Consider the following 144179-nt stretch of genomic DNA (forward strand, 5'->3'; position numbering starts at 1 on the left):
CCAAGGGACAGAGGCTTGACAGGGTTTGTGTCTGGTTCAGTCCTGCAAACTGTGAAGTGCTTATCTGGCTCTTTATACACACTGAATGTCTGGATTAAGTGTTTGATCACTTTAACTATGACTGCAGAGAGTCACGACAGCTTCAGGGCCCCCGTGACAATCCAGCTAGCTGGTTAAAGCAGCAGTGAAGAGGTTCAGATGCTCTGGGGTTTGACGTGGATTAAAACTGGATCTGAAATATCTGCAGTCCAAAGTTCCTCAGCTTTTCCTGTCAGCATGCCTTTTAGACTCGCACAAGCATCATTGAGCAGGAGCGCAGTTGTAGTAGCTGCCCAGACAACCACCATGGCATCAAAAACATCTGGACATCTGTCATCTGGACAGCAAGTAAATCCCTCCAACTAAAAACAGGTATAACCACTTGGTGAAGACTCCCACTGCAACTTTTTTTCTTTGTACAACTTTAAGGCAGGAAGTTCCACTTATTTTTTTTTTAAATAGGTAGGTCTCAGTCTTAGATTCATGCCTCCCTGCGCAAGATTGGATTTTTTCTTTTTTAAATAGAGGACGGGGAGCCTGGAAGTATCCTTGTGTCCATCAGGCCTGTTCCACTGAAAAGTCAACACGAGACGTCCTGACGTGCCGTGCTATGCCATGTAGATGAAGGTGTTAATATCGGTCTCATCCCGCTTTATGTACTTGTGATCTATCAGCCACTCGATCTGCTCCTTTATCATCTTCTTCTGTGGTAAAAACATGTTCTTTAGGATCTCCACCAGCTCCGTCTGCAGCTGGGCGTTGTTAATGCGCTTCCTCATCTTCATGATCTGGATGATGGCCTCCTGGGAAACATGAGAAACAGAACAGTGTGAAAACGGCGTATAAGACAGATGGGTCAGACAAACATCACCACAGGTTTCAGCTGAAGCTCCATGATGGGAGATGGAAGGTGAAACCGTTTATTCACAGCAAGTGATGTTATATAACCAGCAGTATCTCCTGCCAGCCTGCTGCTAGCTCCTCTCCATACCTGCGTTCTCAGTATCCTGAGCTGGACGATGCCCTCATTCTCCTCCTCCCTCATCCGCTCTGTGGTGAGCTGCAGCCGACCAATCAGGTTAATCTTCCCCCTTTTCTGAACCTTGGAGTTTTTTCTGTAAAGTTCATTATAAACACAAACAATGAGTCAATGTACAATAAGGGTCTACAATTTCTTTTCAATATTTACCGACATCTTAAGTGAAAATGTGTTAGCCTGCTTGGTGCTTCCCGCAGTTTCCAGTCTTTATGCTAAGCTAAAGCTCAAACCAAGCAGCTGCAAGCTTTGGTGCTCTCGGAGGTCATGACACCAGAGTATAACACTTTGAAACTAGTTAAAAAAAGAAAGATGCTCTTTCAATACCACTGCAAAAAGGAAAGAAAAGTGCTAGACATCTTTTTTTCTCTTTTTAAAATCTACCTCTAGATATTTTTCTTATAGCTTTGGTACCTTTGATATTACGAAAGGTACCAACCTTAGTGCTGACAAGAGAGTGCAGTCAATCTTCTCATTCAGCTTGAAGCAAAAAAAAAGTGCATGAACATGTTTCCTTACATGAGAGAAAACTCCTGGTTGACGTAGAATAGTGTTCCCTCTGCGAAGTCTTTGGGTGAAGACACCGCTGGGTCGTAAGACAACACCTGCCTCTTGAGTTTGGGAAACGCCACCAGAGACTGGGAGAGTGAAGAAGGCATAATGGTTCAGAGGGAAGCAATAAAAACAATCAGAGAATCAATGAAAGTGACAAAGAACAAGGTACCGCGAATATAAAACTCAGAACTGCACTGCAAGGACTACATCTCTTATTCACGAAGATTTACCCAGAGAGTGCGTCGCAGCTCGGCGTCCGGCAGCTCAGTGGCTAACTTGAGGTTTTCAAAGCTGATCCTCTCTCTGGGTCTCTGGTTCCAGGCAAACAGCACTGCCAGCTGGAAGGTGGTCACCTCCAGGTCATACTGGCCCACTTCGTTCTTAAAGGTTATCTGGAAAAATGACACTTTGTTTGGTCCCATTCCACAGCTGCAACAAGCTACTCACATAAGCTATTCACAACAACAAAAGTCTGAAGGTGAAGCCACTTGTCTATCTTTTCAAGTTATTCGTAGCATGATTGTGTGTTTCTCTGTACAGGTCTGTTAAACTCACAATGCCGTTGGACATGAGGTGGTGCCAGTGAAGCTTTCTGCCGCTGTGGTTCTTCTTATAGAAGTCTTCTACCTCTGGTATCAAATCTTCCAGCTCTGTGGGCAGAGAGACAAAAACCTTCTCGCTGCTCCTTGACCATGCTCCAGCATTCAGGATCTTTATGTTGACTGAGTCGGCTGCAGAGGAACATTCAAACACATCTTAGTCACTGATTGACACCAACAGTTAGCGCGCCTTAAACTTATGAAAAATGACTTTTTTTCAACTATGCAAATGGACATACGCTGTTATCATAACAAGAATCTAACTCCAACATGAAAGTTCTGTCAAGTTTTGTCAACAAATCACTGTCAAGTGATTTATAAAAATGCCAAATATTTACTGGTTCCAGCTGCTCAAATGTGCAGATTTTATCACTTAACATCTTCTCACCTGGTAAAGCGAGCTTGTTGTGTTTATGCATTTCTTTGAACGACTGGTTGAGGTCCTCCGACACCTTTATGTCCTGAAACATCCTGGCCAGCTTGTTGACATAATCAGCTGGCATCCCTACTTCCTGTCAGGACACATGATATCACAGGAAGACAGATTTAGAGGTGAAGAAAAACTACCTCTGACACAAAATATACACAGCTTTTCACATCGGTAGGAATTAAGTACAGCTGAATTACCCTGAGCCACTCCACCATGTTCTCCTCTATCTCGCTGTCTGCAGAGATGTCCAGGATGAGTCGACGGGTGAGGTGGGCTTTGTGGTAGCGCATGAACACGTCTTTGTTTTGGACGTACTTCAGAACCAACAGCTGCAAACAGTACACAGATGATCACTGACGCCCACATCAAAAGTCAAGGGAGGCTTGTTTGCCTGCTTCAAGTGCCGCAGGTTTTTTCTGGACTTCTGGAAATCTTCGTTTAGTTTTTGTGTACTGAATACGTGGAATTATTGACAAAACATTCTTAAGATCCACACGCACTGTTCAATATTGATATATTCAATATTGAACTCTGCGTAAATTATCTCCCAAATCTAAATGGCAAATTTGTGAATTGCCAGTTCCAAAGCTGACCACGGGGCTTATGAAGGGATCAAATAAAAACACAAACTCACCACTTCCTTGAGCTTGGCCTCGATCTCCTCAGACGTGAGCTTCTTGCTCAGCGGGGTCTTCCTCAGGAGCATGTCACAGTAGTTGGCCAGCAGCTCTGGACACTTGGACTCTGGTTGAGTTTTCAGACCGACCCTGTGAACACAGGTGATGAAAACTAACTCGTTTCAGACATTTACTGCCTTTATCATCTAAAGTAAAAACTGAATGTCACACATGAAGCATCTCTCACCCTTTCTGTTTCAGGGGAAGTTCCAATTTAAATATAGTGGCGTCATTCACAACTGCTTTATACGCCTGTAAAGAAAAACAGAACGTCAGTCAGTTTAAGAACGGCTTCTGACAGGTGTGTCCCAAATGTTGTTAAAGGACATGTTAGTAAAATCTGAGCTCACTTTGTCTCTCGCTGTCAGGAAGCGTGGGTCGTCCTGAAAGGCTTCTTTCACCAGTCGACTGAAGCGGTTAAACAAGGTGAGCAGCTGCTCCACATATTTCTCTGAGTCCTGCAACAATGAACAGGTGATGCATTTTACTTGAGAACACGGCTGTCAGAAAACCCTGAAAGTAAGACTTAATAAACTGGAATTATTCATTGACATCAGGACAACTTAACCATTAACACCCCCACACTGATCAGTATACGAGAACAAGTACTCACAGAGGTGATCGTCTCCGCAGAGGCCACCATATCAGCCAGGCCAGCGCTCATGATATGCTCCTCCAGGTCCTTCAGCATTGGCTCAATGCCGCTGGGCACTTTGTCCATGAGAGAGAACATCAGATGGAGCTCTGTGATGGAGAGAAAACCAACATTATCACTTTTCAATCCACAGTAAAGTAGTGGTCACTGTAATCAAACCTTAAGATGATAAAGGTGCAAAAACAATCTGATTCTGGTGTTACATGAAATTAATGTTCATTGTTTGTGTAGATTAAATGGAAACAATAAATACTAAATAATGAAGATAATCACTAGCATTAGCACAAACTCTACTCTGGATTTGACCTCACATATTGAATAAAAAGCTTTTATTTGGGAGCAAGCAGAGGATGGGCTACTTTGAAATCCATTACTGTGGACGCCATTTATCCATTTATTCAATCAAACTGAATGAGTGCGTGTGCACATGCAAACACACATATATACACACACACACACACACACATTAAAAAGTAATGAGGTGGTTTAAGCAGCCCAGGCACAGAGCAGACAACTCAATTATAGAAAAAAAAAAGTTCTTCAGCATATATAAAATCTAATCAACTCGTAATATAATTCATTGTTGTATTTTACATGTGAAGCATCCACATTACAAAAGCTAATTTTTGGATTCTGAGGATGTGTACATTTTAAACTGTATTGGATTTAAAGCCTGACCAGTACTCTTGGCTGTCAATGCTGACACCGATAATAGGAAGTAAAACATTCCCATGTCAATATATCTGCTGTTAAACATACGTCTTTGGTAATGTTCCCTCAGATTTGGTTACCAAACACGTAATAAAGATAATGTATGTAACAGAGGCAGGATATTGTAGAGTTTAACATTAAACTTAAACTGTCTAAAAGGACTTCAATGCACTAAAATGGCAAACTGGGAATTTCCTTCCCCCCAGGATCTTTTTCTGAATAGTAATATGTAAAAAGATCTTGAGCTTCTTTGGTTAAATATAAAAATATATTTGAATAGACTTATGGTCTCTCTGGTTAACTGTGAACCCTGTCAAGCATCTTAATGTGACTGAGACTATAGAACAACTATCAGAGTTCCAAGAGTTCTCAGCGAAATAGCTTGTAGATTGTTTTTATCTGCCCCTCACACTGTGTCCAAAATGACATACAAGCTTTCACAGTGTCTGATGGGATATTTTGAGCCGTAATATCCAAAGGTAATGATATTGTAGCATGAAAAAGTTCATATGAAAGTATTTTGATAACATAGGCTTGTGTTATGATTTATCTATCTTATATGTTGGACATTATCTACAGTTCATGAAATAGGGTTTCCATAATTTGGGGGCTTTGAGGGATGTACACAGGATCTAAATCATTGCATCGCAGTCAGTTAGTTATGCATTAAATTTGTTTACATTTTGTCAAATTAGCATGGAATTATCTTTTAGCAGTTTCTATTTGGACTCATAGATCTGAAGACACTTATCACTGGATGACTTTGAAACTAAAGAAAACATAAAAACATGGTGATTCTCAGGCAGGTTTTGGAGTTTAAAAGAGCACCTTTCTTCTCCTTATAAGTGAATTTACGCCCCGTTAAGCAAGGATATTCCCCAACTATCCTAACTGTATCATCACACACTGATTCAACTGGAGAGGTGACAGCACACACGGATGTTGTACAGGCGTTCAGACGCTGGACAAGAAGGTTTGGTCAGGGCTATTTCCTGGTGCAAACCTGAGCTGGCTGAGCCTTTGGTGGGAGCGGTCCTGCCGTACTCACTCTCTGTCTCATTTCGTTTGATCATGCCCGGACACTCGGCTAAGATGGTCTCCTTGAAAGATGTTACCAGTGCATTGACGCAGCACTCCATTAACTGGGGAGATAAACAAAGGGAGAACAATACAGTAGACACACATGAGAGAGCTGCGTAGAGCATCGAAAAATTATTTTAAAAATGAACACTTTCAGAAATGTGTTCTGTTTTCTTATTTCAGGACTGAGATGTTGTGATCGATATAAATATCAAGTCTGATTTGTTTGAGCTGCTCACAAACAGAAAAGCAAAAGACGACAATGTTGTAATTATTCCCGAAGAACAAGTGTTTATCCATTTATCTGGTACGGCTCAGGTTGCAGAATACAGACGTGAGCACACGTTTTGTTCAGTCTGTAAAAACACGATCAATGTCAAACATATCAACATATCAAACCTGGCAACCTCAACATGACTACAATCCCAAGGAGCTGCATACAGTCACTACGCTTGACTGTTTAGTGTTTACCAAGAAAGTTTACTGCAAGTTACTTCCTCTATAAACTGACATGTCTACATTACAGGTTGTGTACAGGTTAAACAAACAAAAAATAATGTATTCCACTGCACACACGAGAATGATATCTGTCTTCAGTAGGCAAGAAATACAATAAGAAATAATCACAAAATGTTAAACTCTTCTTTTTAAATGAAAAAATACATGCAAGTTGCTACTGAAGTTAAAAAAAAACTATGTGGGGAAGTATGTGTAAAACAGTGTGAAATGGCATAAACAGAACATAATATGTGAAGCCCTCCTGAAAAAACCAAAGCATGAGAACTGTGTAATCCTGCTGACAAAACCAATCAATCAACCAACAAACAGGGATGGAACAAAAGCTCCTTGATGGAGGTGATAAAAAATACCATAAATGTGGGAAATGGAGCAACGGATTTGTTAAATTTATAAAACTGCAAAAGGAAACAACGGAGCTGTAAGATTATGAAACCAGAATAATAAGAATGATTAATGTTTTTTAATTATAATATCAACATACGATGTAATACATGATGCAATCAAAATATTTTATGCAGTAATAATGCAGTATAATAATTTGATACACCAACGAAATACTACAGTAAACTTGTATGTAATACTCACAGCTTGGACAGAGTTACAGTCGCGTCTCGTCTCCAGATATCTCAGTGCACGTTTCTCCTCTTCCCTCAGCTTTGAGTCAGCCTGGTGAAAATGTACACCAATACATACACATATATTTATCACATTTTTTCACATAAAATACACAAGAGCATCTCGAAAAGCATTACATACACAATAAACAGTATTGTTTTTTTTCTGCTCTGCATCAAACCCTAGAGGCGAGCCAAGTTCTCAGGGTAAGTAGTTGAGATTTGAATCCTCTCAGTGCAGACATATTTAAGGCTGAAAAAGGAACCTGAAAGGATGTCAAAACACTGTGATCCCAACACCCATGTGTTTAAACTCATAGCAATATGCATGAAACTGATCCTCTGCCAACAATCAGGCCAGGATGTCCAAAAATTCATCTGAAGAATATTCTGTTTTTAGGATTATTTTGATGGTTTTACTGTGGAAATGTCCTCCAGAAGAAGGTCTCTGGAGGAGCTGAGCCCTCTTTGAAGTTTCACTGACTTACATAAAGTACCGTAATAAAGTTTGATCAAACTGGGACTGGGACTGAACATTTCTGGCCCTTGCTGCGCGTTATCTGACAAAATGCTTCAGTTCTGTTTGAGTAAGAGGGCCGGTGCGAAGAAGACAGGCATGAGATCAGCAGCTCACGCTGGCAGTCTGACTGTTTTCTCTTTTGATTCATCCAGCTGGTTTATTGCCAACATCATCAGAACAGGCAACAGGAGCCTCGATAGAAGTCTGAAGTTTCTGCTTCATGTTGTGAAATTCAACTGCAGGACAGCAGCTATTATCTTTGTTATGAGGAGAACTTCGGGTTGTTTTCTTTCAGTGTGAGCAGAGAACATGCTGGGAACAGAAAATACAAACTCCAGAGTGATTACACAGAGCAAAGATTGCTGTGATCTCAGCACTTCAGACCTTCCATGTTATCAACAGACTAGCACTAAATTGAAAATGTGTTTTAGTCTCAACTTGATGGCACTGCTCTTTCCTATTTTTGAAAAAGAGAAGAACATCAATCAAGTAACATGTTTAAAGTAAGATATTCCTTACATTTTTGGGTATTATGTCTCTTAAAATTTCAGTTAAGGTACATGAATGATGAGATTAGCATTGGCTCAAGACTATACCCTCTGGTTGTCAGTTGTAGCAGTCATGACACACAGTGTTCCTAAAAGCATTAATAACACATGAAAATGACAATCAATGACAATTACTGTCTTGATTAATCTATTAAATGTCTGGTCTGTAAAAAGTCTGAAAATGGTGAAAAGTGTTGACCAGCGTTTCTCAAAATGATGTCCTCAAAGTTTTATATCATGGAGGAATAAAGAAACCAGAAATACTCACATTTATGAAGCTAAAATCAGAGTATTTTTACTTAACTCGAATCAAATAATCATTTATCAAAGTAGTTGTCAACTAATTGATGAATCGTTGCAGCTCTACTTCTTAGCACTCCTGAAAACTTGGATTAGGAGCATGTGTTCAAAAACATTTTATTACTATATTTATTAGGAGTTAATGCTAAATATTCATGTTATTAGATTGTGTTTGACAGCAACTAAACACTTCAGGGGGAGGGTTAGGGTTATGTTGCATTTGTATTTCAACTGAGACGTGCCCATTTCAAACTAGAGCTGTCACCAATTAGTCGATCAACAGAAAACTAATCAGCTATTTTGATAATCAGTTAATAATTTTTCAAACTAATATTTGTTGGTTGCTGCTTCTTAAATGCGAGGATTTTCTGCCTTTCATGGTCATTTCTGACAGTAGCTGAAGAGTATTTGGGTTTTAGAAGCTGCGATGAGCCTTTTTCACGATTTTTTGACATTTTATGGACTGTTATTAATGGATTCTATTTACAATAAACGGCAGATTTATCAATAATATATTTATATTATAACAAAAACAAAAAAAAAAACAAAAACAAAACAGATACAAAAATACAGAAATCTCCTCTGAGAAATAACCAAAACTATTCTAACTTTGGTCTCCAGGGCCATTACTAGATCCTTGACTCATACTCACATATTTCATGTAGTTTTGGACTCCATTCTGCTGAAGGTAGGCAGGAGCCTGTGTTCTGTAGAACCTCTCAGTAGAATCCATATACGCCTTCTCAAAGTTGTCCCTGTAGATCTGCAGCTTGTCATCAGGATTGGAGCACAGGTTCACTGCTCAGACAGAAGAAGAAAAAAAAAAAAAAAAAATACACTACTCAGGACAGATTTTAATCATCAAATATACAAACTGAAACCGAAACGTTTATCTTCTGCTGTTTCTTGTTGAACTCGGGAATCTTCATCATTTGAACTTGCCTTATCCTAACCCGCAAAAAGCCACATGTATTATGTCAAGTTGATGAAATTCAAATCAATGTTAAATTCAGAGAATCCTGTCAACCCTATTTTAAGGCAACATTTTTATCATGCCACCAGAAAGACGCCTCTGCACACTGCATCAACAAAAATACTACTAGTATGAATAAACATTGTGGGCTGTTATTTAAATACATTGTAAAAGTAAATTCAATCATAGTACCACTGGCATATATCAACATCTGCTGTCAAGATAACGAGTTCCTTGTTAAATGTGTTTTGCCAGATTGATAGTGATGGCAGAGAAATAGAGGAAATGTAAAAAAAAGGGGTGATGACATGCAATAAAGTTTGGGCTGTTTTTGATTACACGGAGTGCTTCTCAATTCACTCAGCCACAAGGTTGGCCCACTTGTGAAAGTATTCTTCCGATGAAGGACACAATTGTTATTAATTAAATGTCTTTCACTTCCTACTAATAAACATCACAACATCCACGCTAGCTGGACGGACTATGCACAGGAGAAGCCTGCAAAAGCAACTGCCCCTTTTCAGGTAATGATAAATATTGGGAGTTTTACGACGACTGCAGTGATAATTTTATGTATGATGAGTTTTATATTTCTAAAGCTAACTCTCTGAAAATGTCTTAAATGCCACGTGTCAATACAGTAAGTTTGGAGGCTACTCTGATGAAGATAATCAAAATGTATTCAACCAAAAATGGTCTTCAATATCACCAACAGTCCTTACAATAAAGAGAGGACTTTAAGGATCTTAGATTGAGAAAGCAATCAGTCATGATTAAAACGATTAGAAAAAATACATCCCTTATATAAATAATCCCTTACTAATGGGATCACTCATGGCCCTGTAATATTTATAGAGTGCAGATATGTGAACAATAAGACAACCTGTGTTACTGTGTTTCTCACCGTAGGACTCTCGCACTCCGATGACTAGCTGGGAGTCGAAGGCCTCTCCCAGCCTCTCAGCGTGGACCAGCTTCATGGCGCTGTCCTGTAGCCTGTTCTTAATGTTAGAGAAGATGGACTCGTTCCATGTGTCCAGCATCAGCTGAAGCCACCACAGTGAGAACAGAGACAGAGACAAATAATCAGAATGTAGTTTTACTCACAATAACGACGCAACATGATTATTTGTGTCTTGTAGTTTGTCCACTCCTGCTCGTTCTCACCTTGCGGACGATGCTGTCCTCGACGTTGGACTTCTTGTTGCTTCCCTGTTTGCCCATCAGAGTGATCTCTAGCTGACAGAAAGGCTTAGGCAGGATGTCGCACTGTGTGAAGAACTTCCTCCACTCCGCTATGTAGGCCTTCAGCAACGCCGTGTCATCCTGGTGACTTAAGACCCGCTGAGAAGAAAGAACGAAGTTTATGATGGTGATGGTGACAGCAGCAGTTTCATTGTTCGTCGCTTTGTAAAATAATTTGCTGAAACAAAAATGTAATTCTGGTCCTCGTCTTACCGCTTGTGCTTGTTTGATGAAATCTAGGATGTCCTCTTTGAGGGCCTGGTGGATCTTAGCTGGACCTTTGTCATCCCACAGGCATACAGCATGGACGTCTCTGTTTAAACAAAAGAGAATTATCCTTCTGCGCAAATGTACCCTTTTTCAGTTTTGCCTTCAATATTGGCGCCAAAAGTCAAAGCCTATCGATTAAAGTAAGCTTACGAGAACAGGTCAAACCACTGTTGTTTGGTGACGGACTCCTGCCGAAGCAGCTTCAGCACGATGGGCCGCATCAGGTCCCATTTATCCTCAAATTGAAGGGAGCCTTTGTTCTGGAAGCAGACAAGAAGTGAAGTTCATGACTGAAACTGGTCCTGGGACTTTTTTACCAACATTAGGGTCAAACTTAAACAACACCAAAGCATTGAAATATTAGGCTTAGTTACAATTTAACATCATAAATTCATATTCATCCTGTACAAATTTACACTTGTTCCGAACTCCCTGTAGAAATCTGGTGTTTTTCATTAACATTTACAAACTTCTTGGACTACTTCTTAAAACATGAACACAAAAAAAACAATAAAACAAGAAGTAATGAAGTGTTTTATACTGAGAAAGCTGAAATGAAATCATTCTCTTTTTAGACTCTAGTAAAGTAGTCAATATTCATCTTGTTTGTACATTTCAATATAATTTTTGGTGGTTTTGTAATTATTGGGCTATTCATTAATTGACCGCTCATTTGGACAATAAAACAAATGTTTTAAGCATTATCTTTATGTTAGGTGACATTAAACTGAACATCTTCGAGTTACGGCTCTTTGGTCATACAAAACAAGCACACTAAAAGTTCTCGTCTTGGAGTGTGATCAGGATTTTTCACTTTCCTAACTTTTCTACAATGAAAAGATTCATCAGTGAATCCAGAAAATTCAAAACCCTAACCCCCCAAAAAGCAACATTTCCATTAAAATCAGCCGGGCAACAGGCCTCGTGCTGTTTATGTACACTGTTGTCCCACAGGAGGCAAACCAGCTACAAAAAATATGAAACTCAATGTGAGTAGATGCAAAAGAACAACACAAACAGAGAAGCCTTTTCCTTTGTCTTTGTGAAGCTCAACTGCCTGTGGGATTCCGATGGCGCACCACTTCTACCTTTTCCGCCAAGTATAACATAATTAATATAGTAATTTCTTGCATAGAACTGCAAAAATCGTGTACTGCAGATTAGATTTAAGACTATATTGATGAATAAAGATAAACTAATAAGCAGAATAAATAATTGACCAATGGGGTAGTGACTAAGAGAAGAGATGTATCTGTGAAACAAACTTAACAAGATACAAAATGCAATACAAAATGTAAAGCAGCTATGATATGGGAGAATGTAAATATGCACAATACAAATCGTAGGGCTGTAATTAACTATCACTTCCTTTTTTGCAATTATTTCTTGATTACTTGATTAACTGTTTAGTCTGATGAGCCAAAAGAGACATATTCACATTGCATTTTCTGTCCAACCAACAGAAATTACAAAAAAAAAGCAGCAAATCCTCACATTTAAGAAGCTCCAACCAACTGTTTGACAGAAAAAATGATGATCAATTATCTTACAATGGTTGGCGATTAATATTTGTTTGATCTACAAATCAATTCATTGACTGATGCTTTCAGCTCTTTGATCAGTACAACAAAATGCTGTTTAACATCCAACCGGATACTGCAAACACTACTGAAATGCATGTCAAGATAAATGAAGTTTAGAAGAGAAAGGATGTAAATATGATACACACAAAATGAAATAAACTACATACAAAATGTGAAGCAGCTACGATATGTCAGTATGTAACATGCAGTGTATGAACATAACCTAAGAACATCCTGTACTCTCTACAAATCATATATACCATAGTATGAAACTGGAACGCAGGACAGGTCGACAAAGGACTTCGCTTTATGTCACATACATGTAGTTTTCGAATCCAAGCTGTGGTAACCCCAAACCACTCTGGCAAAGTTCATAATCAGTTACTATTCAGTTAATTGCCAACTATTTTGATAGTCGATTATCTGATCAAGTGTTTTTTTTTTTAAGAATAAGAAAGGTAAAAATTCAGTATTTCCAGCTTCTGCAATTTGACATTTTCTGGTTTCTTTCCTCCTCTAAGACAGTAAACTGATTATCTTTGGTTTATGCAAAAAGAGACATTTGAGAAAGTCTAAAATAATCTACAGATTATTCGACAAATACTCATTAGTTGCAGCCCTACATTATAGTAAAACTATCGTCATAAGATGAGTGTTATAACCCAAGATAAGTAACTACTTCCCATTTAAAGCACTGGATGTTTGCTGAATTTAAAGGTTTAATATGTGTGTCAACTCGGGATGGGACAAAAAAAAAAAAGAGTTTATAGCAGACTGCGATAAAACATAATAATTTAATTATCTTGAATTTTCATTGTAAGGATAAACACGAATATTCTCACATGAAGAGCTGTCTTGCTCACCGACTAACAGTCTATGTTGGTTTCCTCATTTAATTTGAATTACCTAAGCCTGTCACTATATCTGCAGGCATGCCGTTTCAAACTGTATCCCCACAAAAACAAGTTAAATCGCATGTGTGTAGATGCTACAGATTGAAAACTAAGGAATAACAGGGAAATGGGGGTACCAGCATGTATTTAGAATTTATTTGAGCAGGAGGACTTTACATTTTATGATTACTCATGTAAGATTCCTTGATTGTTTGCACTTTAAAAAGATGTTTCCTCTCTGTGATACAACACAAATATTTGTTACCAGACAACATTTACATTTAGCAGATGCTTTTGTCCAGTGCAATTCACAGTAATTCATACGTTCATACACCAGTGTGTGACGTAACGTTAAAGTGATTCCACTATATTTTAGTGCACCATCACGAATGGCAATTATGCTGAACAGGCTAATGGTCATATTTTCATATCATCCCATGCCTTGGCACAACTGCTTCACAGGCTGAGAGGTATTACCCAAGATTAGTAACCAGTTCCCCTTTAAAGCACTGGGTGTTTTGCTGAATTTAAGAGTGTCAGCAGGCTTTTGTGTAAATATACATGGTTGCTCCAAAACATACAAAACTGGCATATTAAATTATGTTCTACCAGAAAACATTAAAGTGACAGGATTTTTTTTTTTAAAGTGTGAGATTGTCATCATGTTGGTATTGTGCAGCAACAGAACATAACATAGATGGGATTGCAATCAATGCATGAGCTAAAAGTGTGCGTCCGATTAGATGCATACAGACACAGATTTTATTTTTTCTTTGCAAAATGTCTTGTATTGTGACTGCAATGCCATATTTCTGTGAGCCCTTGTCTGCGAGCTATGGAAACTCCCTTGTCCCTCTGTTTGACGATATGAAGTATGACTGAATCAAACACATTACTATAGCTTCTTGTCAAGCTAAGCTTACTTAGCAATATAGCAGGTGAGGATTAACGTTCACTCAATGCACAGAACCTACTCCGACAGTTGCTTTTGGCAGCCTTTAGCATGTGTTTTAAGGGGCTGGTCAGCTGCAGATTCCTGTTTCACTGACTGACAGATGATATGAGATTTCTAGCCGGCGCACACATAGATAATAGTCATATTTTAGTGCGGATTAAGCTATCGATGTATGCATGACACGCTACGTGTTTCTGTATTTCTCCGTCTCCCTCGTATCTGCCTCTTTCCTTCATATTCAGCTGTGTTGTAGCTTCTCTATTTAGCCAGCTAAATCACTGATAAGTAGCTAATGTTAGCCAGATGTAACTTAACAGCTCCCAGCTGAAGTCAACGCTGACAGCACGGTCGTGTTCGGCCCCTGTGTGCTGTTCGTTAAGGTTGGAGCTAAACGCTAACTTCACACTGACAAAGTGACAAGCAGTTTAGCTAGCGTTAAATAGAAATAATTGAATTGAAGTGGGTCCTACCTTTAGCAAATTAGACGTCGCCATGTTCCCTCAACTTATCCTCTCGTGAAATCTCGCGTGAACGAGACGGACGATGAAGATTAACCTTATCACATCACAGACTGTCAGCAGTGTTTGAGTTCATTGCACACAGTAAATACATTAATAAAACAAGTATTTAGTAGATATAGACACAGTTTTTGTTTTATTTATTTCCTTTTTTTCCTGAATGAAGTCTACCGAATACAGATTTAATCATCGTCACCTAGAATCATCACATTTTTTTTTTTTTTTTTTTTTTAATTTTGTTGACACTTTAAGTAGGCTACATTTACTTCTGTACTTTACAAGCAAGTAAAACATTTTGAAAGCATGACTTGTAGTGGTAATGGAGTATTTTATCCCAGCAAAGGATCTGAAAACTTCCTCCATAACTCCAAACAGAAACTGCATAAGCTTCACCAGTTATTTTTCTGTTTTCCTGTTTCAGAAGACTTTCAGCCTAAACCAAAAAACAAAACAAAACAAAAAAAAAAAACCTGAAACAATAACTCATTTTAATTGTCTTAACCTTTGAAATAGTCAGATCCTGATTGTTGGAACAAAATATGCATAAATATAAATATATCACTGTCAGCCAAAATACACTCTGATATTTCAGGCTGCAAATAAGTCAAGGTTGTGGTGAACAGGCCAAAGAGAGAAATGAGGAGTAAAACTGCAGGAGAGAAAATAACATGTATGCTGCTTCAAGGACAGTTACAATGTCTAACAGTCAGTTTGATGTTTGTTATCATTCTTTCTCTGTCTGACTATCTCGGTCAAATGTTTTCTCACACAAGCAACAAAGATTTTAACCTTCATTTAAAGACAAAAAGGGCAGTTTTGATAAAAAACAAAAAGCCAAAGTCTGCACCAACAGAAGTTGTTCTATCCCACAGACATCACTGCTCCTGAAATGCCTCGTCAGTTTTCCCGCCTTTAGTCCTTTGGCTTCTTGACATCACACTACCTTTCCTTACCTATGGACAATTAAGAATTGTTTCAGCACAGCTGCTCTGTTGCTGTTAGTGGTGCTGGGTCAGGCATGTTTGAATGGACCAATCAGAGCAGACTGGGTATTCAGGAAGGAAGGGCCTTAAAGGGACAGGAGCTCAAACAGAGCCTCTCAGACAGAGGTGGAAATTATATACAGTATGAGAAAACTGATGTGTTTTTGAGACTTAAAACATGTTAACCTTTTCTAGTAGAAACCCAAAATAAAATCATGAACCTGACAATGAGCAAATATATCTCCATTAACAGCTTCTTGAAGATTCCACAGAAGGTTTTGAGACAGACCTGCTTACGTTTTAAATGATGTAGGATAGTTCTAATCATTAACTGTCAAATTCATTATAAGATTTACTTGGTTGGTGGAGAAGAACTACTTGGACCCTGAAGTAGCCTGGCAGTATCGATATCACAATTTGCACCCTCATGCAACTGTTGATACATATTGTGTTTTTTTAACTTTCACTTTTGGATAATTTTTCGCTGTATTAATTAATATTGCATACGTTTTGACAAAGGTTTTTCTTATTTTTTTTTTTAAATTTCAGCCTCAGCTTATAGTATGTCTATAACACACTGTGTATATTACAGCATAGAATGATGCACCCCATGTTATCAGGCTTTCAGTAGACTGATGTTGGTAGAAAAATGTAACCCAGTGAAAGTTGAAAATAATATTGATATATTATATTTTTATGTCAGGTTTTGGACTAAATGTGGTCTGACTGAATTAAATATTCTACAACAATGAAATCAAGAGGACATCATGAGAGAAGGAACCATTCCGTTTCCATTTCAGAGGGAATATTATGTACATTTTGACCTCACTACAAACACATTTCCAATCACTATGTACAGGAACTTAAACCTTTACATCGTTCCTCTGTTGGGGGGTAGAATCTGTCTAGATTCTCATCAGCACCAGAGCAAGTTTGACTGCACCGTGCGGACGTCACCCAGCTTTAATGTGACCAATCAGACCACAGTGGGCGGCCCTAGATAACACGAAGCTAGGTTGATTCACTCAGGGTGGGAAGTTGATCCGCGTGTACTGTAATGTGGTGCTGCTCTGACAGAGAGAGGTTCATCATACCTGGAGAGTTTCCCCAAGCCTGCCATGACTGACGAAGAACACGTATGTACACATCTGTTATTTCTAATTCAGTAGAATAATATTTGTAGTGAGGTTACGTTGTATTTAGCTGTTGTAGTTTAAGGTAGCCCCAGTGAATGGCGCTGTCAACCGCGCGGACACCAAACTGCATTTGAGAAGTGACACTTCAGTTTTTTCTGTCTTGCCAGTCGTACATGCGTGTCTAAATGTATTTAAACCCGTAATGTGAATTAATATACTCTCCATTCAAATTCGGGATATATATGATGTCCCTAGTGTGGCTTATCATAGTTGAATATTCCCAAAACCTGCTCACCTTTTCACCCCGAGGCGTCAATGCCTCTAATGTAAACCTGTTCTGTGAGCGAGACAGCTAGGAAGTATAGTGTTGTAATGTATGCTGAATAAACCACATGAGTGGTGAAGTTTGCTTGAGGTCTCGCTTCATATCACTTCATATACTTAAAACCTAAAACATTTTTGGCCCGAAATGTTGCGAAGACAGAACTGAATGGCAAATCAGGTAGAACCTGGGGACCATGATTCTGGTGAGAATCATACTATGAGTCTCTTGAGACGCATCACATTCCTGTGGCGATTTAATACCATGTTCTGCTTGGATAGTCTGATGAAGACAGTAAGCATGAAAGACACTAAGTCTTTAATTTCTTCCCAGGGTTTTCATCTGTATTTTTTTTTCTTTCTCTTTCTCTTTAGGTTTAGCTGTCAAAGACATGGAAGGACATGAGGAGGAGAGACTGTGTGGGAAATGGAGGGTTGCCTGTGGTTTGTACAGTTACAACCTGAGGGACGTCTTCACATGGTGAGCACTGATCCGGCTGTTTAGAAGAAGACAGGTCGACAATTTAGCAGAGGACATTTTGATAGGTCACAGGAGGGGAAACACAGGTGTGAAGAATGCAGTTAATCGTGACTGAATTTGATTCAGCTGCATAAGTGTCAGTGAGTATCAACACGTGTGATGTTTCCCAATCTGGCAAGTAGAGATGTCTGCTGACAAAGGCAGATTCACCCCCCCCCCAACACACACACACACACACACACCCTGTATTTATTACATTTCTGTTATGTTAATTGAACTCAAATAGAAATGTGTCCTGCCATTGTCTACATTGATATGTTTGCTTTCTCAGATTAACTTCATATGATGCTTCATATCCCTAAAATACTTAAAGCCTTAGCTAAAAGGTTAAGTAGGTCAGTAAGGCATGGATAGATGATAAAAGTAATGCAATTAGGTCATGAATTCAAAAGGATATAAAAACATTTTTCAGCACATTTTATGAAATAAAAACACAAATCATATCGATCCGAAAGGATTCTAAATGCAGAAACAAAATACTCTGTTACACTCCACAACTACAACTATGTACATATGTTAGCTTTTGAGACATACTTTAAGTACAAAGGCATTTTTATTATTATTATTATTATTATTATTTTTTAATCTACTACAGAAATATTTTCCCAGTGCCTATCTTGGTCCTATCTTTTCTACCACTCACTGGCACCACCTTGTGACGTTTTGCACTGCACATAACTAAAATAATAAACATTTATAAAATGTGACAAGGCAGTACAGACTCTTGGCTTTCTGGTGCAAAAATAATTAATGCTCTCGGTGTTATGCTTTAATCATGTAAACAATGATCTCCTGTGGCCACTTGAAGGCTGCCCGTTGGAGGTCTGTTTTCATAGGGTTAAGGCAACAAACTCCCGAACAGCCTGGGTCTACTGAAAGCTCCTCCATGTCTGTAGGACTGTGTGAAGATGCCTGTGACTTTGAGTCATTATAGAGAGCTCATAAACACTGAAAAATACAGTAGATTGACTTGTAAATCAGGCTCAGCACCTTTTAAGAGTCAACAGGGGGCGCTGTTGTGTCTGATTGCATCTCATTGACACATGATGCTCTTGCTAACTCTCCAGGCGCCTGCTGAAGACCATCGTCATGGGGCAGGTGTTGTCCCTGCTGATCTGTGGGACCGCAGTGAGCTGTCAGTACCTGGCCAACGCTGGGGTGGAGACGCCCATGCTGCAGAGCTTCCTGAACTACGCCCTGCTGCTGCTCGTCTACACGACCATTCTCTGCACCCGCAAAGGTCAGAATCAGAATCAGAATCAGAAACTAGAGTTGATGGAAGCAATTCTCAGAGGGTTCATTACCAGGAGCAACATCTTACACATCACAATAGTAAATTGATATTATAACTGGTATGAATTTCATGGCAATTTGTCATAAAATGAATCAAAGAATGTCTCAGAGTGGCTTTGAATTTTTTCGACTCTGACGTTAACCTTTTTGGTTTCCACAGGTGACAGGAACATCCTTCAGATTTTAAAAACCAAGTGGTGGAAATATTTGGTGATGGGAATGGCAGATGTCGAGGCAAACTATGCAGTTGTAAAGGCCTACCAGTTTACCACCCTGACAAGTATTCAGGTAAGTGCCAAATACCATTATCTTAACAAAAGTAAAAACTCTTTCAGTACCTCTTTATCAAGACATAATCACAAAAACATGTCAAGCTAAACAACGTACTCAACTCTGCCCCACTCAGCCAAAATACAGCAACTACACCATTGTCATATTAAATGAGGACCAGAATCTCACTGTTTTTAATAACATATTAGCATTAAAACAGTCATATCTGCCGTTTTTTAACAGGAAAATAATCAACACATATCAAGAAAACAATCGTCTGATTTTCCCCTTTGAACAGAAATGCCAAAAATTCACAGGTTTTTGCTCAAATGATGATTATTTGGTGTGTATTTTAGTATATCACTGATTTATTCCGGTTTATATATTTAGCTTTTGCTTTGGAGCTGAAGCTGTGAGCTAGATATTTAGTCAAATGTTTGCTTTACTAATTTCTTTGTCGTTGTCCAGGATGTGAGCAGGAAGCCGCGTGTTTAAAGAAGATAACCTGTTTGAATTAGAGGCCATAAATAAATATATACGATACACAAATAGATGGCTATTCACAGTCGGTCAGTACATGTAATGCCAGTGTATCATTGTGTTGTTACTGTGTGTTTCAGCTGCTGGACTGCTTTGTGATCCCCGTGCTGATGGTTCTTTCTTGGTTCTTTCTGAAGACTCGCTACAAGCTGGTCCACTTCCTAGCTGTGATGTTGTGTTTGTTGGGGGTGGGGGCCATGGTGGGCGCTGACATTCTGGCTGGAAGAGACCAGGGATCCAGTAAGGAGACTCTTTAATCCTTTTATATTGTATCTGTACGTTTGTGAAACTTAACACAGTTTATAGCACTGACTCGTTGAGCAGTTTCTAATTGATGAAAATATTAAAATATTTTTTACTGTATCAACTGTCTATCAATAACCAAAAATGACTATAATGCAATTTTGGTGTAAGAAAATGTTATCAACATTATCTCCTACAGTGTCTTTCTGTAACTGCCCCTCTGTCTCTCTCTGTGCAGCCAGTGATGTGGTGCTGGGAGACGGGCTGGTCCTGCTCAGCGCCATCCTCTATGCTGTATCCAACGTGTGCCAAGAATACACAGTGAAGAACTTGAGCCGAGTCGACTTCCTGGGCATGATGGGCCTCTTCGGGACTGTCATAAGTGGCATACAACTGTGAGTTACGCTATACACCACTGCAGTCGAATCACTCTGTGCCGGATTTTGGTACCCATAGCTTAGTATAGAAAGGAAGAGACAGAGCAAGACATCAACCCTGTAACACGTCACTGTGAGTCAGAGCAATGCAAAATACAAAGTTGACTGAGGCAGCATGTCTGAGGAAACATTTGGTGTTAAACATCAAATGTATCTAAAAGCTGTGTACCATGTTGTATACCCTGAAAGCCAGATCCCATTAACCTACATGAACGATGAGACATCAACATCTTCATAAACATTTCTGTTGGAGAAGCTGTTGTAACTGAGCTTTATCCTTTATAAAGCTTTATAGCTTTATAAACTCAGCCACTGGCTGCGTCCAAATTCCTAACACTAAGAGTATGGCAGGTTTTAGTATGTTAGCATATCTGAAACTGTAGTATGAAACCAATTGTACATGAATTGCATATTTATGGGGAAATATTACATTATTCTTGCACTGCTCTCCTGATGACCACACCAAAAATGCCTGTTTCTCTTCTTCCTCGGAAGAGGAAAACCGGATACTGCAACAACATATGGCTGTCCTTTACTGATTGTTCTTAACATATTTCAGTCCTGGTATCCAGTTTGAGTAAGAGTAAAAACACTTTTCTCAAGAGAAGTTCTTTTGTTGCTGTGATTAATTGAGCAAAATAAAACTTAGTAGTCTTTTGCAGATATCTTGGGCATCATCATGCAGGGCACATCTGTCTTATTCAGTATTACCAGATAAATAACTGTAGACAGAAAGTCAAAATGACAACAACCTAGGTGCCGAAATGTTGCTTAACCTAAAGAGTCCTTTCAGGTTTTATCTCCAGTACATACATTCAAATACTATCTATCTATCTATCTATCTATTTATTTATTTATACAGGTTTCCATGTTAGTCAATCAATGTACAACAAACCTGAACCTGAACTGGATAGTGTCTCTATTGATCAAACTACCCAAATACACCACTACTACAACATGAACAGAACTTCATGCAGCAGTACCTTTTGTTAGGGTTGAATATTTGTTTTACCTTAATTCTGGTGTAAAACAAAATGCTAACTGTTTTGCCTGGTATTGCAGAGCTGTTCTGGAGACTCGTGCAGTAGCAGCGATAAAGTGGGACTTTCACATCTGTAAGTTCAAGTTCTTTCTGAGTATTTGATGACATCAGTGGAAAAGAATAATTACAGACATTATAAACAATATTTATTTGATTGCAATTTCTTCCATTCCTCATGTTCTGCAGCCATGCTGTTTGCAGTCTACGTCCTGTGTATGTTTGCGCTGTACAGCTTCATGCCTGTGGTGGTGAAGATGACCAGTGCCACTGCGGTCAACCTCTCTCTGCTCACCGCTGACCTCTTCAGCCTCTTCTGTGGCATCTTCCTCTTCAAATACATGGTGAGCTCATCATGGTGTTTAATCCTTTTGTTGCCATGGAAACTGCAAATGTTATGTAATATTCGTTACAGAGGAAATGCGTTCTTAAAACAATCCTGGAGATAAGAAGTTTGAAAAAAAACAAAAATGTTCTTGAATTCATTTTCAGCAGCAGGTAGTGATATAAGTGATAGTTGGTGAAGGTGCTGAGTAAGATTAGTTGTCAACTATTAAATCAATTGAACCGGTGTGATCGCAAATTGTGACTCCTGCTTCTTAAATGTGATGATGTTCTGCTATCTTTCCTCCTCTGTGACAGTAACTGAATATCTTTGGCTTGTGAACAAAACTAGACATTTAAGGATGCCATCTTGGGCTTTTTCTAGTCTAGTCTTTGTTGTGAAAGGACAGTGTATATGCCATTAGCAGTGGTTTCAGAGGGGGGAGAGCCAGCTAACCACCCCAGTTAGAGAGATGCTAAGTGGGCCCACTGTAACTAAATGCCTGCTCTGTTTACTTGGCCTGTGTTTCAGATTAGTGAAAATGTTTTGTTTTCTATCGTGATTTTTTCTGTCTTTGCTGTAGGGGAAAAAATTTGGCATGATGGCCTGGCAGCAACTATTATCTTGATTATCAATGAATCTGCTGATTATTATTATTATTATTATTATTATTATTATTATTGTTATTATTATTACAACATTATTGTGTTGTCTAAAAACAAAAGAAAAAGAAAAATGCTCATCACAATTTCCCAGAGACAAGAATGACGTCTTCAGAATGCTTCTTTTGTTTAACCAATAATCCAAAACCAAAAGACTCTTCATTCACTGTCATAAATGACAAAGAAAAGCAGCAAATCTTCCCATTTAAGAAGCTGGAACCAGCAAATGTTTGACATTTTAGTTTGAATAATGACTGAAATTGGCAATTATCAAAATAGTTGGTAATTATGTATTTTTTTTTCAATCAACTGATTGTTGCAGCTCTAATTTTAACCATGACTTTAATCCAGAAAGATCCCAAAGGAATGAAAAGCAGTCCATCCAAAACACACTGTACACTGTCCATTGTTAGAAAACTTGACACAATTTCTCTTCCTGAAAATGTTCCCAACATCTCTGTCTCGTGTCTCCTCCTCAGTTTTCCACCCTGTACATCATCTCGTTTGTCGTCATCACATTGGGTTTCGTCATGTTTAACGCCGTTCCAACATACTCTGCTTTACCGGACTCTGGTGAGGACGACCCAGCTGAAGCGTCTGGCGAGCGCACCGCTGAGAGCTCTTCAGACCACCTGCTGACAGCAGACAGAGAGACCGCCGTCGTCTCACTGTGACTGAAACTGACTGAAGAGAGAACTTCTCTGTTGTCAGAGGTTTTGTTGTTGCACAAGTACACATTTTCTTGTACTTAAAAAGTTTTTATTGATTAAGTATTTAGAAATGCACTTGTATGACTTGCCGTGGCGATTAACAGTTTGATAATTCCTATTTGTTACGTCATCAAATATCTGTCACTGCACTTGTCCTGTTGTGTTAAGCACAGAAAATGCACCATTAGAACTATTTATTTTGTATGAAAACTCACCAGTTACTTGTCAGTCTGTTGCAAAACAGCAATCCCCTTTGACCACTGAATCATGTCTTTGTATTGAATTTTTTTCCAACACAGGCCAATCACAAAGTTTATTTTATCAGTTGTTGCTGTCAGTTTATTTGGTAATAAGACAGATACTCTGTAAATCTCACGCCTTTCTTTGCCTTGTATTGCCAAATGTCAATCATGTTAACATGAAGCAGTTTTACTTTTTTACTATTAAATTAATTTTATATTGCTTTGGTTCTACATCATTTCTCACTAACTTTGCACTTTAACTGCGTTTTATTCTTTTACATAAATAAGTACAATGCACCCTGCCACAGTGCTGCATAAAGGTCCAATATGTAAGAATAATATGACTGTTAATAGCATGACTAACAAGCTTACAACAGATAGGATTAATTAACCTCCCACTTGCTTCATCACTTGTCAAGTCTATGCTTTGGTACACAAATTAGTATTCATTTCTTTGATTGTAAATTATTAGATATAATAATTTATTTGAGCCCCAACATTATTCACATTATACCATGTGAGAAGTTAAGAGAGGAAATGTCTCTTTGGTTGAACGAACACCTCATAGACATCTTAAAATAAAACAGGTCTATGTGCAAGTCCCTAAAGTCCCCAGTGCCCCCGGCGTAAGTGATGCCTGTGGTGTTGTTGCACAGCCAACATTCTCAAAAGGCAAACATTTTGGCTCCATTCTGACCACAGCAGCTGACGCGGTCAGTCCTGTGGATTCAGTAGTTTCACTTTTAGTTTCAAGCTGCTGGGAAGCCTGACAATTTCTTGAAAATGTCATTGGAGACAGCTTCTATTTAAAGTGATACTCTTGCCAAAATGCAACCTAGGTTTTTTTTTTTTGAATGTATATGAGTCAAACCTTAATGTAAAAGCATAATTATGACAAAAGAGGCACTTTTAAGATTGACTGTGTTTTCATTTTCAGATCATTCATTTTCAATGGGATTGCACGGGGCATGTTTACGTTAGCATCAAAATCACTATTTTTATTTTTTTTGATATTAAACTTTTTATTAATTTAAAAGAACATGAGAAAAAAAAACAAAAAAACAAAAACAAAAATACATATTGCACTTTTGTATACCTGACAAACAGAAAGAAGAGAAAGGCATATATACATTCTTACTTAAAAGTCATTGTAATGGAAACAATTAGGCCACATGGCAGGAAGACACCTCAGCTTTAAGACTGAGGCGCATAGTGCGCAGGGGTCACCAACTTTCTGCAGAGTTAATCACTACAGACCTCCAAACTTCATGTGGCTCTCAGATTAGCTCAAGATCAGTGCGTAGAGAGCTTCATAGAATGGGTTTCTATCGCCGAGTAGCTGCATCCAAGCCATACATCAGCAAGTGCAATGCCAGTGTCAGATGCAGTGGTGTTAAATACACTGGAGCAGTGGAGACACGTCGTCTGGAGTAATGAATCACACTTCTCCATCTGGCAATCAGATGGACGAGTCTGGGTTCAGTGGTTGCCAGGAGAACGGTTCTTGTCTGACTGCATTGTGCCAAGTGTAAAGTTTGGTGAAGGCGGGATTATGGTGTGGGGTTGTTTTTCAGCAGCTGGGCTTGGCCCCTTACTTCCAAGGAAAGGAACTCGGAATGCTTCAGCATACCAAGAGATGTTGGACAGTTCCATGCTCCCAACTTTGTGGGAACACTTTGGGGATGACCCCTTCCTGTTCCAATTTTAAATAATGATATATAAGTAAAATAACAAAGGTATCAATCTACGGACATATTAATTATAATGTCAGTACACATTTTGTGCAAATATGAAAAGGCATAAAGAAAAAAAAACATAAGAAAAGAAAACAAATACCAGAAAACAAACAAAAAACACAAAAACAACTGTGAGTGGAGTTCGAGATTTATTTATTTTTTATTTTTACCCATTATTTTCCAAGTGATCCTTAATGTAGTTTGTCCAGGTTTTCCATAGACTCTCAAACTTGTCTTTTTCAAGTCTAAGAATGAATGTTAGCTTCTCCATGTCGTAAATATCTTGGACCACCTTGATCAAGTCCTTGGTGGATCTTTTGTCAGCCATCTCCTTGTAATTGCTTTCTTACTAGCAAGTAGAAGAATATTATACATGTATTTATTCTCCAACCCCTTTACAGTGTCTGGTCTTGTCCCCAAATATATGGTCTTAAACTCTAGGGGGATCACTACTCTCAAGACTTTTTCCATGATAGTCTTGATGTCTTGCCAATATTTTGAAATTGTAGGGCAGTCCCAGAACATGTGGAAATGAGTTGCCTTGTTGTTGCCACAGAGTCTCCAACATGATGTATTTTGAGAGATCATTTGAGCTGGAGCTCTAAAAAATCGAACTGTGTTTTTCCACCCAAATTCTCTCCAAGAGACTGAAGAGGTACTTTTCCATTGTTGTACAAGTATTTTTTCCCATGTCTCCGGGTGTATTGTTATACTACTCTCTTTCTCCCATTTCTCCTTTATGTATGCAGTGTCCGCCCCCACTAACTCTTGTAACACCTTGTATATCTTTGATATATTTCCACGACCAGGGTCCGACCTAAAACTGAGTAGAAAAATCTTCAGAATACCCCATTTGGTTGTTTGCCACTCTTCTCTATTCATTTTTTTCTGTACATAATGCCTAAGTTGTAAACATTTATAAAAGTCCTGATTGGTTAAACCAAAACAATTTTTAAGGCAAAATCACTATTTTTAAAACACTAAGAAGGCTCTTTTTTATATCTTGTTCTAGATAGATAGAAATATATATGTAGAGATATAGATATATATATATATATATATAGAGAGAGAAATAGATCTATCTAGAGGCAGAGATAGGTACATAGACATATAGAGATAGAGATAAATAGATAGATCTATATATCTCTCTCTATATATATGTCTCCCTATATCTATATCTATATCTCTATATCTATCTATATCTATATCTCTATCTCTCTATCTATATGTCTGTATCTCTATCTCTATATCTCTATCTCTATATCTCTATCTCTATATCTATATCTCTGTATTTCTATCTATATCTCTGTATCTCTATCTATCTCTGTATCTCTATCTATATCTCTGTATCTCTATATCTCTATCTATATCTCTGTATCTCTATATCTCTATATCTCTATCTATCTCAATATAGATAGATCTATATCTCTCTATCTACAGTATATAGAGAGATAGATATATAGAGATAGAGATATCTAGAGATAGAGATAAATAGATGTATATCTCTCCCCATCCATCTATCCATCCAGCCATCCATCGAGAGAGAGAGAGAGAGAGAGAGAGAGAGAGAGAGAGAGAGAGAGAGAGAGAGAGAGAGAGACCCACTCCAGGTTCAAAATTAGCAGTTTATTTGGCTTTAAGGGCAATCAGTGCCCAAAACAACAAAAGTGCTAATCAGCCCTAAACTTCCCTATCAAAGAAATTAAAATGTACTTATTGACAAACAACTCACCTGATCAATAAACAGGAGAAAAAAGGTAAAGGTGAATAAAAAGGCTTTCTCTCCTATCTGCTACCACTATCTATTTACAGGCTATTATTCACAAAATACAGAATACACTTCACAAGCTCTTCACCACACCAAACTGTCCAATTCAGGGAAGGAGAAAAGAGTGAGGAGGCTCATCAGCTGGGGGTTTAAGAAAGCTGCTGTGGTTTCTCTGGTCCAGTCCAGACTATGAGAGGACTAATCAGAAGGCCCAATCTGTTTTCCACTTTGCTTCAAACACACCTAAATGATCCGAGGTGAAGAGAGGAAGATTAGCTGCAACACATATATGACCAGGGTCATAAACGCAGGAGACAGCTCTGGTTTTTCACAATTACTTCAGTTCAACAATCATGCTGTTTTATCAGCGTCTGGGTGCATGGACAGTGGAAGTATCTGTGGGAGAAATGTGTAATAAACCTTAACATATTCTAACATTTTATTGGTGACTAAACACATACGTTCTGACTTACTCCAGATTCATTAATGGGCCTGGGGCTTCATTGATAAATGTTGCGTACACACAGGAGAAAGCGGACGCCGCTTCTTAAGCAAAGGAGAATAGGTGAATGTGTCGTCCTCCAAGAAAACCCTGACCCCCTTATACACACACACATAAACTGTTGTAATAAGAAACTGAGACGGCAGAAAGATAAACAGAAAAATGCTTACATGTGTTATACCTGTTAACCTGTTATATATGGAGTAGCTTATTTGCTAGATTTATAAACAAACACCTGTTCGACATACTCTGGAATGCACACACACGCACGCATGCTCACACAGATTAAAATTAAATACAGATTAAGGTACCTTAAAATGTTCATTAATAATCTCTAAGGTAAAAAGTTGGCAAATGTGATGAGCACAGCAGCTGATGCTGTCAGTTCTGTGGATGCATTAGTTTCACTTTCAGGCTGCCTGACTGCCTCTCTAAATCTGGTAGGACATACTGCCAAATTCCTGGCGGTGAAATTGGAGACAGCTCATGCTTGTGAAATGACAGTACAGTCCGGCTGCAGCAATAATAAATACACAGAGCTAAGAGAGCAATCCAACATTTGCCTTTCAGCCGCTGAAACGCTAGACTTCTCTGCACTGAGTTTCCTGACTGGAGCTGGACACATTATTCATCAGCTGAGGTAAATGTTCGTCTCAACATGTGGACAGTTGACTGTTTCAGGCTGTTTCTCTCGGAACTGTTTAAGGTATTTTAGATTAGTTGCATCAGCCTTTGCAATCATTAAATCAAATCAGTTTTATTGATATACTGCACATATATACTCACATTGCCTTGATGGGCTTCACAATCTGTACAGTGAACAACATCCTTAGACCCTTGACTGGAGTGAGGACAAACTTGCCAGTGCTATGGGTACAGGAAGTTCAATGCCTCCAGGGCACCGTCAGTGCACCATTGAGATCACAAATAAAAGCTCTCACTACACCCTCCGTGATGTCAGGTAACTGCATTTTCCCCCCTTTCTTTCACTGAGATACATTTTCCATACACAAAATGCATTAATACTTTTCTGCTTTTTCTAGTGTTTACATCTTCAGTGGGTTCTGTGCCTCACCTTTGCCACTTCAGATTGAGCCATCTTCATCTGGGAAGGCTCTGTTCTCCAAGACTGGCGGCACTGCTTGTGGAGCTGTTGGTGCCTTCACATATGATCTCTGCAACAAATCTACAGGACAGACTGCTGGAAGTATGGCTGTCATGTTCTCTGTGCCCTTTGATTACAACCTATACTCCAACTTGTACGCAGTGGGAGTCTTTGATGAGAGCAAAGCGTGTAATCAGGATCTTTATTACCAGTTGTACTACACCAAAGACGACATGTTAACCAGACAGCCAGCAGGCAACAAAATTCATCACAAGAGTGGTCCAGTTGCCATCATAGCATCGATGGCGAACTCCTGGCAACCTATCCTGACCTTAGAAGTGAGAGACAACTGAAGTAAGAGAACTGACGGGTGATAACATGTAGCTACTCCTGCAGTCTCCCAACTGCACAATTTGTGCATTTCCAATAAATACTCCTCTAAAACTTTTTCAACATGCCGATGACTAGTAGAATATTCGAGCTAAATAATCTTTGGATCTTTTTCAGTACATTTTGAAGTAGTTATTGTTATTACTTGGGGACAATTTTAAATGCAATTTCAATATGTGGCTTGGTTATTACCGCCTACTTACCATTAAATTACTGGACCTGTTATGTTACCATAAAGGTTGAGGATGTCTGCATTACTTTACAGTATCACTCCACTGCTTCTGTTTTATAGGATGTGCACTAATTGCATTAGAGCATGTGCTGTGATTTCAGCTGTAATTATTTCTGTCCCACTTTATGTGATGATGTAAACTGTGTTATCACTTCAGTTTAAGTCTCAAACATTCAGTGAATCTTTCAAGTCAGTTTTGATGTGAGTTTTGTCCTTTGCAGGCATCTGTAGTGTTTCTGGGCAAGATCAACCTGCACAGCATTGTTAATGTTTGCTCCAAGACCAGTGGAGACAGACAAAGACACTTGTGTACCCTCTGAGAGAATCAGGTGAAAATGAAGGCAAAGGCTATTAGACTTTAGACTTGTATTTATCCCACATTGGGGAAATTCACTTGTCACACTAACAGGTAGACAGACATACAGACATTATCAGCCGACCTGATCACGTTTTGTCTTGTTGAGTTCACAGTACTGCCTTCAGGCCTCCGCTATCATTTTTTAATTACTGTGCCTTTTGCATGATTTTAGATGTCTCAACTGTGTATTTAGTTATTATTCTATTGTTTTCTTGTTATTATTGTTATTTTTTGGTATTTTCTCTTTATCTTGCTGTCCTTCACAGACCTGTGTTCGTTGATCTGTGCTTGTGACATGTAACATATTGGACGTCAATGAAGTTGTCTGAATCGGAATGAATCCTTGTATGATGCAAAAGCAGCGCAGGCTACATTAGGAGTTAAAAAAACAGATAGAAAACATGAAGTTACTTGAGTGATAAACCAAATCTTACAGAAGAATGACTATTTTTACTATAGAGCTCCTGTCTGTTGCTATTCAACAACTGGACCAACAAAATCCAACCAGCTTTGGGTAAAGTTACTTTCTAAAAGTAAGTCATTACATTTAAAAGATCACTGCATTGTCCACTGAAAAATGTTAACCTGCTACCCAAACACTGAATCCAACCAATATTGAGGCAATTAAATGGCTAAAATGTAATAATATCAGTTTGCATAGAATGAAAAATGTCATGTAGTTAAATACAAATACACACAGAAATACACTTTTTTTAATCTGTAATGTGTCATTTGATTCATTCATTTATTTATTTTCACTGTAAACACCTGGTCTGCCAAATAAAGCTGCCACCTTTGGCCCACATGGCTCACTTTGGGCAGCTCTGTCTGATAGAAATTCACAGCTTTCTCAGAAAAACGGTCATATTAGTAGCAATCAGTACTGGAGGAATATTTCATGGCCTTTACGTAAGCAAAATTATACCATACTGCAGAATTACTTAAATTTTAAAAGTCCAGCACTGAAATCTTGATTGTTATAAAAGTATTTATATAAGCAGAATGTACATAGTAAAAATAATAATAGTGAAACCTCAGAATTATTACAAATAATTATACTGACAAGAAGCAAATCACTACATTTATAAAGCTGGAATGCTGAAATGACTATTATCAAAATAACTGCCCTTTAATTTCCTGTCAGTCAATTACTTGATACATGGACCAAACATTTCGGCTATACTTGCCTACAGCTACAGGCTGCTGTCAGGTAATATTACTTATAAACATAATATCTAATAACCCCCCTATGTTTTGTATTCAAAAAATCTTTATCTGTACAGTAACTACTATTCTGAGTTGTAAGATTAATGTAGTCGAGTAAAAAGTACAAATATTTCCCTCTGAGTTGTAGTGGAATACAAATACAAAGAGGCATGAAAAGAAAAGACATGAGGACAAGTATCTTTGATTTCTCTTGAGCTGCAGCCCTTAAATAAATGTACTAAGTTGCATTCTGAGACTGGTAGCAATGACACTATATGGTCTATTTGGAGCCCCCTCAAAAATGGTCCATCATGATAAATCCTGGCTCCCGTCTGGACACTGGCAGCTGATGCTGTCAGTGCTGTGGATAGTTTCACTTTCAATCTGACCACAGTTTTGCTGGGTGTACTCTCAGTTTCCTGGAAATAATACTGGAGAGGGCTTACAGTAAGCTGTTACAATGACCAGTCAAATGGACACTTTAAAGTAGCCTTTTATTGTGACCAGAGAGTGTGTGAGTTTAGGATAGCTATAGGATAAATACACCCTAAGATCTGTTTTTGCAAAATAACCCCTCAAAAATAGTCCATCATAATAAATCCTGGCTCCAGCCTGGACACTGGCAGCTGATGCTGTCAGTGCTGTGGATAGTTTCACTTTCAATCTGACCACAGTTTTGCTGGGTGTACTCTCAGTTTCCTGGAAATTATACTGGAGAGGGAAGATGTTGCAATGACCAGTCGAATGGACACTTTAGAGTAGCCTTTTATTGTGACCACTCCAACGCACACCTGTACAGTAATCATGATGAATTATCTCACTTGCAGGCATTTTTACAAATTCATGCTCAAAGTCTGCTTTTGTTTAAAGTTAAACCATTCTACACCTTACTGTACAGCTTTTAGCAATATCTACTTAAAGTGTTTAATGCACACAATAAATTACTGTATACTGTTGAGTGCATATTCAGTATATGTTAGGGTTAACATTGTAGTCCTATTTTAGTGTTAGTCCTTATCCTTTTTTATTTTATGTTTTGTATTCGTATAATTTATTTAGATAATTTCAGTAATAGAAGAATTTGTATAGATTCTTATTAAATGCCCAGAAGCCTCCCTGTGGGCCCTGTCCTCCCATCCAGAACAGAGGTTTTGGTTACAGAAAATGAATATTAACTCCTCTCTCCATTTCTTTAGTTCCGCGTCTTCTCCCGCACAGCTTGTCAAGTGCTTGAACACGTGTAGTGTGACCATTGTCATTTACTCCCTTCTTACAACTGATACAGGTCGCCGTACAGCACAACAGACTCCTCTCCCTCTCTGCCACCCTTCCACTCCATCTCTGTATGCTGCTGGCTGCCTGCGTGCTCAAGTGGCGCTGCCGAGTCACGTGACGGCACACCATCCAATCACAAGAGGGGGGAGGAGGAGCAAAGTGTGCCTGCCCTGCTCCGCGCAGTTAGGACCGGCGGACACAGACTTGTCGTGTCGCCGCTTTGATGGAACTCCCGCAGCGCATAGAAGAGCGAAACTGATCAGTATCAGCACCAACGTTGGAATCGATATTAGCGATATTTGGATCGATCCCTAACCCTAACCCTAACCCAACCACTACTCACTACTGCTGCAGCACGTAAACACAGCGCTCAGAGAGAAATCCAACTTTTGACTCTCAGCATCTGAAAAACGGAACTTTTCTCCACTGAGGATGGGTGCACACGTTTCCATTTATTGTTGCCCTGTTAACTGGTAAGTGTTTGACACTAAATTAATAAAAAAAAAAAAAAAAAGAAAGAAATACTGAATCTTGAATCCTCCCAGCATAGCTTGTGATGTTATGAGTTAATAACATTAAGAACTATAGTTCCCATAATGTTTAGTTAGGCATGCGCACTGGACGTATAGAGTCAGTCAGTGTTTGAATGATGTCTGAACATGCCGCAGCAAACAACGTGCAATAAAGTACAAGTTTATTGAACACGCCTCATCTGTTCATCAGCTAGAATAGAACAGATATGACATGGTGTCAGAAAGTGGTCGTCTGCAAGTGAAGACGGAAGAAAAGAAATGCCGCGTTTGCAACGAGAGCCACGTTAGAAAACGAAAGTAAGTTTTGCTGCAGAGAAAACGTCACCGGTTGCGTCGTTTAGTTTTAGCTCGAAAAAACTGCGGTCAAGCCACCCTCCACTCCGAAATCCCCGGTCAACCTAGCCGCCACTTAATTTGCAGTGCCTGTATATAGGCGATATTACGGTAATGCCGTGCCAGAACAGAATTCAAAATAAAAGCAGACACTTATGAAGGCAGTCTGCAATTTCACACAAATACAATCAATCAGCCAGTCTGTTAATTGATTGGTGAATTATTTAAACGATTAGTTAATTACTTAATTGAGCATTTAAGGAATTAATTCATTGATTATTTATTTATTATTCAATTCATATTACCATCCTTATTCTGAACTGCTTTTTTTGTCGAGGTAGGAGCTAGCTAGCTTGTAGCAAGTTTGTGCATATTAACGGTGGGCCACTGTAGGACATTAGCGAGTAACTTTTGTTTATGGATATGTAACTAGCGGCTAGCGAAGTCAAAAGTGATTAAATTGCTTGCATTTAAAATGTGCACCATCATTGGGTATGAAAGCTGTTCACCCCTGTCTAGCTAGCCTCAAAACTAAAAGTGCAAAACCTTTGCAGCTTCTGGCCAGGTCCCTGATGTGAGGAGGAAAAGGCAGGCAGCTTGTGTAAATCCATTCTGTTAACCCAGCAACCTGGTGGTGGACTGTGAGGGACACTCTGCCACTGTTGTCTGACTTGGCAGCCAAGTACCTGTGTGTGCAGGCATTGTCCACTCCTGCTGAGCGCACATTTTCGACCGCTGGGGACACCATCAGCCAGGAAAGAGCTTGTCTGTCCCCTGAGAAGGCTGATATATTGATTTTTCTGAAGAAAAACTGTGTGTGTGTGCGTGCGTGCGTGCGTGCGTGCGTGCATGTGTGTGATGGTGTGCACTTTTGTTCTTGTTAAATTTTCAGTTGGAATGATCTTGGAAAATAAACTCCAGTATGTGGAATAGAATTTGTAATGTTTTTTCTTTCTAGAATAAAAATAAAATAGGAACCGAAAAAGGTACCGTTCAGGAATCGGTATCGAAATTAAGGTATCGGTATCGGTATTGGTATCGAAAAAATTTGATTGATACCCAGCCCTAGTCAGAGACAGGATAGTCTGTGGAACTGGCGATAATGCACTCAGAGAAAGACTGCTCCGTGAGTCAGGACTGACATTAGACAAATGTGTCACCATGTGTAGAGCAGCAGAGACAACACGTGCGCAGGCCAAGGAGCTGCGTAGAGGTGAAACAGCAGTGCATGTTGTGAAAAAGGAACAGAAAAGAAAGCCATTTAACAAACAAAAAGATGCAAATGACAAAGCAGAGTTCAAGTGCGGTAAATGTGGCAACAGTCACAAACCAGCGTGTCATGTCATGTCCAGCGTATGGCAAGTCGTGTAATAACTGTGGAAAAAACAATCACTTCTCCAAATGCTGCAAAGCGACGCAAACAAAAAAGAAAGTCCATGCAGTGGAAGAAGAGGATGATGATTCCGTAGAGGAGGAAGATTTTGTAGTGGACAGTGTACAGACTTGTAGCACAGATAAAGCTGAATGGATTGTGCCGATTGAGGTAAATGAGACTATAATACCATTCAAGCTCGATACAGGGGCTCAAGTAAATCTACTATCTATTCAGGACTACAGAACATTGACCGTTAAGAGCAAGATCTATCCTGTAAAGATCAAAGTGACGGGATACACAGGTGAGCCTATTCCTGTGAAAGGAAGCTGCATAGCAACCTTTAAGAATAAAGGACGTCAGATCAAGACACAGCTACTGATCGTGGACAAGAGCGTACAGCCAATCCTCGGACTCAGTGCATGCGAAAGTCTCAATCTGGTCAAGAAAGTGTTGGTAGTGACATCGCCATCAACTTCAAACGATCATGACTCGCTCATGGAGGAGTACAGAGACTGTTTTGAAGGACTCGGATGTCTACCTGGACTACACAAGATACATGTGGATAAAAGCGTGTCCCCAGTTGTGCATCCATGCAGGAAAGTGCCATTCAAGCTTAAGGGAAAAGCTAAAAGAGGAGCTGGCACCTATGGAAAAAAAGGAAGTCATCAAAAAGATTGACGAGCCTACAGAATGGGTCAGTTCGCTGGTGATAGTTCAAAAGAAGACAGGTGCTTTGAGAATATGCCTTGATCCAAGGGACCTAAATAAGGCAATAAAGAGAGAACACTTTAAGCTACCAACCAGAGAAGAAATCATGGCGCAGTTTGCTAGTGCGAAATGGTTCAGCAAATTAGATGCCTCGTCAGGTTTCTGGCAGCTAAAGCTAGAAGAGGAGAGTTCAAAGCTTTGCACCTTCAACTCGCCTGAGGGCAGGTATCGCTTTCTTCGTCTCCCGTATGGCATCTTGCCAGCACCTGAGGTATACCACAAAACCATACACATGATATTTGAACACATACCAGGAGTTGATACTATGATGGATGATATAATCGTATGGGGTTCTACTCGAGAAGAACATGACATGAGACTGAGACAAGTACTAGACAAGACAAGAGAGGTGAACCTGAAACTGAATAAGGAAAAATGCGAGTTTGGAGTGAAAACACTTACCTTTGTCGGCGACGTGGTCAGTGAAGAGGGGGTGAAACCGGATCCAAGAAAGGTACCAGCGATCTACAACATGGAACGACGCCAAAACAGAGACGACGTCAGAAGGTTCCTCGGTATGGTAACGTACCTTGCCAAATTCATGCCAGATCTTTCCACACGTTCTGCACCACTCAGAAGCCTACTTGATCAGAAAAACGAATGGTGCTGGTCATATGAGCAGGAACAGTGCTTTAAGCAATTAAAAGAGACTCTAACACAAGAGCCTGCGCTGAAGTTCTACGATCCCGAGAAGAGCACCAGGATCTCAGCAGACGCTTCGCAGCACGGCCTGGGCGCGGTGCTACTTCAACAACATGAGGAGCGCCGAGTCCCGGTACGCTCAAATAGAAAAAGAGCTTCTTGCAAGTACATAAGCATGTGAACGATTTCATCAATATGTCTATGGTCAAGCATTTGAAGTGGAAACGGACCATAAACCACTCGTATTGATCATGTCCAAGCCATTGAATGATTGCCCCGTAAGAATACAACGTATGTTGATAAGATTACAGAAATAAGACGCACAGATGATATACACACCAGGGAAGTACATGTTCACCGCCGACGCTCTTTCCCGAGCTGTGGACAAGAAAGAGAGTGCCGACAGTGAAAAGTGTGCTGACATACAGGCTTACGTGGATATGGTTGTGTCGTCGCTCCCGGTTTCTGCAGACAGAACCGAGCAAATCCGTCAAGAAACAAACAAAGACGAAACATTGAAAGAACTGAAAGTGACAATACAGAAAGGATGGCCTAAGAGCAAAAGTAACTGCCCAAAGAGAATACAGGACTATTGGAATCACAGAGCTGAGCTTACAGTAGTGGACGACATCATATTCAAAGGAAGCAAGTTCGTCATACCATCCTCACTACGAAAAAGTAATGCTCCAAAAGATTCATGAAGGCCACCTCGGTGAAGTCTTTTGCGTCTTGTGAGCTTTGCCAAATATACAGACCAAAACAACAAGCAGAGCCGCTAATGCCTCATCCTGTGCCTTACAGACCTTACTACAAAGTAGGAGCTGACTTGTTTGATTGTAATGGAAAGAGTTTCATTGTGGTCACAGACTACTTTTCCAACTATCCAGAAGTGGGACAGCTGCAATCTACATCAAGCAGAACAGTCATCAGCTACCTAAAGACAGTGTTCGCGAGACACGGCATTCCTTGTGAACTGTTTACAGACAATGGCCCACAGTTTTCTAGCTGTGAGTTTGCTTCTTTTGCCAAAGAATGGGGATTCCTACATACAACTTCGAGTCCTACTTACCCAAGATCCAACGGTTTGGCAGAGAGCTCTGTAAAGATAGTAAAAGGTCTGATGAAGAAGTCTGAGGACAGAGATGATTTTCAGAAAAGCCTACTCATCTACAGGAGCGCACCTCTTGAGAACGGCCTATCGCCAGCACAAATGCTGATGGGTCGTCGCATTCGTTCCAAGGAGAGACACAAAGTGAAACAAAAACAGCTACATGACAGGACAGCGAAACGTCTACCTACCTTGAAGCATGGAGACAGAGTGCGTCTCAGAGACATTAACACAGGTACATGGAGACAGCAGGGACATGTAGAGGAAGAACTTTCTCCACGTTCCTACAGAATCCAGACAGAATGTGGACTGTCTTTGAGAAGGAATCGCACAGATCTTCAACTGCAACCTACTGATGAAGACACAACAGCTCAGGAGGCCGAGCCTCAACAGGACACACCTGAACCTCCTGAACTGCCCAACAGTGAACCAGAACACTCTACCAATGGTCAGACAGCAGTGTCCAAGTCACCTACTGCTGAGAGACATTTGAGACCTCAGAGGCATATAAAGCCACCGCAGAGATTGATTGAGAGTTGCTGAATGGAACATGGACTGTTTAGTTATGCTTACCCAGAGTTCCTAAGGAAAAACCAACAGGGACTGTTTATGTTTACAATGAGTTATTGAAAAAAGAAAAAAAAAGAAAAAAGAAAAAAAGAAAAGAATGTAAAAAAAAAAGAGAGAAAGAAGAATGTGAAAAAAAAAGAAACAATGATATGCTGTAAAGAAAATGTGAAATGTGATATTTGATAGCATAGTTACAGGTATTATTGTCCTGATGCATTGAAGAGATTGTGCAATGTTGTTTATGAGCCAATTGTTTATTGGGTTGTAAAGAAAGAAACATAGAGGTGGAAAAAAACAGAAAATGTTTAACAGTTATGGATAAAAGTTTATTGTGTAGCGTGGGAAGAATGTTTTCTTTCTAGGGGGAAAGATGTGATGTTATGAGTTAATAACATTAAGAACTATAGTTCCCATAATGCTTAGTTAGGCATGCGCACTGGACGTATAGAGTCAGTCAGTGTTTGAATGATGTCTGAACATGCCGCAGCAAACAACGTGCAATAAAGTACAAGTTTATTGAACACGCCTCATCTGTTCATCAGCTAGAATAGAACAGATATGACATAGCTGACTGTTTCACACTCTTTCTTTCAGAACTGTTCTTTCAAGGTACTTCAGAATAGTTGCATCAGCATTTGCTCACGTTCTCGGAGAGTCATAGACTTTGACAGAATTCACTGAGCAACAAGTGAACACAGAGCGAAATTTCGTTTTCGGGGGCTCGGTTTAGGATTAAAATATGAAAGAATATTGAAAAGAATACCACAGTAAGAATAATGAATGACAAAAACAGAAACTTACTAAAAGTGCAAATTGTTGAATTAGGTAGTGCAAATATTTGAGGAAACAAAGTTTTCAGAATAAAAGTCACTTAAGTTCTGCAGTCTGGTGACATGGGGGGGAAAAAAGCTGCTCCAGAGCCTTGTGGACCTACACTGAATGCTGCAGAACCTCTTTCCAGAGGCCACCATGGGAAACAGTGGTCATGGTGGTGGGAAGAGTCTCTGATAAGATTTCCAGCTTATTTCCAGAGGGGGGAAAAGTCCCAGTGACCTTCTCCGCTGTCCTCACCACCCTCCTCACATTCCTCCAGTCAGAGGCTTTTGCATGACTTTTCATGACTTGAACACACAGACGTGATGCGCATCTTTCTAGATCAAATGTGACTTACTATATTTTCACATTTTCTCACTCAGCGCCACTGAAAGGTTTGTCTTGTGCATGTCTGTCTACGCAGTTTCACTTGTTGCACAAAAGAGAAACCCACAGAGGACCCGTGTGCACAGTCTCTAACGCACCGTCAGTGCTCCATTGAGATTAAAAACAAAAGCTCTCGCTACACCCTCCGTTATGTCGGGTAAGTGCATTTTTTTCCCCTTTCTTTCACTGAAATATATGTTCAACACAAAGTATTAAGTAATACATTCATACTTTTTCCAGTGTTCACCTCGTCAGTGGGTCCTGTGCTTTACCTTTGCCACTTAAGATTAAGCGATCTTCATCTGGGAAGGCTCTGTTCTCCAAGACTGCCGGCACTGCTCGAGGAGCTGTTGGTGTCTTCACTTACGATCTCTACAACAAATCTAAAGGACAGAGCGCTGGAAGAATAGCTGTCATGTTCTCTGTGCCCTTTGATTTCAACCTGTACTCCATCTGGTACGCAGTGGGAGTCTTTGATAAGTGCAGAGCATGTGATTATGATCTTTATTACCAGATGTACAACGACACAGGCAACATGTTTACCAGAGAAATAGGAGGCAAAAGACTAGATCACAAGGATGGTCGAGTTGCCATCACGGCATCAATGTCATCATCCTATCAACCTATTCTGACCTTACAAGTGAGAGACAACTGAAGTAAGAGAACTGAGAGGTGACAAAATGCAGATTCTGCTGCAGTCTGTCTCGGTACGGTTTGCGTGTGTCGTGTTTGGTTCATAGGCAAGCACAACTTCTTTTTCTCATTTACTAACAGGGCGGGTTTACTAAGAAAACTGCTGACAAGCGTGCAGGTACTGTGCAACACATGTCAGCTCACCTGCGACGACATCATCCCAGTGAGACAACTGGCAGCACAAGGAGGAGAAGGAGAGAGTCGGCAGGACAACTTTTGCTCCCCGCAGTTATTAAACAGACGAGTCAGTCCAGGCAAAATGCGTAAAGAAAAAGAGTGGGGTATTTCATAGCCAAAGACATGCAGCCTTTTACGGTGGTGGAGGGTGCAGGATTTCGTTGTATGATTAAAACACTCGAGCCACAATATAAAATCCCCTCCCGCATATCCGTCAGCAACAATAACTACTTGTTCTTAGCATTTGTTAAAGACAACTTTCTTTGCCAAATAAATGTAAAGCATGTTGGAACTAGCAATGTCTCCTCTCTTGCAGTGCCAGAATCTTACCTACTTTTAACCTAAGACTGTCACAATGATGTATTAAATGTTAGACTGCCTCATTCTTTCAGTTTTAACCTGACATAATTGATTTTCCTAAAGATCACCGTATACCGAACCGAACCGAAAACCGTGACCACAAAACCGCGATATGAACCGAGCTGTGGATTTTGTGAACTGCTCCCCCCCCCCCAGTTATCACAATAATTACTGCAAAATGTATTGAAAGTTGCTCCAACAATACTTTAAATATATTTCCTCCATTTTCCATTAAGTATTTATACATAGCTCTTTCAATTCCAACTCTGTTGATCATGAGATTTTAATATCCAGCTAGTTTCTGTCTTACTTCCTCTCAGCAGGCCAGTGAATTTCAGTATATTACCAGGAAAATTCCAACTCTGTTGATCATGAGATTTTAATATCCAGCTAGTTTCTGTCTTACTTCCTCTCAGCAGGCCAGTGAACTGAAGTGAGCTGATGCACTTACCTTCCAACTTTTTATACTTTGAGACAACAATACATTAGCAAATACATTACTACTACTACTACTACTAAAAAGTTCAGATTTACAATCATACCTGAGTGTACTGACTGTTTGTGTGAGTGTGACACACACACAAAAATTCACCTGCATGTTCTTATACCAAGCACTTAGATTGTAGCACTTATAAACTTAAAGTATCCTCGATAAATAGCAGCTATGATGATCAGATAAGGGCTTGAAAATTGTTTTTATTTTTTTATTTTTTACTCTATTGTCGTGATATGTTGTGTTTTTTTCTTGTGACAAATGTAAGATGCTTTGGGCAAAAGTGTCTGCTAAATGACCTTAGCAGGCATTTGTAGCGTTTCTAGACAAGAACTGCCACCGCTGTCGTGGTTCAAGCAGAACTAATAGATGCTCCAAATCTTTCATTGCTTCTGCTATCAGGTTGCTAAATTACGATACTTGTCACTTTAAACGACATTTTTAATGACTGTGCCTTTCGCATGATTTTAGATGTCTCAACTGTGGATTCAGTTATTATTTTATTGTCATTATTGTTACTTATTTCTTTTCTCTTTATCTTGCTGTCCTTCACAGACCTGTGTTTGTTGATCTGTGCTTGTGACATGTAACATACTGGACGTCAATAAAGCTGTCTGAATCTGAAATAATCCTTGTTTGATGCAAAAGAGGGGCAGGCTACATTAAGAGTTGACAGAACAGATAACAAAAAACAAAAACAAGAAGTTACTTGAGTGATAAATCAAATCACACAAAATGATGATTTCGTTTTTATCATGGAGCTCCCGTCTGTTGCTATTCAACAACTGGCCCAACAAAATCCAACCAGAGCTGGGTAACGTCACGTCTGTCTACTGAGAAAAGACTCAATTTCTGACAGTGAAAGTAGTCCTTTTGCGGGGTTGCAATGCTCAATAAAATGTATCCACAGCTTCTTTCACAGTGTGAGCTCATGGGGAAAATATTGTTGGGTCCCAGTGCGTCATGTGATGATGTCATTACACGGTCTGTCCAAGCCCGGCGCTGGTCCTTGAGTAAGTAACATGTCCATGTAGTGTTCACAGCTTGTTGCACTGTCCCCACGTTGCCAAAAATGTTAATGCAGGTAAATAAAACCAACGCAGGAAGTGTCAGTAACGTGAGAAATGCACGCACGTATCAACAGAAATCATGTTAAATGTGGTGCTTTGGTGAAATCTAAACACATACTGACTCTAACAATGTTTATTTGTTTCGAAGACAGTGTGAAACAAATGATCCATGAATTGATCCCAGTTGCTGTTTGTTATAGTCTTTGCTTTGTTTGGTTTTGGTGCAAAAATGGAAAAAAAAAAACCAAACAAAAAAAACATTTGCATATTTTTTAAAAAGCATTTCAACAGTTGAGCTGGTTTTGTGGCAAATGGTATTTTTCCAATTATTATTTTCAGGGTGTTTGTGCTCATGTTTATGTTAAAGGGGAAATAACGACCGACACTTTGGTTTTGCCAGCTGACCGCGCTGACTCAGTATGAAACCCATTAAGGAAACAGTCGGAGGTCATCAGGACATAAATACACAGCGCTCAGAGAGAAATCCAACATTTTCCTCCCAGCAGCTGAAAAACTGGACTTTTCTTCACTGAAGATGGGTGCGACTGTTTCTTTTTGTTGTCGCCCTAATCAAAGGTAAGTTTTTGTCTCTGTGTGATGGGAAATTAAGTTTCACACACACATTATTCATCAGCTGAGGCAAGGGTTTGTCTCAACATGTGGATCGCTGACTGTTTCAGACTGATTCTCGCAGAACTTTTCCTTTAAGGTACTTAAGAATTGCTGTATCAGCATTTTCTCACATTCACTGAGTCATGACTGAACATACAGACATGATGAACATCTTTCTCGATTCAATGTGACTTACTAATATTTGTTCATATTATCTCACTCAACACTGCTGAGGCGTTTGTTTTGTGCTTGTCTGTCCACACAGGTCGTCTTGTTCCACAAAAGATGTGATCACAGAAACTAAAATGGTCAGTGAAATAAAATCAAATAAGTTTTATTTATATACCCCAAAATCTCAAGCACATTGCCTCAATGGGCTTTACAATCTGTACAGTGAACGACATCCTCTGCCCTTAGACCCTTGATTCGATTGAGGACAAACTTTCCAGTGCTATGGGTACAGGAAGCTCAATGCCTCCAGGGCACCGTCAGTGCACCATTGAGATCACAAATAAAAGCTCTCACTACACCCTCCGTGATGTCAGGTAACTGCATTTTCCCCCCTTTCTTTCACTGAAATACATTTTCCACACACAAAATGTATTAATACTTTTCTACTTTTTCTAGTGTTTACATCTTCAGTGGGTTCTGTGCCTCATCTTTGCCACTTCAGATTGAGCCATCTTCATCTGGGAAGGCTCTGTTCTCCAAGACTGGCGGCACTGCTTGTGGAGCTGTCGGTGTCTTCACCTATGATCTCTACAGCAAATCTACAGGACAGACTGCTGGAAGTATGGCTGTCATGTTCTCTGTGCCCTTTGATTACAACCTATACTCCAACTGGTACGCAGTGGGAGTCTTTGAACAGAGCAGAGCATGTAATTATGATCTTTATGTGCAGATGTACTACGGCGAAGGCGACATGTTTATAAGAAAAAAGGCAGGCGAAGATATTGATTTCAAGAGCGGTCCATTTGCCATCCCGGCATCGATGACAGACACCTGTCAACCTATTCTGAGCTTAAAAGTGGAAGACAGCTGAAATAAGGAAACTCAGAGGTGATAAAATGTAGATTCTCCTGCAGTCTCCCAACTGCACAATTTGTGCATTTCTAACAGTTTTCCACTTTTTCCACAATTTTTTGCCATGCCGATGATGATGAAAAATAGTTTTGGAGCATTAAGAATTAGTCAAAAACCCCTAACCCTTTTAAAATCACCCCCCAAATGACCGCAATAATTCCCTTACAATGTATTGAAAGTTACTCCCGTAGTGTCTGTGTAGCTATGATTTAACTGCGACAGGGCAGGATGCTTCTCCTTAGGTGAGTGTGGGACTGTGGTGATGTTTGGGGCCCCCGGAGCCAATAATCAGCTCTATGTGTGCGTCAAAAGTTGGCTAGAGGAAGAGGTTCAGAGCTGACTTAATGTATACATTTCCACATAAGCACAGAGAGACCATCCGGTCCACTTCAGGCTGTTAGCTTAGAGCAGAGTTAGCTTTTTCAATTCCAGCTCTGTTGATCGTGCGATTTTAATTTCCAGCTAGTTTCTGTCTTACTTCCTATCAGCAGGCCAGTCAACTGAAATGAGTTGATGCAGCTTACCTTCCAAATTCTCATAGTTCGAGAAAACACTAGATTAGCAAATACTTAACTAACATGAAAAGGATCAGATTTACAACCATCATGGGAACAAGTTGGAAATGAAAATGTCACATCAGCAGAAGATCTCAAAGATAGTGCCAGCTATTTATTAGTGCCTAATCAAATGTCTGATTAGTTATTATTGTATTGCTATTTCTTTTACCAAAGCTCTTTATCTCGCTGTCCTTCACAGACCTGTGTTTGTATGTTGATCTGTGCTTGTGACATGTAAAATATTGGATGTCAATAAAGTTGTTTGAGTCTGAATTAATCCTTGCTTGATGCAAACTTGTTACATTACTGTGTTATCTACTGAAAACGCGTTAGAGCACATTAGAGTTATCAAAAATAACAGCAAAAACCCTTTGTGAGTCATCAAGACGATGTGTAGCTGTACATGTACCCTTGAACAGACAGACTCTCTTTTTTTTTTCAAATAATGGATTACCTGTATTGAATTATCTATCGAGGCTACTAATGGATGAAACGTAATAATATCAGTTTGTATGTCTTTTTGTATTTTTTGACAAATGACTTGTAGATTCATTAAATACATTTGATCATACAAGTAATTTGTCATTGTAGGATACTTTCTTTTGTGCCCATCCCTGATTTTCTGCTAATACATTTTTAATTGAAGAAACTCTTAATTACCCATCAGTCAGTGCGATCAAACAATGTAGCTCAGTCTTTACTAATCTTTTCATAGTTGATTTGAATATTTAGGTGGTTTTGAGTTACTTTAAAACAACAATGCTCGTATGATATTTAAAGGTGCTGTATGTAAGAGTTGGCCACCTGTCAAATATCACTCCAAACACAGGGGGCAGCATATCACCAAAGTAACCGTGAACTACTGCTAACTGTAGCTGCAATTAACTTACCTTTTAACTTAGCAGTGCAGCTAGAGGTCCAGACGAGGGTATCAGATTAAAACCTGGATGCAGCCCTTGCAGGTGGATAAACGGTGGATAAACTAAACTGGTTAACTTCCTGTTTTAAAAAAAAGAAATCATTTAACCGTGCGACTTTTCTAGACTTTCCAAATGTTACTGGACTGAGTGGGAAAAACAGTTTTTGGGCCCCAGTGCATCAGGTGATGATGTCATTTCTGGCGCTGGTCCATTGGGCCTGGTGTAGATTCACCACATTGACTTTTGTCATGTCCATGTTATGTTTACAGCCTGTTGCACTGCCCCCAAGTGGACAAAAATGGTAATGCAGGTAAATAAAACCAACACAGGAAGGACCATAATATAAATTTTGGAGGTTCAGGAACATCTTTTATTGCCCGTGAAAACTGCTTACAACACTCTCGCAGGTGTTTCTTTTAATTAAATGGTGTTGAGCAAGATATCGCGGTTGATTTGTCATTTCAAGTGTCAACAGCAAGAGAAATTCATGCATTTATCTTCAGAGACTATGTTAAATGTGGTCCTTGGGGGGAAATCTAAACACATGCCGACTCTGGTGATGTTTATCTGCGGAGAGTGTGAGACGAAATGATCCATGAGTTGATCCCAGGTCGCTGTGCTGCTGGAGGTTTGGTATTCTGCGCTGCATTGCTGCGCTGTCGCTTTTAGACCGGAGCTGCTCAGCCTCAGTCAGTCGGACTGTCATCATGGAGGAGCTGCAGACGCCCGGAGCAGCCGAGTGAAGAGGACAACAAGACGCCACATCCCATCTCCGTACCACCTGCTGTTGTCTGAAATCGGTGAGAGGAAAAAAAAAAAAAAAGATTGTCCATCATTGCATCGATCATTTTGTCGCTTGTTTCGCCCGCCCGCACGTCACACGCGTCGTCCCGTTGCTGCGGGATTATGCGGCGTTAATCAGACCGGAGACGGTCCACCATCAATAATCTGGTTTTACTGGATTATTGCCGTCTGGAGGGCGAAATGAACGTTCACACGGGCCGAGAGGAGCTTTCAGTGTGTGTCCGGGCTGCACGAAACCGATATACAACCGAGAGGCAGAAGCCGCAGGTCGAAGCTGCGTGTCGCCTGCGTGTCAGCACCGCGGACAGCTCCGGAGCTGCGGGGCCCTGAGCTCTCCCCGCATCTCTGTCGGCCTCATCCAGACACGCTCACGCACTCACACGCTCATCTCATCTGTCCGCAGGTGATCACTCCACTGAAGACACCCGAGGAGGTGCGGGGGACAGCGGACAAGATGAAGCATTTTCTCAGGTAACGACGGACAGAGGCTCTGTTATTGCATGTCGACATATTGCGTCTGAACGTGATGGAATTCATTCTCTCCTCGTGTTTTTTTTTGACGACATGTTCAGACGTATTCCCAGTTCTCCCACTGAAGCTCTCGTCGCCATCGATTACAGTATTGTGTGGCCAGTAAGTGGCTCTTGTGGTGTGAAGTGGTTTGAGTGGGGTCGCTCAGAAAAAAAAACAGAGGCCCCTTAATAATGGAGCACATGTAAACCAGGTGGTCTCCCTCAGTGCCTCTATTAATAGTCCTGTTGCGTTGTGTGTGTGTTTCAGTACTTTTACACCAAGGCACACAACAAATATGAGTAGCAACTGAGTAGTGAGTAAGGAATGAGTCAGGAACGACTGGGTAGTTAATGATAACATTTTTATGGATTAGAGATAATGGATTTACGCATAGTTATAGTATATTTTCCTTAAAAACATGATTATGAATTACGTGAATCACTAATTTTAAAAATGTTTTGCGTACCTCTGTGTACAAATTCTGACATTTGGTTCCAGCTTCCAACAAGGTTTTGTCAGCCGGTAGCACATCACCTGTGGTATCATGTGGTGTCTGGGTTTCATCAGCATCAACAGTCTTGTTAGTTCTCTTTTCTCTGGAAATAATTAAACATAAACACGGCTGGTTTATTAAGTCTGTACCCAGCAAACGGTTCTCAGTGACATTGTGTTACATCTGGACACAGTGTTGGAGGCCCATTAATTCCTGTGATTTTGAAGCCAAATCTGCCTGATCTGATCTCTGACCTGATCTGATCTCTGACCTGATCTGATCTCTGACCTGATCTGATCTCTGACCTGATCTGATCTCTGGCCGGATCTGATCTCTGACCTGTTCATCTGTGTTGTGCGGCCCATAGAGCGAGCTCACTGGAGACTTCTGCCGATCGAGCCGGCTAACTTCCTTCTTAGCGCCCGGCTAACTTAAGCGGGGATAAAATAATTTGCACGGCTCCTTTAGACTTTCCCAGTGGTTCAGTCAAACGACTCATTTTGGGGGTGACACTCCAAAAAATGGACCTACGGTATCACAGACGCATCTTTCACAATATAAGCTTATGAAAAAAAAGTGTTTTTGGGCCTCAGTGCATCACGATGTAAATACACGGTTTGGCCATTAAGAAAGTTTGCTTCAAAGTATGACGCTCCTCTTCGGGGGCTTGACTGTACTGGCCTTATTTTAGCCAGTCAACAGCTAGAGTTAGCAGTGTTAGCTAGCGCACTGACTGGCTACCATTTGAGGGGGCTGATGATTTGAACTACATTTTCTTTAGGATTTACACTCGAAATACTTCTGTAGGGGGATGGAGAGAGAGTCTGCAACATCTTGGGCCGATGCCGAAACTAAGTTTCGGGGGTAAAGATTATGATAACGATATATCTGTCAATTTTTTTTATCCCTAAATGTGTTTCCTTGCCAAACGATATGTTGGTCGGTCTCAGCCTGTAACCACGACTGTACAAGTATGCAGAAAGCACAATCCTGCGCAGTAAATTATTCCGCTTTCTGCCCTGTGTTAAAACTGATCTTTACTGTTTGCGCTGAATTGGTGGAGTGCCCCTTTAAACATGCTCCTGCTCCCATCGCCTTGTCTTCACGCTCACCTCCTTGAAGGACAGAGTGTCTATATGAGCTGTTTAACATGCCAGTCTCATCCACAGGCCTATAGAGGAGGAATCCATCTTTCAGGGCTGTTCTCACACCTTCTGTCTTCCTTTTTTTTTTTTTCTGTTGACATGGGCGATGACATTATGCTGTGATCGCTCAGCATCTTAAGGATTTATTTCTGCATTTTAAAGCTTGTAAACTCGATGCCACAAAAGCAAACAAAGAGGGAAATGATGCCCTGCCTGTGTGGCTCACAGAGGGGGATTTGTAGGTTATCTAGAGTGCAGGTTGTCAGCCTCACTGCCAACGTTAGCCCCGATAATGCATGAGAAACCAACCACACAAACAGTTTCCACCGGCACGTTGTACAAACTGTGTTCTGTCCTTGATATTTAGTCATCAAAGGCCGTGAAGTGACAGGACTGAAGGTGTTACATTAAAATAACATTGAGCGCGTGCAGAGCGAAGCTGGCGAAGGCTGGCAATCGTTTGGTTTCTTAATGGGTCACTATACATTTCCCAAGACGCACATCTCCATTTTCATTCGCAGTGTCACCTGTAAAAATAGCACGCTTTGATCGGACGCGAGTCTAACATGCTCCACAAGAAGCGCTGCGCAGTTTTTACGACTTTCTGTATGTCATATCGTCCTCGCTGTTCTTCGTTTTATGCACACAGTTATTAGCTGTTGTAGTCCTGATGGAGGACCAAAATGGAGAGAAAATATTTGTGTTTATCATTTTAACAGCTCAGTGTAGATGTGGTTTTAGGCCGGGGTATTTAGGATAAATTGGAGCAATGACATGATGATAAATAAGAAAGGAAATGGATCTGGATCTGAGAAAAGAACATCACTCTTTGCTGTTAAAAAATGGAAATCCATACATACAATACAGGACATCTGTCTTTTTTTTCCGATCTAATCCCTCCTGTATTCTCCTCTCCAGAGTGGTGACCCAGTTCTTCGTGTTCCTCTACTGTAAATGTCTGTGGCGGGGCCTCAAGTTTGTCGCCAGGAAGTTTACAGGCCGCTGCGAGCTGCAGCGCATCTGCTACAACAACAAGCATGGCGCCCGCAGGACCCTTAAGATAGGTAGGCCCACACACTGCCTGCCTGCCTGCTGTCTGACACGTTCATTTGCTGTGATCATTAAAGGATTTTATGCAAGACTCAACAATCATTTTAAAGCAGCTTTACGTTTGATGAATATCATCTTCATGTGCAGTACCTTTTTGCATTGGATTTTATCGGATGTAACTCATGTTTATTATCCTGGCTTTAAGAGGAACTTCTGAAATGAAAAAAACATTCGCTTTTCATCCATCCATCTGTTTTATGTCCACCTGCATTCCTATTTCTTGTGATAGTAAATTTCTTCAACGCGTTTTTGGAAATAATTGGCACGTTTGCATGTTACAGAATCTTGTTGCGACCACACGAGATTAAGAAAAGTGGATCACTATCACATCATAACCATCAAAAATGTCAGATATTTTCACGTCATATCAAGATGTTTTAGTAAATACAACATGGCAAACTTTTTCTAACAATATATAAAACAAGAAAAGTTTCATTTTGTTTTGGCATAACATGAAAACCATCTTGTTAATAACAAAAGATGCCCATCTTATAGTGCGTCAGTGATCTATTTGTCTTTTTTCTGGTGTGGCAGCGCACCACTTTACACTATCTTCTGCCTTGAGCCATATTTCAGCATATATTTCTGAAGCTAAATAGCACCTTTTGATGCTACTGAATACAGTCGTCTTACGCTTTGCAACCATTTTCTTCCAGAGTCATCTCTGCGGTACTCAAAGAATGAGGTACGGGTCTCGAAATCTATGAATATACTCAACAAATGTCCATCATAATAAAGATACGTCGCTCAGTTTTCTCCGTTCATGTTTGTTCCTGCCATCTTTGTCATCTCTAGCTGCTGCAGTCTGCCCTCAGCGTCCATCCCGACAAAGTGGAGAAGACTATCGACGACATCATGGCCTTGAAGAAGATCAACCCTGACACCAACCCACAGTGAGAAACCACATTTCATATCACATTTATGTTACTTTTCACTTGTGTGAGAGTGTTGTGGTCAATTAGAGGATGTCACTGGAGTGTCAACATCCTCAGATTAGCTGTGAATGGGAATGAATAACACAGACGTCTTCCTCATTAATAACATCAGCACTTGAGCAAGACAGTGAAACAAGGAACCAAAGATTGTGCTGGTGGGTCAGTGCGTTAATGGTTCTGAATTCCCTGATACAAGCAGCCCGGCCTCTCCCTGCGTGTCCCCAGGCTGGGCATCTCTCTTCAGGCCAGCCTGCTGCAGATCGTGGGCTACAGGAGCCTGGTGGCCGAGGTGGAGAAGCTGCGCAGGGAGCCATACGACTGTGAAAACTCCGAGCACGAGGAGATGCTGATGAAGGTTGTCAGGAGCATTTGTCTGTATTTAATCTGTCCATGATCTAGTTAGTCTGCCTTACACATAGGCACCAGCTACCTACTAACTTTGACAGCACAAGCTAGTGATTCACATTTTTTTCTGGACATACCCTCATCTCGGGTAACCATTCATCCACACTGCCTAACATGTTGTCAACTATTTATCCACTGGTTGTAGTTACCCTTTTAAACGCTCAAGCATCACTTCAAGCTTTTTTATTTTCAGCATTTTATGCATGCAGCTCAATTCATTTTTCGTAAATGGAATCTGTGTGTGTATTGTAGCTGTGGAAGGAGCTGCGTCCTGACACACCTCTCACCGGCCGCATCTCTAAACAGTGGTGTGAGATCGGCTTCCAAGGCAGCGATCCAAAGACTGATTTCAGAGGCATGGGTCTACTGGGCCTGCACAACCTGCTGTAAGCTCTCAGTCGCCTTATTCACTCTAAAAGTCTTCAGTGATGAAATAGCCTCTAAAGAATTGTTACGATGAAATATAATGTAACAAGTGATGAGCTGGTGACTTGTCCAGGGTGGCTCCCGCGACCCCTTGCAAAAGGGATTAAGCGGTTACAGACGATGACATGACATGACAAGTGCGATCAAATTAAGTCATCCTGAATCTGAAGCTTCTGTCATCTCTCTGCAGGTATTTCGCAGAACACGACAAGGCCACCGCTCTCCAGATGCTCCACGACTCCCTGCAACCAAAGCACAAGTACGTCGGCCGCTTTTCTCAACTTTCAGCAAAGCGTGCTGGAATTTAAAGGGATACACCAACTGTTTTTGTAGAAAGTGACACTGGTTGATCGGCGCGCCCTTCGGAAGATCACAGACTCCAGGGCAGTAGGATCACAAACTAGAAAAATGTGAAGTTACATAGATGTAAAGCTTACCTCTCTGACAGACACAGTGGTGTATCCCTTCAACGTTATACTGCACTTGGTCACCCATGACTCTGCATTTCTGCTCGATTATATCCATTCCTACAGCTTGATGTCATTCACTGCTGCTTGTATTGTTTCTCACCGGCCTTTCCGTGTGCCGCCCCATTTCACAAATGAAGATTCTTCTTCTTTTTCTCCTCCACCTTCACCTCCACCTCCACCTCCACCTTCCTGCCCATGCCTCCTTCTCTGCCTCACACATGCACTGTAGGAGCACACACAGAAAGCCAAGGTACTTGATTTCACTTTCATTCTTTTTTCGCTGCATTCATTGCTTTCTCTTTTGTGTTTTCATGTGCAGTTGTGGTTTAATGCATATAAAGCAGCACGATTTAAGCGTATGTAAGCACCCTGCTCTCTTATCAGCCCAAGACATGGTATGGCAACAGACAGCGCTGCTTTGTGACCAGTTTTCAAATGTTCATATCTTCAGTAAGAACAAATGGACCTAGCAAGAAATAACAAAGTATTGTGAGACAGTCTCCAGCCTTGTCCTTCAGTGACACCATCAAAACTACACTTATTTGACTCATCATACCATATATAATGTGAATTAAAGCCCTCAGCTAAACAGAGTAGTGTCTTAAACAAATCATTCCTTATATGCAAAATAATCTATAAACGGATACAGAGTTATTTTTAAATTATGCTCTTTAAATTAAGTCACAATGAACAGAACCATTCTTTTGTCTGTTGTTCGCTGAAATTCCTAACAACTATAATTTCAGTCAGTTTTTTTAATATCAAAATCCTGTTAATGTCGTTTAGGGGAAGATGAGATGTGAACATAATTGGTGATCAGTAGTGATTGATGTCTTGCAGTTAATACTGACTGGAACTTGAGCGCTCAGTGCCAAATGTGTATGTGCATCTGAGCGTTAACGAGCCTGAAGTCTGAAGTCTTTTACACTTATTCAGACTGTATTCCAGCGTTACATTCTGACCTTGTTGCTCTGTTCCCACGGGAGATTAATCAGTTTCAGAAGCAACCTCATTAAATGTTCTTTCATTGTGACTTAAAGATTTTTGTGCTCTCACTGGTGTTACCCATGTAGACGGTTCATAACTCGAGTGTGTGTCCTTCACAGTGAGATAAACAACCCTGAATGGGAGCAGAAGAACATAGACAAAGCTATCGGGTAAGTGTCTGCACATGTGTTGTGTGATGGCAGGCACGTGTGTGTGGAAGAGACTAAACTGGGCTGCTGCTGCAGCTGCGTGAGGTTTGGCCTCAATACTGAGTAGTTTCAGCAGTGGAGAGGCTTTTTTTGTGAGTGTGTAAACGCAAGAAGGAGAGACTGTGTGTTTGTGTGTGTTAATAGGCAGCAAGTGTTATACCACTGTGTGTCCTCCTGCTCTCTGCCTCCAGCCTGCATCAGCTCAGATAAGCACCAAGGACCGACTCCGAAAAAAGTCACCCAGAATCCTCTTAAACCCGCACAGTAATGTTAGGACACTCCAGCAGAGCAGCAAGCTGTAAACAACTGCAAAGTGTCTGTATTAAAAACAGTGTTCTCCTCTCAGGTCCAAAGAGACTGTATGCAAATAAACATGTATGTACATCACTTGAACACACACATTTTTTTTTTTTTTTACACAAAGAAAGAAATAACCACTATTGTATAGCTTTTGCCGAATTTACTCGAAGGCCCAAATAATTAAACATTTGTCAGAGACAGCATTTCATGAAGTTCTCCTAACTCAACAACTCACAAAATAGAGCATCTTTTAAAGGGAGTCTGGGACACTCTCCACGGGTGACAAAGAAGAGGCCTATATTGGTTGCTGTTAACTGTATTTGTAAAATTGGACAGGTTTACCATCAATAAAATGTATAACTTTATACCTTTTCTGTAAATGGTGAAATCAGTTTAAACAGTGTGTTCAGCTACTAAATGTTGGCAGGTAAGACACACGTGAGGCCCAGAAATAGATGTTCTAACACTTTTTACAGGGAAAGAAACAACTCAAGTGTTTTCCATTTAATGCCGAATTTACAAGAAGGCACGAGCCATTTAGAATTTGTCGTAGCCGTTTCGCAGTGTTTCCTTTAAGTTTCTCCTCACTCAACAACTCTCAAAGTTGCAGCATTTTTCAAGGGAGTCTGGTGGAATCGACTGTAGTGGAGGCCAAAACTAAGTCTAAACAGAGCGTTCATTAATTTTTTTTGATTTGATTTAGCATGGTAAATTTGTTACTGTTGTCAGAAAACTGTTATTTTAACACAATATCTTCACATCTTAGCTGCCTAAAGTTAATTCAACTGCATACAAAAAAAACTTATTTACTCCTGGTTTATTTACAGACAGATTGTTTAATCCATATCAGTGGCAGACCAGAATTACCTAGGTCATATCAAAAACCACCAAACAAGCAATAAACAACTTCTTACATTTATATTTCCATCGACTCTTTCCAGGTACTCTTTTGCCATTGTGGGCATCAACATCACAGACCTGGCCTTCTCTCTGCTGGTGAGTGGAGCTCTGAAGACCCACCTGTACAACGTGGCCCCAGAGATGCCCAGCCTGCTGCAGTTCCAGCAGACCTTCTGTGAGTCCAGCTATATTTATTTTCTCATCAGATTATTTGTGTTGCTTATATTTTACAGTATATGTTAGATGCAAATACTTGCCAGTTTTAGTTCCCTCCAGTTAAAACTGATAACTCTAGGGAACCAAACAATGAGCTGAAAGACCGTATAAAACAACATGTAGCGCCGAAGCTAACTTCAGTCAGGGGATATTTTTCGTGGGTTAGTCTCTATAAGTGATGTCTTTGTGTTTTGCATTATAAAGTTGTCATTTCTACAGTATCATCCAATTTTCCAAAGAATTAGCACAACCTCAGTTAACTGTATATACTCAGTAAAAACTTCTATATAAGGTAATTTTAGCCCATAAAATACAACAACAACAACTGAAACCAACAAAAAGCAGAACTTAAATGTTTACTTATCTTACTCAATGAAACACTGCAAACCATGATATCGAAAACAAAACCTCAACATAGAAAATGACACACATTTCTTTTGGACTGTGCACAAAGTGATCTGAAGCACTATCTTGGCACGGTGTGTTGGCGCAGGAATTGTCCTCTTTCCTGCCAGTGCATATCCCTAAAAATGATATACGTACATTATACATACAATCCTACATAAGCCTCAAACAAGCCCCAAATAATCCTCGGCTTTCTTTAATGCCATCCTTGCCCAGTCTTTGTATCTTTATATCTGGAGCCACTGCAAATGTCCAAGTCAAAAAATGTGACTCTTCACATTTGTTTTACAACTTTATGTGTGTGTTTTATTCCCAGAAGTACATGGCTAATAAGAACAAACGGGCTAGCTGATAAGTGCTGTAATTTTGCAGTTAAAAAACACACACAGAGACATGTTGGTATTTGGGATCGTACAGTGATCCAGCGGGAGTCAGATCCTCCCTTTTCTTCCCGGCAGGTTACCTGATGCAGGAGTTCCACCGCTTCTGGATCGAGGAGGATCCCAGCGACATCATGGAGTTCAACCGGGTCCGCGCAAAGTTCCACCGGAGGATCCTGCGACAGCTGAAGAACCCGGACATGGCTCTGTGTCCCCACTTCTCCGCCTCCGACCTCCACCTGGTCAACCTTTAAACACACACACACACACACCCCCCTGAGCCTCCCCTTGACCCCCTCACTCACCCTCAGAGGTCTCCCCCCCGGATGCCTGGCAGGCTGACTAAAAATCAGAAAACCCCTTTCAGCTGGACGCATCTGGGGAGACTCTCTTCCTCTCCCCTCTCAGCCCACCTTGTCCCAGCTAACGTCATGTCGCGTCACTGCCAAAAGCTCACTGCACACACACGTACACACACACACACACACATACGTACACATACACACACACACTGCCTCTACGCCCTCACTGCAGCGTTAGACCACCAGCATCAGAGATGACCATAGCGATTGTAGCTGTGCATGAGGAGGCTGCACCACACCATCACCGACTCATCGTTATCTGTTGCTTTAATGATTCATGATGATTGTATCACAGCCGTTACACCTCAGTTAACTACCCCGTGCTTTTACTCATAACAAACCAAACTTACTTTCTCAGCCAAAACAAACAAACAAAAAAAAAATCCCTTTTAGATCGCGTCAGTTCAGAATATTTTGGCAATTAGCTGGTCGAGCTTTCAGACACGAACGAACAATATTTTGTATTCAAAATGAAGAGTTAAAAATATATATATATAATGTACGTTTAAAATGAAAGTAATGTTTCTGGCGCAGATTCAATCAAAAGCTATCAAGCGATAAAGGGCCGGGTCATCTCTGAGCGTAGATCATTGACAGAGATTGTACTGTACTTTTTATGTCAACACGACGTTAACACCTAAGACTTCTCCTTGCCAAAATATCGAATGTGGAGAACTTAAAATCACAGCAGCAGTTTGTTTTCTTGTGAGCGCCAATGTAAGTTTTGTAAACCTGTTGAAAGACGTTCACTTATATTTCAGTACAACGCAGCTTGGATACTAACAGAGCTCCGTCTCTTACCATGAATTTTTTTCGTTTACTCGTCCAGAAAAAAGAGTTTAAAAAATATATTCTGAACATTTTTTTCCAGGTTTGCAAACACTTTTTTTTTTCTTGCCTTTGTTTTGGACCCCATGCAGAGATTCTGTTTACGAATGTTCCTCACACGCTCACATTCATGATTGTTTGATTCTATTTTAATCCATTGAATGTGACACTGTGTCCACTGTTGTATCAGCCAAAGCAATAATTTACATTCATTACACTGCACGTTCCTTTAAGTGTATTGATTTGCACCACGTGTGCCTGAGTAATTTGTTTTTGTTTCTCACTCAGAGCTGGAATGATAATTAATTAGTTCGCTGCTACATGTGGCGCTTTGATCGAGGTAAAATATCACCGCATTACATTTGAGACATTAGTGTGATTACGGCATTTAACGGCATCCAAATTTGGCAGGAATTGCTGCAGAAAACGTGTTTGTCCTTTTAAAGCCAAAGACATCGAGGACTGGAGGATTTGACAGGAAGCAGTTTGGAGTTTGCGGAGAATGTTGTCTCAGTGTAGTCTTATTTAGAAATGCTACATGAAGCAGCTTTAAGAAGCATACATGATCATCTCTTTCAAAAGCAACAACCAGAGATATAAGACAGAAAAATGTAGCGCTGCTCCACAGAGAATGAATGAGGCGTTTAATAACGCTACAGAAGAGAGCTGGGAGTGAAAATGTGAAACGCTGATGATGGAGGCGTTGATCGGCCAGTCGACGCACCAGCAGCAGAGCCTGTCGCTGTCAAACCGAACAATCATTCAAGGGCAAGAGCTCCGTACCTCACTGTCAGCTCCCTACTGTGGACTACATGAATATTTTATCAGTTAATTTCTTTGCTTTACCTTTATTTTACCCAGAGAGCCCCACTAAGATTAAATGTGGGGGTACACAATTCTGGTTTTTGCAGATAGGTTGATATGTTCCAGCTCATTCTGGCCAATTGTCAATGCCAAAAATATGTACGTATAATTACCACCTGATTGCAGACATCAGTTCTCTTCTGTTATGATGCCTCCTCCCGTTGTGATTGTTTTGGCAGATGCAGACATCAACGCTTTACAAACCGTGACACTCACAGGGAAAAATAAGGAAACCGCTTAGTCAGCGGTTTGTGTTTGCATGCGCATACTTTAGGCGTCATCCTACAGGCCTGTTGTAGCAACTCATTTCGCGCTGATGCCGATGTTTCCTTTTAAAATCATTATCAGCCATTATCAGTATTGTGCATCCCTGATCAGAAAACTGTTAGGGCGTCCTGACCAAGACGACCTGCAGTATCAGTGAGTCACAGGTCAAATATGAAATACAAATATATCAAAATATTTCAAAAAATCTATGAAAACAGAGCATAAATCCATAGAAAATCACCATATGGCTTAATGAATTATACTGAAACAACCCTTAAATTGTCTGAAATCAATTAAAGTGCACCATGCACTATTTTTTTTTTGGGGGGGGGGGGCTATAAAAAGACACTGCTGAAGCCAACATAACTTTTTGATATACTACAGAGCCAAATGTTCACATTTGTATTCATAAACACGGCAACATTGGCTTGATTTTGAGTTATTGGTGGAGTGAAATAAAAAAAGAGCACATTGCCCCTCTGCAAGTCCTGCAGTTCAAGGTGAAGTAACCAAGAACAAAAAGTGTACACAGTGCACTTTTAAAACATACCCATCAGACATTATCAAACAATAAATCAGTGAAACTTCTAAGCATCTAAATTCTAAGATAACGACCTTAAGAGGACATAATCTCCAAAACTGCCCTCTGACGTAGTGTCTGTGTGGTAAGAGATGCTGCATGTGTAGAAGCATCAGTAGCCAAAGTCTTTTTTCACAATCTATTAGAATTTTATCATCTGGAACTCAGTATTTCTGGAATTAATTTCTGCTATGGCCATCAAAAGCTCTGTCATTCTTTCGTCACCTCTCTATATAGTTGTAATAGTGATAGTAGTAGTTTGTGTTGTCAGTGGGGGGGGGGGTCTGCTGTTTCAATGTCGGATTCAAATGGTGTGATCGTGCACGAGGGAGACAGCACCCGGTTTTTAGAATATAAAGAGCATTAACAGAAGCAACACGTTGATTTCTTTTCTCTTGTTTTATTGCAGCCATTTTTATTTTTTAGCAGTAAAGGTAGAATAACAGTAAAGTTTGGAAAAATAACTTCCTTGTCAATTCTGACCCCCTGCTGGTAAGCCACTGCAGTAAATGACTCTCCATCCAAGAACATAGAATACGCACACACAAAAAAATCATTGTCTCTGGAGCACCGTGTTGATTATTATCTCAGCTCTGAGTCACTTTTATTTTCCACTGACAGAGAAATCAACATAAGCCCAAACCTGACCGCTGTATTTAACGTTCATGAGCGCCGACAGCTCTGACAAACGTTCTCATCACTAAACTGAAGATGTGAGATTCCGTTTTTACGGCCATGCTTGCACTGTTGATTGTGTTTTAATAGTACTGGATATCTTTGTTCCATTGAAGTGATGCTTTCCGTCAGTATTATGCAGCTGTTTACTTCAGTGAATGTCAGTGCTGGTTTCATCTCCTGCTTGCATTTTGTTTTGCTTTGCTATGGTCAGCTTTGCACTAATGTAAAAAAAGAAAAAAGAAAAAAAAAATACAATGCAGTTTACTTTATGATAATAAACCAGTCATTTGTGGTATTAGGCTTATAAGGGCCGGTGTGCCCCACGATACTGTAGATGAAGTTAGGTACATGCTGCTGTATATTCTGCTTTGAAGCTGCCTATAAGACCACACAATCTGCATGAGGATGTTTTCATTGACACTACTGATACGGCACTCTGTATTCTGCAGTCAGGCCTGAAGTACTTCTAGATATTGTAACCGTGTGCTTCATTTGTCTGTGCTGTACTTTTTGAGACCACAATAAAAATTAAATGTCAGGAAAAAGTACAGGTGCCTTTGTATTTGTACATGACAGTCCACCTGAGGTAAAACCTTCATAAACCAGGAATATTTCGACACATACTGAAAAATGAGATGTAATGTGTTAAAACTAAGTTTGAATATTTCAAAATACATGCCAGTATATTACCATTTTGCCTGATGAATATATTAGAAACATATTAACTGATGTACATTTGATAATACATTGGCAAAATACTAAAAATGTTATTGTTAAAATGCTTTTGCATAGGTAATATATTTCTGGAAAACATCTGGCAATATGGTTTACAACAAATGAAAGATGGCAACTATTGGCAACTACTATACCAAGAATATATAAGATATTATTGTGTTTTTATCATTTACAAATGCTGTTAAGAGCATTTCAATTTTGTAGTTCGTCAGTGTGAAATCAATACATAAATACATAGTTGAAATTGTAAAGGTGCACTACGTAGTTTTGGTAAAGATATTTTCATCAGAAGAGAACGATTGTCATTGACTAAATAAACAAATTCTCTTTGTTTTCATGATTGTGTATCTGAATAAACAAACTGACTTTAAAGGACGACACAGTTTCATTCTGTTTTACTTTGTTTACATGTGGCGGACCCTGCCACCTTTCTAGCTTCAAACAGTTTCCAGGGGACCTTGTTTTCCTCTGAGAACAGCTTGTATTCAGTTATGGGGAAAAGTACATATTTCTGAGTTTGAATTATTCCCTCATTAATACGGTAAATATTAAACTTATGAGTAGTTCTGTTAATGTCATCTAAATGTAGTGATGTTAGGAACAAGATACATCCTAATCCAAGTCTAAAAAGTTGTAAGTTGAACATAAGTTGTAACATAAAATGTAAATACTCAAGAAAAGTACATCAGCTTTGTACTTCTATACAAATGTACCTTGCTACATTCCACCACTTTTGAGAAGTATATTGCTGTCATTCAATATTGTAACAGCCAGAACAAGTATCATAATAGGTGAGCAGCTAAATCAATAATTTTTGTATTAGCAACTCTATTAAAGGACTCTTCGTAGCCTGGAGTCAAAGAGGTGTGTAGTAATGAACCCAGAGAGACATTTCATTGTTTTACAGCCTGCAGCTTTACTATTTTACTTTGCTCTCTCCTTCCTCATCAGCGGGCAGCTTTTCTTTTATAGGGAAACAAAGCTCTGATGAACCCTGCACCAGACGCAGACAGGCACATTTAGCGGGTGAACAGTGTGGAGCTTTTAACAGCCATAAAGAGCCTGGAACCTCCCTCAGGAGTTGGTGGAAATCAAAACAGAACTACAAAAAACACATTCATCTGGTCGTTAGAATTACTGTAATGCGACACTGTGTAGAATAATGACAAATAAATCAAGTGGTGCAAACATTTTTTTAATTTCTTTTGCCAGTTGAGGGCAGTTGATGCAGCTAACATGTTAGCAAACCGCTAGGATACTTACTTAAGATACAGGCTAAACAGATAATGAACAACAGTAGTTTTGTGGTTACCATTTCTTTTTGCTTTTGTTTTTTGCCAGAGACATATTTAGCTAACTATCTGATAAATACTCAGCTTTGTTCTGCATGTTAGCTAGTTGCTAACCTGCTTTGTTAGCCATTTGCTGCTTGGCAGTTAGCGAACAGTTGGTGATTAGAGCTCCTCTTGGGCGCAAACTGCTGGAAACAAGGCTGATTAAAAGAAACTGAACTCTAAAGCTGGATGTCATTAAACCAAAACAATGAGCTAAAAGGGGAACTTTTCTCTTGACCACTTGCTACAATGAAAATAATCATTTGGCCAGTTAAATAAGTGTAATTTGGGACGATTAAGATTAGTTTGGATGGCAAAATGACAGTTTGGTGTGCTCTTTTGAGAACATATATAGGTGAACATGCAGTAAACCATTATAGTGACCACTAAATGAATGCCATGCTGTCATCACCTTAATCGTCACATCTGCCAGATTTGTAGTTGGTCCCACTTATGTTGTTTTAGAATGCACAGTAAAGTCAGATTTATGATTGATATGTTAAATAATTTCATTGAACAGCAGGGGGCAGTGCGCTCACACATCATGAGAGACAGAACTGATATGAACTGAAAGAGGAGTGTGCAGAAAAAAATGATACATGGTAAAAATGGTGAAATTAGAAAGGGGAAATGTGGTCAATTTTTCCTAATGAGATGATGGGAGGTTGATTATCGTGTGTTTCATCACTGGCCGAGGTCTGGAAGATGTTTGCTTCACATACCAGCACAAGATGACGAGGTTAAGGAACAGTTTTAGTGATCCCTGTTGAGACTCTTGGTGCATTGCAGCAGCGAAATGATACAGTAGATAAGAAAGGACAAGAACAAGAAGACAGATCACTGTTAATTTTGGATTCCCATTTTTTCTGTTTAACTTCCGCTTTGTTAAATCATCTCATTCCATTCAGTCTGACTGTATATAAGCTTGTCCCATCTCAAACTGCAAGTGTGGGCCTGAAACCACCCACAGGGCAAAATTTATTAAAGTTTACAGACAGTTTTTCCATCTGTGGCAATGAACCTAAGTGTTTCCGCGCTACACCTCTCAGATGGTTTAACCAGACTCCCTCTCCTCCATTTTGCTTTGCTTAGTTTACTGTGCAACAGGGCATGAAATAGATCAGAGTGACGGTGCATTTTATGACCGCCCCACACTGGTGTTTGAGGCACGCCCTGTCTCACTCGTACGCTGGGAGTTTTTCATTCTAACAGATAAATCCTCTGCGTATTTTTTAAATTCTTTTTTTCATATTCATATATTCCATCACTTTCAGACTCTGGAGTGTTTTGAATATTCATCCTTGTTGAGACTTGTATCTCAGACACTCAAATGGCCCTCACAAGGAAAGAAGTGCAAAAACACAAACACACTTGTCAGACAATTTGTCGGAGGGATGTGTCTCCGAGTGTCTCCAGTTTGTTGCATAAAATCAGAGAGAGAGAGAGAGAGAGAGAGAGAGAGGCGAGGCTACAAAGTCTAATGATAAAGCGAGTGGAGATACATGCACATCACATCAAAGCAGCGGATTAGCGCGGATCAGCTCCAGACAAACTCCATGGTAATGAGAGCTAAGTCAAAACTGCAGGGCAGCGTTAGAGCTCGACACATTAACGTCAATGTTGGCAATCCTCACTTGAGTCAGCACTTCTAAAGCTTCCTGCCTGCAGAAACTGTGTTTTACTGGATCGAGACAAAAAAACACGTTCGCAGGGAAAACATCTAAGAACGCTAAAGAGCAATAACTCTGTTTATCTAGCCCCCAAAAACAAAGTGCTGCTATCGTCAGGGCTCTGTGAGTGTGTACAGTTCTAGCTTTTCTTCCTCCTGTTCGGCTGTGAAATTAGGCCGTTATCATTTCTATGAAGGAGAGTCTCCTGAAGGTTGTGCTGTTCATCAGACGATCTGAACATTTCCAATTCAGAACTTCCAGAACTCCAAAGAATACCTAAACGCCGACTGTGATGGATTTCCTATCTCATGCATGTTTCACGCCGCACACTTTGAAGCTGATGAGCCGAAACATGTGAAGCGTAAGTTGGCATGTCCTCTAAGGGCTGACACAGTCGAGGTGATTCCTCGCAATGATGTGGGAGCTTCATGTGTGGTTAAAACATGAGCTTCAGAATAATTTAAAGAGGCAGTCGGGGCGAGGGGGGGGGGGGGATCTAGCGTGGGTGGAGCCTCAATAACGCTCGCCTGATGTCACTTCAGTACGATGCCCATGGTGACATTTCAGTTCAGAGACCACAGCCATCCTGCTTCTGCACAGCTCTCTTTTGACCTTTCACTGAGGAGGCAATCTATCAGATGAAATGCATGCTGGGTAAACTTGGCAAAAAAAAAAGACATACAGGTACTAGAAGGTTGTGGGAGGGTATCCTCTCGTGAAAATCAGCGATAGCTTATGCAGCAGCTCAGAGAAGATAAACTCAAACTGCACTTGAAGGTAAAAGCGACAATAACAGTTTTTTTTTTTTTTTGGGCCTCTCGAGTTAATTTGATGAGCTCGTTTGTGTCCACCTGAAAAATGTAAGCCCAACATTCACTTTCTTTTAGCTCTGTTTTTGGTCTCCACCAACTCCTGAGGGAAAATATCTGGCTATGTAGCTGCTCCGCTATGATCGCGAGCTAGTTGCTAACTCTGTCAGCCATTTTGTGGATTGTCAGAGCTTTTCTACCAAAACAAACAGCTGCCTGTTGTTGCCAGAAACAAGGCTACGAGTGCAGTGAGACTGAACCAAAACAGTAAAGTTGCGGGCAAGAAGAAAATGTGCTAAAACATGCTATAAATGGCTGTATAGCTGGAAGGAACTGCAGAGTCATTATGGCATCTTTCAGCTCATTGTTTTGATTTTATGATCTTTTATTAGTTTAAAAATCAATTAGCTATGTATCAGCTATGCTAACCTCTGCAGCTTTTTTCTTTTTGTTCGTGGCTGGGGTGGGTGTCTCTGAGTATCCCTGTGTAGCTCTGTGTAGACATCTCACCTCACCGATGTCACTGATGCTCCATAGATGGTACCAATGATGTTCTGGGCAGTTTTAATCACCTGCTGTAGAGCCTTTATGTCCTTTTCTGTTATTTTTAAGCCAGGATTCTCTCAGCGATGGTAATTCCAAGGATACTAAACTGTTCACCTGCTCCGCCTCAGCTCCCCTGATGTAGACAGAGATGTGTTTCTTTGCCTTTTTTTCCTTGCTTTTGCTGACACTGAGCAGTAGATCGGTCCTTGCGCACCACTTGGCAACACTGCTGATTTCCCTTCTGTTATCTGCTCTCATCTCTCTCTGATGGCGGTGTCGCCCGCGTACTTCACAACAGAGTTCTCCTGATGTCAAGGAGTTCAGTCGCAGTGTGAATAGGAGCGTGTGGTCCGAGATATTTCTTCCTCTGGTGGGGATGTGGACATGGCAACAAACCCAAACCACGCCTGTGGCAGCCAGCGGTTCCTCACGGGACACTCATTGGTCTGATCTTGTGAATCCAGCTCTGCCCTGCGAGGAAACGTACACGTATCATAGCCACAGGAACACAAGTCCAAATGAGTACTGACGTTGCTCTGTGTCAAGTAGCCAAAATCTTAAATAATCCAAATACATGTGTAAAATGTCTGAATGTGGAAGAGAAAGACTGATGACATCACTTAGAGGCTTATCTCTTTCGTTCGACTCTTTTCATTCATCAAAACCAGCCAGAGCGGAGGACAAAAGCTGGATTTCCCCTCTCAAAATTCCATTAACATAGTCACCGCTCCGGCTGAATGTTTCTTCAAGGAATTTCACCGCGGGGGAGATTATCACTCTGTCACTGCAGTTATTGTTCCAGGCAGTTAAACAGTTCCTTACAGCGACCATGTGAAGGTGCTAGTGGGCAACTTAATCTAATTCCTTCACCTTGAGCTGACTGCAGCACTCAGCTGTACCTGCAGAGAATCCACATCATACACCGTGTACTGTCAGACATATGAATCTGCGGTCCAGCAGTTTTACACAACACTGCTATATTTTATTGATATGTGCACACACATTTACAAAATGGTAATCTGATTGTGTTTAACAGTCTCCTCAGAAGGCAGAGAACTGCCTTGTTTTCCAAGAAAATCGATTTTCTTGTTTTCCTGGGCAATCAATTCGATGCCAAAGAGCAGGAGCAGGGAAATGCCACCGCGGATTTCATATTTGCAGCTCTAATTATGTTAAATTCATCAACACAGTCTTATTGATTAAGCACAGGCGGCTGCAGCAGTTCCAAGCACTCCAGGGCTCTCATGCAGATATAATGTTATACAGCAGTGTGAGGCAGCACATTCATGAATCAAACTGTGTGTATATCAAAGAGTCACCGGCACAGCGGGCTGATTTATACGTCAATATATGAGTCCGAATCGGTTGATCTGTGAGTCGGAGGCCGTGCTGGGACTTTAAAAATACAGTAGATACATGTGAGCTGCTCATTCTCTGAGACATGTTCACCCTCTCTGATATATTTCCTGTTCTCAGCTGGTTCTGACACGCTCCCGGCTAACGTGGGGTAAAAGCTAAACTATTCTGACATTAGCTAGTTTTTTTTTTATTTTCAACAAGTCACTTTCAGTTTACATCTACAATTAAAAGGGGCGCTATGACGGTTTGGAGAATTTTTATATGTACAATATATATATTATATTATTATTAGTATTGAGGTAGTAATACACACTCGGAAATATTGATTTTTTTCCCCATAACTGAATAAACAAGCTGCTCAGAGGAAAATAAGTTCCCCAAAACACTGTTTGAAGACAGAAAGGTGGAAGGGTCCACCAAGTGTAAACAGTGTGAAACAGTAAGAGATTGTGTTTATTATCTCAGTTTATTTAGTTTGTTAAGTGCACCTTTAACTGATTAATCAGTGAGTCTAATGACAGAAAATGAGCTGCAAACAGTTTGATTATTAAGGAGTCATTCATGTAATTTAACAAATATAAATCAGTATTTTCTTGTTGAAAATGTGAAATGTGAAAATGTGAAAATGTTCTGCTCTTCTTCGGGTTTTGAGCTTTTGAGTGAACAAACATGCATCTTGACCACATTACTGGCTTTTGCCACATTTTAAAGGAAAGACATTATGCTTATTTTACTCATAGTTTTATTTTCGGTTTCTAGTAGAATTTCTTTAAATACTTTAACGCTCAAAGATCACATTACACACATTACACTGATTATACACATTACACACATTTCCTGATACTGTCCAGTGTTGCAGCACTGTATTCCCACGCTCTGTTTTAGCCCCTGTCTCTTTAATCCCCGCCCCTCCTGAATATCCAATCTGCTCTGATTGGTCAGCTCACACATGCCTGAGCCGGCGCCGCAAACAACGACAGAGCAGCTGTGCTGAATCAAGTCTCATGAGCCAAACCAGTGGTGAGGTATTAATTATGCGACTGTGTGACATGATGATGTAGCCTGATGTCACAAAGACACAGAATTAAAGGTGGGACTACTGACGTGGTGTATGAAGAGCAGGATTTTCTGTGGGGGAGAGGAGCTTCTGTTGGTGTGGAGTCTGGCCTTTTTAATGTTCAGGACCTTTTATATGCAAAATTACCGTTATAAAACACTGGAGGAAAAGAAAAAAATTGATTCATTGGAAAAATGTGCAACAAATTAATTCGTAATGAAAACTTGTGTGCTATAGTGAAACACATTATCAACGTGAGTTTGCTGAAACAGGGGAACTGTACCATCAGCTCTCCACCTGCTGGCACACCTGCGCCTCATAGGAGCCCATTAACTCCAGTGTGTTTGTGTGTGTGTGTGTGTGTGTGTGTGTGTATAGATATATACACACACTACATACATATGTACTTGCCATTTAGTTCTCTGCTAGATTGTTGATTCTGTTCCACAGTGCTTTCTTCCTGCTCTGCTTGCGTTGACGACCTGTTGCCTTCATGTTCACAGACTTTTTCCTAATCCCTTCACCTCTTTCACCTGTTGCTGAACATCATCCTGCCCTCTGACCAAGCACACGTTGTTGTGGGACTGCAAATGTTAAATTAGCGACAAAAGGCAAAGTTTATGGAGTGTTCAAAGTAGGACTGCGACTATAGAGTGATTCGTTGATTAATCAGGAAGAGGAAGCACGGTGGAACAGTGTTTAGCACCGTTGCCTTACAGCAAGCAGGTCCTGGGTTCAAATCCTGCTGCGGAGCTTGGACATTCTCATTTCTGACTCCAGTTTCCCCCCACCATCGACATACACATAGGCTGATTCTCCAGTCACTACCCTAGCCGGTGGCTAAGATCTGCAGTTGGTCCCTGGGTGTGAGGGTTGACCCCCACCCGCATGGATGGGTTAAATGCAGAGTACTAGTTTGGCATAATGGTGGCAGTATCATTTTGGCTGCTATATTAAATTTAAACTTGAAAATACTTACTACCTCATAGTTTTGGCCAATGAAAACATTAGCAATTGTTGCTGTCTGTTAGCAGAGCGGAGAGGCACTCTCTGCCTAAAAGTCACATTCGCCAGAATGATGCTGAAAATCCGACCCGAGTTCTTCACCAAAAAGTCCACTGTCAACAACATGTTTTGCTGATTTTTCTTCTTTTTTATTAGTTATTGTTTATTTATAATAAAATGAGGGGAAAACAAAAAAAAAACTGAGACGACAGGCATGCATTTAGGTTGCATGGCAGACGCTTTAGTGATAATTGAATCTTCAAATACTTCGAATATATATGATTTTTATCCAGATTAAGCAAACTGTGAACATTTTACTTGATGATGACTTAATGTATCCACAAGACAAAGTTCAGTACTTTTTCCCCGTGTTTTGATACAGTGGGAACGCTTTTTAAAATGGCAGGCGCCCCTGGGTGCTATGGTGAAATGCAGATCGGGCGCTGCAGGGCGCTGCAGGGCGCTGCAGGGTGCTGCGGGGTCTTCAGGGTTAACGTGTTGTTGTCGTCCCGATGTCCTGCTCTGGCTGCTAAGACTCTCAGGTGTGGTGATTTGGCAGCAGGAGGGATCAGTGTGGGAAATCTCAGAGTTCCCGCGCTGCCATAAAAATTCTCTCTGATCCTCGTTGTGTTTCACTCCTCCTCCCCTCCTCATTCACAAACACACTCGGTTTTTCTCCCCACCGCTCAGCGGCTCTTGTTCTCCTTCGCCCTCCCACTCTTCTTCACCTCCTTTACTTCTCCCCCTTTTCTCATTCTGTCACCATTTTATACTTTTTTTTTTTCTTTTCCACCCAGCGCTGTTTCTGATTAAACTTGCTGGTGCATTAATAAAGTGCAGCTCCCCCTCCCGCCCTCCTCCACTGGGATTAGGCAGAGCACTAATTCCATCTCCAGTCCTGGAAGCTTTGAAGTCGACTGCCAGGGAAACCGGCAGCTTCTTCAATTTGCCATTTGCATAATCCCACCACTGCACTCATACATGCTCATCAGAGTGGAGGATGAGCTAATATGCTGGATAGAGCTGCATATTGGCATTATAATAATCCAGTCATTTCTAGTAGCATCGCTGTCTTCATCAGTATTGCCATCAGGGATCAATGGATCGCTCTCGTTATCGCCATCCAAATGTCATCATTGTTACGACCCACTTCCTCATCACTCTCGGTTAATTTTTCACTCCTTATCATAATTAGTAATTAGCATGTGCAAATGCTAATTTTTGCTCATTGGCAGCGGCTGATTGTATTTGTGTTGCATTATCTGCCCGAGCGGCACCATGAGGGTAATTCTCACGTCTGCGGCGAGGCGCTGCAGCGATCCAAGAAGAGAGTCTGTGTACGTTCAAACAACACAGCAGAACTAATGTGTGAAAACAGAGCAGCTGTAAAAGTATGAATAATCATCTGAGGAGAAGGAAATGAAATTATTCAAGGCTGCAAAAAAAAGAAAAAGAAAAAAGGCTCTGTTTCATGAGTCAGCAACCTTTGGTCGGCAGCCATGACGGTGATTCGGGGACAGTAAGCGTATCCTTTTTTTATGTAAACACTGCAGAGGTCCTCTCTAAAACAATGCAGATTAGTCATGTGCGAATTAACGTCACATATTTTCAGGTAGGGCTCAGAGATATCTAAATATAGTGAATGATTCATATGCATTTCGCAGACGCTTTTGTCCAAAGCAACTTACAGTAATTCATACATGCTGCCATGCAATCAGGAGCAGTTTGGGGTTCAGTATCTTGCCCAAGGACACTTTGACATGCAGACCAGGGGAACTGAACCTGCAACCTTCTGCCAACAAGGCTCTACCCCTGAGTCCATTCATTCTTTGACGAAAGGACTTTCTACTGCGCTTTTCCACACTCCCTGCCAGGCAAGGTGACACCCGCTCATCAGAACTGATTAGGTCAGATGTCACTGCTGGGCCGACAGTGGTCTGGGTCTGGATCAGGCCCCAGACGGTGCTGCTCAGCCTTGCTTCCAATCTGGCCCGGTGGCTGCTCGCAGTATTGCAGCATATACTTCCCCTGCAGGGAAAAAAAACAAAGCACTTTCCCCATAGACCACCATTATGAAAGAGACGGCTGTAAAACTGTTAACAGGACACCAACAACTGCAAACGAGGTGGATGATCTTTCTAATATGAATTCACGATTCATGGAGACTTTATAGTTGTAAAACTTCCAATAAGCTGAGAAAAGTGATTTTAAAATAGATATAGATGAATTGGCACCATCTTTGCATTTGGTATCTATTTACTTCTATAAATCTATGTTCTGGACCTAGACTGCGTCCCATCCAGACCTATAATTGATAAAATATTAAGCATTATTAAACTTTGATGACACATTTCTCTTTCAACTGGTGCAACTTTTCCAGACTATCATGGCAAACAAAAAGACCAGTTGTAAGCATTGTAAATCAACCGACATGCCTCAGTCAATCAAATCGGCGCATTCGGACAAGCGGGCTGACTCAGGTGAGTGAAGAAATACACAGACAGACAGAGTCAGAGGAAAATTGTCATATACATATTCATTTTGTGTTGTCATGGTGCTCTCTGGAGGTGAAAGCTGCTGCTGAACTATACATCAACTCCTATGCTGGAGGCATGATACACAAGCATATATCCTCCTTAATGAGGCGGCTATGAAGACTATTAATGAGCACTCTTAGAGCATTTTGTGGGCATCATCAGGAGTCTCATGTGGAGGTGCATGAAGGGGCATTATGTCTCAACAGCGCCCACATATAATCCTTTGTCAGTACATTTGGGTGAAACAGCCTTGTCTTTCGGGACATGGTGAAGTCGCCTTCATGCTCTTAAGAAAACACATTAAGAGTCGCCTGGAAGCTGCGGAAGAAGCGCACTATCAGTAGAGCCACAACCAGGTACAGAGGGCTTTAATGCTGAGGCATCACATAAAATACTGTAATCCCACCGCCCAGCATGCACGGCTTTCATCAAAGCAGGAGAGAAGCAATGGCTGAGTCAGCGGCGCTAACAATGTCATGACTGCAGTCGCCGCTGAGGCCTCTTCACCTGCCAGAAGCTGTGTTGAAACCATCCACACAGGATGACAGGCTCCTTCTGACAATGAGAGGATGAACTGGTGGAGGGAAAAGGTTACAGTGTTACAGGGAGGGGTGGTCTTATCAGCTGAATAGTTTTTAGCCATGATAGTCTACGGGACCGCACCTACGGAGAGGCCAAATCCCTCCCCTTCCAGTGCACCGACATGGGACCTTATTTTATGAAACAATCTGTTCAGAGGAGAAAGGTCTTCACTGACTGATTTTCTTTGAACGCCTGGACAAACTAAATAAACAAACTAACACAATTTCATACTCTTTTACTTTGTTTATATTTGGCAGACCCTGTCAACTTTCCAGCTTCAAACAGTGTCCTGGGACCTTATTTTCCTCTGAACACTGTTCATTCAGTTATTCATTTCTGAATTTGTACTATTACCTCATTAATACTGTAATCACTAACAGTCATGAACTATCATTTTCCTCGCAAAGTGTCAATTGCCACTGCACCTTGATTCACCCATGATTTCGAGTCTTGGCAAAAAGCTGAGTTGTCGTCACCTGTCAAGAAAAGAAAAAGAGAGGAAAGCAGCGAAGAGGGAGAAGCGAAACGGCGTCGGTTTGGCGAAATATATTTCTCTGCTGAAAAACACTATGAATGGTAACAAATAAGTTGTAAAAAGACACACTGTGTGAAGTTTTTTTTCGTGTTGACAAGTAGCCGTGTAATAAGCGGGATAACGTATAGAACGGTGGTCATTATCGGGAAAATATGTCCCTTCCGCTTCGCGTGGGGGTGTGGTTCGTCCTGTCGGGACTTCTTTTCCCGATAATGACCGCTGTTCTATACATTATCCCTTACTTAACATAATCAGCATTCTGCAATCATCATTGCAATCATGTTAGCATGCCGATGTTAGCATTTTGCTGAAAGCCTCAATATCCTTGATTACAGCCTCAGAGAGGTGCTAAAATGGCAGTAGACTCCTAAATTAGTTTAGTTTGAAACAGTTGATGCCCCACCCCCCATCAAATCCATAATTAGACTATAGAGAAGACTTAAGGTATAAATACTGAGATTTGAGGCCGAAGGACAATAAAGACTGCAAGAAGCTAACTCTCTAAAATTTCAAAATCAGAGTCTTATCAGACCCTCCCGAGGCAACCTCAGCAGACACTTTTCCACACTGGAAAATGTAATTCATGCACTAGATTTTAATTTGGACCTTGACAAAAGGGCTTTAAATAAAACAGCGAGCAGCTGGCTGGTTGGCACACATTAGCATTCAGGACAGAGAATGAGCTTTAATCGAGCACAGAGCCAAGGATACAGGCAGTTAAAGTAGGACTGCATAAAGTGAAATAAAAGCAGTCGATGATGGTGTATGTGTGTATGTGACAGATTGTTCAAAAAACAAATTTGCATATGAATTTTTACACAAGGTTACACCTTCGATATTGAAAAAAGATTAAGGCAAAGTACTGATTACTTATATGAACAAGCAGCAGCCTCCAGATCAATTCAATTTAATGCTGAATGAACAGTTTGTAATTTATAAAGATGTGATTACTGGACTTCTTCCTGGGAGTGAAACAAGACGACTGATACCAATGTTATGTCTAATGTTAATTTAATGTTAATTTAAGAGTGGTTAGCCTAGCTTAACACAAAGGAGCAGGGGGAACAAAACTAACTTGGCTCTATGGTAAGAAGTAATGATGGATAGAGTGTTGATGAAAAACATATATATATATATATATATATATATATATATATATATATATATATATATATATATATATATATATATATATATATAATATGTTTTTCATCAACTGACTTTCTGACTTTGGTATGGCGAGGCTTATTTGAGAATGTTCCAGTTAGCCAGCTTGTAAGCTTCACTGTTATATGTAAGTTCACAAGCAACTGTTAGCAAGCTTCTTAGCTTGGTCTGACACAGTTGTTAGCAAATGTGTTAGCTTTGCTGTCATAGGACAAGTGCACAATCAATGCAATACCCTTTGGCCTGGCTGTTTGCTAACTGCTAGATTAGTGTTGACTGTTAACTTGGCTGTAATTGGAAAAGTTCATAGTTAGCAAAAGTATTGGTTGTGATGGGACTAGTTACAAGAAACTGCTAGCAAGCTTAATAGCTTGGCTTTAATTGGAGAAGTTCATGAGCAACAGTTAGCAGCTTGTTAGCTTGGCTTACATGGGATGAGTTCACAAGCCTCTGTCAGCTTGTTAGCTTGTCTTGGAACAAGTTCCTTTGACTGTTAGCTGTTAGCAAACTTGTCAGAAATGTACCAAACTACAAGCAATGGTTAGTTAGCACGCCTGATAGCTTGGCTGTCTCAGCAAATCAAAGAGCTCCTGAACAGACTTTAAATGCACTGGTTAACTTGGTCTCTTATGACTCATAGAAAGGGTGTGAAATACACAAACCCAGGACATAATTTTAGTTTTACACAATATAGTTAAACCACTAGGCTATCTGACAGGGCCCATAGTGACCAAATACAGAAATGACACTGACGAGATGTTTCGTCGTCTGTGTGCTATTCTGATCATGCTCACTCCTGTAGCCGTTTGCTGCAGTCCAAAAATGCTGCACCTGCACGAGAGCGCTCAAAGCAATAACTCAGCTACACAGAGGAGTTGTCAGCTTCCTGACATCATGTCCAGGAAGCGCAAGCTCTCCTCCCCTCTGACTGATGAAACTGCAAACACATCCTGCCCTTCTTAATCAGACAACACATTTCAATCTACTGGTTAACACAGGGAAAGAGGTAGGTGTTCAGCATGTGAAGTTCTAAGGGAGTTGAGTCAGAAGAAATTAGCTTTTGATTGTCTCCAGGCTGCACTTAAGCTCCCAGTAATGCCAAGCGTGTTAAGAAGAGGGCAGTGAGAACAAATGTGATTCTCGTTCCTGTAGCTAAACATGGTGGAGGTGCCTGAGCTTTCTGCGGTAAAGAACCTAGAAGCAAAGCTTTCCAAGCTTGAGGTGGTTGTTGATTTGTAATGTCGTTGGTGGTGGTCTGGAGACTAGAAGAGCAGAATTAAAAGTAGAGAATACTAATGTTCAGATGATCAGATGCCTGGATCAGGAAGTAAAACTCCTGTTCAGTTTCTCCACAGATGATGTTTAAATGAGTCACAGTTGGAGCACTGCTATGGCTTGGAGGTGAAACACTCCCGTCTGAATCATTAGCGAAAAATGTGTGAGAGAATAGCCCTGTCTGATTCTTTGATTAAAACGTCAACGATGAGACTGTTTAAACTAGCAACATAGGATTTGTTTTGCTTCTAGTTACCATCCCGTATGGATCGGTTCCCTACAAACCTCGCACTCATTAAGCTATTCAGCCCACAGCCCTCCGTTATTCCAGCAAAAATGAAGGTTGCATTACAGCACAAAGGGGAGGGAGCGTGCCACCCTGCAAGTCAAAAGAGGCATTGTTTTCCAGGGTCACTATCCCCAGGCAATGATGGAAGAACTGACCTGAGTTCAAATCATTTTTCCTTGCTAAAATATGTTTCCGTTTATCGGCGGTACTCAAGACAGTTGAGAACTGGCATTCTTTCTAGTAGATCTGTGAGTAAAAAAACCTACCTACTTATTATTACAACCAGCTATTTAACCTTTGAGTTTCAAGGTCAAACCGAGATTCTTATGGTTGCTTTCTGTTTCGAGTGGTTGAAATGTTGCTGCCGCTGTGTTTGTGTCAGTCTATATGATAAAAAAATAAGGCCTAAGCAAGCTAACGGTAGGACTGGACAGCATGCTGGGTGAAAGCTGCAGAAGTGAGCCATTTAGACTTTATTTTTCCACGACCTGGCAAATACCAAGATGCTGATGAAACACAGATAACACGTGATACCAATGATCTTGTACTATTGGCTGACAAACCCTGTTTCCTAGAACCAACTGTCAGAACCCTTGCACAGAGAACAAAACAACCATTTGGACCTGAAATTATTGATTCACTATCTTGTTCTTTTTTCTACAAATTCTGTAGATGTATTACTTTTACTACACATTTGTGCGCTTTGGCAAAAAACACCAAACCAGTGGCTGAACATTGAATGGAACGTTGGCATGGTTTTTGACAAAATGCAGCTTAAATACATTCACTTTACTATCAGGCTGTGTTTTTTTTTTGTAAGTCTTTGTACGATGTCTAAATTAGTGGGCTTTAGAGGTGCTGGTGGGTGTATTTGTTTTTTTAGCTATGAACAGATCCAAGCTAGGTGTTTCACCCTGCTTACAGTCTTTATGTATTCTAGGACATTACTCATAATGGGATATCACTTTGCTCATCAAGCTCTCAAAAAGTATGTATTTTGCATAATATACCCAAACTATTCCCTTAGGTTACCATGGGTCCCCCCCTTCAAATATAATCGACACACCACCCACCCGCTCCCATAGGCAAGTGCTCCCAGTGCTGCCAGTGCTGCCCTTTTCTTCCAAATATTGCTTTCTGTCAAGATCTACCGGGGTCCTATGTAGGGCTTTACAGCAGGAGAAAATAAAAGTGGCAGCTGGTCTAAAAGTTAGAGTACATGTGCTGTTTTCATTTTCTCTTAACCTTTCCACACAGGTTCGTCTGAGTTGATGTGTTGTCATGCAGTCAGGGTCACACGGGCGACATGTCCTTCCAGCACAGCCACTTTTCCATGGCAAAAGAACACCCAACTATAAAACGAGCTGTCGCCTCCTTTCAGATGAGTTTCCTTTGATTTCTTTGGGAAAAAAAAATGCACAGCTACTTCTTTTTTATGTTCTGCAGATGATGTTTTCTCTGTTCCTACACCCTGTAAGGGCCCGAATGTTTCTTTAGAGAAATAATAAATTGTATTCTTTGTTGTGCAAATTATTGGTTATGCAAAGCTGGAGAGAAGAAAAGAAGAAATGTCTTTTATATGTTTCAGTGGAAATGCAACCTTTGCTCCAGAGGGAAACATTCTCATATCCTCACAGACACAAAACAGACATTTGTCTTTTTAATACGTGACTATGCATAATTTCATCAGAAAATAAATGAGTTTGAAGTACAAAATGTGTTTCCATAAGAGCACGTATTTACTTTGAGGGTTTGATATCACTGTCCCCCATCCCCAGTCTGACATTATAAAGAAGACGCTGACAGTGATTAATGTGTTTGCAGAGGAGACAGGGGTGTATGGCATCTCCACTCCTTTCCTGGCATCAGTTTCACACTTTTTATCTGATTAAGTGCCCAGCTTTCCCTTCTGGTACTGGATTTCTTGTTGACAAGCTCTGTTGGAGGGCGCAACACAGAGAAAACACCAGCAGTGCTGATATTTCTGGGCTGGAGATGCCAGCAGCCAAAAGCAGTTGCTTATATTCAAGAAAAGTCCAAAGTTTTAATCATTAGTTTTCTCCATGGTGGGGTGAAAATGTTGAAACAATCATTTGATGCTTATTCTGGTTTAAGGAAGTTGAGAATCCTGCCATTCCTTCAAAATGTCTCATTTACTGCAGTGAACCTATTTTTGGATGCATCATGTAACATCACATCACTTATTTTGTTTTGTTCCAATCTGTCCCAGTGTTTCACTCAAATTGTCTGAGACTCATGTCTGGGTGATGCAACACGATATTTTTGTCTTTCGAATCGGGCACAGCATCAGTCATCTCTGCAAATTCCCCAAACTGACATATGTTATGGTCTACTAGGGCGTACTACTGGGAGCAAACTACTTGGCGTTCTACTTTGGAGCAAAGGAAATTGTGTGACGTTGCTGTACCGCCACAAAGTCTGCAGACGGAGGAGGCTGGATTGGTTCAACCTGGCGTGCCAGATGGTTTTTTACACCTGGGAACCATGTGCCAAGTTGCCCGTGGTAAATATTTTGAAAATGGTAGGCACTTTCAAAATATACCTGGCAGGTGATTGGACAAACCATCTGTATACCAACGTCTATCACGGGCTGACTTCAACCAATCAGATCTACAGTAGGAGAGCGCTACCACCAGCTGCACCAAGTCAGTTCAGAGAAGAGCGAAAATGTCCTGTCAGTGCCATTACTAGCTCTTCTATTAATGAAATATACTCTCCAGATCTGACATACATGTAACTGATGTTATAAGAGATTGGCAAACCTTCTTAGGAGCTGCCATCTTTGTTTTCAAATCAACAGTCAATTCTTTTGCCAAACTCTCACGACTATATAACCACACCCACAACTGCAAGTACTTTCTTGTAGGAAGCAGATTAGTCCAAACAACTGTTGTGTGTTGTGGACAACTGTAATCAAGCTGCCTTACGAAGTAAGGGTTGGTTGGATTGGTAAAAAAAAATAAAAAATGTAGAACTAACGGTGGATTGCGGTGTTCTTTGTTTTCCTACTGAAGGTCAACACTGGTTTCTTTTAACCATGACTGTGATTGTTCCCAAAGCCTTCATCGAGGAGTTCATTAAACTCTAACCAAGTTGATTTAGTGCCTTAAATGAACCAAAACTTACCCACAGGTGAGTCTGTTTTTATGCACATTTTTCAATCCACAAACCTTAAAGCTGCAGTCTGGAGTTAGCCATAATATTTGAATGAGCACAGCTCCCAGGTCCCTCCTTCTTACTCTCTACTGTGCTGCAGCGATATATGCTATTGTGAGTATTACTGTAACTGCTGCCGGCTTACCCTTGTGGTTAAAACATAGAATGAAACATATATTGAGCAGGGGTCCTTGTCCAGCAGAAAAGTCCTTACAAATCCAGCAGCTCCCTCCACCTCTGAAATGACGTTATCCTAGTTTTCTCTCTGGCTCAGTCCAATTCATTGTTTTGACACTGCTCTTCTTCTTATTTGGTGGGCAATGGTTCAATTTTCAGCTCTGTTGTTGTCATCTGTTCTCCGCCATTTTTTACAGTTTGGGCGTTAGCTTTAATGTATCTGACCAGGTAAAAACAGGCAGGGGGAGGGGCACTGCACAGTACACCCTGCCTGGGGGAGGAGGGCATATGCATGAGAATGACTGACACTTCTCAGACACTCCCCTTGGCTCTGATTGGTTGTATTAACCTAGGAGCAGTGGATTCTTGCAAATCAAATTACAGCCACTGGGCGGACCCACAGACAGTGGATTTTTACATAGCTGACCCCTGTCTTATTCTACTGTCAGATCATAATGACGATTTTAGAAAATATAACAAAAAAATAATTACAGACTACAGACTACTTAGTTTTTCCAATTTAGAAATTCCGATATATTCAGACTACATTTTGATGGGAAGTTGGCCACATTGCTGTTTTTTAGTTCAGTTAAAACCAAAAAATTGTTTCATTTAAATTGCTGGATATGGCTAAGCTAATGGTGTGATGTTATTTGGCTTCAGATAGAAAGTACCAGGTATCAATTGTTCCGACTGACTGCACCAACATTATTCCCTTGTTACTTCACCATGTTCACAGTTGTGCATGAAAAAATGCCCTGCGCTGGAATTCATTCTCTAAACTTCGATTCATAGTGTTTTCTGATAGATTTGCATACAAAGTCAACAGAGAGATGGGATTCGACATGTCTGTGCAAGTTGATTACGCGCAAAGACAACTTGAAAAAGAAGAGAAACTGTAGAGTTTTACCACAAAGGGCTGGAAAGGAGTCTCTGATGAGTTCTGAATTCAGTCAGAGGCTGAGCACAGCTATGTAGGAAGATGACGTTCTCATTCAAAACACTGATGGGTTGATTGTTGGTATCGGTCTTCTTGTTTCACTCCTAGACGGAAGGCCAGTAATCAAACTGTCACCAGCTGTCAACACCCAGCATAATTTAATTAATGCGAGAACCTGTGTTTAGAATGTGTGTGGTGACATTTGGCACAAGGAAACGTGAAGAGCATAACATGAAGAACCACTGAAGTCCTGATCAGTTGTACAATGATCAAACTGTATCCAATCACACACAAAAAACATTAACCAATTAATAAACCATCAGTTATAGAAAAAAAAAAATCTGTTATCAGTTTATCTGTGTAAGCCTCATTCCGTTTCCTGCCTGAAAGTAATTTCCCTTGGGGGATAATTATGAAGAAAATATAGAGGGGAAAGGAGAGCGCACACGTTAATAGACTATCTGAAGGAATGATTGGGTGGGAGCAGAAAAGAGCCAAGAAAAAGAAAAGAAGCAGAGAGGGCTGCTCAGAGATGATATATGCCCCAGTAAGCAGTGAAGCCCTGACAGCTCTCACATCTCTGAGAAACATTATCCAGGAGAGCATGCAAGAAGAGACGTGCCAGGGCCCTGCAGCCTGTCCACATATAACACCGCTGTCAGCAGAGACACACACCACACAAAGATGTATACAGAGTCTCAGGTACCATGCTCACACACAGAGATAAGCATTTAATCCAGTGACACTTTTATAGGTGTTTTATGAGTGCAAACTCTGAGCTGTGTCTTGATACTACATGCATACTGTTAGCACTACATACTATCCTATACACAGCACATTATCGCTGTATATTGTTGCAAGAAATCTGTGTACTTTCCCAATAATGACAAACATCATCAAAGAGACAACAAGTATTTTTTTACTTACTTTTTTTTAGTTTATAAGATTTCACTGGCAGGATCTTATTTACACAATTTAATATCTTATTAATAAAGTAATGTCCTTTCACACTTTTACAAGACACCGTAATGTACTTATATTTATTGTTATCGTGTATTGGTGTTTATTGATTTTTTGATCTTGATCTTGATTTAAAGGTCAAGTTAGTAGGATTCAGGGGCAAAAATTGTGTATTGGCAGAAACGGAATAATAACATATTTATAATCACTGAAAAAAAGAGTGTTTTTATGACTTCAGAATGAGCCCTTTATATCTACAACGTGGGCATGTCCTCCTCCTCTAACATGCTCCGCTGTGTTGCAGCATTTGCCCAGAACAGACAGACCACAAACTGCCACCAAAGAGGGCTTGTTGCATTTTTAGCCTAAGATGGGTTTGAGGCGAGGGGTATTTAGTTGGTTGCTTGGTTGTTGGTAAATGCTACACTGGATTTTTGTGTCACAATGTGATCCGTCATGTTCTCTGTCGTATTGTAATGAACTAACACTGACTCCTGTTAAAACTTTTGTGTTTAAAGAAGTATGATAAAAGTTTCTGTGCATTCAGGACGACTTGTGAAAAATTAAAAATTATGAAGAATTACAGCTGGGTCATGTCATAAAGCGGCACAGCAAAGTGCAGCAGGGCTTGGTGACGATACTTTGAATATTTGCTGTGTTTGTTGTGAACTACTCTAGGCCAGCATCTGACATTAACAAACTGGGGTAAAATAATGCTGTCAGTCACATTAACTCTCCAAGATTTTTTCTATTTCCTTTACTATGTGCAGTTTACTCACACCTGATATTTCATTCTTCAGGGTGTACTGTATGTGATTCATGGGTTGGTTGAAGATATAGAAAAAGCTAGCCAGCTAGTTAACTGTCAGAACATTTGTTACCATTGTTACCCTCAAATGTCAGAAATGCCAAGATGCTCTGCTTTTCGTCCACAGATTTTCTTCACTCCTGAGCAATTCTGCTTAATAGTTCATTTTACTAGTTGTAGATACAATTCAGGTGGAACAATCACGTCTTGCCTGAACCTGTGCCAGTCTGAAGTCTGTGTATTTCTTTAAATTACCTCCTCCACAAAACCCTCAAACATTTCATCAGTGAACCGTCAGCTTCTACTACCTAACACAGTTCACATCTGTGTCTGACACTGTCACAGCGTAAGAGCACTAGTCTGTTCTGACACATTTGAAAGGCCTAGTGTAGCCTACATCCTTCCTGTATTCACTGAGGAATAACGTACTTTGTTTGATGCCGCACCAAAGACTCTTTCTGCCGTCACAACCATAGATTTGCTGCCAATAGCTGTCTAGTTAGCCCCAGCTCTGAACTCTGTCTGTTAACGTGTCATGAGATGTCACAGAGGTTGCCTTTGGAATCTCTTTTTCATGCAGAATCAGAGCCTTTTCAAAGGCCCTCTGAAAAGATAAGAGCACCCCGCCAACCTGACTCTGAATACAAATGCCCTTTTTAGCATAGGGAGGTGAAAAGGAAAAGATAACACAGAGGAAATGTGTCAGAGTGGTGAGTGTGCATGAGTGTAGACCTTATAGCGAGGCAAGGTAAGGAAGGACCCACAGAGACAAGCTGTGTATTCAACGATGATGTGAAGGTTGGTGTGATGAATGGGTTCCCTGAAATATTATATCGATTCTGGCATTTTGTTAAATAGAAAATTTCAGCCAGTATTATCTGCAAAGAGCAAATGGAGGCTCTTTTATGATCATAGCTACTGAAAACCACTGATGAAATCTAATTCTTTTCACACAGTGCGCTTTCTTTGTGTTTTGTGCATTCATGCTTTGTGGGAGTATGTCCATGAGGATGTCCTGATTCTCGGTGGGATGGGGGGGTGTAGGGGTGAAGTGTTTGGAAACTACGTGGCCCTGCAAGCAAAACTTTTTCAGAGAAACAGACACCTTTCAGTACTTGTCAACCTCACAATGCAGCTATCCACGAGTTTTCCTGGGAAGGTCACTGGGAGAAAGGATTGTGGGTGAGAGTTGCGGAGCTTGTTGGAACACAGCAGCACTCTCAAGGATTTAAAAGCGCTGGCTAGGTCGACTAATTACCAATGAGAGTGTTTGTGGTATTCACTCAATTCACTCTTCATGAATGATTGATACGTCGTGCCAACTGTCTGAGATAGAGGATTAGCATCCTGTTATCATGGAAAATTACGCTTTTGGTTAAGTGATGGGACGCGGTGAAAGTCATGCCCATAATAAACACGCCATGCGTGGCTCGGGGGCTCGGAATAAGAAAAAGTCGGCAAAATCATCAGGATGCATAGTTTTGGAACCAGGAGCGACCGCGCATAACTTCATGGCAATCGGTCCAAAAGGTTCGATATTTCAGTCTGGGCTAGGGCAGTGGACATTGTCATTCATGGAGCCACGCCGCTTGCATGGGTGAAAAAAAAAATAAATAAAAGGGGAGAAGAAAGCGAGAGAGACAGCACAAGGGGCAGAGATGACAAAAGAGGAGTACAGAGTCATCTGCCCGGGGGCAAGACTATCAGTCAGCTCTTCAGAAGCTGAACTCCATGCAGCACAGCGATCCTGAGAGCAGGTTTCTTAAGATTTCTCCTCTCATATGTTCGCTCACCTATCCTATAATGCATATTAAATCATGGGGTGAATAATGAAGCCCATCTCACATAAATTAGAGAGACACGCTGAATTCCCCTCAGGTTCAATCACCATGAATATTAAAGCAAACTCACAAGGTTACAGAGAGAAATGGAGACAGGGAGAACAAGCAGAGGATAGATGAAGAAATATGAAGAGTGAAGGACAAAGAGGGAGCAGATAAAGAGGAGAGCTCCTGGCAAGAAGGGAAGGCAGTCCTTATAAATTTGTATCAGCGATGACCATGTAATCATTTTGCTCACATCTGAAAGCAGGGTTGGAAAGTGGGGTTATTAAAGTGCCGGCGCTGCCAGGGCGTGTCACCGTTGAATGTGCAGGGTTGTTTTTCAGAGCTATAAATGTCCTGATATAAGATAATATTGGCAGTTTTAATGGGAGAATTATCTGATAATTGCATGGACTATGTAGCATAATTAGCACTAACTGTAACTATTTGTACCATTTAGAGTACAATGGTGGGAGGGTTCCCAGTCACCAGGATATAATGTTGTCTATTACCAGACCATCTCATTGTGATGTGGGGGGGGGATGGTGGTGGGGTTACAGATGATGAGCCGGCCAAACTGGCAACCACAGTTTGGGCTTTTGTAAGTGTGAAACTAAAGGATACTGTAGTTTCTGGGCTCTCTTCATCAAAGGTGTCGGCGTTGCTGCAGGAGAGCGGTGAGTAGTGTTCACTTTACAATAGAAATCCGGCAAAGCCAGTTTTTCAAAAAACTGACTTAGTGAGCAGGTATTCTGGCAATTCCGGTTTTGGAAGAAGTTCTTGCAGTTACTGTCATCAGTGTTTCACTGCTTTATATGAGGTTTTTGATTGGTATTAGTGCTGCATTAATGTGTATGTCAGTTTTATCAGAAAAATGACATTCATTTGTGTTATTGCCCCATAATTGCACTTCTTGCCGTTAGGTGAGGTGGAACGTATCAGAATTCCACGGCTAAGTAAACAAGGGCGAGTTTGATTTGCTCTGATGTTTGTGGGCAAATGAAGCCTAATTGCATTCTTAGATATAAGTTACATCTACTTTGCTCTTCATCTTCAGGAGCTGTCGGATCATCACTTCTTAAAAAATCGTCAGTTCACAGCAGCAAAATAGGCATTTCGTATATATCAGTCAAACCCTATGATGCTTGCTGGAGGCCATGAGTCAAATTCTTGCAATTTATCAGCTTGCAGGCATTCTTGTTATTGACTGAGAGAATTACTCGTCTTTCTTTTCAGAATTCACCGAGGGAGAAGCGAACAAGTGGAAGTGGACTCGCACTAAGAGACTGAAAGATCAAGGGGATTTCGGCGCTGCAGAGGGAATCATATTGTACAGCAGATTACTGATCGGAATGAGACGTTCACATTTTCAAATAGAAATTTCTCCCTGGTTGAGTGAAGTTTCCAATTTTAGCCGCCGGTTCAGTGCAGAGGATGTTATCTGAACTGTGTAAATAAGATTTGAAGGAATGAAAGCTGGAGCGTTGTTAGTGTGTGCATGTGTGTGACTTTTGACCTGAGCAGCAGTCCACAACCTTGAATCTGCATTCAGAAGCACACCTGACTTATTATATGATTAGAGGGTCATATCCACGGCAATGACTGAGGTCAAATATGGATACGGCCTTATGCCAGGGCTGCTAACACTTCTCAGTGTCATCTGCATCGTTTTTCTTTTAATCAGTTTGCCAGAATCTTATTCTTTCTTCCATTTTGGAGCACCCGCCAGCTCACCTCACCAAATCCACTATTCAGCTCTCTAGCACATGTTGGCAGTCTTTTTCTCAATCCTCCACCAGGTCATCTGTTGACCCATTGTCACCGCAGATGTTTTGACATGTCATTGCAGGGAAATCACAGGTGCACCAACACAAACACACACACAGACACCTGTAAGCTAACAGATGGCAGGCAGATAAAGTTAGCAAGTACAAATCTGAACATTGCTGTGGTTTGCAGAAACATAAAATGTCAACATTATATTCCGGTTGGCTGGGCCTGGTTCTGCTCGAGGTTTCTGCCTGTTCAAAGGAAGTTTTTCCTCACCACTGCCTTCTCATGTTGGGAATTGCTGAGTAAGAGTATGGTCCACACCTTGTCTTTGAAAAGTGCCCAGACTCGACTCCTGTAATGGTCTGGCAGTATATAGCTAAATGTTGAATTGAGAACATTCAGTAATACAGAAATTGACAAACTTTCTTGACTTCAGAGGAATCATACCTGCTTCTCTCCAGGGTTGTTCCGAATGTGATTTATTTTCTACCAGAAGCCTGACGCTTCCTCAGCTCCGCAGCACCTTCACTTCATTATTAATCTCAAATTGTTTGCGGCAGGGCTGAGCTTTACGCCGAATTACCTGTGTGAATAAATCGCCGAGGTCTCCTTCAGTGATCAATGCCTGCTGCGTTACAACAACGCTGTGTGAGCCCCGCCGGAATAGCATGACTCCGTCTTCAGACTCAAAATCAAATCAATCATTAAAATAAAACAGGGTTGCGCAATTTTCAGGCCATTGTTTTCCTAATTACAGGTTTTAATTTAATATAATGTGAAATCTCTGGCTGCGTGCTCCACGCTACAATGGAGTAATCCATCCACCCACCAGCTCATTCAAGGCTCTGACAGAAAGCAGTGGTTCCCGGCCCACCAGCCTGTGGAGAATCGATTGGCTCTGGCTGGGGAGAAAAAAGAAGATCACGCTGACGGATTTGCACAACACACACACGCACACAAGAACACACTCATGTTATTATGGCATAAAGTCTGAAATACAGACTCACAGGAATGCAAGTGAGATGCGTGCCTTCAGACACCCCGTGGCACATTAAGCAGCAAAACAGCACCTCTGATCTTTGTAGCTGAGGCCACCTGAGCCGATAACTGACAAATAAAATCCTCCCAACGATCTGCCGCATGACTCACTGAGACTTCCATCGACAGCAGAAGGATTAACATTCATAGTTTTATTTAATTGGGAAAGTACTTCAGCGGTAAGTTGGCCCATCCCTATGTGTGGTTGCTGCAAACAAAACTGGATATTTTTCACTGGAGTCTCCTGCTGTGAAGTCGGGCCATCCCCAGCTACGTTTGTGGCGGCAGAACTGGGTGTTTCTAAGGAGACCTTGGGAGATTTCCAGCCGTGTTTGTGGGGACCAAAAAAGTATTTAAAGCCAAACCAGGAGGTTTTCCTCAGCTTAACCAAGTGTATTTTTTTTTTTTTTGCCTAAACCTGTGCGCTTGAGGCCTGCAAATAGCAACATCTGATGCTGTCAACGGACCTGCGAGGAGGCCAAGGGCAGGAATTGGGCTGCTACACCTCCATTAACCCCTTGTTCCCACCATTGTGTACAGATTGTCCATGCTCGAATACCAGCTGGCCCCTGGTGCACTGTGTGGCTATTTGATTAAACACAAATGAATGTTGAATTATGCACCATGGAGGGCCGTATAGCTGAAACAGTCACTAGTTTAAGCACAATATTAGATTTTTTCAGATAAGGGACGTATGTTATTTTGTTATGAGCTTGTAGATTTCTGCTCTTTCCGATTTTTGTGTTTACAGATACATAATTATGAGTGTATCATCTTCAATTCACTTTAAACACAGGATTTGGAAAATTACATTATTCATGGCCTCCTCTCAGTTACTGTATAGTCCACCTGCAGAGCAGCACTTAAAACCTATAACAGCCGACGTGTCAACACTTCACGAAGACTCACGTTTGAATCTAGAATGTATAATCGGATTCTTTCCCAGTCAATAATAAAGTGTTGATCCTGGACAGAGTGCAGTTATAAAATCCTAGAGCACCTGCTGCTGATAACCCACTGAACAGCAGCGGAGGAGTGTGTACCGGCGTCTTGCTCAAGGGATTTCCGCCGGCTTCTCTTAGATTCAGCCCCAAACCACATTCATCGGAATCAATGTGGGCTATGTGCTGTCATGGTTTTTGAATTTTGGCTTAGTTGTTTTGTTTTTGTTTCGGTAGATTTATCCTCGTGTGTCTTGTTTTGCTTTCCACTTCCTGCCTTTGTGTTTTTTTCATCTCATGTCAGTTCTGAGACTCCCGGGTCTCCTGTGTTTCTGGTCTGCTCCCTGCTCCTGTCATGCCGTTGTGTTTGTCTGCATTTGCTGCCTATGCCCTTGTGCTACCCTGGTTTGTACTTCATTTAGTGTTTTGCTCTTGGATATCTCCCGTTTATGTTCCAACCTTTTTCACTTGCCTCCATTAGAGCTCTCTTTTTGTTTCTTACCTGCCTGCCTCGTTGTGTTTCAAAATAGCTATATCACTATCAATAAATTTTGTGGTTTGTTATTTTTGCAACCTGGTTGGTAGAAATATACAGCCTGCCGAGAGCTGTTCTCCCTGTACAATGACGCATCCCAGTAGCTAATCTAGCCTTGACCAGAGTAGGAGCTCACAAGCCAGTCATCACTCATTCCTTTCATGCAGTGGTTCAGAATGTGCAACACTGTGGGTGCCTCCTCAGACAAAATCATGTAAACAACGACCCCCCATCAAGCCTGTATAACTTTAAGAACAATACTTGTACAAATGGTGGGCTTTGGAGGATGTAAACAGGAAGTATAACGTTGCCACAGCGTTGGAGAGCCGGCTGTGGGCTGAAGCTGTGACTCTTTTTTTAACTTACTTATGTTTAAATTGCCACAAATTGACACTATCAAATTTGCCGAACCAGCTGTTAGCAGTTCCTATTTGCAATGTGCCAGTGAACGTACGGACAACTGCCACTGCATTATTTTGATTCTGAAGAAAAACTTTAAAATGTGATAATTCTCAAGAAAGCTGGAGTTCTAGGGATTACATTGTTTCTATGGTGTCTAAGCATGATAGACAGGAGTTAATGAGATCCTGGAAAGTCACACTGAATTCACAAATATGTATATTGTTTGGATTCCGGGGTTTAAATACCTTCATTTCTCTCTGCTGGCGGTGTCAAAGGCACTGCTGCTGCTGCATCTGCAGATTGTGTTGATTCGTGGCCAAATCAATGGGACAGATACGATTACTAGCTTCCTGTTGTTTTCAGAGCACCAGCACGCACCTGCAGTTATTTTTTCACAGATGCACTTCCAACAATTGCAAATCATTTGTTTTAATCAGTTGTTCAACAAACCACGCGATTCTTCTCACTCCCCTTGGGAATCCTCAGACTGTCCTATCCTATCACGCTGCATGCTGTTCTGTAGGTCATCACAGAAATCGGTGTTGGGGGGCCTCTCTCGTGTCGCTGGCTGGTGGCCTCTGTTGTGCCAATCCTCTTTTCTTTGCTCCAGTTCATTGTTTCAGGCCTAGATTGCAAGGCTTAAATGTCAGTAAGCAAGTCTTGTTTTGTTCTTTTTCCCAGTTCTCTCAACTTCGCGTCATCCTTTCAACTTGCATCGACTGAAGAGGATGGCGGCCCTCTTTTGTCCTTGCCCACCTTTGGAGAGTCTTGTCGTTTTCTGGTGTTCTTCGAAGCTCTCGGCCAGCTCAACACTTTTCTGGGTCTTTTAACAGTTCAAATGTTCGGCAGCTTTATTTAACAACACAAAAACACAAAATTCCCGGGAGGCTTGCACTTGACGCATGTGTCTCAAAGCATGGCGTCGCCAGCTGGAGTCCAACCGCAAAGTGTGATGAATTTTTACACGCCAAGGCAGTGATGTTTCGCTGAGCATCACAACTGAATTCTTCCTCTGTAAAGTCAGTCAGGGCTCTTCATGCGTAACGTGGCAGCAAGATGGAGGTGGATGGTGAATTTATACAGTGTTTAATTTATTGATCTGAGTCAGCTTGACGTGTGTGATTTCATATTAATGGCCCGGCTCTCTCAGACGGCATTTAATTTGGTGTTATCAGAATCACTAACAGGAACACAGCTGTGCTGTCTCATCAGCCGAGCCGTGGGACAAGAAGGAAAGCGAGCTGGGACCTTAACAAATCAGCTGCAAATGACAAGACTGATTTGATTTTTCATTCTGGCATGGGAGAGGCGCATATTTTCGGGCTGAAAATGGGAAAGGGTACATTAATTCATTAGCATGAAATATAACTTTAGGTGGAATTTGGAGTTGTTATCGTCGCTCTGGGGAGAGGCAGCACTATGCAGCTCAGACGAAATCCACCGGGCAAGGTTGTGCAAATCGAGTAAAAGCACAGCCTGACTGACACACAGGATGGATGGCTGTTGGTGGTGGCGGTTTGCCAAGAAAGTCATAGCCCACAGTCCTCTAGTCCACCGCTTTTAAATATAGAAGACCATATGTCCAGAGCAAATGGAAAGAAGGAAGACGAGTGCCAGTAACAGTAATGAGACGTGCAACAAACTGGCCTGAGATACGACTCTGACATTTTATTATCTGGATGCCCTCTTTTTATTGCTTTTTATTTCATTACAGTTATTGCAATGCATGAAACGCGCTCATTGTGTCAGTGGTTATGATGGCTTTTCTAATGTCTGCCAGCCAAGATACTGTGTCCTCTTAATACTCAACGAAACACAACAGACGAAGCAAGTGTGACTTCAGCGCTCTGCCTGAAACATCACAACGCTTCACGACGGCCCGTCCTCACCGGAACGAAGACTGAACAGGGCAAGCAGCTTATCACAACTCATGTTTATGACTGTTGTCAGGCTGCGACCTCGTTTAGGAGTCATTGGCAATCAACCTATTAAGTCGTTTCATCATCTGGACGTGTTGCACATGCCCAAACAGAGGTTTTTAATATGTGCACTCAACTTCATATTGATTTTTTTTTTTTTTTTTTACAAATCATGTATTAAACATAGCACATCTGCAGTACAGAGCATATAGAAAGTAACGTTTGCTAGCATAAGCAATGTTAAAATAAGCTAAAGCTAGCAACGGTAACATTAGCCAGCTTTAGCAATGTCAACATTAGCTAGCTTTAGCGACAGTAACGCCAGCTAGCGTTAGCAACGCTAATGATGGCTAGCTAGCATTAGCAACATTAGTGCAACAAACTGGCAACTGCTTGATTTGATCTACAATGGTGTTGTTACATGAATGCATTGGAAGAGGGCGATTTAGTGGCTGGATGTTATCGGTAATGTCGGTAAAGTCTTAAGTCTTCTAATTTGACTCCACTCCTTCATTACATTACATTATATTACAGTACTTTTCAGACGATATATTGCAGACATTTTGTTCTTTTAACGCCTCATTTAATTACTGTCGTCACCACTGAAGGAGGCTGAACTTCCAAATATGGTTCGTGGGCTGGTTGGTTTACAGAAGAGAGCAAAAACTAATTGATTTTCATAAATATTGAACAACTTGGGCCCACACTCATAAGAATAGTAAATGAATAATACAAGGCTCTGTAGTCTGATCCAACAGTGTTGTATAATGTACTCTTATACTTGAGTAAAAGTAAAGATAGTATGTTTAAATATTACTTATAGTCACCCATTTGAATAGTAATTACACTATTAAGTGTCAGTAAATGTTGAAATAATAAAAGCACTTATATTTGCATTGTAGGATCTGATATTTTATATTTTTATGACGATAAGAATCGGGGGACTAATGACACGACTCTGATGCAGCCTGCAATGTGCAAAGTAGCTAAAGCTGTCAAATAAATGTTGTGGAGTAAAATGTACAATATTTGCCTGCCAAATGTAAGGGAAGAATAAAGTTGCAGAAAATGGAAATGTTCATTCTATCACTGTGAACCAGGATGACAAACTTTTAATCCACTCACATGTCAGCTGCACACACACACACACACACACACACACACACACACACACACACACACACACACACACACACACACACACACACACACACCGACTGACTCTTGTTGTTTCTCCAACTTTCACAATAGAAGATTACGCCATACTAGTATTTCTGCATAACTATGCTACATTTGTTTCAGTAGTAAGGGTAACAGAATCAATAGTGTTTAATTTTTTGTTTTTGTTTCCTTTACTTTATTTGCAATAAATGTTCGATGATATATAAGTCTATAGTAATTTTGTTGTGATTTTAATGCATAGACAAGGTGCCATATTTATAATTGCTAACATTGCTATATTTTAAAATGTCAGTTTATTTTTGATCTGATGTAATCAGTTGTTCTTTTAAGCCATGTTGTACAGTCTGCATCTTTTGGAGGAGGTATGGTTTTGACTCTGCAGCTGCTTAACTTCAATGCCCACTGACAAATTATGATAATGGGCATGCTTTGATAGTCTGCAAGGCTGCAGCTGGACCCTTCTCTTGTTTGGTGTTGGCATGGTGTAGACCCATTGTTTATCTTCTTTTTTTTCCCCAGCTTTTGTAGCTTTGCTAAACCCAGCTGCCTGCTGCTGCTTTAAGTGGCTCAAATGAGCGAGATAACAGTGATGTGCAATTCTAAAGTTTCAGGTCACAAAGCTAAATTTCCCCCAGGATCAATATAGCATTAGTCAGGCGATGATTCTCTGTTGGTTTGGCCTTATTCCATTCATACCAAAACATGTATCATGTTGTGTTCCAATGTGGAGTTTTGAAATTTGCTGCTAGGATGACAGTGTTGTTTACATTCGGTTAACAGATGGTGCCTTCAGTACATTTTAACTGCTGATAAGTTCTCACCAAAAACTAGTTTTCTGCTGAATACTCACAGATCTATACTCTACAGTCATGGAGGAAAATCGAAATAAAGCAAAAGAAGGTAAGCTGAAGTCAAACACTGAGCACCTTGCTCTGGTTTCCCTGAAAGTCATCTTTGTAAAATGGTTATTGCACAGATATAAGGTTATGTGTTGCATAATGTTGCGTTTGTGTTCATCATTTTGCAGCTGCTTCATCAAACAAATATGTGGTATTTCGGATGCCAGCAGAATGGACTACTCTGCCTGTGATGGCTGGTCCTCAGCCTCCTCACACCTGTGCTGGTGTTGCAATGTATTCAAAGAGAAAGATGAACAAGGACCTGGTTTATGAAGGCTACATTTGTCCACTTACTCCTGGAGAGACGCCCCTGTCAGTGCTGCTGCCACCACCCAGACAGGAGAGCACCTCAGTAGACCAAAGGAGCAGCGCAACAGATTCAGCAACGATTAGCGAATCAGAGCGCAGAGTTGTCAATGTCCAGCTGTCCATCACGCTCCAGCGAGGAGATGGAGCCGCTGGATCCAAACCACAGAAGACAGCAACTGGATCCAAATCACAGAGCACAGCAACTGGATCCAAACCACAGACCAAAGTCACTGGATCCAAGCTGCAGATGACAGCAGCTGGATCCAAACCATCGATGAAAGTAACTGGATCCAAAGCACCGATGACAGCAACTGGATCCAAACCAAGGATGACAGAAACTGGATCCAAAGCATCGATGAAAGAAACTGGATCCAAACCAGGGATGGCAGAAACTGGATCCAAAGCACTGATCAAAGTAACTGGATCCAAAGCACCGATGACAGCAACTGTATCCAAACCAGGGATGACAGAGACTGGATCCAAAGCGCCAATAAAAGTAACTGGATCCAAAGCACCGATGAAAGTAACTGGATCCAAAGCACCGATGAAAGTAACTGTATCCAAACCAGCGATGAAAGTAACTGGATCCAAACCACAGACGACAGAGGTGGATCCAACCACCAGTAAATCCGACATAGATCATCCAGAATATCCCCTTCCTGAAGAAATCCTGGATGGAAGAGTGGTTTCACTCCCGGTCACACCTGGAGGCTGGACAGATGAGTCCCTGTGTGATTTGGATTTATGGCAGGACACAGACGAAGACACAGACTAAATGTTTTGATTTAATCTCCTCTGTCGGCTAAATCAGTTCAGCCAGCGTAAAGTCTGTGAACATTAAATCATTTGCGATTAAATTTGACACTTTCTCAGACAAAGTTCATCCGAAAGGAAAATGTCTTGTTTGCACAGAGCTGTGAGATGGATACAACACTGACAAACACAGTTTTACGAGCTTGAGGGCGATCGTAACATTCATCGCAACGGCTCAACTTGCCAATGCAATTAATAACCATGACTTTAATTTTATCAGGTATTCCTTGGACATAAAACAATAAATAATAGAGAGATAAAACATGAAAAGAGGGCAAAAACAGTGATCACTGTAAAGAAATTATATTGTTGTGTTGTATTGTGTTTTACAGTGTTCAAACAACAAGATAAATGGTTGCAAGGATGAGCACTAAACAGCGTGTTTAGCATATGCACATAAGGTTAGCTTGCCTGGCTACAGAAAAGTGCAGGACACAGCTGCTTCCTTAAGCTAAGGCATCTGCTGCCAGTAGAGAGGCTTATCCAAGACACGAGGGAGGCCGTCCCACACGAGGCTGCTGAGCTGTTGGCGACTTAAGATGGAAGGTCAGTTCATTTCGTCTCTGACATTTCTGCATCCGTGCCTGCGAAGATTTAGGTTCAAAAGCAAATTTCCACAAATGTTTTTTTTTTTTCCTCTACGTAAACAATTCAAACGAAAACTCCTCCATGCTAAAGAAACAGTCTTCTGCACAAACACAGAGCGGGTTACCTTCTTTTATTCGTCCCCTGCATCATGCACTTTTTCCTCTGCCTCTTAATGGCTATCGATTCCCTCCGCACAGGTTTGATTGATTTCGTTCGTGTTTTTTTTTGCCAGAGATTAAAGTCCGGACCCTCTCACACACCAAGAGCATGGTCGTCTGATTCACTTGTGATGCTGAACCACGGCTGTAATCAGACTAAAGGTTGTTTAGTGACTCCCAAGGACTAATAATGCCCGAGGGGGCAAATATCTGTTGTATTTGTCTCTCTAACCTCTTAACAGTCCATTCTCTGTGGACCATGAAGCTGCAGCTGTGTGACATATTTGCACACGTTAAAGCCGCTTGCTTGTTTTCAAGCTTTCTACCACAAAACATATACAAAACTTTTACATATATGAGACTAATAATCAACATTTATTTCTTTGAATACCTAACTTTATTTTATAAGGTGTGGTTTTCTGCCTCTGAAACGGTCTCTATGTCTTCTTCAGTTCCCGCTGCAAGGTTGAGGATGATTTTCATTCACATTCAGCAAACACGTTTGTCCAAAGCGACTTACAGTCATTCATGCGCTGATGGATGTGGCTGCAAGGTGCTGATCAGCACATTAGGAGCAGCTTAAGATTCAGTATCTTGCCCAAGGACACTTTGACAGCAGACCAGGGGAATCGAACCAGCAACCTTCCGATACCATGCTCTGGTTAGGTTTCAAAACAAAACGCTGTGATTTGGGTTCCATCCACTCAAATCAAATCAAGGATGTTTTATTCATATATCCCAAAATCACAATCACATTGCCTCAGTGGACTCTGCTATCCCTACAGCGAAGGACAAGCTCTGTCCTGAGATCCCCGATATAACGTCCACTACAAATGTAACTACACTTATTTCACTAAGTGACACTGAAATACAGTCATTTTCTGGAGACTTACTGTAATCCCAACCACTGACCCAAAACCTGCTGTTTTTCAGTGGTACACAACATTAGTCCAGAGTTGCATCTGCTGTCCTCCTGAAATCTTCAATCTGAAAAACAGACACATCAGAGAAGTGTGACTCAAATTGCCAATAATCATCTTTTGCACAAAGTCAGCCTACTGACTCTGACACACACACACACACATAGTTTGTTTCTACAAAGACAAGCAATCGCTGAATCAAGCTGCATGCAGTTTGTATAATTCATCCCACTCTAATTGCCTAACTCCAATATTAATAAGTTTCCTGAGGCATGCCGTAATCCCTGTGGAAAAAAAAAAAAAAACATTATCAAGGAATTACATACACTGCAAAACAAACCTATTTTTCAAATAAATGACTTTATAATCCATCAGAGGAATACAAATGTCATTTCACGAGACAGACAGAAGACAAGCACAGAACGGGCCTCTGATTCGTCACTTATTTCCCCAGCTGTCAAGTCTCAGCCGTTTAATCCAAATCTATGCTAGCTGGAGCTCTTCTGCAAAGTCTTAGCGGTGGATTGGTATGAATGGCAGCACGCTGTTTAGATGCCCTGCAGAGTTTCTCTGATGAAGTGGATTGACAGTGCAGTCACAGTGCAGCATTACCACTCATGTGTTTATGTCGTGCATGTTAAAGGTGCCATATGCTCACTGTTGAATTTAAATGTTGCAGAAATAAGAGGATGCATTATAATGAAGGGGCCGTCACGTCAGGGCATCTGTAACAATGGTGGGAGTCAGTTTGGCCTGTAACGAACTGAAGGTCAGGACCCCCAGGAGGTTCTGGAGATGATTAAATTGATTATCAGCATGCCAACAAGATCACAATGACAAGATGATGCTCTTCAACTGTAATGTTAATCATGGCCATAAAATGCAAATATTGATGATAAGTACTGAACCAAGTACAGATGGGAATGTCAGTAGTTATGCAGGTATTTGGTCATAAAATGTGCAAATTTAATGGACAAATTTGAATCAGAAGATGAAGATCTTCACTGATTTAGTTTTTATGGCTGAGCAAGATAATAACAATCTCCCTTTGTTTTTATGACTGAATGAACAAACTGAGCTTAAAGGACAACACAATCTCATACAGTTTTACTTTGTGTATACATGGCGGACCCTGCCACCTTTTAGCTTCACACAGTGTTCTGGGGACCTGATTTTGCTCTGAGAACAGCTTTTTTGTTTCAGTTATGGGAAAAAACTAAATATCTCTGAGTTTGTATTAGTAATATTTGACATATCAACTGACTTTGAATTTTCTTATCAAAAACTACACAGTGCTGCTTTAACTATTCAAAAGCAGGTATTGTGACACCACGTCACATTTCCTCCATTCTGAGGGCATCCTAAAGCACTTTATAATCTTTTTCTTCGCACATTGCGTCACTGTAGAAGGCACTTTAATCTGCAGTGTTGGGGTTGTTATGATAAAAAGCAATGCATTGATAATTCCTGTCATACCTCATGAGGAGAGTTATTTCCTGTTTTATTTTGTCGTCTACTCCTTATTTATCATGTTTAACTTTCCACTTCCTGTCTTTGTCTGTTTCGTGCCTTTATTTCTGCTCACCTGTGTTCCTTCCTGGCCTGCTTTCCCTCCACACCTGCACTGCATCACCTGTGACAGCTCAGCCTTATTCCCAGCGTTTGTCCCACTGTATCAGCTCCCTCCCCGATCTCTCGTTTCCTCCCCTCACCTGTGTTTCTCCGCCTCTCTCCACCCGCACCTCCTCCCCTCGTTAGTTCAGTTTGTACTTCAGTCAAGTCTTTGTTGAGCCCTCTGTTGTGCCTGTTTCGATTTTTTTTTTCTTACTTCCAACAGGTCCCGAAAGCGACAGATCCAACATCCAACACTAATCATTCAGGCACTCATGGCGATCCTCCTCTATTCACATCAGCCACTCTCTCTCTCTCTCTCTCTCTCTCTCTTGCTCTCGCTGTGAGTGTGTGTGTGTGTGTGTGTGTGTGTGTGTCCTGTCACTCTGTGTAGCACACATGTAAGTCTTCAGAAAAACCCCAACCTGCCTGTATTCAGAGGGGCCACCTATCATCAAACCAGCAGCTGTCTCAGTGACTGTAGCGTGATGTTTGGTCAGGACAGAACCCCCCCCCGCTGACAGCTGAGCCCGCTCAGTGAGGGGCTTGTCATCCTCGACAGCTCGCCTCACAGAGAAGTTGCCGGAGGATATTAGCGCGGCCCTCCGTTCCTTCGTATCAGAGTGAGACGTTTCTGGACGAGTCATTCGCCGTCGTGGTTGGTGACGTCTGACGGTGTTTTTTATTCGCTGGTGAGCCGCACGCTGTGTCCGCGGAGAGCCTTCAAGCCGTGCTGCATTATGAATACTGTGACTCATGCGTACGCTCGCTCATAATCACCTTTGCACCATTAACATGCTGAACTATCTCCCTTTAATTACTTTACTTATATCCCTGGACGTGGTATATTTGCATAAACCGTCATCTCTGCTCTCTCCCCAGCAGTAGGATGCTCTCTGCTTCGGGTTAGGGTTTAAGCAGCCAAACTACCTGGTAAACATCCTGAACAACTTCACTTAAATGCATATGTTAACTCTAACTATGTCAGTAACAAAGCCAGAGGCTCCGCCCCCCTCTCGCCTCCCTTTGCCGACTTTACTACGCTTTAAACTACTTTGTATGACTTATTTGCTCTCGTGTCACTAACAACGACCGCTAGAGGCCAGCTTAGGGACAGGCCTAACTATGGATCGTAATAAGCTGCTTTCACAGTCGACCTATAGGGTTGTTTTTCTGATGAGGACTGCCTGGCTAAATACGAAGACAGAGCCCAAAGGCAATTAGCTTAGCTTAGCATAAACGCTGGAAGCAGGAGCAAACAGCTACCCTTGCTCTGTCCCAGGGTTAAACAAACAAACTGCTTTCCAGGACCTCTTACATGTATTAATTAACGCTTGATATCTTGGTTGGTTAACATGGACGATGACAGAAATGTTCAAACAAGCTCAACAGAAACTACTTCCTAATTACTGAGGTGTCTTCCTCCTCTTTAGAGCAAGGGGTCTCAGAGTTAGATCCCTAGGGGTTTGATTTCACTGTCATTCCATCCATAGGCAACACGATGACATAATGTATTAACATTTTGGACATGGGTCTCATATACCATGGTCTTCAAATTGGGGTCCTTGGTCTAATTTTTGTTCCTTGATGCAGAAAAGTTTGAGAGCTACTTTTTTTGTGGAAGTCAGTCAACATATTACATCACTAAACATCAGAACTTTCAAAGATGTAAGAGTTCCAATAACCTCCCACAACATTTTTTTATGTATTCAGTTTCTTTCCGGAAATTTTCCCTGCAGAAGTTGGATTCGCTGTCTGTATTTCTTACACTGAACACGATCTGTTATTCTCCTGTTGATATACTGTGCGTCAGTGCGGTTTGTGCTTGTGTCGCCGCCCAGTTCAGTGCAGTCGCGGGATGTTTGTTCTTTGATATTTAAAGTCCAAAAGGAGGCAGTGACAGAGAGAAGCTGTGACTGCAGTGTGGGGGTTATGTTTTCCCCTCTGTCCATTAGTTGGTTGGTTTGTTGGTTTATTAGTTTGTCAGCAGGATGACACAAAAAACTGCTAAACCGAGGTCCTCTAAACTTGGATGGAGGATGTGTCTTAGCTCAGAATAGACCCCATTATCTCTTGGTATGGATCCAGGATAAAGGGAGGAATGTTAATTCCTGAGGGATCAATGCATGGAGGTATGCGCTCTACTCTTGATTTGTTGTTTGGCCACTGAGGCACCTGGAGGTTAACACATTTATAAAAAATGTTGTTTTTTTTAATGTGTTTTTTTATTTTCAGTGACAGTTTTTGTTGACAGAGTACTCAGTTTATGGTCTGTTGTAATCCTGCCAGATATTTGAATAATAATAATAAAAAAAAATAATGATAATAATAGTATGTGCCTACATTTAAAATATACTGACTTTAATGTTATTCTATCATAATTTTTATTAATACTGACTAAATATGTTCATTATATGCCTTCTTATTTCCTGTATTTCTTTATTCCATCTGTATAAATAAAACGTAGGAAGACAATTTTTATGTACCTTTCACTGACCTCTCTTTCTGTTTGGTAACAGAGTTAAAGATTTAAAGATATATAACATAAATGTAAAAGCAATAAATAGAGCCTGCCCTCATCCTAACATTGATCCTGTAATTGATGTATTTGACCTGTAAGCACCTGAGCTGAACTCTTACCTGTAACTGTTCAGCCGATGTGCATCTCACCGCTGATAGCAGTGTATGAAACATTAAAGCGTTGGACCGGCAGCCACTTCAACACGCAAAATGTCCGACAGCTACACGCGGCTGTGTTATGTCTCTGTGATTCTCATAGTGAGTGGGTATTTAATACAGTGGAAAAGCCTCTTTTCCTCTGGGGAGATGTCACTCTCTTTGGTACCTTTTTATTAAGCTGTAGAAACGGTTGTAGCGGCTTTGTCTTTGTGTTCTCAGTCAGACTGAATTTGCAGGTATTAGTCTGAAAAAAGGTCAAGTGGGATGAACTGGTGTTGGTACATGAGGGAGGATGGGGTTGATAAAATGAGTTCGGTCGGGAAGTCAAACTAAGTGGTATCCAGAGAGGTGTGAGGGCAGGAAAGTAGGTAAATAAAAGCAATGCGTACGAGCAACTCAATAGATCTGTGCATGTTAACCATCCGTTCAATTTACATTTCATTGGCTCTCCGTAGAGCTGCATTTTCATTTGTATGGCAGGACTAATGAAGGGTTGGCAGAGCCAAAGCAATCATCTGAAATGTGTCATTTTTGTGAAAAGGGAATTATTCTAATGCGTATTATGTGTGAGTCACCACTCCGAGGCCACATTTGCAACTCGCTCCCTGTTATCTCCCCGCTGTTAATTAAGATAGGTGAACTGAAGAGCCTGGGAACTGGATTTCTCTCTGAATTAAATGTGTTAAATGTGAATTGGCCTGTAGTAAAGCTTTCCCTTTGACATTTTACTGTTCTTCAAGCGGCGCTTCATACCGCAGGAGCCTACGGACTGGGACAAGTAGTGAAGGCAAGGGTGGAACGAAGCATTGCTGCTGACAGTGGGGGGTGGTTGTCCAAGGACCTGGATAATGGAAGGGCCAAAGAGGGTCCTAAAGCCCATAAAATTATATGCTTTTGAGATCATTTTGTTGTAGTCACCACAAACACGGCTGGAGACTTGCCACGGAAATTATTCAGTTTTGTTTGCCGTAAGTTCCAAGTTCACCGTAACAAGATCCAGTGGTGTCTCGCTTACAAACGTTGAAACGCAGATGTGAACGGTAGTCCTCTGTTTGTCTGTTTGGTCACCTGAAACATCTCCTGAGGTGTCTGTGAGCATCCTTCAGCCATCTGGAGGACTGAACGACAAATGTAAAGAGTGCGTGGCAGGGGGTCCTCGTGACTCATCTTGTCCTTTGCATCAGCTTTTGGTGGCTCTCATCAGGGGCCTTGGTTGTGTTCGTCTTGGCTCTGCTCATAAATCTGACATTTGGCAGCGCTGGAACATGCTCACAAACGAGCTAATAAAGGTTGACAGATGGCAGGTTTATTTGAGAGACAGGCCAAACAGCTGGCAAGAGCAGTTTCTGCAAAAAAAAAGAAAAAAAAGATGCACGTTAGAAACCACTGATTCATGTTTTAATTGGAGCCATGTGTAACATTTTAATCAAACGACTCAATAAATAAAAGATTAGCACATAAAATCTCGATACATGAGAACAAACACTGGCAGCAAACACGAACATCGCCATCATTATGTTTGCCAATCTCGACGCGGCTGATAGTATCTGCCGCAAACACGAAGAAGGTGACTTTCCTCCAGCACAAACACAGCTAGAGCTTTCAGCGAACAGAAAAAAAAATTACCTTCAGTGTGTTTATCAGGGATCAGAGAGGAGGAGAGATGGAAATAAGAGACAACAGGAGAGCGGAGAAACCCAGCATTAGTTTGATTTTTCTAACAGGCTCTGACTTTGACCTCAACCCCCCCAAACATAATCTTCTCTGTACTCCTGCCTCACATGTGACTGTTCGAATGGAAATGAAGTATTAAGCGTGTTAAAGCTGTAGCGTTATAAAAATATCATCTAAGACTCCTCTTCTGTTGGAATGGAAAACTCCGCCTTCTCTGATGAAGCGCCGTTGTTTAATGCTTCTTTTGTTAATTAGGCAAACGTTTAAAAGATCGATTTGGGGAAAATGTGTTCATTTGCTTTCTTGCTAAGAGGAAATCAATGACATTAAAGATGGATTAGCGTACAGGGCTCGACAGCGAGGGTCACAAGTAAAATTTGATGTTGGGTTAGAAGATCTAGCCACTCACTTGCCCGGTCCGACAAAAATAAGTAAACAGTTGTTGTTGTTTTTTTCGGAACTCATGATAGAAGTAGCTGAGGAGCGAGACATGTTGTTTCCTTTTTCATCTCTCAATAATTTACCATGGTGATAATTCACTAAACCATAGTATACAGTACATATTTTAAATACATGTATGAAGTAGGGTACTGTACTACTACTGTACTACTAACCCAAACCAGAAGAAGCAAGACAAAAATAGAAAAACATAAAGATAAGATGAAAAACATACTATATACACTATATCCTATATACACTTGCCTTTTACAGTACTTACAGATATGACCAGGGCAACTGCACCCATATACTGCAATACACACATGGTGTGTAGCAATGCACCGTACTTAAGAAAAAGTATAAGATAGATAAAAGTGTTGTGTGGTGTAAACCTGAACCAGTTACCAGGCCGAAGCAAATTAAACCAAAATGGTGCCGGAGGGATGAATACAGAGCGTCCACAGAAACCAACAGGGAGGAGGCACGCACAGCAGGCCGCAACTGTACAATTACATCACTTTGTGACTTTAACTTTAACCAAAGTCAGATTTTAAACATGATCTCTGTACTTTCATTACAGTTTGACTTTTGATCGTCATCTTTCTTTTCTTTGTTCAATTTGCCGGTCAGTACACGGAACAAATCACAGCCGTAGATGGCGGAAATGTCCCAGGTTTTCAGGTATCTGGTCATAAAGCCAAGTGCTGGACAGATTAAAACCTGATGATGGTACTGGAAGAAAAAAACCAGGTGACCACAAAGGTTTCAACAAGCCATCACGAGAGAAACCTGAGTGTCTGAAATTTTGTCACCGTTCCATCTATAAGTTGTTCGGACGTTTCATCAAAAAAACAGGGTTTCATTTAGATAAAAATCCTCTGTGGAAGCAGTGAACCAGCCCCTGTTGCCCGGCTGCTCTTATGGCTTAATAATCTGACAGCACTGGTGTCTAATGTCAAAAGTACAACGAAGTGCGCTCATAGTAACCTCATGCCGTGATGTTGACAGCGTGAGGCCGAGAGAAGATTTGGATGTTACTGGGAGAAAAAGAGGCAGCGGTGTTTAGAGTCACCTGATGTGGCACGAGGCTGACGGACGAGCTGAAGACTGACAGCAGAGATGACATCAGCTGCCACTCTGCTGTCTGCTGATGGTGGGCAGCGGCAACGCGGACACGGACGAAGGCTGCCGTCCTCGCGCCATCGCGGAGCACTTCCCAGTCAGATTCCCACTGCGTCGCGTTGGTGAGCAGCTCCGAGCCTGTTCCAGGTTACAGGACGACTGAAGACAAATCCTGAGACATATGCAGGAATAAGATGTTACATTCTAAAACACTGTCATTAAAAGGCCTGTTTTGCGGGAATCAGACACCTCCAAGACGTCAAAAAGCTTTTACAGCGTTTAGAGTTACACAAAAAAAAAAAGTGCCTGAAATGATGGCACCGAATGCACAACCAGCACACGTCACTGTTGCTCAAAAAGCAGGTCAGAGGAAGGACGTCTGTCATTCTGTCAACCTGAATCAAATGTGAGGGCCGAGGCTTTCGCTACCTCACACAAAGTCACTGTCCTTCGTGTGCAGTGTGATTTGCTTCATGCCGGACAAGATAATGTCCTGAAATTATCCTCCACCACTGAAAATAACCAATGTTGATTAAACCAGTGACACGGGGATGAGCAGGCAGACAAAGAGTCTGATATATTATGAGATATAAATGTTTTTAATTGGAGGCTTCGTGATATGAAACACAACAAACCTATACCCTCTGTAATGCAGCCCGTAACGACATGACTAGATCATATTGTTTTTGTTTTCCTATGTCTTTTTCTTTTAGTCCATAGAGCAGAGCAAGGAGCGCACAGTCATATGTTGAAGTGAGCTCGGAGGATCAGGCTTCACCATTAGGCTCATTTGAAAAACGTATTACGGTAATTCCGCTATTGTACCACCTAATCACCAACCACATGTAATGGCGAGTGATGCAGTAAATGTCACCGTAAAGATATAGACCTTTTAGACTTCTGTGATCTGTGATTCAACAATGAAATTACAACTGTTCTTTTGCTGCCCACGATGCACAGGCATCCAAATAACAACACAACACATTTTTTTTTTTTCTTTTCACTTTTTCCAACACTTTCCATCTAATACTGACAAGGTATTTCACATGCCAGCAAATACCCAGGACCAAAGTCCCAGAGGAAACGGAAACTGGAAAAGAGATCTCAGTAGTGTCTCATTCGTTTCTCCTAGACAGCTATGAGATCTGTGTGAGACCAAAGTGAGGCTGTGGCTGATTTCTCCTGCTTCTCAATTGTTTCTCCTGAGAAACAGGTGCAGAAAATCTCAACTTGGGCTCCCTGTAAGTTTCAAAGGAAATCTCATCAAGCTCTCATTGAAGTTTCAAAATGTCTCCCCAGGTGCTGGAAAGGAGCAAGGTCTAAACGGTAAAGTCTCAAGTCTCGCCTATTGCTCCTAAGGAATTTTAGGAGAAACAAATGAGAAATGTTTGAGACCAAAAAAGACTACAACGAGACTGAAATGAGAACTCTCATTGAGCTCCTTTACGGCTCCATAGCCATAAAGGAGTAAGCTTTGAGCAGTAAAATTTTCCTCTGGGACGGTGTGCTAATCAATATTACCATTCCCAGACCCATGCTGCTAAACAGCAGCATACAACTGAAATTACAGGTGAAAATTCAACCCCAACAAACGGTGCAACAAACAATTAAAAGTCATTTCTTTTCCTTCTTTTCTATCTTAGAGAGCGTTATCTTATTCTGATATAGGTTATGATGATTATGTCTTCAGTAAGTGTTTTTTTGCTGTGTGAGCTCTCCTGCACAGATCAGATTTATGTTCATGAAAGCAATTTGCTGTCTGCCTTTTATTCAATTTAAATCCATAATTAGTGTCTGATTGAACAAGCAGCAGCTTGTTATCCAATCAGGGACTGCGGCTGCCTTCAAGGTGCACTCTGCACGCCGACGAGCAGTTCAGACTGAGCAGTGTGAAGCTTTAAATCAAGCAGAGAACAGCTGAATTAACTGATGCAGTGATTTATTGATCAATTTCGGTCTAACTGGATCATTTCCGACTGAACACGAAAAGTGAAGCACCCTAAAGCCCCACAAACACACGCACGTTTTACTGATTTAGTTATTAAAACACGTCATGGTGTTCTGGATGTAGTGTGATGAGGTGAATGATCCGCTGCTTTCTACCGTCCCCTCCCTGATAATGAACACATGGGCATAGGAAGCAATTTAAATGCGAGTGGGACGATTTTAACAGAGGTTTGGGGGTTCCTTTTTATAGAGAAGCTGTCCTTTCATGTGATCTGCTGCCTTTGACCAGGTGGGCTGATACAGTCCGTCGGCCTACATTTAACAATTTCATCCAGAGGAAGCGTTTGGCTCCACATCACACATTATTTAAGATATCAAAAAACTTAAGGCGTGTAAATTGATCCCATTACTCATTCACAGCTTTGTGACCCAGGCTTGTGATATATGTTTCAGCTAAAAACACTTACAACTACTTTGATTCATTGTACTTGTGAATGGAAAAATGCAGTGGAACGACCCTCCAAATCGGAAACCCAGGCAGGATCCCCGACTTCCAACTAGCAACGGAACGTCCCACTGCTGATCACTTGACTATCTGCTAACCTGTAAATGTAAGAGCCAGAGGGAGGCCATTTTGTTCTGCCTGATGAAGGCCTTCATGGCTGAAACGCGTAGGTGTGTTTTTACTGATGCTACGATTCAACAGCCACGATTAACTACAGGCCTTTTAACTCTTTACCCTCCTCAGTGTCTCAAACTTTTTCTACCATTATAAAAGGTGAGTTGGACTCATCCACTTATATAATGGCCACGACGCCCAAGGAAAAACAAAAACAGGTAGCCAAACTCATTTCCTGGCGATGTGAAAGTGTCAACTTTGACTGGCACTGATGAATTTATACAGTATATGTACTCTTCCTATTTCAGATAAATGTATCACTGCCGAAGCATGTCATACCCCGGTACGATAGGTGGTGCTGTACCCATTTCAGCTAGTGGTAATAGAACCACCTCCGGGACGAAGCTGCATCTTTGTACATTTCGTATACGGTGTACATGATAATTACACAAACTAGATGCACAATGGTGCGCTTGCTTGCGGTTATGTCAGAAGAAAGCCGCCGCGCCGCCACCACCGCCGCCACCGCCGCCACCGCCGCCTCCTTCTACTTCTGGCTCACGGTCCCGGGAAAAAAAACGTGAGCCTGCGCAGAAAATCCGAATCTGATCTGATGGAAGGCATACATGCAGGAGTAATGTGACTATCAATCGAATAATCTAGGCGTTTTAATCCGACTATGAGAAATCTGATCCGGTTCGAATTTTGTCAGACTAAGTTGTATACATGCATCTTAAAAATCCGATCATCGGACTAACCCAATAATTCGGTTTTCTCGAGTGTCATGTAAACGCACTGACTGTTGTTGATACTCATTCTCATACATTCCCACATCGAAGGGTGGCGTCTTCTCTCTTTGTGCTCTCGGGGAACACCGAGGAGGAGTGTGCAGCCTGCTCACACCTGCGACGTGATCTTTTACCTTCTCCCGGCGAGAAGAATGACTGTGACAAGGTGACTGGCTCCGAAGAAAGGAATTCAGATCGAACCCTCTCGAGCCCGGCTCGACAGGCTTGTCCAGGTGACAAAGGACCAAATGGCGGGCTTTGTCACCCCCACTGTCAGCATTGTCATCTTCTGCCATTTATTTATTTATTTCTTCAGAGATTTATCCAGTCTAGGAGTCAGAGATGCTCAGATAATAGCAGGGCCTGAGGTAAACTGTGAGGCGAGATGCTGCCATTTTACAAACACATATAAATCTGACAGTGGAAAGGTTTAGATTGATTGAAGTGTAAGATCTCCACAGTAATGAGGAAAAGAGGTTCTGTATGTCCTTTTCTGATCCGATGGAGGTCCTTCACTGAGCCCACTGGGTGAAATATTTATATCTGAAAAAAATAAAGCATTTTTCTTTCATTATTCTGTCCGGAACATGAGTCCCAGGATGGCGTTTAAGCCTGTTTTTGAAGCTTTTAAATCTGGAATTGTCTCCTCGGGCGCACCACTCACCACCAGGCTTCTGCTGCAGCTCACGTCCAGTTCAACACTCTACGTGGCGAAAAAAATAAAAAAAAGAAACTGCTCCTTCTTACCTGCAATCAAGGATAAAATGTAGCTCTGGTCCAGGAGAGGCTTGGATTGGAATCACTCAGAACCAGGACGTTTCTGCAACTCATGAAGTGGATTACTGGAAAAAAGAAAAAGGTGTAAATAAAAACTCAGCGGAAGGTGGGAAATCTGCCCGACTTTAAAGATGGACAAAAAAATAACATCAGTTGAAGTAATAACACAATCTGATTTATGCGGCAGGATTTCTTCCCTTCCTCTGACTGAAGCGTTGCTCATCAACAGTGAAATTAGATCAGCAGTCAGTCTCAACTGCAGCCGCTGATGGGGAGCAAAGCTTTCAGTCTCACTGCTCGGTTTACGTTACTAGGTGCAAGCTATTTTCCGAACATTTTCAGCAAATTGTAATCATTTAATGATAATCTAAATGTATCATAAAACCTTAAATTACATTCTAAATATTTTCTATCTTGGCAGCATCCCAATTAACATTTTAATAATAATATAGTTATAATAATGTCATTTTTTTCTTTACAAAGACGTACAAGCAACTAACTAAAAAAATACTTCACAGGTAGAGGCTCAGTTTAAGACAGGTGTGGTCCAAGCAAGGGGGCCATAATTAAGGGGTTGGTCCCCCCACAATCTTCTTCCCCTCATTCACTTATTTTTATGTCTAACATAGAAAAGAATATTGTGTACTTCGATTTTGGAGCTTTTGAGATGACTGTGGTGGGAACACAAATAGATTTAATCAGTGAAAAATCAGACTTAATTTAAAAAACAAAAACAAAAACAGAGAGTGAAACAGCCGCCGTCTTTGCAATCAGCCGCCTCCATCTGCAATTGTTGCCTTTGAAAATCGTCTTAACATGCAGCCCGGACCAATTTCCCAGCAGCCACTTCAGCTCTCCCTCTCATGTTGCTCTTCCTCACATCATACGGTGGTCAGGCTCATTTGACAAGCGCATCCTGACACGCACTGCATCATGAGCAGCTCTGCAGCCGCGACGCGCTGTGAATAATGATTGTGGCGTCGTATCGATGATGCTAACTCGTGCGAGCACCAGAACCAGCCCTTTGCTGACAATCGTCTGGTCTTCTTCCGCAGCTCGTGTGCGGTTCGTGTGGGCCGGATGTGCGACTTTTAAAAGGCCAACGAGGGCGCATGGTCAGCCGAGCATTAACATAAACGGCCTTCGGAGTCATTACAAATGTTCTGATCCAACCAAAAAGCCACATTTGCGGTATTATGTGTCGTCAGATCCCGATCTCAACGTGGTTTTTTTTTTTTTATCATTCCCCGCTTGCAGCATCCCTCCTTCCCCCTCACCTCTGTCTCTCAAAGTTATTACAGCGGCGTGCTCCTCTCCCTCTGCTCGGCACAGATAACAAGCAGCTACACTCATCTGCTGACTCCTCTTCACCCAAAGCATCGCTTATCGTTCTTAAACACACCGCTCCTGTGAAACTAATTATTGTGCAGGCTGTCTGCCGCGAAGAGTGCACGGAGTTCTAACCCAGCTGGTCCTCTCTTGTCCGTTTTTGACTTCTCTATCTGTGACCCTCCGTCAGGTGAAGATCGAGATGTTTCACACCTTCCTCTCATGTAAATCCCTCATTCTTACTGTAAATATTTACCACAAAAGGTTGCTTCAGACCGAAGCGCTCAACCCTTTTGGATGAGAGGGAACATTTCTGAGTGGAGGAACTGAATCCAAACTTTGTTTATCTGGTGAGCAACACACCCTCCCACACATTACAAGTGAGATATCCGCAGGTTTTTTTTTTAATTTCCACTCGGGCGTATGTTTGACAAAGAAAGACATGGTGTATTTCAGCAGGATACATTTTACTTTGTAATTCACTTTGTTTACTCTTCTTCTTTCTTGACCCCACACCCACATTCACACCTCTCTGCAGTCTGTTCTGAATAAACTAATATTTGCCCAGAGATCCAGAAACAATATGCCAGGCAGTGACAGAGCCAGGAATTAATTTCACTTGACGGTGTCTTTACACTCCTAACCCATGCATATATGTATGAAGCAAATGAATTATTTTTTATATATCCTTATGTAAAGAAAGGGGTCCTCTGACAGCTGTAGTGGCTGAGCTCAGACACACAGACATATACACAAACACCAGTGGTGGAAAGTAACTTACAGTGATGTAAAAGGTGCCCAAAAGTCATATTTAAATAAACCTGGAGATACTGTATTCAAATGTTTCTCTGGTGAAAGTGAAACTTACACGTGCAAATAGTACCTGAGTAAAAAAACTTGTGATCTGATGAGGTGTCAGGACATTTTCCAGCTGTGTTAGAGGCAACACATCTTGATATTATTGGCAAGATATTGGGACACTTTCCAGCTGTGTTTGTTGCGACAACACTGGATATTCTGAACTTGAAATCAGGACATTTTCCAGCTGTGTTAGTGTCAGCAAAACTGGACATTTTTGATGAGACATCAGGACATTTTCTAGTGCTCATGCTAGTGGCAATAACAACTGTATGTTATTAACAATAAGTCAGGATATTTTCCAGCTGTGTCAAAAGCAACAACATGGTTTTTTTTTGTTTTTTTTTTACGAGAATTCAAGACATTTTCCAGCCTTGTTAGTGTCAACAGCCCTGGATATTTTAAACTGCGAGTCAGGACGTTTTCCAGCTGTTTCAATGGCAACAAATGTGGACATTCGTACAGGAAGGGTCGGGACAGTTTCCGTCTGTGTTAGTAACAATAAAACTGGACATTTTTGACAAGTTGTTGGGATATTTTCCATGGCATGTTCATGGCATAAAGAAACTGGGTAATTCGCAGAAAGGTTGGCGCAGTCTCCAGCTGCGTTGACGCAAACAAAAGTAGATATTTTTGATGAGAAGTCAGGACGTTTTCTGGCTGTGTTAACGGCAACAAAACCAGATTTTTTTTTTTTGTAGGAAAAGCGGGGACATTTTGGAGCCGTGCTAATGGCATCAAAACTTGACATTTTAAACGAGAAGTCAGTTAATTTTCCAGTGGTGTTAGTGGCAACAAAAGTGAACGTTTTTGACGAGACATCAAGACATTTGTCGGCATTGTCTGAGAAGTATAACACTGACCGTTCATTCTGCTGCCTTTATAGTACTTTGCATTTTTCTACTTCAAGTCCATTTTATTGCTCATTCTAATTAACTAAAGTTTTGAACATAAAATGTGGCACTGCTTCGTTTTTCGATGATACACACATACGTTAAGCACCAACATAAACCCTGGATAACATTACTGCAAGTCCCATCACCTCCTTTCTACATGCTGAGAATATCTAGGACTTCCGCCGACTCCTGCACCAATTATTTTGGTTTCAGACTCAAACCTGAGATCCATCCCCGCGGCTACGCCCGTAATGCCTGGGAGGGAAACTGCATCATGAAATTCAGAGAGCGGGGAGTGCTGGAGCTGGTGTCTCGGTGTGCGACTTTGCGAGAAACAAAAAAGGTGATCACCACTCAGGCAAATGTCCTCTGCTGATGGAACGCACTGACACTTACAAGGATTCAGTTCCTGCTCAAAGACACTTCAGCGGGCGAAGACGCGACCGACTCGAGGGTTTGAAGCGTCTCAGCTCGGGGTCAGCTTCTCTGATCACTCTGCCACTCAGCTGCCTCACACTGTGCAGCTCGGACGATCTGTGGACTTTGCTGTCTACATTTTCCATCCCGCAATCGGCAGCGCGTTCGCGTGAATTCACTTCGCTGTAATTGTTTTTTGGTGCAAGCTCCAGCTCAGCCCGGAAAGTTCCTTGTGAATGTAAATAATCCTGCACCTCAGTTTTTAATTTGCTTTTATTGAACTGGACAGGGCCAGTGGTGCATTTTACAAACAATTTGGAGTGAAAATTTAGCCCAGCTTAACTTATTACATTTTTAATTTCAAATCGCAATCCTTTCATCTAATGAATACAGTTTGTGAGTGACAGAGCTGGTTACTGCGAGTTCATTAACTGTTCAGCTGATTATGGATGCATGATTGCAGCTTACTTTATTATTTGAGCACAGGACTGCAACTTCTGTTCTATAACATTCATTGTTAGCTAACTTTAAGTTATCTGAAATATATTTCCTTTTTGTTATTGTTTGTTGCTCTTTATATTGTTGTCTTTCTTTCAGTTAAGTAATGAATTCATCTGGTTGTGTCCTCGGTTGACTATACACACACAGCGTGGGCTGGTAGCCGGTGCTGAGGCTGTCGAGGAGGCAGCGCCATTTTGACTTTCCAACAAAACACACCAGACTGGAGACACTGGAGGAACGACGGGCCAAGACGGGGTAACATGGAAAAAGACAGGAGGGTGGAAAAAACTGACAAACACACCAGGGAGAACAAAGACTACATACGCAGACACACTGAGGAGGGGATCAGCAACAGGCGAGATGAGTCCGGAGGAAAAACGGACAGGTGAGGTAAAGAACGGAAAAACTCTGAGAGGGAAAAACACACAGGAGGAACTGAATTATAACAGTTTGATATAACACAGACCGGTTAGAACGTGACACCAGACTGGATATTACAGATTACCAGAGCTGGATGCTGAATACCAGCTGTATTATGTTTGTGTCCGGCTGTTTATAAAGACGGTCAGCTGTCCACTTTGTATAGTCACAGAGGACTGAATGAGTGCAGACATGAGCCGTGACAGAAATTAAAACAGTGTCAAAATGACTCTTAAAGGCAAAAACACCGAAGACTCTGCAGCAGGTCTGACAACAGTCAGTGTTTCAGCCCTGCACGTCCCAAAGGCCTAACAGTCACATTAAATGAAGTTATGATGCCGATGCGAAAATAATCTGTCACTTACCTTTTCAGTTTAAAAGGAAAAGTTCACAAGTTCAAAAATGTTCTACTCACAATCGTGCCGGTGGAGAGTCAGAGTGGAGTTTCAAAGTCCGCGAAACATTTCTGGGGCCTCACAGCAAAAACAGTGTCGCAGCATTATCCTAAACTACTGAAGTATGGAAACGTGAAATAAAATTAGAATTAAATAAAAATGACGTAATCCAAGTGCCTGACACACGTTTTCATTCCAGAGTTACGGACAGTAAAAGAAACAGGACGGTGTGCTCTGTCTCCCTCCTCCAAGTATCTACAGCTCTGGAAACATCACAGATATGATTCTGCGTTCGATACGTAGCGGTTGGGGAGACGTATTGGACGGGCGTGAAGGTCAGAGAGGGCTGGTTTTTACCTCAGAGCTACAGTGTGCAGCAGAGTGCAAGAGGAGCAGGATGAGAAAACAGAGCGAGAGAGCTTACGGAGGACAGATAATTGAAGGATGGAGAAATCACCTCCAACATGTTTGTCTCCCGAAACACCAGGGAGGGGACGATGGGGAGGCAGGGGGATTCATGGGAAGCGTTGTATTAATTTGAAGGCACATTCATAACCCCACTAATGTCAGATCTGTCAACTCACCACTGAATTAATAGTGATGTATCATCTCCCGATTCTTCGCTCTGCGGCTGAAGTTTAAAACAAAAACAACGGCGACAGAGCGAGCTGGATCTTCACCACATGAGCTGCCACAGACACACGGATCAATAGATTAATACTCGACGCTCCCTGCTGGTCAAAGACGCCGTTTTTTCGCACGCGTCCGAGTTTCGTCGGGATAGTTTTGGCTTGCTGCGCTGAGCGGGCTGATTGAAATCTGATGGATAATTTATGGCGCGGAGGTGAGCCTGTAATTTCCAGGGGAGCGGTAGTCTATGTGCTTGGCTGGCCACCATGAATGATTAATACGTAAACATTATTCATAACTTTCCCTCATAAATTTAGCCGGCCATTAATTCTGCTCAGCCTCCGCACAGGTCGAGAGGGGGGGGGGGGGGGTGGAGGAGTTCCCGGGGCTGAGGTGTGAAGGAGCTGTGCATGTGAGCAGACAGCAGAGAAATGGCCGTCACCACGTTTCTCTCGGCTCGGGTTCACCTGCTTTTGCGCTTGTTTTCGGAACAGCGGTCTAATGCGATGGTTTAACACGATGTTAACATTTTCAGCCGAGCGGTTTGAACTAATTAGCTGCTAATTAGCCGGTGTTGTCCTCTGAGAGATGATGCTCTGCGTTGTTTTGGGTTTTTTTTTTGTTTTTTTCCCAGAAAGATGGGCTTCAGAGAACAGCTGATCGGAGGTGAGAGGCCTCTGACAGCAATAAGAGGAGAGTGATTGTTCTCATTAATGAGTGCAAGGAACACACTCTGTCTGGGACTGAGAGTCTGATTAAATAGCTGCTCTGTAGACACAGAAAAGGAGACATGTCTCTATTACCACTTTTACACCTAAATTAGTGTGTAGACAAAGGTTTTTTCTTAAAACAAACAGCTGCTTCACACCGGTGGGATGCAACGCTTTTGTACGTGTGTCGTGTTCCATTTTTGTCTCCGTGGCCCCTGTTTGCAGAAACTTCCCTTCACTTCACGATCAGATGTGGTGGTTCATATTTTGTGAATTAGGGCCAATAAGTTCCCCATGGACCCCTAAAGCCCATTTCCTTGACCAACATATAACATAATCAAGTGAATATCAGCTACATGACCATGTTCATGTTGTCCCAGCTGTTGGGCGATCTCAATCCATACTTTTGTGCGTTAATCATTGTGGTGTTTGTCATACAGTAACGGATGCTGTGACACCAAATTGATAAGGTTATCTCGCATTTTGACCTAGAAAAATTTCAATAGTCAAACTTGTGGTCCATCATTTTGTCCCTCGCACAAATGTTCCAATGAAAAGGTTGAGATTCCTTCCACATCGCTGGTGTTTGAGTTTTCTGTTTGTCATCATGAACGTGCCGGAAAAACAGGAAACAATAGAAAGCAGCAGAATGTGTACCTCAGACAACATCCAGAAGAATTTAGACTAGTTTAAAAGTTTTAATCAACAACCTTCTGAATTAGACATGTTGCTTTTTCCAGATCTGGTAACGGAAGCTGCTAAGGAGTGAGAACTACCGCTCCTCTTCTCATCTCTGTTGAGCACTCCACACAATTGTAGTTCTGTTTCAACTTCTATGCCAATCCATGTTAGTGTGCTGGCATTAGCATTTAGCTCAAAACGCTGCTGATTCTAAAGCCGCATCAAAGCTGAAGGTCAGAATTTTCCCTTGAGAGCTCCAGGAGCATGACGCTAAACGTAAAGAAAAAACATGGCTGACGGTGACAAACTGATGCTGCTTTTAAAAGTGGGCACAAAAACTGATACCTCAGCAGTGCTGCCTCCCTGAAACAGACACACATAAACTTTTTCTTACTTACAAAGGTACCTAAATGTTCCCTCCAACTGCCTTAGACAAATATTCTAGTCTAGAGTACACCCTACTCCTCTCCCCATGTATGCCGCCATTGTTCCCTGCTGAAAAAATCAGCATAGACCAGCACCATATGTTGTGTTTTGGTGCTGGTCTATGCTGGTTTTTTCCATCAGGGTTGTAAGACGCCAGACAACTGCGTCTTCATGAAGCTGCGGTAGATGGATTTGCCAAAGTTTACCAGAACGGAAAGTCAACTGTGGGCATTGTTTTGTTGCTCCTGTTGGGAATGCACCATAAGTACAGCCTGTAGATGTTTATGTCAGCTGTACAGTGAGTGCTCGCAGGCTCCTGCACCTCCGACAAGACAAAGGACGGCTGGTTGTGTTTTTCTGCATTATTTATGGTCACGTCATCTGAGTGTTTTCCAAAGTTTGTTATAGCGTTCGGCCTCAATCCAGTGAATATTTTACAGTCTAGACAAAACGATGTTTGTGGGTCTTGCGGTTTTTGCTCTACAAGGCCAGCCGTGTTTACCAGCCCTGGTAAGCCCTGGATGCTTTATAGAAAAGATTGCTGAAGAAAGAAAAAAAACGTTTGTTTTCACCTTCATGCCATGAAAACTCAACCTTGCTTTATTCTATTTTGTATTATTTGAATTTATTTGTTGTTTTTTTATTTGCGTTATTTTTCAGACTTTGTATATGATATTTTCTTTTTTTCCCCATCAAGCAAACTCCTTATTGTTCCCCAACACACACACACTCTCTCACACACACACACGCTCACACCTGCACACACAAGAACATCCATCACGTCAATATTCGGGGTTTTTTTTTTTTTATGTTGTTGTTGTTGTTGCTGCCACTGTCTGTATTCAGTGTCTGTTTGTCCTGCAACATGTCCATCATGTTTCCTAATGTACCTCGCTGTGGACGTGGGTGATACCGCCGACACGTCCACAGGATAGTGAGGCCTCTGATTGGTCAATACCGATAGTTAATGATCATTTTTAATGACCTGCCCTATTTTGATTTTAAAAGACCAGGAGCAAAAGGTTGGACCTTTGCTGACCTTTCCTTTTTCATTCACAATGTTCTCTCAGCAGCACTCATTTTCTTTTTTCCAGTGTTAATGGCTTGTGCTTGTGTTTTCCTTGCGGTCGGTTTGTAAAGCGCTTGGCCTGCTGGTGTGAGCTGGTGCGGCAGATTGTGAGCCGTGGTCTTGCTGACCACCACGGCTGTCACAGCTCCAGTGTCTCTGGGCTGGTAGGTAGAGCGGACAGGCTTGCTTGCCTCGCTGCGCGAATGCTTTACACACCAGTATGGATATTTTTCTAAGGGATATTCCCCCCTCTGTCCACAGGACCTTCATTTTGTAAAAATATCTCACTACACGTGAGAATTCTAAAAGCAGGCGTGCCGGGCCAGTAGGTGGTTTTGTGGTCTTCATCAGTGATGCGTTAAAGCTTTTGGTGGTTGTGACTTACACAGTAGTAGCTATTTATTAATTTATTTGCAGTTATTTTTACAGATATTTTTGATTTAACACCTTTCTGGTACACTGCCTGAGGTGCTGAGGAGAAAAGGAACAGGAAAGGGTGATTCATTTTTTTAAATTTTTTTTTTTTTTACAGAATCTATGGCGTGCCAAAACACCAAAAAACACAAAGAAAGGATGCTTAAAAACATAGAACAACAGTAGCTAACGTAAGTCTAACGTGAACTAACGACACAGAAGATCCACAGAGCCCGTTTAATGTTTGTTTTGATTATTGATAAATATTTCAGACTTTTCTCTGTTTAAATTGAGTAAAATGAATGCCAGCGTTCAACAAAACGCTGACAGTAATGGCTCAGGGGTAGAACCAGCGTCTTGTTATCGGAGGGTTACTGGTTCAATTCCTCTGGTCCGCATGTTGGAAGTGTCCTTGGTAAAGATACTGAACCCCAGGCTGCTCCTGATGTGCTTGTCGGCACCTTGCATTGGCAGCCACTGCCGTCGGTGTATGAATGAATGTACGTATGAATTTTTGGAGTCGTTCTGGAAAAAAAAAAGCATCTGCTAAATGCCATGAATGTAAAGACTGCTTTATTTTTGGCCATCTTTTAGTCTTTTGATTCATCGCTGCTTCCCATGAGAGCTCACATCGACTCCAGACTTTAACTCATATGCAGACAAGCAGATTTAGAGGGCTGATAAGCGGCTGCGAGTTCATCCGTTTGCTCCCGAAAAGCTGTCTCTGTGTCGTCCACCTGCGCCTTTCGGCCACAAGGTGTTCCCCTGTCACCAATCTTAATTAACCATGATGCATCTCTTCTGATTTGAGTCCAACACTGAAAATGAGCTCCTCGGTCCGACTGCAGCACTTTAATAAGGAGAGGTGGCGTCGAGTCAAGCTTGGCCCATCTCAGCCGGGGGGGGGGGTATACAGATTGTTAGGCTGTCGATATGTGGTGTGTGCTCATTTGCATTCTATAAAACACACTCACACACACACACATAGCCGCGAATAGGCCTTTTTTCATTGGCTGATCATTAATGCAGGGGCTTGTGTTTCTCCTGGCTGCGGATCAATACAGGTTTAGATGCATGCGGCGCTTAAGTTGGATGGTCTATAAATAACTCAGTTTGAGGTCCAGCTCATGACCGGATGGGATGATGGATGGCTGAGGGGCGGCGTTTTTTTTTTTTTTTTTTTTTACGATAGCGGAGGTGATATAAAAGCTTCAAAAGATCCGCTCTCCGGGGGACTTGGAAAGGTTGGATGCTTTGACCAGAAGGTGTTATATTTTACATGCCTTCAGAAGCTGCCAACGTATTCCCCATCTTCTCTTTTTTTTCTATTTGCTCTGCTTTAAAGGGACAGTTCACCCTCCACCCCCCCAAAAAAACACTTTTTTTCCTCTTACCTGTTTATCCATCGACATTGTTTTTGTGTGAGTTGCCGAGTATAAAGTAGAACATAATGGAACTAGATGACACTCTTTCATGGAGACAAAACAATTGCCTTTTGTCGGTCACCATTATCAGCGTCATTTTACACCACATGAATTAGCCTAGCAGCTAGCGAACTTTTCCTTGACTCTAGCGGCGCGCTGAGTGAGAAGCCTCTCAGTCTGTTGATCTGTCCGAGTCCAAAATATTTCCACACTGCAATTTGTTTTTTTTTTCCTGACAGAGAAGCAAATTATCCTCATCGTCTTGTTCTTGGCTGCTTGCCACCACCTGTCTGGCACTGGCTTCGAATGTTTGGAAAGGAAGTTTTTTTTTTTTCTTTTTTTTTTTCAAACAGGCACATCTTAAAAATGATGGAATGCACCGTGTATATTTTCACTTCGCATCGATCACATTGGATTGTTGGATTGATCATTGAATCAATACAGCGATAGATGTATCGTTGCATCCCTAATAAATAGTGCTGCAGGTAAGAGGAAAAATGCACATTTCTTATCCCGAACTGAACTGGTCCTGACTTCAGATCAGCTGCAGAGCCAACACATCGCTGCCAGGAAAGGCTTCTCTTCTCGGCACAAAACTTGTAAAATGGAGCCTCTGCTGCCACTCATTTCAAAGTCTCCCTAAACAACATTGATTGACTTTTAACTGACTTCTGGCAGCGAAGCTTGTTATCAGCCGGGATGTGCTGACTCCAGCTCTCAGCCCTCATGTTACAACTCAGCCCTCTCCGCTTCTGCATTAGCACTTTAAAGCACATCTGTTCGCTGCCAGGGCAATTACCGCCACAGATACGATGATTTCACATGAAGATTTTTTTTTTTCCCCCAATCATGGACGGAAAATGAGGCTGGAATTTTAAAATGCAGGAACTAATGATGGAGCTGGAAACATGTTTAGGACTGATAGGAAAAAAAAAAAAAAGATGTATGTGAGGAGAAAAAAAAAACCTGAAGAAGCGATATATCAGTGGTTGTGAACATTACGTGCCGCTCTCCTTCCACATTGTACTTTACTCGTGCTGACCCACATTTCCTGTTGGTTTGCCTCCGAGGACTTGGCTTAGTTATCAGGGTTGCGTCTCTCCGTCTGGCCATTTTTAAACAAAAAAGGCATTTTCTAAACAAAGCCATATGCTGGGCTGGAGTCCTCTCTTTCTCCATCACACACCAGCAGTCTGACTCGTGCTGCTCTCACAGTCAACAGCCACGCTTGAAAGTGGGAATTCTGACTAAAGTTATCAGAGAGAGATAGAGTTTCTGTCTTTGTTCCAACTATTTCATGAAGTGAACAACGCCAGCAATCCAAATCGGGTGTCGAGGATCCAATCAGAGTCAAAGATTGTCAGGCTGGTTTACAGCTGCAACAGTTAGTCAATTAAAAGAAAATGAGTCACTTACAGTTATGATAATTGATTCTTCACGTTCAGTTAAAAACGTCAAACACTTGTTGGTTCCAGCTTCTTAAAAGTGAGGACTTGCAGCTTTTCTTTGTCACTTCCGATAATAAATGAAGAATCTTTAGGTTTTGATCTGCTGGTTGGAATAAAGAGACAATTTGAAGCCGTCACTTTGGACTTTAGAAAGTTATAATGAGCTTTTTTCACAGTTTGTTTTTGGACTTGTTTTAGACTAAACAATGAATCAATCAATCTAAACTAAAGCATGATAAATACTGAAATGAAAATAATGAAAACCTTTGCTGATTGCACTGTTATATGGTAGTAACGGTTAGTATAATAAGTATAATATGATCAAATCATATCAATTTTATTTATACAGCCAACAAATCGCAATCACATTGCCTCAATGGGCTTTACAATCTGTACAGTGAGACAACATCCTCTGTCCTTAGACCCTCGATTTGCATGAGGAAAAACTTGTCATGTTGAGAAAAAAAAAAACTTTCAAAGGGGGAAAGAAAAAGAAAAGATGGAGGAAACCACTGCTCTGCTTGACAGGAAATACATTTCTTTACAGATGGATAAATACTTCCTGTTTAGAAGTGGCTGAAACTGACTGAGGGAAAACACAGCAGTAGAACTGGAGGGAGATATAACTTTATATTAAACTGTGAAGACGATCTGACTGTGTATAATGTATAACTGTATTTTAGCATGATGACATTACTCGTTCAGCATGTGTTAGGACTATGTAAACCAGTTCTTTTCCATTTTACAGACTAAACTGACACTCAGCATAAGCATGTGAATTGAAAGAAGCAGCCTGCTTGATAAGCTAGCTCTGAAATCCACTGCAAAGGTTTAAAAAATATATTTTGAACCCACTTGAGGGAAAGTCCAGACTGAAATTTACACAGGGGAGGAGTTTCACATACACATCAGATATCCCAGAGATTTCTATAGGAACGAATGGACTTCAGCACATATACATTTGAGGAAACGAGACATCAGCAAAATTTCTTTTGTTTTTGCTCTGACAGAGAGCCCACTAGTGGCAGAAGTTGCATATTGCGCATTTATCGGGAACAGTTGGGCCTTGGTGAAGGTAGGTCCTCTACTGAGTGCCGCTCTTGTGACAACGTGTTCTGTCACATTGAACTCACTAAAATAACTGCTGCAGTTTCAGAACGTACAAACATCGCTGACAGTTTAATCAGATTAATTAACACTGCTGCTTACCAAACATCTGCCACGGTCCCACCGGCCGATGGGATGCTGTGAATCTCGAATGTTGTTAAAAAAGTCACCGTCTGCGATGGTTGTTTTGCGGGAGTGTCACCTGAATCGCACAGGTTTATGTTTCGGGTAAAAAGATGACAGAATCAGACCTCCACTGAAAGCGCATGGATGCTTTAAAACAGTCTTTCTTAAAATAGTTTTTAATTAGAAATGAGAATCTCAGGAAGAATCTCATTATTGGAGACATTCTGTGACCAGGACACACGAGCAGGACATTCGAGCCCGGATCCTAAATTAGAAACTGCTCTCACGTCTCAGGACACATTAATATTAAACTTCTGGACTGTGGTCATTAAGACCGCCATAAGCTGCAAATCCAAGTCTTATTCTGGATCTGGAGCAACGACAATTAAAACCAAACAATTACACAGAATTATTGTTAATTGCATATGCTGATAGAGAAATTAGAGTTTCAATTGGAACTATTCATGCATTACAATATGGATCCTTATTCAAATTAATTAAAATTTAAAGGCTGAAAGTTTCCGTTTCGTAGCTTTTTGCTCAAACTTCTCACCTCTTTAATGCATTTAGAGGAACTTCATGAGTCAGCGCCTGTGTGTGCACACGCTGTGGTCACAGTCGCTTTCACAGTCACAAGTTGGTGAACACAGATGTAATGTAATTCACACAATAGCTTTAACGGGATAAGTCTATAGCTTTGTTTGCTTGTCAACAGCAAAGTAAAAAAAAAAACAAAACAAAAAAAACCTCCCCCTGCGTGCGTTGGCGGCACCGATCCGGGTGTCATTGAAGAACCTGGCAGCGAGGCCGACTTTGCATCGTAATTTCAAACAAGCCTCCCGAGTCCTCAGAGCAGCGGAGGAGACAGCTGCCAATTGAGCCTGCCTCGCCTCTCCGCCGTGATGGATGAGCCTGCCGCGGTCTCTCACCTTGCTCTCGTAATTGAGGCTTCAGTTGTTGTCACACCGCATGGTCATGGTCAAAAAGGAAAACAGCGAAGAGCGCTCCCACTGCACTTAAAGGCAGCACCGGAGGAAAGAGAAAGTTTGGCCCTGTTTGAGTTTTGGCCGTTTCAGAGTTGTGATATGTGGTGATAGAACGTGTTCACCAGTGTGCAGGTACAGTAAGTTAGGCCCCCCACCACCACCCCAAAAAAAAACCCCAGAGTGCACTGCAGTTTTTAACATCTTTCACCTGGCTTCTTTCCAGGATTAAATGTCAGTAAATCGCCCTTGGCATAAAGTTATAGTGGAGATTTCACAGGCAATCAAATCTGTTTGATATAGTTTAGTGTCAGAGGGCTTTCAGAACAGAATGATGTGAATAAAACACTTTATTAATTTCTGTTGGACACTCTGAGGTCCAGACTGAAACATCTCAGGCACATTACATTTTTAAATATAGTCATGGTTCCCACACAGTCTCTGTGATTCGCTGACATAACCTCTTGCACCACCAGAAGGTTCCCTTTTTTTTTTAATGACACATCTTGACTTTTATTGGATAGATTGCCATTTGATGGGCGGTTTGGCTTGTGGCGTCCCAAGGCTGAGTCTGCAAATAAACGGCTATATCCACGACTAACAGGTGGGACACATATCCCAAGTCATTTTTACACGACAATTATCAATTAAAACAATGAGGTGATGGAACCGGCTGTGTCTCTGGTCTAACTTGTTTCACATGGATGTCAAAAAGACAACCCGCCATGCACAAGCAGGATGTGTTTGCAGCCTGAAAGCGTGCTAACTAGCTACTGGAGGCTATCTACAGTTAGCCGGTGTTAATTGATTAGCCTGCTATGGCGATGAGTAAAAGTCCTTAAATCTCCTTGGTACTTGTTCCCTGTCGTCAAACTGATTGTACAATATTTTAATGACATCTTAGATTCCAGATTTTACCACATCAGTTTTTGTCTGGGTACAGCGGGGTGCCGGTTTGGATCATCCAAACATTAATCAACATTTTATAAGTGGTGCTGATGTTTACTTTCATCTGCTGAGGCGAAAATATCTGTAGAGCTTTTCCCGAACATCTTCATAAACAGCGCTGATGGGCGATAATGTTCGATCTTCTAGGAGCTGTTGGATACAGAGATTGCCCCCCGACCATAACACAACATGAAATTACAGCGACGTAAAGTGCTGCAGTCAGATATTCCTCACTCAATATTCATCCATCTGCCCGCTAATGCGTTCAGCGCGGGCCACGGTACGATCGCCATGTTTGCTGCTGTGCGTATCATTAGGCTGAGTGTGTTTTAATTCAAATGGAGGTTGAAGGCTCAAAGTATCTCTGCCTGGGTCGAACACATCTCACATGATGGCTGACCGCTTAATATTTAATGTATGACAGAGCCTGCCGACGTGTGAACACAAACTGTAATATATATGAGCAAACAGGCAGCGAGGAGCCGCTCCGGGAAGCGCAGGACTTTCGGCTGGATGAAAAGGAGCCGAGAGCCACTTGACACCCAGACTCTGTCTCTGCGCTTCCCCTCCCTTCAGTTTACTCTGAAGGGTGGGTGGGTGGGTGGAGATGATGGGAGATGAGATGATGTGTTCATGTCAAAGTGTGTGTCAGAAGAGAAACCAGTCATGTTTAAGCCTGTGTCAGCTGCTCTGCATTAATGGACAGCTGCGTTTTTTTGTAGCTGCGGAATCGTAAGAATTGCATGTATAAATTTTGCACTGATGTCAAGGTGTGGAAAAGGTATTTGTGACGACTGGGCAGGAGAATGCTTAAACACTGTTTTGCTGTGAAGCTGCAAAACTTCACCCAACTTGAGGCTGAGGAGATAACGACCGAATAGTCATTTTTGGGGGAACAGTTCCTTCCCTCTCAAGAGACACAATTAAATGCCCTATTTGACAGAAAAGAGGAGTCTCATTCCCAACTCATCAAAAACACTGAGGCACGAGGATGCTGGCCGACCCTGTGGGTTGGGTATGAGACTGAAATATCAACTTATCTTACAAATAGGACATTTAAGAAACAAGTCAAAATTGAGGCAGCAGAGATGTCCTAACTATTAGTCCCTAGTATGAGTCTCGTTAAAACAAACTAACATCTTTTTACCCGAGCCTCTCTATGTGCTAAATGTCAGTCACGCTAGTTTTTAAAGCAGTCCTGTGATGCTTGTCTTCAGTTTGTTGCTTCCTTTCCTTCAGTATTTTATATGTTCTTATGGATGTAAAACATCTTGAAAGTTAAAAAGGTCAAAGTTAGCACCAACTGAAGCTCCTCTCTCTCACGGAAAACACTGCTACTTAAACGCCTCGTCAGTAGCCCCGCCTTTAGTTCCGTGACTTCCTGACATCATACTATGTCACCGTGTCGCACATTTGCATAATTTATGCCTAGTGGCTTGTTTGGCATGTGAGATTTGATTTAGCACAGCTGCTCTGTTGTTGTTAAAAGCTGTTGAGTCAGGCGTGTGTGAGCTGACCAGTCAGAACAGACCAAATATTAAGGAGGAGGGCCTTAAAGAGACAGGAGCGATTCAGACAGAGGATGAATACAGTGCTGCAGTGGACAGTATGAGAAAACTGTTGTGTTGTTTGGGCACTAAGGCATTTAAACCCACACTAAGTCTCCTTTAATGCAGGTTTCTTGTTTTTACAGACATAATAATACATACATACATTTGTGTTCAGTCCTGATGACATTATTTTCCCCTCCCGAGCTTGCAGAGGAGATGAGCTGTGTTGCTCCTCATGATGAGTCAACTGACCTTTCTGTGTTACAATGGTGAAATTCACTTTTGATGAAACTGACCTGGACCTGCTAACAACTCAAACATGCTAACATTAACAGCTTGAATTTATGTCTTTAAGTATGTTTGATGTATTAACCAGTGCTGTTGTAAAGGATGAGCATTCATGGTCATGGTGAATCAGCTTTTTTTTTTGTTCACCCAGCTCCACTCGCTCTGGCACCGACTCTCTAAATTGGCTTCTCCAACACGGAAACTGATGCCCTTGTGCAGGAGGTGTGGAGCCACAAAGAGTGAGTATGTAACACCTCATACATTAGTACATGACGGCAGAATATGCTGCCAAATACAAGTAGATGTTTTATTTTTGCATCGGTGATAATTAAAAACATTAACATTATGTGCACTCACTGTTATTTTGAAGCCAGTGACTCACACGATCAAGTCAAATGTACAGTTAATTTGCTTTAATTGTTTCTTACTGAAATGATTAAACAAAGGCTGCATTCAATGAATCGCATAATAATACAATTAATATGACTGAAGTGGTTAGTCTTTGTCAAATCGGAGGTTTTTGTTTTAAAACACAGACAGGGGACATTTGTTTCCCGACCTGATGTGATTTGTAAACCACATTGTTCTATTCATGGCAGACGTAAGCCGTGGCCACTTAAACGAAGCTCCGGGCAACGTTTGTCGAGTCATTCTTTTTAAATGCAACCCAAAATCATAAATCACACGTTTGCCTCAAGGGGCTGCTTAATCTGAAGGTGAAAACTCAAAAAGCTTTAGTGGGAACAAAAGAAGAAGCCACAGGAATCACAATACATACGGGTGTGAAGAACATGGATCCAAGAAGATGTGGAGCCACCTCCGGGTGTCACCGAAACTAGAATGAACTCTCCATCACGAAGACCTGCAGAAGAAGACAGATTAAAATGAAATCCCACGTGGCAGCTGAGTCGTCTCGTTCAACGCAAGTGGCAAACTAAATGTAGGCAAAGTACGTGCAAAACCACGGATACGGAGAAAGCTTATGTTTATAAGACCGAATGTGATGCATTACACAATAAATGGATATGATGCAACATAACTGAGAGCCCCGTGATTGTTTGAAACAGTCGTGAAGTGAAGTGCCGTGCTAAGTGCTAAGAAGACATTACAGCTACCTTTGTTTAGTTGCAAGTTTAATTTCCAGCTTTTCCCTCATCACAATCCTGCGCTTATGCTCCAGTGAGGGTTATGCACAAAAGCCCTTGGTTAGGTTTAGGAAAAGATCCCGGCTTGGCACGGAATAATCTACTAGTCTCCAACCAAATTTGCCCCAGTTTGATTGATTGCTGCTGGCCTTGCTTGCATCTCTTTACACTTCACACAAATCACATGTGCCCCGTGTGTGAAGGAGGCCGATTAGCCACAGCTCGGCCTGTGTGTCTGCTGTTAAATAGTGGATCTAATTGTGTGCTCATACGCACGGGCTAATGCGCATTATCTCCCCTTTCACAGCGCGCACAAAGTCAAACGGCTATAAGGCGAGAGCCTGTTGGAGGACACCCAAAGAGCTCAGGCAGTTCAGCAACACGGAGACAAATACAATAAATTCAGCCAGATCGACATAATGTGTAGAAAGCAGAGCGCCCGGGCCATGTGCCACACTTCATAGGCTCCGTTTAGTGGCTGTTGTCATGGAGGATCAAAGCGTTCGCCATCGCGCTCCCTTCCAGTGAGATTTCAGCGCTGTGCAACCCTCAGCTCAGCGAAGGGATTAGGCCGGCCTTGAATTTAAAGGGGTGGGGATGAATTTTAGCCTACAGGGGGTGGCATGTTTCTATTTATGGCATGAGCTGCATAAACTCAAGCTTGGTGTCTTGCAGGCATTCGCTGGAGCCTTGGCCCTGTTTTGAAAGAAATGCTGCAGAACAATTATGTGTCGGCAAAAAAAAAAATAAATAAATAAAATGGAGCTGTTTGACTTTCCCATCATGTTTGTTCCATTTAGTCGGCATAATGAAGACAAACAGGATGATTTTTCCAAGAACGCTGGTGGTGACTTTCACAGGCTAAGCATGTTTTTTTTTCTTTTCTTCTCAGATTCCCCAACCTATTTTTAGTTCTATACCCGATGAGCATTGAGAAGATGTGTGTATCCATGCCAAACCCTTTATAATTAATGGCACCCATGCTGTGTTTGTGTCTTTGACTGTCGTCTTGCGTGAAGCGCAGGTGTCACTGAAGTCATCAAGAGCTGGTGTCGCATCCACCAATCAGACCGGTGCGAGACGAAGATCGGCCAATTACACACCAGCTGCAACCACAGGGGGGAGGAGGGGGGGGGGGAGTAAAAGAGGTTGCAGATGACAGAGAGACTCTGAACAGAACCGTCTTGACAGGGATGGCATGTTGCCCATTTCCTATTAATAGTTGAATATTTGTAGTTGAGTGAATCCGTCTTCCTCTCAGGCGGTTCCCAGCTCTTCAGTTAGTATTCACTCTTTCAATCAAAACTTTGGTCATGCCACTGATGCGGCATTTAAATTGAATAAACATAAAGTTATCCTCTTCCGAAATAGAGCTTTCAACTTTAACTTTTAGCTCTACTCCAAAAAGTCATAGTCAAATCGTACTGAGTCAAAAGGGAGGATTTGTTTGAAACACAATTTATTTACCATTTTCGTCAATGTATCGCTGTTAACAGCCGGGCCGGAGGGAATTGCAGACATCGCAGCAGCACAAAGTAAATCCCCCTAAAAGCACAAATGGTTGTTTTTATGTTCTTGTTGGAGTGCAGATTAAATAAACTGGATACAGTCTGTCAATTGGTGACTGTGATTTTTAGGGTTAATGTTGGTCTCTAGCTCCACCACTTCGCTGCAGGCTGGGATATCTGAACAACAACATCTGAAGGGATGGTCAGGATAGTTTGTAGTGATTCATGGTGGCCAGAAGATGAATCCTACTGACTTTGGTTGTAACACGACTTTTAATCTTACACCAGCATCCGGTTGACGTTTTTGGTTTTTATTTGAACCGTCCTTATTGGATGGATTGCCATAAAGATTTCGTCGGACATTCATGTCACCGTCAAGATGAACAGTGAAAACTTCGGTGATCCACTGACTTTTCATGGCGCCACCATCCGGTCGAAATTTGAGGTCGTCTAATACTTGCATGTAATTTAAAATACCTTATATCGTGAGCCTCAGCTGGTTTTAAGTGCTAATAAGTCAGCTAACATGCTAAGGTGAATGTAATATACATTGTACCTACCATAAGCATGTTGGCATGGTGTGGCAGCTGTGCTCCAGGAGGTAGAGTGAGCCATTTAGTAATCAGAAGGTTGCTGTTTCAATTCCCTGGCTGCATGCTTAAGTGTCCTTCAGCAAGACGCTTAACTCCGGATGAGCAAGTGCACACCTTGCATGGCAGCCTCTTAGATCAATGTATAACTGCAGCCTCAAAGAGCAGCTAGCGTAGGAGACCTCTGGAGAGAGTCTGGCTGTTATCCCTTGTTTTCAATCATGATGCTAAGCTAGGTTAATTTCATTCTGACTGCAGGTCTATTACTTTAGATGAAATTGTTATTGTTCCCTGTCATGTTACACTTGCAAAAAAAAAAAAAAAAAGAGAACAGAAATTGAAAATACTTCCCACGGCAACCACTGCTTATAGAGCTTGTGCAGTATATTTGCGGTGCAGCGTGTTATATTGTTTATGGTAACAGACGCTGTTTTACCTACAACATGTCCCAGTTGCTCGTGATAACAGACTGTGAAGATGTTCCCAGTGATTCCAGTTTATAATAAGTGAATGTTATTACATGGGTATTGTTTATAAAATGGAGGATGATGATCCTGAAGCCTGCTGATGATGAGGTTGCTGAGAGGCACTTCACTCTGACACCTGCCTCTCTGTCAGCTGTGTCATTTAAATTCAACTGTCACCTCTGGTAGAAAATGGATGGTATGTTGCTGAGAGAAATCAGAGTTTTCCGCAGAACTAGAGGAGAACATAAAGTCTGGACATCTGTCAAACAGATAGCAGCCACAGGAAAATCAAAGGCATTTAGCTGTTTATCACATTGTCTTCTTTTGATTCATGGTTCCCTCTTTGTTGTCCACATGTCAGACGGAGTGTGTGTATGATAAGCAGCCGTCATGAGCGTAGAAACCATGGCTGTGTTTAAAATAGAAATATCCCTGGAAAAACAGCACTCCTGCAGTGATGATTCCAGTAAAGTCCTATTTACTGCATGCAGTTGCCTCTCCTGCACTTAATAAATAAGCACTTAATAAATGCTAATTAATATTTCATTGTCTCTGTGTGCATTATTAAAACCATAATGAGCCAGTTTGGCTTTTCTCATCGATTTTTGCTAATTAACCGTGTTAATTTAGACGTGGAAATTTCTCTTTTTCTTTGCTCACTTTAACCCGGCTGCGACAGCAGCAGTGGAGATTCAGATACTACCACTGTGAAAATGCTCTTTTACTCCAAAGTGTTATTAATCATGCGTTCATGTTTGAGCAGAATGTTTCTCTTGATTATGTTTAAATGGATTATCAGATTCTTTTCATTATGGATTCATCTGCTGGTGATTTTCTTCTTTATTACAGACACAAGACATTCAGGTGTCGTTTTGAGTTCCGTTTGATTATTTTGTCTGACCGACAGTCCGGATTTCAAAATTACATAGTTTACGGCAATTAGTCTCAATCCCAACTCGTCAGTAACTAACACTAAAATCAACCTTTCTAACAATAGAAAACAGAAAACGTAATAAAAATGTTCACATTTGAGAAACAATGACATGTTTCAGTTTTGTTTTGTTTTTTGCTCTGGAAATGACTGTAGCTTAGTAATCAACACAGACTCTGCTTGATTTTTAATAAGTGACAAAGCAGTTAACTTGATTTACTGACTAATTGGTTCAGCAGAATTCTTATTTAACTGTCTTCTTTAATTGGCTGGAGTGAGTATAAGGTAAACGATTTCCCTCCAAACTTTACTTGAGTAGAAGTTTATATAGTGTCATGAAATGGAGATGCATAAAGAACAGCTACGTCAAATTTACACGAGCAATTGTAGTTCAAATCAGGATTGCGTTTATTGCCAGGGTCTGTTCACATACACGTATTAGGAAATGGGGGTGTAGTGTACGCATGCATGCACACACGTGGTTACGTTACAGCTCATTTTGATTATAACTTATCGTTTTTAACTGCCAATGTTGTGACCTTTTTACCTTCCGTGCTGTTCCAAAAAAGGAAAAAAACGCTTTCATCCTCTTTTCATCGTCACTAGACTCATGTTCACTAAACTGCTACTGGCATCTTTCAAGGTGAAACATTTTCTTGTTACTCAAAGCGTGGGTAGTGAATCAATCAGCACACCTTCAATGTCAATATGACATCTCTGACCATTCTGTTAGATCTTCCTGCGCTTAAAATGCAAACTGGACATTTTATTTCCTCACTTGGAGGAAAGAAAGTGCTGCGGCGGCAAATGCAGAAAGATAAAAGCAGTTCTTGGAATTGAGGAGCAGCCACAAAGTATGAAAATCATAACGACAGTATTGTAAAAACAAATGAAAAACTGACAATAAAGACTTCATTTAGATAAAAGAGTCGTGCAGTTTGTGCAGCAATGTGCAGAAACACTGCCGAGGGAATGTGGACAAGGTCACAGCATCACGTCTGAAGAACTGTGCATGTGCAGAAGCGCAGTATGTATACTGTGATTATTCACTGAGTTACAGTCCACCACTGAGCGCCATACATTCAGATAAGAGAGGGAAAAGAGGCCAAAAGAGGAAAACGAGCAACGAAACAGACAAGAGACGGTGCTGCAGTCATTAGAAGTAATTTGAAAATCCTCGATAACGTCCCAATTCATGCCATGCCAGTTTTAATATTTTCATCTTTAGACTCATTCTCATCCCCTCTTTGATGCAACACTAAATAAGCATAATTACACAGGCTACAGAGCAATTAATTAATAAGCAAATTAATTTCAAATCCGTCTGTGGTGTAAGGGTTAATCATCAGGCATAAATAACGACGGCCCACGCAGTCCTGTCTGACTGCGGATGAGTCGTTACTGTGGATTCGTCTGTCCTCTGTTTGTCCTCAGCGGGAGCTCTCATGTTCGCTGCCGTGTCGCTACAGCTGAACATCGGCAGCATCTGTTTTGTTTCAACGCATCTGAACTGAGGTGAAGTGTTTGATCAAAAAAGATCACTTCAATCGCGGCACATAAGTAAAAATCCAAACAAAGCAAGCGCTAAAGGTTTATTTCAAAGCTTTTAATCAGCGATCAAATACTGTCAAAACCCAGACACTCGCAGATAACTAGCCCTCTTTTTCATCGTCAGCGCTTCCACAATACGCGTCGTATCACGCTCAGATTTCATGTAAATAAGCTGATTTTCATGTCTGGAGGTGGAGCAGACAGCGGTGGCCCTAAAGTTGGGCAAGAAGAGTCGCCAAGTCAGAGACCACTGTTCATGGCAGTGTTTCAACATTTGCAAGAGCGAAACCACTGGATATTTTACACGAGACGTCAAGACAATCTTCAACCATGTTTGTGGTACCACAGAACCACGCATTTTAATGTCCTGGCTCATGCCAAAAGGTTTTGTGCTTAAATATGACATTTGTAAGTGTGAAACGGCTGCATGTATCTTAATGTAAGGCAATGCAATTTTTCAACTACGTTTGTGGACACAGAACTAGGTATTTAAAGACGAGACGTGATCTTTCCCTAACCCATCAAGTTGTTGTTTGTGCCTAAACCTTACCAGAGCTTAAGTCCAGCGTTGTCATAACATGAAGTTTGCAACAATTTTGTACCTTGAAATTATCCAAAAATGTATCCAAATAATATGATTTTTTAAATTTATGTAAATGACATATTTGGGCATTTATGTCCCATATGTAATTATCTATACATATAACATGTATTATTTACATCTCAAATGAATTTCCACCCCAAAAGAAGAGTAAGAATTAAATAATTAAACTTCAATTTAGTAGACTTCCACAGTGTATAGGATTACTGAAAACTGTTGAAACTAGCAAATAATGATGCTAAACTCAGAATTCCTGGTCATTTTTTTTTTAATTATATATCTGTTCAAGTGTCTCTTTCTGTGTTTTTTAGTCATCAGTCTGGTTCGAACAATGTGCAGCATTTTGCCTCTAAAATAACCCTCAATGCAGGACTACAACCGAGAAGCCTGGATGACCATTCAAACAGTGGCCCTCTCAGCCATCGGACTGTCGTGTACAGTCAACTCAAGCTCTGTCTGTTCAGTATATTAAGTCCTCAATTAGCCTGATAATCTTTTGTCATCGCAGTCTTGCAAAACAAACCTCGAGTCTATCAGAAGAAAAAGCCCAAAGTAAACTCAGGCCGCAGTAAAACGCTCACTCACTTCATTTAGTCTGAGATGAGGACTACTGGGAACAAGAGGCTTCGCTCTTGGAAGTTAGACAAGAGTGTTTGTCCATCGCCTTAATCTGCGATGTCAGACTGATACATGGCTCCACTCAGAGTCAAGGTGGGGAGGACAAACTGATCAAGTCTGAAGGGGATCTTAAAGCTCCGGCTATTGTATCACTATCAGAGAGTAAGTGGTGAGAGTGGGTGTCTGTCTGCTGGAGTGGATGGTGTGTTGGCAGCGGACCTGATGAGCGTCCTACCCTTCACTGGCGGAGCAATAATTGAGAAAATAACAGTAGATCAGTCAAGCGTTTTCCACTGGAAATGAGGAGATGATGCACAGCCTTTTGGCTCGTTGCCACCTTCCCATTTCGCTCTGTTTTACACACACACACACTCCAATCTGACAGAGTTCAATATAAGTTCTATGAAAAGTCAGGACCAGCTGGAGCACATGTGTGTTTGTTGGATGTTTTCTCCTCAGAGCACTGGAGTTATGACAGTTGGGAGAAGTGTTGAGTTTTCTGCATGCTTCAAATCAAACCTGAAGACCTGGGATTGTAGATACACACACCACTCTGTCTAAAAAAAGCCACTTCTAACCGAGAACGTGTCTGATTAAAAGTTAAAAATGGCTAATATGTGATATGCAGTGTCTGGTAAGACTTTCAAAGTAAAGCTCATTGACAAACATTTCACATATTATAACATATCATGACTTTTGGACCATTATTGAAGTTGTCAAATGGTCACAGTTATGTTTGGTTTGGTTTAAGCACAAAAACTACTTGGTAAGGTTCAGGAAAACTTTGGATTAAAATAACTACATTCATTCTTGTAACTTAGGTGATGATAGTTACATAAGTAACTTATGTGAATTTATGTGAAACCCATCACTCAGGTAACGCATGGAAAGTTAAACGTGACCTGCTATGCTTTTTTTTTCTTCTCCTTTCCTCTGGTTTTTTAAATATGTTCATGTCCATGTAAAAGATCTTAATAAATCTTAATAGGTCTTAAAAGAAAGTAAGAAAGCCCACAGTCCCCACCAGTGGGAGCTCCTCTCTCCCACAAAAAAAGACTGCACTTGAAACAAATCATCAGTAGGCCCACCTTTTATTCTGCGTCATACATTTGCATGTTTTTTGTCAATATTCAAGGTAGAAGTGAAGTTACCTGGAAGATAAAAACAGGACAGAATTGACTGGAGACACGGTGAATGGTGCTGGCTCAGGCGTTTGTGAGCTGACCAATCAGAGGAGACTGGGGGAGGAGACAGGAGTGTTTTTTGAGCATTAGCACATGCAAAACTGTTCTTGTAGTAAGCTGAAATATAATTGTGAACATGAAAATGAGCAGAACATGTCTCCATTAACTTTATTATCTAATACAACTTTTAAAACAAATCTTTTTTTTTTTAATTCTTGGTCACAAACAGCACACAACTCTGGTTTCCAGAGGGAAAGTCCAGTGAATGACCCGTGACTTTTCCTGCCCTTTATAGTACTGCGCTAGAGGGACGCTTCATGGAGTGACGCTAGAGAGGCAACTACAGCGACACAGACGCCATGACACTGTGAGTCTGGTGTGAGACGGGCCTAAAGTGTTTGGAACTGCCTCCAGTTGCCACATTTGAAGTCAATTCAGAACACTCTCTCTGATAGTGATACAGCTGGAACGTTCAGGCTGTCCTTCAGAACTGATCAGTTTGTCTGACCCACCTTAACTTCACAGACTTTAACGCCCTGGACAAACACTTCTCTCTAACTTCTGAGGGGTAAGCCTCTTTTCGTCAGTAGTCCTCAATTCAGGGGAAATGAAGTGACCGGGTGCTTCACTTCAGTCTGAGTTTACTTTCGACTTTTTATCTGATAGGCTTGTAGCAGTCCCATCGATTGAGACTCGCTATCTTTCTTTGTTTTGGGCTTATTTTCACAGTCCCTCTGGACTAATTGAAGGTGATTCAGATCTCCCTGCATCACTGAGAGCTTCATCCTCCTAGATCGCCAATAGGCGATCTAGGCGATCTTGGCTGTCAGACATCATTATAGAGAGGAAACTGTGTTTATTATTGAACCCCTTGAAACTAAAGGCCCCTATACCCCTGAAGAGGCATTTTTTATTGGTTTATTATCCAAGTATCTGACATTGGGCTTCCCCTCTAGATTTACATGTTTTTTTGTTTTTTTTTAAATCTATGTATGTTGGGCTGGCTTTTAAGCATTTTACTACCAGTACCACCACAGACTCAAGGTTTGCTTAATGAGACTGGAAGATATTAAACGATATAGTAATATTTTATGAACATTATATGAAGAACACGTGTTTTTAACCAGGTTTGTTCTCAGTACTTTTAGCTATTCCTTCACCTCCTTCCTTCGAGTTGTGGCATCACATTTCAGACTGCTCCTGATGTGCTTGGCACTTTTCTCAGAATATGGGGAGACATGTAGGTTATCTGAGCTTATAAAAGCTGAGCTTTGTGTTAACATTTGTTGACTACACATGAAAGTAAGTGTGTTCTGCTGACTGGACTCTGATAGGCGAGCGTCAGGATCCGAGTTCAATCATTTGGATAGTGTTGCCGTTGCGTGGTGGCTTCTTCCTGACTGTCTGATGTGATTAGGACTCCTCCTGCCTCCCTCGGTGAGAGTGTTAGCACTGATCTGCATGTGTCAGCTCTGCTGTCCATCACACGGCCTGAAGGATAGTCAGCCGGGGGCCAGGTTGTACTGTATCAAGATGACCTGTTGTGCAGCCGTCTGCGCTCAATCAGTCTGGTGTCAGAGCCTTGTGACAAAGTCGCGTTGGAGCTCGGTGGCATGATTTTCAGGTCTTACCGCTGCGCAGCTTAATGTTGTGTCATGTCACAGCAGGAGGTAAAGTTATAGAGCCTGCGGAAAATACAGTGATATTCACAAGTAGTAACTCCCAGCTATGGCTCCTATTGCAACCAAAGCTGCCTGAGGAGGGCTGATTTTGCTTTAATGGGATCTCCATGTTTTCCTCATTGTTACACATTATGGGTGATGCTTTTTTTTGTTTTTTTTGTATATTTTTAGAGAGCTTTGTCTCTCTCTCTCTTTGGTCTATACAACTAAACCAGGCTGTTCTCTGGTGAAGAACATCAGTCGCCGCCCCAAAACAACATGTTTATATTCAAGTGACAGAGCCCTGGAGCATACCTGCCAACACTCCTGATTTTTGTGTGGGGCTCCTTATTTTTAAACCGTTCTCCGGCTGTGCTCCTGAATGGTAATTTCTCCTGTTAATTCCCACGAATTTCATGAGACAGTGGGGTTTCTCAGATTTTGGGTGTAATATGTGTGGAGAAAGCATTTTTTTTAATTAATTGTGGACTCTTTTTTTTTAATGAAGAATTAAACACCATTATATTTTCACATCCTTGTATTTATCCTATTAACCTGTGGTGTATGGTTACATGGGGCAGTCTGAACCTGGCAGGTACGCTGCTGCTGTACATGAGTAATAATGACAGAAGCAAGTTTGGTGATGTTGCATAGAGACAAGGTAGGAAAGGGATCTTCCTTATTTCCTGATAAAGTGGTTATTTTTTCTTCTAGTTGTTGTTTTTTTTTTTTTTTTATTTTCTCATCAGAAAAGCAAGCATGTAAATTGCCAGTGCAAACAGCTTATTACAACCTGCAAGTACCTATATTTTTATATGGGGACCTCCAGTGGCCATTGTAATTATTACAGCAGCAAAAGGAGGAAGTCAGGTGACGTAATATAAAGAGAAAGAAAATGCAGGACTGATGGGACTTGACAGGATTTTCACGCAAGAGACTGTTTTTCCTGCCCTGTGTTAAAGCAAATTGCCTAAATATCCCTAACCCTAACCCAACGATGGGTTACACATACATTTAGTTATTCATTCAAGGTGCAAATTTGAACCCAAACCATATTTTCTAAAACTGCGAGGCCTGTTGCTGCTCATCTGTCAATGGTCATGTGGTTTCTGGAATTGCTGGTAATCGACCTCACTACCGCATGAGGAGGAGTTGTTTATCTTACAACTGTTATAGAAAATACTGACACATAATGACATCTTGCCAAGGCCTCAGATCTGAAAACACTGCGATATGTCAGAGGGCATGGACAAAAAGTTTGGTTGCTTTATTTTGAGGAGCTGTTGAAATAAACTGGACTCATCCCTCATCCCTCATACTGTCTTATTTTAATTATCAATGTCTAAGAGAACACACCTCTACTGTAACACTATCAGAAATTAACACAGGGTTGCTGGATTACACTCAAGTGCATGACCCAGAGGACAGTTCAGTACAGTGTCTAGGAACAGGGTTCAGTGCACAGAAAGGCAGTCAGACAGGCAGCAAATCCAGAGAGGGGCGAGGCAAAGTGGAAGTCAAATACACGAGCAAGGGTCTAAGACCCAGAAACACTGAATGATGGGAACTACAGCTGGAACACTTGACAGTAGAGCTGGTAAATACGGTTCCTTTTAAGGTCTCGAGTCATTATGAATCACTCACTAAATTGAACCGTGTTGTGTGAGTCACTTGAGACATGCAAAACAGAGATAATAATAGCCTACTTGCAATATACTGCTTAATATTTATATAGAGAGTTTATATAAATATTATTATATTTTGAAAAGATCGACCTAATTTCATTTTATTATGCTACATCTATACACCAAACCTACAGTAGCCTTGGCTACCTGCAGAACAAGAAGAATGGCTTCTGTTGCACTATGACAGTGATGTGCTTTTCACACTGACTCGAGGGAGTCTAACCCAGAGACTTCACTTGCTCGTCTGCGTCTCATTCAGAGTGTAGCCGGCTGTTTGCGCTATCCTGCTCTGACTCAAGTCGCGAGCTCCGAGTCTGCCGCTGTGTTTCCAGCGCAGGCTATGGGCGAGCCACAGGCGTTTCCGACATTGCAGCTTGCAAGCCAGTGCTACGACGAGTCGGCTGTGTTTCCGGAATCGAGACTCGTGAGCTATGACGACGTGTCGTTTGCGGGCTAGTGGGCTACGAGTTTGCAATGTATACGGCTCTGTGTGGCGCTATTTGTCATTTTAGATTTGATTATAGTAGGACTCAAGTGATTCGAGTTAATGACACTAGAGATTCGCCACTCACCCCGGGTTAAAGATGCTTGATGAGTCACGATTCATACACCTCTACTTGACACAAGGAGCAAAAGCAAACTTTTTAAAGTGCCCTTAAGTGTTAAATTAGCTGCTGTAGTTGCTCGTGAAGGTCGCAGACTTCACCCATTTGCAGCGAGTGTCCAGCTATTTTTTTTCCAGAGCGAATGCAATGGAATGTAAATACTGACTTCCAATGTGCAGCAGAACGCACCATAAATACACAATGAAGGCAGGGATAACTGTGTGCAGGTGGAACACATCAGGGTGGGACTGCAGGAAGTAGGTCTCTGAAATGAGAGGAGAGGTGAAGACAAGAAGAAGCAAAAAACAAAAGTGTGAAACAAGAAAACAGGACCGAGGACGGGAGAAGAACGAGCCCCACTGAAGACCCACTGTAGCCGACAAGCATTACCACGGTCAGTGTTCATTATCCAGGCAGATACAGTACAAATGCTCAGTGTGCAGATACGTTCAGATGGGCGGCTCAGCCTGCACTGCCCCATTATTAGCTCAGCCTTTTACCACAGAACTAGAGTTACAATATTTACTGTTGGTGTTTGTATCCATTATTGTTCACAGTTTAATTATAGAGCTGTCTCTATGTGGCGGTGCTAAACCTGTGATTAGAAAGCCGTTCTTACCATTTAATTGGAATTACAGCCCGGCTCTCAGTTTATTTCCAGTCAGATACTGATATTAGTGCACACTGCTGCAGGAGCTAACTTAGAACATTTAAAAACGTTTATTTTATAGGCTTTTAAATGGCCTGTTTGTTCATAGACCCCGACCCCCCACACAGGCCGGAGAGCCGAGGGACCCCTGGGAACACAACCATAAACATTTAAGCCGCAGTCCAGCAGCTCATTTTTCACTCTTGTGTCCTGCAAAGTGTCATTAGTCAATATTAGTAGAGCGGGCGAACACAAATATTTAAAACTGCATTTCAATAATTAAATAAAGCAACATTATTTCTCTCTACATTTAGAATCCGGTGCCTGTGCGCCGTTGTTTGCTGCCCGGCAGTGTTCAGCTCGGCTCTGTGTAATGGGACTAACAGTTCCGATAAACTTAAACTGGAAATGTAATGAGAAACAATTCATCATGCAATACAGCCGGCCTGTCAGACAATGTAATCTATTGACCACAGCAGTGTTGTATCTCGTTCTGTTCGGAAACATATTGCTTTCCTTGTAAGAATAATGATACCTGCCTCTGTGTTTGTGCAGAACCGGCAGATATGCTTCATAATGTTTCGGCTGTGAAATAGATGTATTCATGAGCGTACTGCAGTGGAGAGCTCGCTCGCTCGACAGTCTGTTTAAAACCAGCGGAAATATTTCTGGTGTCAGATTCAGAGTGTAGCCTGCAATCAAAGTGCAGCAGTCAGGACAGCTCCGCCATGATTGACTTTTTTTTTTTTTTTTTTTTTTTTTGGCTCATTTACATCACTTTAGCTGGAGCTGAATAGAAGGAATGTTACAATATCATCCACAAAAGGAGCAACACAATAAACTGATGTTTGCTACGTTATATTTTTCATTCCGTTTTTAGAAAAGGTTTCATTTCAATATATGCTCAGTATTATTTGTTGTTTTAATTAAGTTGCGGGTTTTCATGTGATTTTATTTATTTCCCATTGCTTTGACCTTTATATACGTTATTATCTTTCTTTCATCTTTGCTTTTTAGATTTAAAGGTTTTTACCTCATAAAACATGTGCAAATGTGATTTTTAGAAATTGTATATTTTTAGACACATATCAGTGTACATATGTAGAAGAAGGCAGGTGTTTTGAATTAAGAGAAAGAGCATTTGTCACCATCACAGCTCACAGCGATCACAGCGGGACAAGGAGAGATGGACTCTGTGTTTATAACACTGATGCTTGGTGCTCCGACCACATTATCATCACCATCTTGTTGCTGCTGCCGACATCCACCTGGGCGCAATTTCAAAAGATGTGTTTATGTATGTTTGTACACGAATTACTGTATATGTGTTCTGTAATTTATGAAGCACGGAGGACCTTACAAACCTTCATTTCGTTATTAAACCCTGTGTAAATTGCCTTGAACCTTGTACCTTTTCATCACATTGTTTACATCCATGTTTGCTGGCTCGCAGTGGGTTTTGCTGCCTTTTAGGTCCGTTGATGCAGTTTTACAGCAGCCAAAAATTTAGTCATCTACTCATCCTCCCTGCTGATTGAAGGTCAGGTAAAGTTTTATAGTCCTGTTTTACAGAGGAACAACTGAAGTAGATCAGGATTTTCTTTTAAACACGAAGAAACAACCGAATAAAACACAACGTGGCTCCATTCTCCGGAAGCCCCAAGATCCCAAATTGATGTGAAAGGCGTTATTTACTTATTGTTTCATTTGTTGTTTGGCCGAAATCCCAAATTCAGAATTCCCTTTTAATTCTGGGGCACTGACGCATAAATGACACCACAGCTTTATCTCTGAAGACACGTTTAAGATATTTTTCCCATTTGCATATTTTACAAATTAACATATTAAAGTGTTGTCCACCTCCTATAGCTTGAGTGTCTCCTCCCTGAGCTCACATCACATCCACCATCAGCGTTTTTGTCCCCTTCAGCTCCTCCATGTTCTCCTGGAGCACCACGCAGCCTCCAGTGATGCAGCTGCGAGATATTGCTGAGAAATTAGACGAGAGCAGAGAGGGGCACGGCAGAGAGAGAGAGAGAGAGAGAGAGAGAGAAGGGAGAAGCCTCTGATGAAAACCCTGTGACAGCAGCTTTAATCACAAGAGCGCAGGCATTTGTTCTGTCAGCAGAAAAGAGAGCGTCACGGGGGAAGTGTGTATTCCGAACGAGGCTGATACGAGCGCTCCTGCCTCGGCGGATGAGTGCGTGAATGCCTGTGCATTAAGGTGAGAACAATGAGTGGCAGCTCCGACACGTGCGGTACCTGGACATGTGTGAGGATTTGTCTCATCGTCATCTCAGCGGATGAACCCACGCAGGGGGGGGGAGTCCTCTCTCACCTCCCTCCCCATCCTCCCGTCCTGCTCCTAGTGATTTTTGGCACAACCGCCGCCCAATCATTCACACTCGGTGGAAGATACTGATGGATGCAGGTCAACCTCTCGAGCTTCCTGGCGCTCCTGCACACAGAGAAAGAAAGAAGAGCGGAGCCTCGTCTGCCGTAGCAGTATATCTCTGCAGAGTTAAATCACTGTTTCTGGCTTCGATTCAGCTGTGAAGATGAAGTTAAGTGTTAAGGTTAGAGCCAGACATCTGTCTTTTAATGTGGGAGCACATGTTGGCCTCAAATAATGGATAAAGTTATGGAACATGCACATGGAAAGTCAGGTGAAGATTCGTGGTCCACAAAACATTTCCAGAGCTTCACAGAAGAACAGAAGTCTGGGGACTCGACGTTATTTACACACCTGACGTGCGGTCGAGGTCTGGCATCCACTGCAGACCGGGAGCTAAACATCGGTCTTGATCTGAGGACCGCTTATCGACAGTTGACCACATTTTTACTCTGTCTTGTCTCGGTCTCGGACAAAGAAGGCTCAGCTTTAAGCCCAATAGATTCAGCGAAGCTCTCACTTTAAGAAAAACGTGTAACTACGTCCTCAAACAATTTTGTCTTGGGGCTTCCAGATACTGGGATTATGCCGGAAGAGCTGTAGAAGAGCCATTTAGTTGTCTTTTGGTTGTTTGGTCAATTACTAGTGAAAAGGCCTCCAGATGAATTCATAAACAAAAGATACACAAGGCCAAACATGTGTGTTATTAACACAATACCAATATTGCATTTTTTTTATTATCATGAATATCACAATATTCCGACACCCCTAGACTGGATTTTCAGTATTCAGATGAACTGTTCCCTGAAAAAAACAAATAACAAGAACCAAGTTGTTCTGAAATGTGTTTTTTTTATCCTTTGTCAATATCAATTCATCCATAATCAACTCATTTTTAATGTGCACTTGTTATTCAAAGTGGAAACAGACAGCTTTCCCGCTCAGTATTTCCAAGCTGTAAATCTTGGGCAATAACAAAGTCATTAGGGTTCATCTTCTGGGGAACATGATTATCCATACCAAATTTCATGCCAATTCATCCTGTAGTTGTTGAGACACTTGAGTATGGATCATTATCATCCTTGGAGCCACACTGCTAGTGCGGCTAAAGCTGCTCGGATGTAAAGAAGATGAGACTCAGCAACAGACGTAACCTCGGTTGTGTAAGTTCAGCCCAGAGGCAGCTGTGTTGCCTCGTCAGACTCCGGGGGGAGATGAGGAAAGGTGGGAGTGCACAACAAAGAAGTAAACCTATTTACCAAAGTCACTATTTTTTTTTTTTATAGGTCATATTGTCGACGGCGTTTAATGACTCACGCTCTGTGACTCACACTCAGCCCAACAGCTGATAATGGTGGCTTTCATTCTCTGCAGCCCACCTCTGCCAGTCAGAGCAGAGTTCAGAAAGGAGCTTACGGAGGAGTGCAAAAGCTGTTCATAGCGGGAGTTCATAGCTGAGGATTATTCCCACTAATGGTTAAGACCTTCTGCAGTGGCAGCAACCAGGCGCATTGCAGGGACTCCACATTTTATATTCATGAGATGAGAGCAAAAGACGGAAAAGAAAGCGAGATGGAGAGAACGAAAGAGGAAGGAGAAGAAGAAAACAGGGAGGAAGGACTCAACATAAACCCTCCCTCCCCTCCCTCCAATTATGCTCGAAGGGATCCTCCAGTAGCCATAGAAAGTGAAGCTATCAGCCTTGGGTGGAGGGGTGCGGATCAATGGAGCAGCAGATCAGTGAAGAGCTGTCGAATCCTCTGTGTAAGACGTGGGAGGGTGTATCTGAAAGCAGAGCTCAGGGCTTCGAAGACTCAGTTGTGTCCCTGAACAAAAGCTGCATTCATAATTTTGGAAATGGGGACTTAATTGTTCGTGTCTTCAAACTCATTTGAAAGACTGAAATGTTTCTGGAGACAATGATCGCTTCAGGTTATTTACCACACATCGGGGTCACGGGGGGATACATTTAAACCGAGATGGATTATTTGGAGTATTTTCGAGCAATAACAAGCCCTTCTTTCATCATAAAACCATCAAACTGCAGGCAAGTTCACATAACTGGTGGGACCACAAGGGATGAAAGACAAAAGAGCGGAAGCAGACTCTGAGAAACGATCTCAGCTTTTGAAGCATTTCACACATGCTGCTGTGCTAGGTTCAGCGCTCTGCTAGCTGATATTTAATTATGGCTAACACTGCTAGCTCATCCTCCACAAAGGTTCATCGGTCTGGGTGACAGCTGCCTACGAAGGTCATTATCTGCCAAAGAAGTTAAAGTTTTAAAATAAACGTGGGTGTCACGGCATCTAAAGGTATGGTTAAAACAGCGGTAACGGGCTACATGCAGCCTGCTCTCACTTCCAACATGTCAAATAGCAGCTGGTCAGTGGCCATACGCTTTCAACTTTTCTCTAGGAACCCCTCTAGCATCATTCCTTGAAGCGCCCCTCTAATGCAGCAGTATAAGAAGCAAGAGAAGTCCAAATCCGGGTGACTGGGGCGTTTGAGTGCATCATTCGCAGGATTTTTCTTCTAGATTCTTAGGCTTGCGTCCCATTTGTGACCAAGAATGAATATTAATTTATGTATCTTAGAAAGTTAGTGTCGGTAAATTAAGTAATTACATCACTTATGTTACGTGAGCTGTGTCACTTACATAACTTGTGTTGACAGTCTGAATGTAGTTATTTTAACAAAAACTATGAGCTTTTCCCAAACTCGACCAAGTAGTTTTTGTACCTAAACCTCACCCAATTAGTTTTGGTACCTGAACCCATTCACGTAGTTTTGGTGCTTAAACCCAACCAACTAGTTTCTGTACTCAAACTGAACCAACCAATTTTGGTGCCTGAATTTTACCAACCTCTATTTAGAAAGTCTGAATGGACATTGTAATATATATTTTGTTTTTTAACTATACTGTGGGCCTTTATTTGAAAGTATGAAAGGGACATTGCATATTAGGTTGCTAACTTGACTGCAGTGCTCTTTATGTGCATAACGGGACGTTAGGGAGGAACATAGAGCGTCATAGCTTGAAACCTGATTAAGACCAATGACAAGGTGGTAAGTGATGAGTTGGGAGTGAGAACCTTTTGGTTAAGTTAAAAAACAATGCAGTGTCAATATCTCAAAGAATTAAAGACATTCTAAGAATTACCTCAAGGTACTGACAATACTGGAAGTCCTTCGCTCCACACCTAGAAGTAGTTAAATCTTCTTTTGAAATGCTCAACCTGTTTTTTTTTTTCCATTCTTTTGGATAGAGCCAAACAAGTTGCTTCATGTCTTGCCTGTAGCTTCATATCTAATGGAAAGGTAGAGTCAGCATTGACACTTAGATCTGAAAGCTGCCGGGACATTTCCAGAAGGAGGTCATAGTCACTGGCCTTGAATAAGCAAAAAATGAGCACGAGGACTTTGACTCCTTCTACTTCTTCTTTGTTGCCCTTGTTTCTTGGTTTTTATGTCCTTCAGTTCTTACTGTGTGCAACTGTTACTTTAGGGCCTGTTCACACTCTGATTAGCACCCCCCAAAAAAATCACAACCCCTTCCGTTCTCATTTTAATGAGACCTCTCCCGCAGTGCCAACTCAGGCGGAGCCAACACGTGTCTGTCCCAAGTATAAACTTGTCACGACCATCATCACTATTTGGTTTGTGGACCACCATTCAAGCCTCAAGTTTTGCATTATTGCCATCTTAGGTTTTTTTTTGGGCGCCAGAAGTGAGCATATTCGGACCAGAAGGTGGAGCCTGCGATACGATATACTTTCTTTAGAACAGAAAAGCATCAGCTGTAAATTGCATCTGAAAATGTTTAACTGCTGCAGCAATAAATTGCACATCACAGATATTACCTACACATGCCATAATATAGAACACAATGAAACCATTGCACAGCTGCTTCAGCCTCAAGCAGCTTCGTTTAAAAGTTTGATAGAGATGGGCACAAATCAATTTTTGAAACAATGGAGTTTACAATGGAGGACTCTTGTTTCATCTGCCGCTAGGCAAGAGCTCATATTCTGGGTGGAGTATATGTGATGGGTTGACCAGTATCCTCTGAGACTGTTCAGATGTGGACTGAGGGGGCTGGTGTTCCTTCCTACCCATCACCTTCATGGCAGTGCCGGACGAGTAAACTTGGTATTGGCTTATACAATAAGGGTGCCACACCATGTTGACATCCCATATCTGACTAGGCTCTCCATTTCAGCCTGATTACCAGCAGGCCTGATTAATGTGTGTGTCATGTATGACTGCAGGGCCGCATTATAAGGATGATATCCTGATTTGATCTGACGAGAACCCGTGCCACACCCTAAAGCACACTCTCGTTTATCTTCTATTTGACTAAGCTTGACCATAATTTAGAAAATGAACATCATCTATCTATCTATCTATCTATCTATCTATCTATCTATCTATCTATCTATCTATCTATCTATTTATCTATCTATCTATCTATCTGATTCCCTCCTTTGCTGTCATAATAATTACTCCAGCCACTAGGGGTCGCCATCTTTTCGCAGTCAAGCATTATGGTCGTTTTTATGAGGACAAGCTTAATTATAATCTGCCTTGCATTGTGTGAGCCTCAGATAAACCTTCAAACTCATGAATCTCTCACTGAAGCGACTCTCTTGGATGACATTTTATCATCTTGCTGGTTCACAAAGCAACCCAAACGCAGCCCCCCCCCTGCGTTTTCTCCTTTCATCCAAATGCCTGGTTAAAGTTAAATAAGTGCCCCCCCTGGAAGGCCACCCTCAGATTTGATGCCCTGGAGCCGTTAGGAGAGGAAAATGAGCGAGTTGATGAGAAAACAGGCCGCAGCTCTGTGGAAAACAAATGAATTTCACCACCGGAAAATGTCATGTGTGTGGGATCAGCGAGGAGGCCAACCTGCTTGGGAGCTAACTGTGTGTGTGCGCGCGTGTGTGTGTATTGTGGGGAGGTTGGCGGCAAGAAAAGGGTATTTATCATATAACAGCAGGACTGGTTTGTACTCACAGCACAGAGTAATCCAGCCCGGAGCGGCCACGAGATTACAAACAACACACGGCAGGAGCACAAGCATGCGCATACGGCCTCACTCATTCACGTGCACGCATGCGCACGTGCACTTGCACGAAATAATGCATGTATACACCATCCTGGGGGCACGAAAGCGGAGTGCCGCTGCAATGGGTTTCACTTGGTCTGCACAGAGAGAGATGGCTGGTGGCTACGGCAAGCAGTCGGCGGCCTGACACTAAAGAAACATACAACTGTAGCCGCGCTGCTCCTGCTGCAAGTAAGAAATATATTCTCTGCTGTGCACTAATTGATTCCAGTTCTTGCTGCGTGGCCTGCAGGGGTAAACAGGTGTAGTCTTTGGAGCTCAGTGGGTTCTCTGGGAAAGGTACAGATCAATAAGAGAATTCTTATCTGAAAGCATTTCTTATTAGGAATACTACGTTAGTCACCTACGCCCTGCAGCAGACTTTGAACCCATCCTCCCTGACACTGAAGATGGGTAAGTATCAGCCAGAGAATTTGTAGAAGCAGTGAGGGATGGTAGCTGAGGAGGGGCACGTTAAATCCTTTTTTTTTTTTTCCTGCGGAAGAGAAGAGCCCACACGCCACAAAATTGTCTCCATTAAAATCGTCTAATGTACACCTCCGAGGGCATCCTCCTGTGTAAAGCGGGGCCACTTGTTAAAGATTAAAAACAGAGTGCTTATTCATCTTTTCCGAGAGCATAATGGTTATTTTGGCTTTTTCGCTGCCTACTTGAGGGAAGATGGTCCCTCTGCAGCGTGCGGACGCACCTGCACTGCAGCTGATGTGTCAGAGTTCGGCTGCAGCACTTTGGATGAATTCCCAAATCAAATAAGCATGACGATGTGATCTTGACACATAACTCATTCGAGGGGAAAAGCGTAGGCCAGGTCAGTCCATCTGTCTGTGCAACACTTAACTTCAGACGTTGTAATTCAAGGTCCACCAACTTGGTTTATCCAGAGGTTCAGCTACTTTAAACAGAACACAACTGGTCACATAATTTTCACTCTTTCACATCTGGAGGTGGAGGGGACAAAGCTGCCGAACAGGTGACCTCAGCTCAAGTCTGTACTTTGGTAGTGTAAATGTGATACTACTGGACGTTTGGGAGCACCTAAGCCTAATTGTTGGGACGAAAGAAAATTGAACCTAAAGTTGCAACATAAAGAAATGCACTTCTTGGTGTCACAGAAACCTCTTTGGCTAACATTCATTCTGGCAGTTGGGTTGGATGAACAGCAGGAGGGCGCCACCCCAAAAGGGAAGGGACATATTTTCCACCCAGAAGCCTTCAGTGCAGCTCTTTGCCCTTCTGTCGTTGGAATAAACTCAAAGATTTCGCTGATGCTAATAGCAGCTACGCTAACAGATCCGGTACGCCATTGTTGTTTTGAAACCAACATTTGTTTCTGTCGCGGGTTGTCACACTTAAACTACGCCTGTAGCTATCAGCAGTTCCTCTTTGGACACAGATTGGCCTGAACCACGGTAGTTTTTTTGATAAGCGCTGATATAGCTTGAAACCTGGCAGGATGGATGTATAACATGAAATGGTAGCATCCCAGTTAGTCTTGTATTCATCCATAAATAACAATATAAGAAAAAAAAACTTTTTTTAAAACAAGCTGCTTGATGCTCACATAACAAATACATGGTAATAAAGAAAAGGATGCTTTAGTGGTCTAACTGTATGAAGATCTCTCTGTGCATAACACCATGAGGTTCGTGTTATTTGGGCTGTTAAATTCCTGCAAAGATTCCCTTTAGGCCAGCTTTATTCATTAGCCTTTTATTGCCAAAATACTCAACGTGCAATTTGGGAATTCCTAAATGGAATAAACATGCTTCCAGACACAAAAACGTTTTTTTGTTTTTGTTTTTTTTTTTTTCCCAGCTGTCTTGTTGAAACAAGAATTAGTCGGTTGTGGGGCTGTGAGCGGCTGTAAAAGACAGCGTTACATAAGAATAATGCTGCATCCGCTTTATGGGACTCACCGGCTGAGTGAGTTAATGGTTGGAGGTGAGTCCTTGAGTCCATGTCGTCAGTGTTTTAAAGCCATCCAGAAGACAGATCGGCTGTCAGGGTGTCCTCTGTGAGCACTGAGGGGTCCAGTGTGTCAGCAGGTGCATATGGATGTATATTATGACCGGTTCTGTGGGATCATGGAGGATGAAGGACATCTGCTCCATGTGGACAGTTTGCATCGTCTTACTGAATGCTGTGGCAGGTGAAGGCTGGAGATAAACTTGCACACTATGCGTTTGTGTGTGTGAGTGACGGCTACTCAGCCAATTCAGTCTATGTTTTGGAGCGTTGGTTTTACACATCCTCAGAAACTTAAATTAAAGATGCAAAATAGACATGAACAATAAGGGCAGTATGGGTGTCAGGGGTCAGTGGGCATGTCAGCTGGACATCAATGGTGGAACATTTCTTAAACAGATTAAATGTAGGCGACTTGGGTGCCAAAGAGCATGCTCACTCCAGACTTCTGGCGACCAAGTCGGTTAACTTCCCATTTAAGGTCGGACTAAGTTGGATGAGAATATAATGTAATCGAGCGGCTCTTCCAGACTCTCCAATTTTTATTGGACCGAATTGCCCAGATTATACAGTACAAAAAAGTCATTTTGCGGGGTTGAGTCTTTTCTTACCGTTTTACAGCCGCATCTTTCACAATGTTAGCTTTTGGGAAAAGTGCATCGCATGACGATGTAATTACATGGCTGGGCCACAAAAAAAACTGGCTTTGAGGACTCTTCCTCTTCACCTTCTTCGTAGGTTTTACCAACGGACTAAAAACCACACCACCATCCACTGTATTGGAGTATATTACATCATGCTATTCACTGACAGATGCATTGTCTTGAGTGAGTGAGAACGGGCCCAAATAATAGAAAATCAATATGTGGCCGCCAATGTTGATATTGTGGCGGACCGCCACAAATAAATATATATGTGGGAAACACCGGGATGATGGGTCTTTAAGTGCCAAAATGCTTGTCAAAGTAGCTAGCGACAAATTAGAATCAATTTAGAAGCCAATGCAGAAACCTCTAAAATTGAATGGAAACAAGTCAGAGACAGTCACGTCTGCGCATGGCAAAACATGTTGGGAAAAGTAGTATCTGACTCAAGTTACATTTCTGCGCAGCCCTTCAAAAGATTACTTTAGTATCCTGTATTTCACTGCAAGA

The 144179-nt window shown here is 41.4% G+C and overlaps 6 protein-coding genes and 1 long non-coding RNA gene across 8 annotated transcripts; 5 read left to right on the forward strand and 2 right to left on the reverse strand.

Moving 5' to 3' along the window:
* Positions 1-647: 647 nt before the first annotated feature.
* cul5b (cullin 5b) lies at positions 648-14791 on the reverse strand. 2 transcript variants are annotated; one of them, XM_037120515.1, is made up of 19 exons: positions 14673-14791; positions 10922-11031; positions 10715-10814; positions 10424-10600; positions 10161-10302; positions 8936-9081; positions 6887-6967; positions 5751-5844; positions 3950-4080; positions 3687-3794; positions 3524-3588; positions 3294-3426; positions 2857-2988; positions 2618-2741; positions 2186-2361; positions 1861-2022; positions 1595-1713; positions 1031-1154; positions 648-842 (listed from the first exon to the last, which is right to left on the reverse strand). In XM_037120515.1, exons 1-19 carry the CDS (start codon positions 14694-14696, stop codon positions 648-650), a joined length of 2343 nt encoding a protein of 780 aa, XP_036976410.1. In that variant the 5' UTR covers positions 14697-14791. The 2 variants fall into 2 exon arrangements, with proteins under 2 accessions (XP_036976410.1, XP_036976409.1); XM_037120514.1 differs by having other exon boundaries at positions 5706-5844.
* A 1893-nt stretch (positions 14792-16684) lies between these two features.
* Positions 16685-23683, forward strand: slc35f2 (solute carrier family 35 member F2). The gene is made up of 9 exons (XM_037120773.1): positions 16685-16839; positions 17536-17641; positions 18769-18941; positions 19155-19282; positions 19885-20044; positions 20286-20442; positions 21547-21599; positions 21713-21867; positions 22990-23683. Exons 2-9 carry the CDS (start codon positions 17553-17555, stop codon positions 23182-23184), a joined length of 1110 nt encoding a protein of 369 aa, XP_036976668.1. The 5' UTR covers positions 16685-16839; positions 17536-17552; the 3' UTR covers positions 23185-23683.
* A 4337-nt stretch (positions 23684-28020) lies between these two features.
* On the forward strand, positions 28021-29094 carry LOC119031946 (DELTA-sagatoxin-Srs1a-like). Its single transcript, XM_037120774.1, has 3 exons — positions 28021-28108; positions 28286-28429; positions 28512-29094. The coding sequence occupies exons 2-3, from the start codon at positions 28338-28340 to the stop codon at positions 28924-28926; spliced, it is 507 nt and encodes a 168-aa protein (XP_036976669.1). The 5' UTR covers positions 28021-28108; positions 28286-28337; the 3' UTR covers positions 28927-29094.
* Positions 29095-42141: 13047 nt separating this feature from the next.
* On the forward strand, positions 42142-43885 carry LOC119031477 (DELTA-sagatoxin-Srs1a-like). The gene is made up of 3 exons (XM_037119979.1): positions 42142-42276; positions 42386-42513; positions 42596-43885. Exons 1-3 carry the CDS (start codon positions 42274-42276, stop codon positions 43008-43010), a joined length of 546 nt encoding a protein of 181 aa, XP_036975874.1. The 5' UTR covers positions 42142-42273; the 3' UTR covers positions 43011-43885.
* Positions 43886-44871: 986 nt separating this feature from the next.
* Positions 44872-48476, reverse strand: LOC119031967. Its single transcript, XR_005078753.1, has 2 exons — positions 48344-48476; positions 44872-45319 (listed from the first exon to the last, which is right to left on the reverse strand). It is a non-coding gene; the product is annotated as an uncharacterized LOC119031967 (long non-coding RNA).
* elmod1 (ELMO/CED-12 domain containing 1) lies at positions 45195-58350 on the forward strand. The gene is made up of 11 exons (XM_037120822.1): positions 45195-45328; positions 45736-45803; positions 48402-48547; positions 49250-49278; positions 49389-49486; positions 49754-49883; positions 50186-50319; positions 50550-50618; positions 51936-51986; positions 53267-53400; positions 54305-58350. Exons 2-11 carry the CDS (start codon positions 45787-45789, stop codon positions 54478-54480), a joined length of 984 nt encoding a protein of 327 aa, XP_036976717.1. The 5' UTR covers positions 45195-45328; positions 45736-45786; the 3' UTR covers positions 54481-58350.
* Positions 58351-89119: 30769 nt separating this feature from the next.
* Positions 89120-90450, forward strand: LOC119030687 (DNA-binding protein HU homolog). The gene is made up of 2 exons (XM_037118457.1): positions 89120-89280; positions 89408-90450. The coding sequence occupies exons 1-2, from the start codon at positions 89250-89252 to the stop codon at positions 90361-90363; spliced, it is 987 nt and encodes a 328-aa protein (XP_036974352.1). The 5' UTR covers positions 89120-89249; the 3' UTR covers positions 90364-90450.
* The last annotated feature ends 53729 nt before the right edge of the window (positions 90451-144179 follow it).

Source organism: Acanthopagrus latus, chromosome 13 (genome assembly GCF_904848185.1).
Source record: "Acanthopagrus latus isolate v.2019 chromosome 13, fAcaLat1.1, whole genome shotgun sequence".
Lineage (NCBI taxonomy): Eukaryota > Metazoa > Chordata > Actinopteri > Spariformes > Sparidae > Acanthopagrus > Acanthopagrus latus.

Coding starts and splice junctions, on each gene's coding strand:
- cul5b (XM_037120514.1), bottom strand. CDS start 14,696: ATGGCGACGTCTAATTTGCTAAAG. Junction 10,815..10,921: donor CAGTGGTTTGACCTGTTCTC/GTAAGCTTACTT, acceptor TTGTTTAAACAG/AGACGTCCATGCTGTATGCC. Junction 2,023..2,185: donor ACCTCATGTCCAACGGCATT/GTGAGTTTAACA, acceptor TCATTTTTCCAG/ATAACCTTTAAGAACGAAGT.
- LOC119031946 (XM_037120774.1), top strand. CDS start 28,338: ATGGGTACAGGAAGTTCAATGCCTCCAGGGCACCGTCAGTGCACCATT. Junction 28,430..28,511: donor TACACCCTCCGTGATGTCAG/GTAACTGCATTT, acceptor TGCTTTTTCTAG/TGTTTACATCTTCAGTGGGT.
- elmod1 (XM_037120822.1), top strand. Junction 49,487..49,753: donor AACCCTGACACCAACCCACA/GTGAGAAACCAC, acceptor GCGTGTCCCCAG/GCTGGGCATCTCTCTTCAGG. Junction 50,619..51,935: donor TCCCTGCAACCAAAGCACAA/GTACGTCGGCCG, acceptor TGTCCTTCACAG/TGAGATAAACAACCCTGAAT.
- LOC119030687 (XM_037118457.1), top strand. CDS start 89,250: ATGGAGGAAAATCGAAATAAAGCAAAAGAAG. Junction 89,281..89,407: donor TCGAAATAAAGCAAAAGAAG/GTAAGCTGAAGT, acceptor ATCATTTTGCAG/CTGCTTCATCAAACAAATAT.
- slc35f2 (XM_037120773.1), top strand. CDS start 17,553: ATGGAAGGACATGAGGAGGAGAGACTGTGTGGGAAATGGAGGGTTGCC. Junction 18,942..19,154: donor CATTCTCTGCACCCGCAAAG/GTCAGAATCAGA, acceptor TGGTTTCCACAG/GTGACAGGAACATCCTTCAG. Junction 21,868..22,989: donor TCTTCCTCTTCAAATACATG/GTGAGCTCATCA, acceptor TCTCCTCCTCAG/TTTTCCACCCTGTACATCAT.
- LOC119031477 (XM_037119979.1), top strand. Junction 42,514..42,595: donor TACACCCTCCGTGATGTCAG/GTAACTGCATTT, acceptor TACTTTTTCTAG/TGTTTACATCTTCAGTGGGT.